Source organism: Dipodomys spectabilis, unplaced genomic scaffold, assembly GCF_019054845.1.
Source record: "Dipodomys spectabilis isolate Male_0828 unplaced genomic scaffold, ASM1905484v1 ptg000266l, whole genome shotgun sequence".
Classification (NCBI taxonomy): Eukaryota; Metazoa; Chordata; class Mammalia; order Rodentia; family Heteromyidae; genus Dipodomys; species Dipodomys spectabilis.
In genome coordinates this window covers 2,047,826-2,157,588 of record NW_024870943.1, presented here as the reverse complement: position 1 = coordinate 2,157,588, position 109,763 = coordinate 2,047,826, and the positions used below count along the sequence as shown (strand labels likewise).

Genomic DNA, 109,763 nt, shown 5'->3' with positions numbered 1-109,763 from the left:
TGATCACACCTCAAACACTCACAAGAGCCTGGAGCACAGAAGACATTCAACATTCAGGAAACGCAAGACTCAACCAAAACTGCAGTACTGAAGGCCACTTGGTTGGATAATTGTCATGGAACAAAAAACAACTCATAAGTGTTTGCATGGCTATCCAGGCACTGGACCCTGCTCCCTTCATGTAAAACAGTCCAACCCTGTGGAAGTCCCTTCCTGGTTCCTCCAAAAGAGGCAGTTAGCTGGGAGCCCGGTGGCTCACTCCTGTAATTTCAGCTACTCGGGAGGCTGAGATCTGAAGACCGTGGTTTGAAGCCAGCCTGGGCAGGACAGCCCATGAGGCTCTTCTCTCCTAGTAACCAGCAAAATTTGGATGCAGAGCTGTGGTTCAAGTAGTAGAGCACAACCTTGAGAGGAAAAAGCTGAGGGACAGCGTCTAGATCCTGAGTTCAAACCCCAGGGCCGGCACAAACATACAGAAAGTTTATCTGCATGAATACAAAGGAGTCAGACTCTTTCCACATAACTTACACAAAGATGAATAAACGAATGTTTATTGCATGACTTGCGGGCACAAAGGGAGATGTGTGAGAATTGTGAACCCTCAAACTAGGATGGCACCCTAGGACACCCCGACCCCTACCTCATGACACATACAAGTGCAATCTGAGGCGTGGATGTGACATTGCCAGCAGTTACCTACAGAGCCTTCTCCCCAAGCTGCAGGGTTATGGAGGACCCCACATTCCACCCAGCAAGCTCCCCTTTTGCATGGGGCCAAGCCTATAGCAGAAACCTGAGCTCCATGCGCCCTCTGGTGTCCACGTGGCTGAAGCAGCCAGCCATCCCCTGCAGTGGGGTTTGGCCAATAGGGGAATTCAAGTTATAGGGCACACCCTGCATCCAGGGGGCAGACTGGCTTTGAACTTGTGACTCTGCTGTCTGGTTCTCATGACTGATACCTGACACTAATTCTGTGTAACTCATTCCTGTGGTTTATTGTTTAGGGAATAATGACAAGGACAGAAAAAGGAATCTGTATACGCTCTGTAACATACCCAATTCGTGTGTGGGTGTGCGGGTCCCAGGGCCTTCCCCAGGATGCGGTAATTTCCTGCCAGTTCTGAGACTTTTCTGAGACAGTTCTGAGACCCTGGCCTTGCAGGGTCTGCCTCTGCGTTTCCTGGGAGGTGGGATGCCCAGGACTAACAGTCCTTCCAGAAAGGCTCAGGAGAGACAGGGACTGGGGTGGAGCCTTTATTCCAGCCTCTGCACACCCTGCCCACTGTCCTCATGATCTCTCTAAGCCATCTGTGTGGGCAGTGGGGCAGTGAATGTTACTATGATACCACAGCCTACCAAAGAGGAAGGAGCAATGAGGAAGAAGATGGGAAACATCTGGGGAACTAAGGCTTATGGGGGCAGGAATAGGGGGAGAGTGTAAAGACAGGGCCAGAGACAGGCCTAGGGTTGTTGATTTACAGGAGAAAAATAATAATAATAAAAGAGCTGGGCACCTGTGGCTCACACCTTCTAATCCCAACTATCTGGGGGCTGAGATCTGAGGATCGCAGTTCAAAACCAGCCCTGGCAGGAAAGTTCATAAGATGTTAATCTCCAATTAGCCAGAAGTGGGGCTGTGGTTCAAGTGAAGGAACATCCGCTTTCCGTGGAAAAGCTTAAGGGTGGTGTCCAGGCCTTGAGTCCAAACTGTAGGAGGAGCACAAAATGAAGAAGAATAAAAAAAGAAGAGGAAGAAGAAGAAGAAGGAAAAGAAGAAGCAGGAAAAGGAGGAAGTAAAGAAAAAAGAGGAAGATATGTCAAATTTGAATTTTAGATTACAAAAAAAACCCGTTTTTCAGCCTTAGTTCTCCAATCAATGTTGGAGGGTTTTTTTTTTTTTTTTGCCAGTCCTGGGGTTTGAACTCAGGGCCTAGACACTGTCCCTGAGCTTCTTTTGCTTAAGGCTAGGATTCTACCACTTGAGCCGCAGCATTACTCCTGGCTTTTTCAGTGTTTGTGGTGCTGAGGAATTGAACTCAGGGCTTCATGCTTGCTAGGCAAGCACTCTGCCACTGAGCCACCTTCCCAGCCAATCGTGTGGCAGTTATTCATATACCAAGAAAAAAATAGGAAGATTGAGCAGTTTTTTAAGTCTGAAAGTTCATTTAAGCACACACACAGAGGAGTTCTCTCTGCACCCCAGAGTCCCCTGCCCAGGGCCCAGGAGAGAGCCCCTTCCTTCCCCCAGCCCCAGCCAGGCCCAAAAGCTGGACACAGGCCTGGCGCCTCCCCTCCTTGCCCCGGAGGAGTCTGGGGAGGCCCAGATCCCCACATTCAAAGGCCCAGCAGACGTCCCAGCCCCCAGGAGATGGGCCCCTGGGCGAGGCCCCTGCCAGCCTTCGCCTCCCTAGCAGAAGTGTGCATCACGTGTGTCACCACAACTCAGTCTCCTGCACTTCCCTCCTGTCCCTGCTCTTATCGACTCAGAGCAGCTCAGGATGCAGCGTCTGAGCACACAGCTGTGCCTCTCCTTGCTGCTGCTGTCCTTGGGCGGTACGTGACCAAGAGCCGTGGGCAGCTGGGCTGGAATACGGCTGGGATGCTGACTGAACCCATCTATCTCCCCATAGGGTCCCAGGCTCAGGAATTGGGCTACAAGGTACAGGTGCAGAGCCAGGTGAAGGTGCAGGAAGGACTCTGGGTCCTCGTGCCCTGCTCCTTCTCCTACCCCAGCCAGGAGAAAGGTCCAGATTCCTCTCCAACTCATGGCTACTGGTTCACACAAGGAACTGACACAAACACCGGGGAACCCGTGGCTTCCACCAACCCAGCTCGACCCATACAAAGCTGGACTCAGGGTCGATTCCAGTTGCTGGGGGACCCCCACAGGAATGACTGCACCCTGTTCATCAGAGATGCCCAGAAAGAGGATGAGAAAAATTACTTCTTCTGGGTAGAGAAGGGAGAGAAGCTGAAATATAATTTCGTGATGGACATGTTCCGGCTGGAAGTGACAGGTGGGGTGTGTGGGGCCCGGGCTCCCAGGCTGGGGATGCAGGCAGGGTCTCCCGACCACAACCTGATCATGAGCATCTGGTCTCTTTCTCTCCCCCAGCCCTAACTCAGCCGCACATCTTCATTCCTGAGACACTGGAGCCTGGGCTGGCAGTGACCATCATCTGCATGGTTCCCTGTATCTCTCAGCAATGTGTGGCCCCTTCCATCTCCTCATCCTGGCCTGCCCTCTCCACCACTGAGAGCAGACCCCAGACCTCCTTCCTGTCAGCAATCAGCCTCACACCACGCCCGAGTGACCACGGAACCAAGCTCACCTGCCAAGCGGCCTTCAGAGCTGGCAACACTGTGGAGAACACTGTCTGGCTAAGCGTGGCCTGTGAGTCCCGGCTTTAGTTCTGGCCTGATAAAGCGTCCTGATGTGTATGTGGAAAAGCCTATCTGGGGGTCCCAGGAAAGGCATTAACCACAAGGCCCTGTGAGAAGGGGGCTGTGGTTGTGGAGACAGCACATCCTTCCTGAAGAGAGCCCACACCTTCTTGCAGGTGCCCCCAGAAACCTGGTGATCACCATTTTCCGTGACAATCCCCAAGGTGCGAGGTCCAGTGGCAGGGCTGGCTTGGCCCTGGAGAAGTGGAAAGCCCAGGGTAGGTGGAGGGGCTCAACTTGTTCTAAAGCCCTCAATCTCGGCCTCTTTTGGGGTCAGTGAGTATTTCTCTTCATCTCGCTCACTGCCAACTCTGTTTCTCTCTGTACATCTGTCTGTGTGTCTCTCTGCTGTTTCTGTCTCTGTTTTGCCCGCCCTGTCTCCCTCTAGAGTCCCAAGGAAACATGACCTGCATGGATGTCCGCAAAGGCCAGTTTCTGCAGCTGCTCTGCACTGTGGCTGGCCGGCCTCCCCCCAAGCTGACCTGGGTCTTGGGGAACCGAGTCCTCTTGAGGTCAAATGCCATGCACCCTGGAAACCTGGGGCTAGACCTGCCCGGGGTGAAGGTCAGGGATGCGTGGCGCTATGCGTGCCAAGCGGAGAATAGATTAGGCTCCCAGCACCACGCCCTGGATCTCTGTGTGCAATGTGAGTGGACCCAAAGTGGACAGGGGAGGGGCAGGGGAAGGGAAGAAGAGGGGAGAAGCCAGGGGAGGGCCAGGGCCCCACAGCTTCCAAGGCCCAGCAAGCCGAGGGCCTCGGTTTCTGTGTGAGGTGCAGGCAGAGGGAGCCCTGGCCATTGTGTCTCCATTGCAGACCCTCCGGAGGTGCTGACAGTGACCGCTTCTCAAGGAAACAGCACAGGTGACAGGGGACACAGGAAGCCAAGCCTCTCGTGTCCTTTACTGGTGATGATGACGCCCAACATCTTTCTCTCCCTCACCTAGAGCTGGAAATCTGCAGGAACGGCTCCTCCATCCATGTCCTGCAGGGACAAAGCCTGCGCCTGGTCTGGGTCACCCACAGCCACCCGCCGGCCACGTTGAGCTGGGCCCGGGGTTTGAAGATGCTGAGCCCCCCCCTTGCCTGCAGAGCCTGGGGTCCTGGAGTTGCCCGTGGTCGAGGCAGAACATGAAGGAGAATTCACCTGCCAGGCGCAGAACCCTCTGGTGACCTGCACATCTCCCTGAGCCTCTCTGTGCACTGTGAGTGGAGGGCAGTGCTGTCCGCTGCCCTCTGGAGGGAATAGTTGGCAGAGTCCCTGGTCAGCAGAGTCCCTGGTGTGTGGCAGACTGGGGAGGAAGAACAGGGGAGAAATTGAAGACTGGGATAAGAATGAAGCTCAGACACAGTGGAGGGATGGCAGCCTCATGCCTGCCGGATAACCTGACCTGGCTCTCCCACACAGATGAAGGCTCCATCTCTGCAGCTTTCTCCAAGGGGGCAGGCCTGGGCATCGGTGCCACGACTTTCCTTTTCCTCTGTCTCATTGTGCTCATGTGAGTTGGGGGAGGTCAAGGAGCCAGAGGTCAGGAGTCATGGGGTCAGGAACCTGGGAAGGGGAAGGGGCAGCAGTGCTTCCAGAATGGGTTTATTCCACAGTGTGAAGATGCTGAGGAAATCACAGCCTCATACAGAGACATGCAGAACCCAGGTCTCCCCGCACAGCACCGTCCTTGATAACAGCATCGTCAACCCTAAGGCCCGGGCTCCGGTAAGCGTGCGGCCCACCAGGCTGCTGATTCACTCTGGAGTCTAAATCAAGCCCCATGTCCTACTTTGTCTGGCACAGGGTTTTGCTATGTCATCTAGGATGGCTTCAAATTGGCCATCCTCCTGCCCCTCAGCCTTCTGAATGCACGGATTATAAGTGTGTGCCTCTCTGCTCCAGTCATCTTTAGAAACTTTGTGTGGGGTGTCCCTGACTCCCAAGGGACTAGTGGCATGCTTCCAGAGTGTGACTAGTGGCATGCTTCCAGAGCGTGTGCCTCTTGATTCCAGGAGGCTATAGTGACTGCTTGGGTTTTCTTCCATTCTCTATTATAGGTTGCAGGGAAGGAGGCTTTAAGTGGGGAGACAAGAAACAGGATGTGCTGCTCTCTGCCCACAATCAAAATCCTAAAACCAAGCTAGGCACAGTGGCTCACGTCTGTCATCCTGGCTCCTTGGCAGGCTAAGATTGAGAGAATGATGGTTCAAGGCTTGCCTGAGCATAAAGACCAGAGTTTGCTGGAACAGTAATGAAAGCAAAAGGGGCTGGGGGCGAGGCCAAACTGGTGGAGTACTTGCCTAGAAAATGAAAGGCCCACAATGGCCATTCCCACCCCAATCCACGCCCACCCTGGCCAGCTCTGTTGGCCACAAACCCAGTTCCCCGTACCTTTTGTTCCTTGGGGTGGGGATGGAAAGTAGACTCAGTGAGGGACTGGGTTTTTCTCCCAGCTGTGACCTCAGTGCCTAAGTTGTACCAGGCACCTGGTCAATGCCCAACTCTGGTAGGTGAATGAATGAATGAATGACTGAATGAATGAAGGGAGGTTATTGTTTCCATGGATGCAGAAAAAGAAGGCCAAGCCAAGCAGCCCTCCCAGGACCGCTTCTCCAGGTGCTGGTTCCCCAGAACCAAGGAAGAACGAGAAGGCCCACCTCAGCTGCTCCGAGCCCACATCACCCACACAAGGCCCAGACCCCGAGAGCTGCCCAGAAGAACTCCATTATGCTGCACTCAAATTCTCCCGGCCTCTGGAGACCCCGAAGCCCAGTGACCCTGAGGAGAATTACACAGAAATCCATTTCCACCGAAGGTCCCCTAGGGACCTAGACCTCAGCCAGGGAGCCAGGAGGAGGCAATAAAGAGGCTCAGAGCACCCACTGCAAAGTCTCTTTAGTCACATTTACAAATCCTTTCGGATGAGCTGGGCGCCTGTGGCTCATGCTTGTAATCCTAGCTACTCAGGAGGCTGAGATTGGAGGATCAGGGTTCCAAGCCTGGGCAGGAAAGTTCCTGAGACTCTTATGTCCCCTTAAATACCAAAAGGCTGGAAGTAGAGCTGTGGCTCAAGTGGTAGAGCACCAGCCTTGTTCAAAAGGGAGAGTGTCAGGCTCTGAGTTCAAATCCCAGTACAGGTACACACTCATAAATTCACACACACACATACACACACACACACACACACACACACACACACACACACATACACACACACTCTCACTCACAAACGAATTAGCTGCACAGACTATGGTTGGCCACCAGAATCCTGTATACATAGGAAAACAGAATTACAAGCCAGGTGCCAGTGACTCACACTTGTAATCCTAGCTACTCAGGAGGCTAAGATCTGAGCATTGCAGTTCAAATCCAGCCAGGGTAGGAAAGTTCATTAGAATCTAATCTTCAATTAGCTGGAATTGAGGCTGGGGGTCAATCCGCAGATTTCAATGAAAAAGCAGCAAAGCTGGTGTCCAAACTGTAGCACCAGAGCAAAATACAGAAGATTAAGCTGGCACCTGTGGTTCACACCTATCATCCTACCTACTCAGGACACTGATATCGGAGGATCCCTGTTCAAAGCCAGCCCAGGCAGGAAAGACATTTATCTGCAATTAGCCAACAGAAAAACAGAGGTGGAGCTGTGGCTTAGTGGTAGAGCACTCACATCGAGCTGAAGACCTCAGGAACAGCACCCAGGCCCAGAGTTCAAGTGACACAACTGACAAAATACAAGAAGAAGAAAAAAGAAAGAGGAGGAGAAATCGTAAGAAAAGAAGGAGGAGGAGGAGGAGGAAGGGGAAGAAGAAAAGAAAAAAGAAGAAAATATCAGGGACTGGGAAGGTGGCTCAGTGGTAGAGCGCTTGCCTTGCATACCTGAGGCCCTGGGTTCAATTCCCCAGCACCACATAAGCAAAAAGAAAAAAAGCCAGAATTGGGGCTGTGGCTCAAGTGGTAGAGGGCTAGCCTTGAGCTGAAGAGCTGAGGGACAAAGCCCAGGCCCAGAGATCATGCTCTCCCTACCTGACCGCCCCCACCCCCCAAAAAAAAAAGAAAAAAAGAAGAAGAAGAAGATATCTAGTTAAGGTTGAATATTAGAAAAAATTTCTCAATATAATTTCTCCAATATTAGAGCTATTCTTTTTGTTTGTTTGTTTGTTTGTTTGACAGCTAGCTCTCTAGCACTTGAGCCACAGCGCCAAGTCTGGCTTTGATTTGCTTATGTGGTGTTGAGGAGTTGAACCCAGGGCTTCATGCATGCAAGGCAGCCACACTACCATTGAGCCACCTTCCCAGCCCTGGTGCTATTCGTATACCAAGAAAAAAACAGAAAGATTACTCATATACATTTACTCTACAAGTCCATTTAAGCACCTCCACCCCTTACCACCAGGAGTGTTTCCTCTCCACCTAAGGGCCCCACCAAAAAAGCCCCCGACATTGACTTTAATTTCTTCTTCCTTAGTGATCCAGAGCCCAGGGGAGAGCCCCTTCCTCTCCTCTCCCACGCCAGCCAGGCCCCAAAGCCGGACACAGGCCTTCCACCATCCCTCCTTGCCCCAGAGTTGTCTGTGGAGGCCCAGCTCCCCACATTCAAAGGCCCAGCAGAGGCCCAGCCCCCAGCAGATGGTCTCTTGGGAGATGCCCTTGCCAGCCTCGGCCTCCCCAACAGCAGTGTGCATCACCCATGTGACCCTACAGAGAGAGATGTAGGGTGCCATGCAAGTCTACAGTGCCTATAAACACTGGGGTGAGCAGAGGGTTCTGTCCCATGATGTGCAGTCCTCTTCAGAGAAGGGGCCAGTGGCCTCCCAGGCTGTGCTGGGCCTTGGCTCATCCTCCCAGTACCTGGGAGGCCACAGCCAGACCTTGGGCTCGAGGACCATGGTACCCCCTGCCCAGGTGTCCACCTGGGTCTGTGGATGTCCCTGGCCAATGGAGCTTCATGGCTCTGGTTCCATTGTATCAGTAGAAATGGGCAGTGAGCAGTCTTGTGTCTAACTGTGTGTGTACATGTTTGGACGTGTGTGTGTGTGTGTGTGTGTGTGTGTGTGTATTGATGAGATTAACTCTTCAATATAACTAGATCCTGGCTCCGGTGGCTCATGCCTCTAATCCTAGCTACTCAAGAGGCTGAGATCTGAGGATCGTGGTTCAAAGCCAGCCTGGGCAGAAAAGTCTCTGAGGATCTTATCTCCAATGAACCACCAGAAAACTGGAAGTGGTGCTGTGGCTCAAGTGGTAGAGTGTTCTGCTTCAGCTGAGGAACTAAGGGACAGCACCCAGGCCCAGAGTTTTGTATATATGTATATGTACACACACAAACATATATGTATATATATAAAACCTACCTATATATACATATATATGTATTATATATATATATGTATCTATATTATATATATGTATATACGTCATATATATATACATCTATGTTATTCCTTCTTTATATTGTGGGGAATCTATCACGTGGTTCTTGGGGGCACAATATTTGTCGTTGGTTCTGTTTTGTTTCACTTTTGGTAATTCGTTTGGCCCTGGATCAACAGATCACAAGCACTGAATGACACCTTTGACCTTGGACAGTCTCAGGTCAAATTTGCAATCCCTGGGTCATTTTCAATGTACATCTGCATATTTTTTATATTGGAAATCAATTCATGTAACATTAATTCTTAACTACCTACTTTAACATATGCAGTGATTTGGTTTTTCCTACATTTGTAATAGTGTGCAACCATCACCACGATGAAATCCAGACCAAGGCCACCTCCCAAACCCACCCCCTGCCCTGATGCTGCCACAGATGCCCTGTCCCCCAAGGCAGTCACGGAGACTCTGCTCCCCTCATGTTTTCCTTTCTTCTCTGTGGGTTTGCCCATTCAGTACTTGGCACACACATGGAACCCTCCAGAATGTGGCTTTTTTGTTGTTGTTGTTGGTTGTGGGGCTTGAACTCTGGGCCTGGGCCCTGTCCCTCAGTTCTTCAGCTCAAGGGGAGCACTCTACCACTTGAACCATAGTACTACTTCTGGTTTTCTGAGTGGTTTTATTGGAGATTAGAGTCTCATGGGCTTTCCTGCCTGGGTTGGCTTTGAACCACGATCCTCAGATCTCAATCTCCTGAGTAGCTAGGATTATACTCGCACCAGGCAAATATGTAGCTTTATTTTTCCTTCAAATTCTTTATTGTGATTAAGTTATTACATAATTCCCCAAATTTCACAGTATTGCGGGATGCTTAGTGAAAGTCACAAACATATTCTAACTTTCATGGGGCAAATTGTCTACCGTGGTCTATAACATTTATGTGTTCTATGAGCTTATCAATACAGTTATTTCTTCCACAAGGGGTGTTATGTACATTTCTTTTGTTTTGCACAGCATCAGCTGTTCCCTCGTTCCCACTTGTTCCCTCCCTCCCATTACTGCCATTGAGATGCTTAGTTCATTTTGATCAATGTGCCGTGCAGCTGATGGGTCCCGCTGTTGTATGTTTTTCCCTGATTCCCTCTAGTTCTGTGTCTTCTTCCTGGTTTCCCTCTGGTGTGCACAAATATAGCATATATTTGATCAGCAGCATGGGGTTATTTGGTAATGATTTGACCAGATGAGTTGAAGTCCTTTGTATCTTAAGCCTTGCTAATTTTGTCATATCATCTTAGGTTTTGGATTTAAAATCCATTTATCAGGGAGGCCATGTGCCATTTGTCTCTTTGCTCTTGGCTTACCTTCCTCAACATGATTTCTTCTAGCTCCATCCATTTCCCTGCAAATGTCATTATTTTGTCCTTTCTAATGGCTGCATAATATACCATTGTGTATAGATACCACAATTTCTGGATCCATTCATCTGTGGTGGGCATCTGGGTTGTTTCCATATCCTGGCTATTGTGAACAGTGCTGCAATAAACATGGAGGCCCATGTGTCCGTTGTTCAGGATAGATGCTTAGAAGTGGTATGACTGGGTCATAAGGGAGGTCAATATTTAGCTTTCTGAGGACCCTCCAGATTGCTTTCCAAAGTTGTTGTATAAGTGTACAATCCCACCAGCAGAGAATAGGATTCTTCTCTCTCCACATACCCTCCAGCATTTGTCGTTGGCTGACTGGAGGATGTGGGCCAATCTGACTGGGGTAAGGTGGTATCTCAGGGTTGTCTTTATTTGCATTTCCTTCACAACCAGGGATGGTGAACATTTCCTCATGTGTTTCTTTGCCATTTTTATCTCTTCTTCTGAGGAGTCTCTCTTTAGTTCCTTTCCCATTTAGTAATTGGTTTGTTAGGTTTGGGAGGGATTAGTTTCTTGAGGTCCCTGTATATACTAGATATTAACCCCTTCTCTGATATATTGCTGGTAAATACTTTTTCCCAGTTAGTTGGTTGTCATTCTTGCTTGGTTGCTATGACTTTAGCTGTGCAGAAACTTTTTATTTTAAGGTAGCCCCATTTGTCAAGTCTCTCCCATTTTTTGTGACCCTGGGACTCTGTTCAGGAAGTTCTTGCCTGTGCCTATAAGTTCAAGTGTCTCTCCTAGTCTGTCCTGCAGTAATTTCAGAGATTCAGGTTTGATGTTAAGGTCTTTAATCCATTTTGAGTTGATGTTGGTGCATGGTGATAGGCTGGGGTCCACTTTTAGTTTTCTGTATGTGGCCTCCCAGTTTTCTTAGCACCAGTAGTTGAAAAGGCTGTGTTTTTTCCATTGTATGTCTTTGGCTTCTTTGTCAAATATCAGCTGACTGTAGGAGTGTGGTTTTATTTCTGAATCTTTATTGTATTCCATTGGTCTTTGGGTCTGTTTTTGTGCCTGTACTAAGCTGTCTTTGTTATTATGGCTCCATAGTAGAGTTTGAAGTCCATCATTGAGATCCCTCCCATGTTGTCTTTTTTGCCTAGTATTTTTTTTGGCTAATCTAGGTCTTTTGTAGTTCCATATGAATATTTGGACTGTTTTGTGTATTTCAGATTTGTATGTCATTGGGATTTTAATAGGAATTGCATTGAATTTGCATATTAATTTTGGCAGTATTGCCACTTTCACTATATTGTCTCCCTATCCAAGAGCATGGAAGGTCTTTCCATTTCCTCGTATCTTTTGTAATTTCTTTCTGTAAGTTTTTATAGTTTGCATTAAATAGTTCTTTTACCTCTTTGGTTAGGTTAATTCCTAAATATTTTATTTGGGGGATGGTATTGTAAATGTGGTTGCTTTCTTTATTTCCCTCTCTGCTTGTACATTGTCAGTGCACAGGAAGGCGACTGATTTTTGTTAGTTGATTTTGTACCCTGCTACTTTGCCGAAGTGATTTATAATTTCTTTTTTTTTTATTTTTCAGATAAAGGGTAGGTTTATTCAGTAGACCTGCTGGGACCAGGCAAGTTTGGCACTCCACATTGCTGGGAAAGGCCTTGGAAGAGCTGGAAAAGAGAGCTGGAAAAAACAGAGAGAGCTGGGAAAAAGAGAAGGAAAGAGATGAGAAAAGAGCTAGAAAAAATCAGAGAGAGGGCATCTGGGTCTGGGCTAGGCCTTATCTAGGGTATGGGTGGAGAAAGGTGTGGCCACATCAAATTCAGATGTGACATCAGGCAGATGTGACCTCCTCCAGGTGTCCTAGTTGCCTAGGTAATGCAGGTAGTGGGTGGAGACTTTGCTGCAAGGAGGGTGGATTCTGCTAGCCATCCAGGAGCCAACCTTACATTCCAGTGTTTTAATAATCATGAAATAGGGCAGGGATTCTCTCTGGCTACTTCCTGCTGATGACAAGGGGCGTCGAAAATAGGTGTAAATGGCTGGAATTTTTTCCCCTCCCAGAGAAGGCAGTGAGCAACTGCTGTCCCTTGGTCGTGAGAGTCCTTAGATGAAGTCTGGAGAATCTCATGGGCATTGAGGAGCTGGGAAAAAAAATACTAGAGAGCAAATAAATTGCAAGAGGAAGGACTTGGGGCTGAAAATATGGTAGAAATGTCCCTAGCTACTTCTGACATCTGGTGACTAGATAGAGAAGTCAGGTGACAAAGGCAAGAATATAAATTCCTGTTCAGTTAATAGGTAGACAGGTATAGACATTGGATGGGCAGGCTTCTTCCTTCTACTGACCTCCCGGCTCTGGTTAATTTTGAAAGGGCAGGCACAAAGTAGCTGATGTGACATCATCTCCTCTTACTCCTCTCCATTGTCCCTTGTTCCCCAGGCTGGCTGAGTCTAGGTGCTTGTTGCTGGGATGGCTTGTCCCAGTTGGTATTCAAGGAGGATTGAACTCAAGACCTGGGCATTTTCCCTGGGCACTTCTGCTCAAGGCTAGTGCTCTACCATGTTGAGTTACAATAGCACTTCCAGTGTTTGGCTGGCTAGAGAGAAGAGTCTTGAGCCATGCTTCCAGCCTGGCTCTCTACAGGTTAGTTGGGAGATGTAGTCTTAGGCATTTTTCAGCCTGGGCTTGCTTTGAACTGAAATCTTAGCCACAAAAGCCCTTTATTATTTCCAATTAAAGCAACAAGGAGATCAAATAGAAGAAGTAGAGCTTACCTGGTCATTATCAAGAATTGCCAACAAATATTCTGAAATGACAAAACTCATTAGATGTGATGAGAATTTTAGCACAGATATGCCCAGTATTTTAGAACCATGTAGTCAGCAGAATACACAACACAAAACACAAAAGGCAAAACTCAAAACCTAAAATTTTGACAACAATGTTTAGACATCTTTGCTAACAAAGCACATCCCATGGTTGGGCCTCAGTTACCAGGGCCTGTGAAAAGAGCAACTTGTTAGCAAGGCACCTTAGAATAGCTGGGTGGAGTAGTAAGCTTGGTGGAAGGTTAAGGGCCAGGTAGGGCCAAACCCGTAACCTACCATATGGCCAATATGGCAAATTCAAGATGGCAAATTTCTGAAAAAATGCAAAGAAAACCTGAACAAATAGATCAAGCCTACATTGGCTAGCCTTTGAGAGGGAACCTAGAGGGGGTGTCCCCGGGACCCAGCCTGTGTCGCACTCTTCAGGGCTTAAGCCAAAATGTAGAAAAGAGAAAGGGAGAGATATGGAAAGTTGGACATGACTCGCAGAGAGAGAGAGCAACGAGAACCTCAAAGTAAACAGACTTCCGGCCATTTACCATTGCAGTTGCAAAAACAGTCTACAAGGCTGGGAAGGTGGCTCAGTGGTAGAGTGCTTGCCTTGCATGCCTGAGGCCCTGGGTTCGATTCCTCAGCACCACATAAGCAAAAAGAAAAAAGCCGGAAGTGGTGCTGTGGCTCAAGTGGTAGAGCGCTAGCCTTGAGCTGAAGAGCTGAGGGACAGCGCCCAGGCCCAGAGTTCAGGCCCCACGACCGGAGCCAAAAAAAAAAAACTGTTTACATCTGAGAATGGCATAAAAATTAGGCGCTCTGGCTTTCCAGGGAGCGCAGGAGGCATTTCAAAGGGGTTTCATGGCTCGGGGGTGATTTGCAGCTCCCCATTAAATGAGTAGGAGAGTCAGTCCAGTGAATGAAGCAGAGCTGACCAGGCAGAAGCGGCATCCCAACTTCCCCCAGAGCCCTCTAGAGAGAAATGGCCAAGTCCCCAAAGCCAAGCGTCCTCGGCTTCAGAGGTGAACGGCCTTTCAGCTAATGGCGGTAGGAACCCTCTGGTGTGGCGCCACATCTGGACAGAGACTGAGCAACAGAGAACCGTAGAGAGTAGTTTCACTCACCACAGTAGAGAAGTGGTGTGGACATGGATGTGAAGGCCAGCGATGGTATCGATGAGCTGTGTCTGCAGCAGACAGATGAGTTCACAAATGGCCGTCAGAACTGTGGGTATTCCTCAGAGCAAAAAGGGAAAAACAAACAGAAAAAGAAAAAAGAGGAAAAAGCCAGAGAAGAACCCCAGCTATCCTGACTTTAAGCACTTTATCCGAGTCACGGCACCATTTATGTTAGGTTTTTCAAAAGAGGGGTAGAGTTAAGAACTGCACCACCCATGTGGTATTCAGGTAAGGGGTAGGTTTATTCAGTAGATCAGTAGAACTGCTGGGACCAGGCAAGGTTGGCACTCCACGTGGCTGGGAAAGGCCTGGGAAAGAGCTGGGAAAGTGAGCTGGGAAAGAGAGAGCTGGGAAAGAGAGCTGGGAAAGAGAGAGCTGGGAAAAAGAGAAGGAAAGAGCTGAGAGAAAAGCTAGAAAAGAGCTAGAAAAAAGATCAGAGATTTATAATTTCTAAGAGTTTGGGGATGGAGTTTTTGGCATCGTGACAGTATAGTATCATGTCATCTGCAAAAAGGCATCACTTAACTTCTTCTTTCCCTATGCAAATCTCTTTAATGACTTTTTCTTGCCTTGTTGCCTGGCTAAGGGTTCCAGGACTATATTGAAGAGGAGTGGAGACAGTGGATATCCTTGCCTACTTCCTGATTTTAGGAGAATTGCTTGTAGTTTTTCCCCATTAAGTATAATATTGGCTATTGGTCTGTCATATATGGCTTTTATTGTTTTAAGAAATGTTCCTTCTATTCTATTTTCTCCAGAGCTTTTAACATGAATGAATGTTATATCTTATCAAAAGCCTTTTCTTCCTCAGTGGAGATAATCATGTAATGAAAGCAAAAAGGGACTGGGGGCGAGGCCAAACTGGTAGAGTTCTTGCCTAGGAAATGAAAGGCCCACAGTGGCCATGCCCACCCCAAGCCAAGCCCACCCTAGCCAGCTCTGTTGGCCACAAACCCAGTTCCCCTGTACCCTGTGTTCCTTGGGGTGGGGATGGAAAGCGGACTCAGTGAGGGACTGGGTTTTTCTCCCAGTTGTGGCCTCAGTGCCTAAGTTGTACTAGGCATCTGCTCAATGCCCAACTCTGGTAGGTGAATGAGTGAATGACTGAATGAATGAAGGGAGGTTATTGTTTTCTTGGATGCAGAAAAAGAAGGCCAACCGCTTCTCCAGGCGCTGGTTCCCCAGAACCAAGGAAGAACCAGAAGGCCGCCCTCAGCTGCCCCGAGCCCACATCACCCACAAAAGGCCCAGACCCGGAGACCTGCCCGGAAGAACTCCATTATGCTGCACTCAAATTCTCCCAGCCTCTGGAGACTCCGAAGCTCAGGGACCCTGAGGAGAATTACGCAGAAATCCATTTCCACAGAGGCTGTAGATCTGGACCTCAGCAACGGAGCCAGGAGGCGGCAATAAAGAAGTTCAGAGCACCCACTGCAAAGTCTCTTTAGTAACATTTACAAATCCTTTAGGATGAGCTGGGCACTTGTGGCTCATGTTTATAATCCTTGCTACTCAGGAGGCTGAGATGGGATAATCAGGGTTCCAAGCCAGCCTGGGCAGGAAAGTTCCTGAGATTCTTATTTCCCCTTAAATACCAAAAGGCTGGAAGTAGAGCTGTGGCTCAAGTGGTAGAGCACCAGCCTTGAGCTAAAGGGAGTGTGTCAGGATCTGAGTTCAAATCCCAGTACAGGCACACACTCATAAATTCACACACGCACACACACACACACACACACACACACACACACACACACAAATGAATTAGCTGCACAGACTACGGTTGGCCACCAGAATCCTGTATACATAGGAAAGCATAAATACAAGCCAGGTATCAGTGAACCACACTTGTAATTCTAGCTACTTAGGAGGCTAAGATCTGAGCATTGCAGTTCAAAGCCAGCCAAGGCAGGAAAGTTCATTAGAATCTAATCTTCAATTAGCTGGAATTCAGGCTGGGGGTCAATCCGCAGATTTCAATGAAAAAGCAGCAAAGCTGGTGTCCAAACTGTAACACCAGAGCAAAATACAGAAGAATAAGCTGGCACCTGTGGCTCATACCTGTCATCCTACCTACTCAGGACACTGAGATCTGAGGATCCCCGTTCAAAGCCAGCCCAGGCAGGAAAACATTTATCTCCAATTAACCAACAGAAAAACAGAGGCGGAGCTGTGGCTTAGTGGTAGAACACTCACATCGAGCCTAAGACCTCAGGAACAGCACCCAGGCCCAGAGTTCAAGTGACACAACTGACAAAAAAAACAAGAAGAAAAGAGAAAGAGGAGGAGGAATAGTAAGAGAAGGAGCAGGAGGAGGAAGGGGAAGAAGAAAAGAAAAAAGAAGAAGATATCTGGGACTGGGAAGGTGGCTTAATGGTAGATTGCTTGCCTTGCATGCCTGAGGCCCTGGGTTCAATTCCCCAGCACCACATAAGCAAAAAGAATAAAAGCCAGAATTGGCACTGTGGCTCAAGTGATAGAACACTAGCCTTGAGCTGAACAGCTGAGGAACAGCACCCAGGCCCAAAGTTCAGGCCCCACGACCGGACCCCCCCCCCCCCAAAAAAAAAAAAAGAAGAAGAAGAAATCTAGTTAAGGTTGAATATTAGAAATATATATATATATATATATATATATATCAGTATAACTTCTCCAATATTAGAGCTATTCTTTTTGTTTGTTTGTTTGTTTGTTTGACAGCTAGCTCTCTAGCACTTGAGCCACAGCGCCAAGTCTGGCTTTTGTTTTGCTTATGTGGTGTTGAGGAGTTGAACCCAGGGCTTCATGCATGCAAGGCAGCCACACTACCATTGAGCCACCTTCCCAGCCCTGGTGCTATTCGTATACCAAGAAAAAAACAGAAAGATTACTCATATACATTTACTCTAAAAGTCCATTTAAGCACCTCCACCCCTTACCACCAGGAATGTTCCCTCTCCACTTAAAGGCCCCACCAAGAATGCCCCCTACATTGACATTAACTTCTGCTTCCTTAGTGACCAAGAGCCCAGGGGAGAGCACCTTCCTCTCCTCTCTCACACCAGCCAGGCCCCAAAGCCAGACACAGGCCTGCCACCATCCCTCCTTGCCCCAGAGTTGTCTGTGGAGGCCCAGCTCCCCACATTCAAAGTCCCAGCAGATGCCCCAGCCCCCAGGAGATGTTCTCCTGGGAGAGGCCCTTGCCAGCCTCGGCCTCCCCAACAGCAGTGTGCATCACCCATGTGACCCTACAGAGAGAGATGTGGGGCGCCATGCAAGTCTCCAGTGAAATACAAACACTGGGGTGAGCAGAGGGTTCTGTCCCATGATGTGCAGTCCCCTTCAGAGAAGGGGCCAGTGGCCTCCCAGGCTGTGCTGGGCCTTGGCTCATCCTCCCAGCATGTGGGAGGTCACAGCCTGACCTTGGGCTCCAGGACCATGGTACCCCCTGCCCAGGTGTCCACCTGGGTCTGTGGATGTCCCTGGCCAATGGACCTTCATGGCTCTGGTTCCATTGTATCAATGGAAATGGGCAGTGAGCAGTCTTGTGTCTAACTGTGTGTGTGTACATGTTTGCACGTGTGTGTGTGTGCGCGCGTGTGTGTATTGATGAGAGTAACTTCAATATAGCTAGAGCTGGGTGCCGGTGGATCATGCCTCTAATCCTAGGTACTGAGGAGGCTGAGATCTAAGGATCGTGGTTCAAAGCCAGCCTGGCCAGAAAAGTCTCTGAGGATCTTATCTCCAATGAACCACCAGAAAACTGGAAGTAGTGCTGTGGTTCAAGTGGTAGAGTGTTTTGCTTGAGCTGAGGAACTGAGGGACAGCACCCAAGCCCAGAGTTTTTTATATATATATATATATATATATATATATATATATATATATGTCCACACACAAACATATATGTATATATATATATCCTACCTATATATGCATATATACTTACATATGTATTATATATATGTATGTATAATACATATATACGTATATATATATATATATATATATACATCATATATATATATGTATGGCTAGGTTATTCCTTCTTTATATTGTGGGGAATCTATCATGTGCTTCTTGGGGGCAAAATATTTGTGGTTGGTTCTGTTTTGTTTCACTTTTGGCAATTCGTTTGGCCCTGGATCAACAGATCACAAGCACTGAATGACACCTTTGACCTTGGACAGTCTCGGGTCAAATTTGCAATCCCTGGGTCGTTTTCAATGTACGTCTGTATCTTTTTTATATTGGAAATCAATTCATGTACATTAATTCATAATTAGCTACTTTAACATATACAGTGATTTGGTTTTTCCTACATTTGCAATGGTGTCCAACCATCACCATGATGAAATCCAGACCAAGGCCACCTCCCAAACCCACCCCCTGCCCTGATGCTGCCACAGATGCCCTGTCCCCCAAGGCAGAACTGTGGGTATTCCTCAGAACAAAAAGGGAAAAACAAACAGAAAAAAAAAGAGGAAAAAAACAGAGAGGAATCCCAGGTATCCTGACTTTAAGCCCTTTATCCAAGTCACGGCACCTTTTATATTAGGTTTTTAAAAAGAGAGGTAGAGTTAAGAACTGCACCACGCACATGGTATCCAGTTAAAGGGTAGGTTTATTCAGTAGATCAGTAGACCTGCTGGGACCAGGCAAGGTTGGCACTCCACGTGGCTGGGAATGGCCTGGGAAAGTGCTGGGAAAGAGAGCTGGGAAGGAGAGAGTTGGGAAAAAGAGAAGGAGCTGAGAAAAGAGATAGACAAGAGCTAGAAAAAAGAGCAGAGAGAATGTGATTTATAATTTCTAAGAGTTTGGGATGGAGTTTTTGGCTTCGTGACAGTATAGTATAATGTCATCCGCAAAAAGGCATTGCTTAACTTCTTCTTTCCCTATGCAAATCTCTTTAATGTCTTTTTCTTGCCTTATTGCCTGGCTAAGGGTTCCAGGACTATATTGAAGAGGAGTGGAGACCGTGGGCATCCTCGCCTAGTTCCTGATTTTAGAAGAATTGCTTATAGTTTTCCCCCATTAAGTATAATATTGGCTATTGCTCTGTCGGATATGGCTTTTATTGTTTTAAGAAATGTTCCTTCTATTCTATTTTCTCCAGAGCTCTTAACATGAATGAATGTTGTATCTTATCAAAAGCCTTTTCTGCTCTGGCGTTCTGTGAGCAACACGTGTCAAGAATGTGGCTTTTTAAGCTGTTGCTTTCAGGATTTGCCAGTGCTCCACACCATTTGGAAGCCATCGTAAGATCCAATTGGGTGGATGACACACATTTTAATTGGGTTCCTGCCTTTAGAACGGCTGAGTGGCCTAGACTGCTCCTGTTTAATCCTACAGTTGCTCTTGGCGAGATTAGGTATGCTGGATATACTCTCCCAGTTGCTGGAGTCTGTTATGGGCTCCCGATGTTTGTTTGTTTGTTTTGTTTTGTTTTTTGTTTTTGTGTTTTGGGGGGGTTGTTTTCTTTTTTCTTTTTTTGGCCAGTTGTGGGGTCTGAACTCTGGTCCTGGGCACTGCCCCTCAGCTCTTCAGCTCAAGGGTAGCTCCCTACCATTTGAGCCACAGTACCACTTCTGGCCCTTTCTGCTTATGTGGTGCCTTGAAATCAGATCCAGGGCCTCATGCACACAGGGCAAGCACTCTACCGCTGAGCCTCCTTACCAGCCTGAGCTCCTGACTATTATCAGGTGCTGGTGGCCTGTGTTGTCTAATTCCTGGCCTGGGATATATGTGTCAGGTTCTGGTGGGGTTTGGGCTTCTGGTTCTCTTGCCCTGGACACCCATGTCTTTTTGCTGTCATGAGCATTATTCTCGGGGGTAAAGTTCCCTGTTTTCCCCACCTCTGCTGAGGCATATGCTCACCTTCTGACTTCAATTGGGAGGAGTTGGTTGTGTTGCTCAGGCACCTGATCCCCAAGACTGGTCCTATCTCCTGTTCCCCGGCCTGGGGCACAGCAGTTGGACCTGTGCTGCTGTGTATCCTGCTTTTGTTATGCAGCCTGTAGTACACAGTTCAAGTTTCTTTCACTGTTGGTTGCTGTGACCCATGGGCACTGTTCCTGGCTTGGGTGTTTAAGCTCCCTTCCAGGGGTGCTCTTGTTCTAGCCTGGCTGGCTGGATGTGCTCCACAGGCCAGTGGATCTCTCGAACAATTCCCAGTTCTAGTTGGTCCTGTAGTCCAGTTGTTGGGGTAGGGTCTGGGTCAAGTTCTAGGGGTTCCCACCAGCTCTGGTCTCCCTTGAGAGATACACTGTCCCCTGCGAGGTACTCACCCTGGAGCTACTTGTTGTTTCTGTGTGATGTAGGTCGCTGGTTGCCGCTGTAATCGGAGTTCAGTTGAGATGCTTGTGGGTTGGGCTGGGCAGTGTTGGCTCTGCCTGTTTCTCCTCTGTCTCTGCCTCTGTTGGTGCTGTATGTGTTTGTGTTGGGTAAGGGCCACTCCTCGGGCTTGGGCTGCTCACCGGCCTCCAGCCGAGGGGTGGCAGAGGGGTCTCCGTGCAGGTTCTGGGCACTGGGGTTTGTCTCTGCGCTCTCCGGATCACCACCAGTAGCTTGCAGGTCTTCTGCTCTGGTGTTCTGTGAGCGACACGTGGCCAGAATGTGGCTTTCTAAGCTTCTGCTTTCAGGATTTGCCAGTGCTCCACTCCATGTTGAAGATGTCGTAAGATCCCATTGGGTATAGGACCCATATTTTAATTGGGTTATTGGGGCTCTGTGTCAGGAACTGTAAGTGTCCTTCATAAAAGCCATGTAGCAGGTGCATCACATCAGAGAGTTGTATCTGTGCAAGTGAGGGCAGGTGTAAGGTGTAAGACATGATGCTATCCCACACCAGGGATGAAGAAGTTTCAGGAACTTTCCTGCCCCAGGTAACTTTGAACCATGATCCTCAGATCTCAGCATCTTGGGTAGCTAGGATTACAGCCCACCAGCACCTGGCTCTATTCATTCTGTCTTTTCCCCTTTCCCAATCCTACCTCCATCCTGCCCTTGGTATCTTCCCTTGTCACAGACCTTCCTCCATGCCTCCCTCCTCCACCCCGCCCCCTCACCCACACTGGCTTCCGTTTCTAAACTCAGCCAGCACCTGCCACCACCACAGCTGAACCACCTGAAGTTCTTCTGTAGACAGAGATGGGATGAATGCCACGTTGTACACAGGAAGCCTCTGCCTCTTGGACTTTCCTTCCATAGCCTCTTACCTCTGTTCCCCCACCTGTCCTCTTCCTGCCCATCCCCAGGCCCAGCCTGCACCCTGCTGGAAGCGTGTGTGAGTCTGCTCCCCAGGTGGCTCTCAATGGTCACCCGATTTAAGGCCAGCGTCATGGACCACGGATATGGCCCACAGCACCACAGTCACATCAGTGATCACCCCTCAAATACCCATAAGAACCTGGAGCACAGAAGACATTCAACATTGAGGAAATGCAAAACTCAACCAAAACTGCAGTACTGCAGGCCACTTGGTTGGATAATTGTCATGGAACAAAAAACAACTAATAAGTGTTTGCATGGCTATCCAGGCACTGGACCCTGCTCCCTTCATGTAAAACAGTCCAACCCTGTGGAAGTCCCTTCCTGTTTCCTCCAAAAGAGGCAGTTAGCTGGGAGCTCGTTGGCTCTCTCCTATAATTCCAGCTACTCGGGAGGCTGAGATCTGAAGACCATGGTTTGAAGCCAGCCTGGGCAGGAAAGTCCATGAGGCTCTTCTCTCCAATTAACCACCAAAATTTGGATGCAGAGCTGTGGTTCAAGTAGTAGAGCTACAACCTTGTGAATAAAAACTCAGGGACAGTGTCTATATCCTGAGTTCAAGCCCCAGGACCAGAACAAACATACAGAAAGTTTATCTGCATGAACACAAAAGGAGTCAGACTCTTTCCACATAGCTTACACAAAGATGAATAAACCCATGTTTATTGCATGACTTACTGGCACAAAGTTAGATGTATGAGAATGATGAACCCTCAAACTAGGATGGCACCCTAGGACACCCTCACCCCCACCCTGTGACACATACTAGTGCAAATCTCAAGCGTTGATGTGACATTGCTAGCATTTACCTACAGAGCCTTCTCCCCAAGCTGCAGGCTCAGGGAGGACCCCACATTCCACCCAGCAATCTCTCATTTTGCATGGGACCAAGCCTATTGCAGAAACCTGGACTCCAAGTGCCCCCTGGTGTCCACATGGCTGAAGCAGCCAGCCGTCCCCTGCAGTGGGGGAATTCAAGTTATAGCCCACACCCTGCATCCAGGGGGCAGACTGGCTTTGAACTTGTGACTCTGCTGTCTGGGTTCTCATGACTGATACCTGACACAAACTCTGTGTAACTCATCGCTGTGGTTTATTGTTTAGGGAATAATGACAAGGACAGAAAAAAGAATCTGTATACGCTCTGTAGCTACTCAATTGGTGTGTGGGTGTGCAGGTCCCAAGGCCTTTTCCAGTGTGCGGTAAGTTCCTGCCAGTTCTGAGACTCTTCATTAATCAAAGCAGCTGGCCTTGCAGGGTCTGCCTCTGGGTTTCCTGGGAGGTGGGGTGCCCAGGACTAACAGTCCTTCCAGAAAGGGTCAGGAGAGACAGGGACTGGGGTGGAGCCTTTATCCCAGCCTCTGCACACCCTGCCCATTGTCCTCATGATCTCTCTAAGCCATCTTTGTGGACGGTGGGGTAGTGAATGGTACTATGATACCATGTCCTGCCCAATTAGGAAGAAGCAATGAGGACAAAGATAAGAATCGTCTGGGGAACTAAAGCTTACGGGGACAGGAATAGGGGGAGAGTATAAAGACAGGGCCAGAGAAAGGCATACGGTTGTTGATGTACAGGAGAAAGAAATAATAATAAAAGAGCTGGGCATCTGGGTCTCACACCTTCTAATCGCAACTATCTGGAGGCTGAGATGTGAGGATCGCAATTCAAAGCCAACCTATGCAGGAAATTTCATTGGATGCTAATCTCCAATTTGCCAGAAGCGGGTGTGTGGTTCAAGTGGAGGAATATTCGCTTTCCATGGAAAAGCTTAAGGGTGGTGTCCAGGCCCTGAGTCCAAACTGTAGAAGGATCACCAAATGAAGAAGAATAAAACAGGAGAGGAAGAAGAAGAAGAAGGAGAAGAAGAAGCAGGAAAAGGAGGAAGAAAAGAAAAAAGAGGAAGATCTGTCAAGTTTGAATTTTAATAGCAAAAAAAAACTTTTCTCAGCCTAAGTTCTCCAATCAATGTTGGAGGGGTTTTTGTTTTTTGTTTTGTTTTGTTTTTGCCAGTCCTGGGGTTTGAACTCAGGGCCTGGACACTGTCCCTGAGCTTCTTTTGCTTAAGGCTAGAACTCTACCACTTGAGCCACAGTGCCCCTTCTGGCTTTTTTAGTGTTTGTGGTGCTGAGGCGTCGAACTCAGGGCTTCATGCATGCTAGGCAAGCACTCTGCCACTGAGCCACCTTCCCAGCCCTTCCTGTTCCAGTTTTTGTTATACCAAGAAAAAAAAAGGAAGATGGAGCAGTTTTTTAAGTCTGAAAGTCCATTTAAGCACACACACAGAGGAGTTCCCTCTGCACCCCAGAGTCCCTTGCCCAGGGCCCAGGGGAGAGTCCCCATCCTTCCCTCAGACCCAGCCAGGCCCCAAAGCTAGACACAGGCCTGGCGTCTCTCCTCCTTGCCCCAGAGGAGTCTGAGGAGGCCCAGATCCCCACATTCAAAGGCCCAGCAGACGTCCCAGCCCCCAGGAGATGGGCTCCTGGGCGAGGCCCCTGCCAGCCTTGGCCTCCCTGGCAGAAGTGCGCATCACGTGTGTCGCCACAACTCAGCCTCCTGCACTTCCCTCCTGTCCCTGCTCTTATCGACTCAGAGCAGCTCAGGATGCAGCGTCTGAGCACACAGCTGTGCCTCTCCTTGCTGCTGCTGTCCTTGGGCGGTATATGGCCAAGAGCCGTGGGCAGCTGGGCTGGAACAGGGCTGGGATGCGAACTGAGTCCGTCTATCTCCCCACAGGGTCCCAGGTTCAGGAACGGGGCTACAAGGTGCAGGTGCAGAGCCAGGTGAAAGTGCAGGAAGGGCTCTGGGTCCTCGTGCCCTGTTCCTTCTCCTACCCCAGCCAGGAGGCAGGTCCAGATTTCTCTCCAGCTCATGGCTACTGGTTCACACAAGGAACCAACACAGCCACTGGGGAACCCGTGGCTACCACCAACCCAGCTCGACCAATGCAAGGATGGACTCAGGGTCGATTCCAGCTGGGAGACCCCCACAAGAATGACTGTACCCTGTTCATCAGAGATGCCCGGAAAGAGGATGAGAAAAATTACTTCTTCCGGGTAGAGAAGGGAGAGAAGCTGAAATATAATTTCCAAATGGACCAGTTCTGGCTGGAAGTGACAGGTGGGGTGTGTGGGGCCTGGGCTCCCAGGCTGGGGATGGAGGCAGGGTCTCCGGACCACGGCCTGATCATGAGCATCTGGTCTTTCTCTCCCCCAGCCCTAACTCAGCCGCACATCTTCATTCCCGAGACCCTAGAGCCTGGGTTAGCAGTGACCATCATCTGCATGGTTCCCTGTATCTCTCAGCAATGTGTGGCCCCTTCCATCTCCTGGTCAGGGCCTGCCCTCTCCACCACTGAGAGCAGACCCCAGACCTCCTTCCTGTCAGCAATCAGCCTCACACCACGCCCGAGGGAACACGGCACCCAGCTAACCTGCCGAGTGGACTTCACAGCTGGCAACACTGTGGAGAACACTGTCCGGCTGAGTGTGGCCTGTGAGTCCCGGCTTTAGTTCTGGCCAGATAAAGCGTCCTGGTGTGAGTGTGGAGAAACATATCTGGGGGTCCCAGGAAAGGCAGGAACCACAAGGCCCTGTGAGAAGGGGCTCTAGTTGTGGAGACAGCACATCCTTCCTGAAGAGAGCCCACACCTTTCTTGCAGGCGCCCCCAGAGACCTGGTGATCACCATTTTCCGTGACAATGCTCAAGGTGCGAGGTCCAGTGGCAGGGCTGGCTTGGCCCTGGAGAAGTGGAAAGCCCAGGGTAGGTAGAGGGGACCAACTCCTTCTACAGCCCTCACTCTCTGCCTCTCTTTTGGGGTCTGTGGGTATTTCTCTTCCTCTAGCTCACTGCCTAACTCTGTTTCTCTCTGTGCATCTGTCTGTGTTTGTCTACCTCTCTGATGTCTCTGTCTCTCTCTCGCCCTCTCCTGTCTCTCCCTAGAGTCCCAAGGAAACACGATGTGCATGGACATCGGCAAAGGCCAGTTTCTGCGTCTCCTCTGCACTTCAGATGGCCGGCCTCCCCTCATGGTGACCTGGGTCCTGGGGAACCAAGTCCTCTTGAGGTCAAATGCCACGCACCCTGGAACCCTGGGGCTAGACCTGCCTGGGGTGAAGGTCAGGGATGCGGGGCTCTACACCTGCCACGCGGAGAACAGGCTAGACTCCCAGCACCCCGCCCTGGACCTCTCTGTGCAGTGTGAGTGGACCCCAGGGGGACAGGAGAGGGGCAGGGGAGGGGAAGAAGAGGGGAGAAGCCAGGAGAGGGGCAGGGCGCCACAGCTTCCAGGGCCCAGCAATCCCAGGGCCTCGGTTTGTGTATAAGGCGCAGGCAGAGGGAGCCTGGCCATTGTGTAACCATTGCAGAGCCTCCGGAGGTGCTGACAGTGACCGCTTCTCAAGGAAACAGCACAGGTGACAGGGGACACAGGAAGCTGGGCCTCTCGCGTCCTTTACTGGTGGGGACGGCACGCCACATCTCTCTCTTGCTCCCCTAGAGCTGGAAATCTGCAGGAACGGCTCATCCCTCCGTGTCCTGCAGGGACAAAGCCTGCGCCTGGTCTGTGTCACCCACTGCCACCCGCCGGCCATGCTGAGCTGGGCCTGGGGTTCCCAGACACTGAGCCCCCCTTGGCCCAGGGAGCCTGGGGTGCTGGAGCTGCCCGTGGTCAAGGCAGAACATGAAGGAGAATTCACCTGCCGGGCCCAGATCCCACTGGGCACCCTGCACATCTCCCTGAGTCTCTCTGTGCACTGTGAGTGGAGGAAGGGACGCCAGGGCCCAGGGACAAGGGACACCTGCTGACCACTCCCCTCTTGAGGGAACAGACAGCCAGAATCCTGATCAACAGAGTCCTGGTCTGTGGCTGACTGGGGAGGAAGAAGAAGGGAGAAATGGAAGGCCTGGATCAGAATGAGGCTCAGCAAGACTTTCCCTACCCCTCTACCCCCGGCTCCCCCAATGCCCACCAGCTAACCTCACCTGCTTGTCCCGTGCAGGTGAGAGCTGCTTCTCCACAGCGCTTTTCATGGCTGCCGGCCTGAGCATCAGTGCCAAGGCTGTCCTTTCCCTCTGCCTCATTGTTGTGGTCATGTGAGTTGGGAGGGGTTAGGGGGTAGGAGTCAGAGGTCATAGGGTCTGAAGCCTGGGAAATGGCAAGGGCAGCAGTGCATCCAGGTGGTGATATTTCCACAGCATGAAGAAGTTAAGGAAATCGACCTCTGACAGAGACATCCAGCAAGCAAGTTTCCCCGTGCAGCACTGTTCTTGATCACAGCATGGTCAACCCTAAGGCTGGGCCCCGGTGAGTGTGCGGCCCACCAGGCTGCTGATTCACTCTGGAGTCTAAATCAAGCCCCATCTCCTAGTTTTCTTGGGAGACATCAGGATGTTTGTTTGTCTGGCACAGGTTTTTGCTATGTCGTCTAGGATGGCTTCAAACTGGCCATCCTCCTGCCCCTCAGCCTTCTGAATGCAGGGATTATAACTGGGTGCTTCTCTGCTCAACTCTTCTCTAGAAACTTTGTGTGGGGTTATCTCTGACTCCCAAGGGACTAGTGCCATGCTTCCAGAGCATGTGCCTCTCGATTTTTTTTGCAAATACTTTATTGTGATTAATTGAATACATAATTTCACAGTATTGTGGGATAGTGATGCTTAGTTAAAGTCACAAACACACTCTAACTTTCATGGGACAAATTGACTATCGTTGTCTATAAAGTTTATGAATTCTATGAGCCTTGACAATAGAGTTATTTCTTCCACATCAGATGATGTGTACATTCCTTTCCTTTTGTATAGTGTCAGCTGTTCCCTCTTTCCCATTCATTCCCTCCCTCCCATCGCAGCCATTGAGTTGCTTAGTTCCTTTTGATCAATGTCCAGTGAAGCTGATGGGTCCCACTGTTGTATGCTTTTTCCCTGATTCTCTCTAGTTCTGTATCTTCCTCCTAGGTTCCCTCCCGTGTGCAAATATATACCATATATGTGATCAGCAGCATGGGGTTATTTAGTAGTGATTAGACCAGAAGAATGGAGTTCCTTTGTTTCTCAATTCTTGTTAATTTTGTTCTATTATCTTATGTTTTGGATTTAACCTCCACTTATCAGGGAGACCATGTGCCATTTGTCTCTTTGCTCTTGGCTTACCTCACTCATTATGATTTCTTCTAGTTCTAACCATTTCCTTGTAAATGTTAGCTTTTTAAAAAGAGGTAACCGAGTAAGAACAGCAGCATGCACATGGTATTCAGGTAATGAGTAGGTTTATTCATCGTTCCGGCTGGCACCAGGCCATCTTGGTCCTCCACCCTGTGGGGAAAGGCCTGGGAAAGAGAGCTGGGAGAGCTGGGAAAGAGAGAAAATAGATAGAAAAGAGCTAGAAAAGAGAGCATCTGGGAAAGAGGTGGGAAAGAGAGAGTTAGGAAAGAGAAGAGAAAGAGCTAGAAAAGAGAAGGGAGCTGGGAAAGAGAAGAGAAGGAAAAAGCTGAGAGCTAGAAAGAGCAGAGAGAGAGAGCATTTGGGCCTGCGCTAGACCTTATCTTGGGTATGGGCAGAGAAAGGTGTGGCCACATCAAATTCAGATGTGACCTCAGTGGATGCAGATGTTACCTCTTCCAGGTTGCCTAGGTAACCCAGGTACTGGGTGGAGACTTTGCTGCGAGGAGGGTGGAGTCTGCTAGCCATCCAGGAGAAGACCTTACAGTAAATGCCATTATTTTGTCCTTTCTAATGTGTGCCTCTTCATTAAGGAGTAGGAGTCTAGGAGGCTGCAATGACTGCTTTGATTTTCTACTGTTCTCAGTTATGAGGTCAGGGAAAGAGGCTGGAAGGGGTGAGACGGGAAGCAGGTTGTGCCGCTGACTGCCAAGGTGGACATATATCTCAGTATGAAAATCACAAAACCAAGCTAGACACAAGGGTTCACAACTATCATCCTGGCTCCTTGGCAGGATGAGATTGGGACAATGATGCTTCAGCCTTCCCTGAGCATAAAGACCAGACTTTACTGGAACATCAATGAAAGCAAAAAGGACTGGGTGTGGCCAAACTGGAAGAGCACCTGCCTAGAAATGCAAGGCCCATGGTGGCCATGCCCGCCATCAAGACTCTCTTATCCCAGCCAGCTCTGTTGGTCACACCCCTGGACTTCCTGTACCCCTTGTTCCTGGTGGTGGGGATGGAAGGCAGACTCAGTGAGGGACTGGTTTTCCAGCTATGGCCTCAGTCCTAAGTTGTACCAGGCAGCTGCTCAGGGCCCAACTCTGTTAGGTAAATGAATAAATGAACAAATGAATGAAGGGTGGATGTTGTTTCCTTGGATGCAGAACCTAAAGACAAGACAAGCAGCCCTCCCAGGACTGCTTCTCCAGGCACTGGCTCCCCAGAACCAAGGAAGAACCAGAAGGCCACCCTCAGCTGCCCCAAGCCAACATCACCCACACAAGGCCCAGACCCCGAAAGCTGCCCAGAAGAACTCCATTATACTGCTCTCAACTTCTCCCGGCATCTGGAGACCCCCGGCCCAGGAACCCACAGGAGAATTACTCAGAAATCCATTTCCACAGAGGGTCCCCTAGGCTATAGATCTGGACCAGAAGCCAGGAAGAGGCAGTAAAGAGGCTCAGAGCACCCACTGCAAAGTCTCTTTAGTAATGTTTACAAATACTTTAGGATGAACTGGGTGCCTGTTGTTCATGCTTTTAATCCTAGCTTATCAGGACACTGAGATCGGAGGATCAGGTATCCAAGCCAACCTGGCAGGAAAGTTCCTGAGACTCTTATGTCCCATTAACCACCAAGAGGGTGGAAGTAAACTGTGGCTCAAGTGTTAGAGCACCAGCCTTGAAGGAAAAACCTCTGAGATAGCACCAGGCCCTGAGATCAAGCCTCAATACTACAATGACAACCACAACATAACCCTCCAGCAAGCAGCCTTCAACCCCTTCCAGAACTGAGCCAGGATCTTAGTACTGAAACTCAGGAGTGCTGTGTATTTTGTCCTGTGCCCTTTGTTGTTTCTCTCTGTGGAGACGTGGTTCATGGTAGAGCGCTTGTCCAGCATGCACACGTGCTGCCTTCAATTCTACAACACACACAAAAACTAAAAGTGAAACATAAAAACAAAAACAAGAAAGGTCACAGAGGAGCATAAGAGAGACCCACAGCCTGGTGCTGGTGGCTCACACCTGTAATCCTAGCTACCCAGCAGATAAAATCTGAGGATCACATTTCCAAGCTGGCTCAGGCAGACAAGGCAATGAGACTCTGATCTCCAATTAACCACTCAGAAAAAGCTACAAGTGGAGCTGTAGCCCAAGTGGTAGTGTGCTAGCCTTGAGAACAAAGAGGCAGGCTAGGCCCTGAGTACCAGATGGGGGGAGGGGCTGAGGGTAGCGCATAGGGAAGATGGAAGAGGGAGGACCCCAGGAATATGGGAGGAATATGGAGGAAGTGGAGGGACAGCAAGCCACCCTGGGCATCCACTTCAAACACACAATACTTCACAATGTCTTCTGCAGGGGGATCTCCTAAATCACAAGCAGTGCAGAGAACAAAAATGAAGGAGGCCATATGGAGCACATCTGTAATTCTGCCTACTGGGAAGGCGGGGATGGGAGAATCACAGTTCCAGCCTAGCCCAGGGTAAAGCATGAGACCCTCTTTGGAAAACAGACTAAAAGCAGAAGGATTAGAGTGTGCTGAAAGCTCGAGGCAGAGAGAGAGAAAGTGTGGGGGGAGAAAGAGAAGGAGAAGAAGGGAGATGGAGGAGGGGGAGGAAGAGGAGGTGAAGAGAGAGAAGGAAAGAGAAAGAGAAAGAGAAGGAAGAACGAGCTGGTCACCTAGACCTGTAATCCTAAATCCTCAGGTGGCTGAGATCTGAGGTTGAAAGGCAGCCTGGTCAGGAAAGTCCATGAGAATCTTATCTCCAATTAATCACAGAAGAAGCAGAAAGTAGAGCTGTGGCTCCAGTGGCCGAGTGCTGGCCTCCAGCAAAAGGGGCTCAGAGATAGCACCCAGGCCAAGTCCTAGCACCAGCATCAGACCAAGTAAAAAGTAAAGAGGGGGGAAAAAGAAAGGATAGAAAGAAGGAAGGAAGGAAGGAAGGAACGAAAGAAGGAAGGAAGGAAAGATTGTATAGACAAAAGCACTTTATGAACTGTAGACTCTTTCCCACACATTAGCTATGAATGTCTGACATTGGCAAAGATGGATCTTTGGCTCAGAAAATCAGACCTAACCAAGATCCAAAACTCCCATGAGCTTCATGATGACTGACAGGAGGTTTTCTCAGTTTGTCACAGCTGTTCCCTGAATCACCCCCTGCGGCTGCCTCAGGCCATTGCGGGCTTCACCTTAGATTGGACAACTCCAGAGAGAGAGGTGGAAGCAGAGGAGAGTGTCAGCCCTGTCCTCTTGACTGCTTGGCCTGGCTCCTGTCACCTGTCACCCACAGGCCCTTATGGTGACACCTGCTGGACATTGATGTCATGGCCAGGGTCGCGCCTGGCTTGCTTCCCTTCCTAGCTCTGTGTGCCACAGCCTCTGGATATGGAACATTAACACAGGAATGAGCAAACCTGGTGCTGGTGGCTCACGCCTGTCATCCCAGCTACCCAGGAGGCTGAAGGACACAGTTCAAAAACAACCCCAGGCAGAAAAAGCCCATGAGGCTCTTTTCTGCAATCATCCAGCAAAAAGCTGGAAATGGATCTGTGGTTCAAGTGATACAGCACCAGTCTTGAGCAAAAGGGAGAGTGTGAGGTCTGAGTTAAATCCCAGTACAAGTGCACGTGCACACAGACCCACACACACACACACACACACACACACACACACACACACACAGGCACACACACACACACAAACGAATTAGCTGTACAGACTACAGTTGACCACCAGAATCCACTACCCATAGAAAAACAGAATTACAAGCCAAGCACCAAAGGCTCATGCCTGTAATCCCAGCTATTTTTGGAGGCTGAGATTTGAGCATTGCAGTTCAAAGCCAGCCAATGCAGGAAAGTTCATTAGATTCTAATCTCCAATTAGCCAGAAATGGGACTGGTGGTCAATCCTCAGATTTGAGAGAAAAAGTATCAAGGGTGGTATCCAGGCCCTGAGTCCAAACTGTAGGATCAGAACAAAATACAGAAAAATAAGCTGGGCTCCGGTGGCTCACGATTGTCATCCTAGCTACTCAAGAGGCTGAGATCTGAGGATAGTGGTTCAAGCCATTGCCAGTAGAAAAGACTCTTATCTCCAATTAACCAACAGAAAACCAGAGGTGGAGCTGTAGTTCTAGTGGTAGAGGGCTTACCTTCAGCTAAAGACCTCAGGAACAGCACCGAGGCCAAGTTCAAACCACACACAGTGATCAAAAAGAAAAAGAAAAGACAAAGAGGAAGGAGGAGGAAGAGAAGAAGGAGAAGGAAGAGGAAGAAGAAAAGAAAAAAGAGGAACATATCTAGTTAAGGCTGAATTTTAGATAACAATTTTTTTTCTCAGCCTAAGTTCTCCAGTGTTGGAGCTTTTCTTCCTTTTTTCTTTTATTTCATTTTATATTTATTTTTTTGTCAGTTGTGGGGCCTGAACTCTGGGCCTTGGAGCTGTCCCTCAGCTCTTTAGCTCAAGGCTAGCATTCCACCTCTTGAGCCACTGTACCACATCTGGCTTTTTCTGCTTATGTGGTGCTGAGGAATTGAACCCAGGTCCTCATGCATGCAAGGCAAGCACTCTACCTCTGAGCCACCTTCCCAGCCATGAAGCTATTCTTATACCAAGAAAAAACACAGATTACTCGTATACATTTAGTCTAAACGTCCATCTAAGCAGGGACACCGCTTCCCACCAGAAGTGTTTCCTCTGTACCCCAGACCCCACACAAGAAAGGCTCTGAAGCCGGGCGCTGGTGGCTCACGCCTGTAATCCTAGCTACTCAGGAGGCTGAGATCTGAGGATCACGGTTCAAAGCCAGCCCGGGCAGGAGAGACCGTGAGACTCCTATCTCCAATAAACCACCAGAAAACCGGAAGTGGCGCTGTAGCTCAAGTGGTAGAGCGCTCGCCTTGAGCTGAAGAGCTGAGGGACAGCACCCAGGCCCAGAGTTCAAGCCCCATGACGGACAAAAAAAAAGAAAAAAAAAAAAAAAAAAAAGAAAGGCTCTGACATTGGCTTGCATTTTGGCTTCCCCAGTGACCCAGGGCCCAGGGGAGAGTCCCTTCCTCCCCTCCCCCATCCCCAGCCAGGCTCCAAAGCCAAACACACACCTGCTGCCTCCCCTCCTTGCCCCAGAGTTGTCTGGGGAAGCCCAGCTCCCCAAGTACAAAGACCCAGAAGATGCCCCAGCCCCCAGGAGCTTGGCCGGTGGGAGAGGTCCTGCCCACCTCAGCCTCCCCAGCAGTAGTGCACATCACACGTGTGGCCACAACTCAGTCTCCTGCACTTCCCTCCTGCCCCTGTTCTTGTTGCCTCAGAGCAGCTCAGGATGCAGCGTCTGAACACACAGCTGTGCCTCTCCTTGCTGCTGCTGTCCTTGGGCGGCATGTGGCCAAGAGCTGTGGGCAGCTGGGTTGGAACAGGGCTGGGATGTGGACTGAGCCCATCTATCTCCCCACAGGGTCCCAGGCTCAGAAACAGGACTACAAGGTGCAGATGCAGAGCCGGGTAAAGGTGCAGGAAGGGCTGTGCATCCTCGTGCTCTGCTCCTTCTCCTACCCCAGCCAGGAGGCAGGTCCAGATTCCTCCCCAGCTCATGGCCACTGGTTCACAGAAGGAACTGACACAGCCACCAGGGAATCCGTGGTTTCTACCAACCCAGCTCAACCCATGCAAGCCTGGACTCAGGGTCGATTCCAGCTGCTGGTAGACCCCCACAGGAACAACTGCACCCTACTCATCAGAGATGCCCAGAGAGAGGACCAGAGGCAATACTTCTTCCAGCTGCAGAAGGGAGAAAAGCTGAAATATAACTTCCTGGTGGACAAGTTCTGGCTGGAAGTGACAGGTAGGGTGTGCGGGGGCCAGGCTCCCAGGCTGGGGATGGAGGCAGGGTCTCCCAAGCATGGTCTACTCTCTTCCCTCCTCCCCCACCCCAAGACATGACTCAGCCAAACATCTTCATTCCCGAGGCCTTGCAGCCCGAGAGGGTGGTGACTGTCTTCTGTGTGGTTCATGGAGTCTCTGAGCACTGTCTGGTCCCTGCCATCTCCTGGTCCTGGTCTGTCTTTTCCCCCACCAGAAGCAGACCCCAGCTCTCCTTCTTGCCAGCAATCAGCCTAACACCACACCTGAGTGACCACGGCACCCAGCTCATCTGCCAAGCAGACTTCAGAGCTGGTGTCACTGTGCAGAAAACCATCCCGCTGAGGGTGGCCTGTGAGTCCCAGCTTCAGGTCTGGCCAGATGAGGCATCCTAGTGTGTGTGGGGGGGAGGTGGAAGAAGCCTGTCTAGGGGTCCAGCTGAGGTGGAATGATGAGGCCCTATCTTCCCAGAACGGGGAGGGGGCTCTGGTTCTGGGGATAGTACTTCCTTCCTGAAGAGAGCGCACACCCTTCTTTGCAGGTGCCCCCAGAGACCTGATGATCCCCATTTTCCATGACAACACCCAAGGTGTGAGGCCAAAGGGTGGGGCTGGCCAGGACCAGTGGAAGTGGAAAGATCAGGGTGGGTGGAGGGGACCAACTCCTTCTACAACCCTCACTCTCTGTCTGCCCATCGTCTGTGTGTCTCTCTTCTCCCTGCTTGTCTCTGTTTTTCTCTGGGATTCTGTCTGTGTGTCTCTGCTGTCTCTGTCTCTGTCTCCCACTCAACTGTCTCTCCCTAGAGTCCCCAAGGAAACATGACATGGGTGGTGTCCACAAAGGACAGCTCCTGCGGCTGCTGTGGATTGCAGCTGGCTGGTCTCCCCCCATTGCTGACCTGGGTCCTGGGGAACCGAGTGCTCTCAAGGGGAAATGTCACACACCCTGGAACTCTGGGGCTGGACCTGCCTGGGATGAAGGACAGAGATGCGGGGTGCTACACCTGCCACGCAGAAAACAGGCTTGGCTCCCAGCACCATGGCCTGGACCTCTCTGCGCAGTGTGAGTGCACTCAAGGGGGGTAGGGGAAGGGCAGAACACTGTGTGGGGTGGGGATGGGGAAGGGGTACGGGACAGGACAGGAGAGGGGGCAGGGGAGGGGCAGGACCTCACAGCTTCCAGGGCCCAGCAAGCCCAGGGCCACGGTATGTGTGTGAGGCGCAGGCAGAGGGAGCCCTGGACATTGTGTCTCCATTGCAGACCCTCTGGAGGTGCTGACAGTGACTGCTTCTCAAGGAAATAGCAAAGGTGACAGGGGACAAGGACACAGGAAGCTAGGCCTTGCGTGTCCTTTATTGGTGGGGATGGCGCCCCACATCTCTCTCTCTCTCCCTCCCCTAGAGCTGGAAATCTGCAGGAACGGCTCATCCCTCCATGTCCTGCATGGACAAAGCCTGCGCCTGGTCTGTGTCACCCACAGCCACCCACCAGCCACGCTGAGCTGGGCCCGGGGTTCCCAGACGCCCTGGCCTACAGAGCCTGGGGTACTGGAGCTGCCCGTGGTCAAGGCAGAACATGAAGGAGAATTCACCTGCCGGACGCAGAACCTACTGGGTGCCTTGCACATCTCCCTGAGCCTCTCTGTGCACTGTGAGTGGAGGGGGGGGACACCAGAGTCCAGGGACAATGGATATCTGCTGACTATGGGCCTCTGAAGGGCACAGACAGCCAGAATCCCTGATCACCAGAGTCCTGGTCTATGGCTGACTGGGGAGGAAGAACGAAGAGGAAATGGAAGGACTGGGTCCTGGAGGTGGGGATGGAAGGCAGACTCAATGAGAAACTGGGTTTTCCTCCCAGCTGTGGCCTCAGTCCTAAGTTGTACCAAGGCCCCAGCTCAGTGCCTAACTCTGTTAGGTGAATGAATAAATGAATGAATGAAGGAAGGGTGGTTATTGTTTCCTTGGATGCAGAATCTGAAGGCCAAGCCAAGCAGCCCTCCCAGGACTGCTTCTCCAGGCACTGGCTCCCCAGAACCAAGGAAGAACCATAAGGCCATCCTCAGCTGCCCCAAGCCCACATCACCCCCACAAGGCCCAGACCCCGAGATTTGTGCGGAAGAACTCCATTATGCTGCTCTCAACTTCCCCCGGCCTCTGGAGACCCCGAGGCCTAGGGACCCTGAGGAGAATTACATAGAAATCCATTTCCACAGAAGGTCCCCTAAGCTGTAGATCTGGACCTCAGCCAGGGAACCAGGAGGAGGCAATAAAGAGGCTCAGAGCACCCACTGCAAAGTCTCTTTAGTAACATTTACAAATCCTTTAGGATGAGCCAGACGCCTATGGCTCATGCTTGTAATCCTAGCTACTCAGGAGGCTGAGATTGAAAGATCAGGGTTCCAAGCCAAACTGGGCAGGAAAGTTCCTGAGACTCTTATGTCCCATTAATCACCAAAAGGCTGGAAGTAGAACTGTGGCTCAAGTGATAGTGCACCAGCCTTGAAGGAAAAACCTCTGAGATAGCACCCAGGCCCTGAGTTCAATCCTCAATACCAAATGACAGCCACAAGAAAACCCTCCAGCAATCAGCCATCAGACCCTCCCAGAACTGAGCCAGGATCACAGTACTGATCCTGCAGGAGTGCTGTATATCACATCCTGTGTGCCCTTCTTTGGTTCTCTTGTGGAGACATGGTTCATGGTAGAGCGCTTGTCCAGCATGCACAGGTGCTGCTTTCAATTCTACAACAAAAAAAGTGAAACTTTTTTAAAAAGAAAAATATGTTATAGAGGACCATAAGAGAGACCCACAGCCTTGTGCTGGTGGCTCACACCTGTAATCCTAGCTACTCAGCAGGCTAAGATCTGAGGGTCATGGTTCAAAGCTGACCCAGGCAGTAAAGGCAATGAGACTCTGATCTCAATTAACCACTCAAAAAAAGCTATAAGTGTGGCTGTGGCTCAAGTGGCAGTGTGCTAGCCTTGAGTACAAAGAGGCTGTGCAGGCCCTGAGTTCAAGACCCAGGAGGGGGGTAAGGAGCAAGGGAGCTTGAGAATCCCAGGAGGAGTGGGGGGAGAAAATGGGGGACAGCAAGTCACCTTGGGCCTCCATTCCAAACCCACAGTACGTCAGCAGTTCACAATGTCTCCTGCAGGTGGCTCTCCTAAGGCACGAGTAGTGCAGAGAGCAAGAAAGGAGGAGGCCAGATGATGCACACTTGTGATCCTGCCTACTGGGAAAGTGGGGAAAGGAGGATCACCTTTCTAGGCTATGGGGGGGGGGGGGGCGGCGGTGCACAAGACCCTCTTTGGAAAACAGACTAAAAGCAGAAGGATTAGAGTGGGTTGCAAGCACGAGGCAGAGAGAGAGAAATTAGATGGGGGGCAGGAGAAAGGAAACGGAAGAGAGAGATGGAGGAGGGGAGGAGGAGGAGGAGAAGGAGGTGAAAGGAGAGAAGGAAAGAGAGAAATAGAAAGAGAAGAAAGAACAAGTTGGTCACTCGATGCTCAGACCTGTAATCCTAAATCCTCAGGTGGCTGAGATCTGAGTATTGTGGTTTGATGGAAGCCTGGGCAAGGAGACTCTTATCTCCAATTAGTCATGGAAGAAGCAGAAAGTAGAGTTGTGGCTCCAGTGGCAGAGTGCTAACCTCCAGCAAAAGGGGCTCAGAGATACAACCAGGCCTAGGGCTAGCACCAGCATCAGACCAAGTAAAGAAGGAAAGGGGGGAAAAAAATGAAAGAAGGAAGGGAAGGAAGGGAAGGAAGGAAGGAAGGAAGGAAGGCACACAGGCAGGCAGGGAAGGTGCTGATGACTCACGCCTGTAATCCTAGCTAATCAGGAAGCTGAGATCTGACTATCCTGGCAGGAAGCTCTGAAGCTTCTAATCTCCCATTAGCCAGAAGCAGGGTTGTGGATCAAGTGGTAGAGCACTCGCCTTGAGCTGAGGGACAGTGCCCAGGCCCCAATTTAAAGACCCACAACTGACAAAAATAAAAATAAAGAAGTAAAAAGAAGAAGAGGAAGGAGGAGGAGGAGGGAGGGGAAAAAAAGCACAAAAAAAGAGGAAGAAATCTAGTTTGAATTTTAAATAACCAAATTTTTTTTCTCAGCATTATTTCTCCAATGTTGCAACTATTTTTATACCAAGAAAAAAAAAAACAGAAAGATTACTCATACTTTTGAAGTCTGAAAAGTCCATTTATGCAGAACGCCCCCGCTCTCCGCAAAAGTATTCTCTTTGCACCCCAGGACCCCGCCCCCCACAGAAAGGTCCTGACAATGGCTTTCATTTCTGCTTCCCCAGTGACCCAGGGCCCAGGGAAGAGCCCCATACTCTTTTTCCTCACCCCTACGAAGACCCAAAGCCAGACACAGGTCTGCCACCTCCCCTCCTTGCCCCAGAGTTGTCTGGGGAGGCCCAGCTCCCTGCGTGCAAACGCCCTGCAGACACCCCAGCACCAGGAGACGGCCGGTGGGGGAGGCCCCTGTCCAGCTCAGCCTCCCCGGTAGCAGTGAGCGTCACGCATGTGACCACAACTTGGTCTCCTGCACTTCCCTCCTGCCCCTGCTCTTATCGACTCAGAGCAGCTCAGGATGCAGCCTCTGAACACACAGCTGTGCCTCTCCTTGCTGCTGCTGTCCTTGGGCGGTATGTGGCCAAGAGCCATGGGCTGCTGGGCTGGATCAGGGCTGGGATGCGGACTGAGCCCATCTATCTCCTTGCAGGGTCTCAGGCTCAGAAACCGGGATACAAGGTGCAGGTGCAGAGCCGGGTGAAGGTGCAGGAAGGGCTGTGTGTCCTCGTGCCCTGCTCCTTCTCCTACCCCAGCCAGGAGGCAGGTCAAGATCACTCCCCAGCTCATGGCTACTGGTTCACAGAAGGAACCAACACAGACACCGGGGAACCAGTGGCTTCTACCAACTCAACTCGATCCGTGCAAGCCTTGACCCAGGGTCGATTCCAGCTGGTGGGAGACCCTCAAAGGAACAACTGCACCCTGTTCATCAGAGATGCCCGGAGAGGCGACCAGAGGCATTACTTCTTCCGAGTGGAGAAGGGAGGGAAACTGAGATATAATTTCCTGGTGGACATGTTCTGGCTGGAAGTGACAGGTGCGGCAGGCGGGGCTGGGCTCCCAGGCTGGGGATGGAGGCAGGGTCTCCTGACCACGGCCTGAGTGTGAGCATCTGATCTCTTCTCCTCCCTCCCCCCCCCCCCCCCCACCGCCTCACACATAAGACACTGAGCCAGACATCTTCATTCCCGAGACCCTGGAGCCCGGACAGAAGGTGACCATCCTCTGCGTGATTCATGGGATCTCTGAGAACTGTCCGGCCCCTTCCATCTCCTGGTTAGGGCCTGCCCTCTCCACCACTGAGAGCAGACCCCAGACCTCCTTCCTGTCAGCCATCAGCCTCACACCACGCCCGAGTGACCACGGCACCCAGCTCACCTGCCGAGCGGCCTTCAGAGCTGGCGTCACTGTGCAGAACACCATCCAGCTGAGCGTGGCCTGTGAGTCCCGGCTTTAGTTCTGACCAGATGAGGCATCCTGGTATGTGTGGGGAAGGTGGAGAAGCCTGTCTTAGGGTCCCAGAAGAGGCGGGCACCATTGGGGGCCACTCTTTCCTGAGGAGGAAGGCTCTGGTTGTGGAGAGAGCAGGTCCTTCCTGAAGAGAGCGCACACCCTTCTTGCAGGCGCCCCCAGAGACCTGGAGATCACCATTTTCCGTGACAACGCCCAAGGTGTGAGGCCAAGAGGGCAGGGCTGTAGCAGCCAAGGGGAAGTGGAAAGCCCAGGGCGGGTGGAGTGGACCAACTTCAGCTAGAGCCCCTCCCCCAACACTCTGTCTGTACCGTAGTCTGTGTGTGTCTCACTTTCTGAACCTCCTTGCCTATCTCTGTTTTGCTCTGGGAGTCTGTCTGTGTGTCTCTGTGTCTTTCCCGTCTCTGTCTCTGCCTCAACCTCTCCTGTCTGCCTAGAGGCCCAAGGAAACACAACATGCATGGACGTCCGCAAAGGCCAGTTTCTGCGGCTGCTCTGCACTGCGGCTGGCCGGCCTCCCCCCATGCTGACCTGGGTCCTGGGGAACCGAGTCCTCTTGAGGTCAAATGCCGCGCACCCTGGAACCCTGGGGCTAGACCTGCCCAGGGTTAAGGTCAGGGATGCGGGTCGCTATACCTGCCACGCGGAGAACAGACTAGGCTCCCAGCACCGCGCCCTGGACCTCTCTGTGCAGTGTGAGTGGACCCGAAGCGGGCAGGGGAGGGGAAGAAGAGGGGAGAAACCAGGGGAGGAGCAGGGTGCCACAGCTTCCAGGGCCCAGCAAGCCCAGGGCCTCGGTTTGTGTGTGAGGCACAGGCAGAGGGAGCCTGGCCATTGTGTCTCCATTGCAGACCCTCCAGAGGCGCTGACAGTGACCGCTTCTCAAGGAAACAGCACAGGTGACAGGGGACACAGGAAGCTGGGCTTCCCTCTGGCATCCTTTACAGGTGGGGATGGCGCCCCACATCTCTCTCTCTCTCTCTTTCTCTCTCTCTCTCCCTCTCTCCCTCCGCTAGAGCTGGAAATCTGCAGGAACGGCTCATCCCTCCGCATCCTGCAGGGACAAAGCCTGCGCCTGGTCTGTGTCACCCACAGTCACCCGCCAGCCACACTGAGCTGGGCCCGGGGTTCCCAGACACTAAGCCCCCCCTGGCTCATGGAGCCTGGGGTGCTGGAGCTGCCCGTGGTTGAGGCAGAACATGAAGGAGAATTCACCTGCCGGGCACAGAACCTGCTGGGCACCCTGCACATCTCCCTGAGCCTCTCTGTGCACTGTGAGTGGAGTCCCTGGGCCAGGGACTTGGTACATCTGCTGACTGCTGCCCTCTGGAGGGAACAGTTGGCAGAGTCCCTGGTCTGTGGCTGGCTAGTGAGGAGGAACAGGGGAGAAATGGAAGGACTGGGTCAGAATGAGGCTCAGACACCTTGGGGTGTGGGAGCCCCCCATGCCCACCGGCTGACCTCACCTGGCTCTCTCACACAGATGAAGGCTCCATCTCTGCAGCATTCTCCAAGGGGGCGGGCCTGGGCATCGGTGCCACGACTCTCCTTTTCCTCTGCCTCATCGTGCTCATGTGAGTTAGGAGAGGTCAAGGAGCCAGGGGTCGGGGTCATGGGGTCAGGAGCCTGGGAAAGGGCAGGGGCTGCAGTGCTTCCAGGGTTTATTCCCACAGTGTGAAGATGTTACGGAAATCACAGCCTCAGGCAGAGACGTGCAGAACCCAGGTCTCCCGGCGCAGCACCATCCTTGATTACATCAATGTCAACCCTAAAGCCCAGGCCCCAGTGAGTGTATGGCCCACCAGGCTGCTGATTCACTCTGGAGTCTAAATCAAGCCCTGTCTCCTGCTTCTCTTGGGCGACCTAGGGATGTTTGTTTGTCTAGGACACAGTATTGCTATGCTGGAGAATGATGCTTCAGGGCTTGCCTGAGCATAAAGGCGAGACTTTACTGGAACAGCAATGAAAGCAAAGGGGACTAGGGTGTGGCCAAACTGGTAGAGCACCTGCCTAGGAGATTCAAGGCCCATGGGGTCATGCCCACCCGCCAGCCATGCCTACCCCAACCATCTCTGTTGGCCACACCCCCAGTCCTCCTGCACCCTTTGTTCCTGGGGGTGCGGATGGAAGGCAGACTCAGTGAGGGACTGGGTTTTCCTCACAGCTGTGGCCTCCATGCCTAAGTTGTACCAGGCAGCTGCTCAATGTCCAACTCTGTGGTAGGTGAATGAATGAATGAATGAAGGGTGGTTATTGTTTCCTTGGATGCAGAATCTGAAGGGCAAGCCAAGCAGCCCTCCCAGGACCACTTCTCCAGGCACTGGCTCCCCAGAACCAAGGAAGAACCAGAAGGCCGCCCTGAGCTGCCCTGAGCCCACATCACCCACACAAGGCCCAGACCCCGAGAGCTGCCCAGAAGAACTCCATTATGCTGCTCTCAACTTCTCCTGGCCTCTGGAGACCCCGAGGCCCAGGGACCCTGAGGAGAATTACGCAGAAATCCATTTCCACAGAAGGTCCCCTAAGCTGTAGATCTGGACCTCAGCCAGGGAGCCAGGAGGAGGCAATAAAGAGGCTCAACGCACCCACTGCAAAGTCTCTTTAGTAACCTTTACAAATCTTTTAGGATGAGCCGGGCGCCTGTGGTTCATGCTTGTAATCCTAGCTACTCAGGAGGCTGAGATTGGAGGATCAGGGTTCCAAGCCAGCCTGGGCAGGAAAGTTCCTGCTGGAAGTATAACTGTGGTTTAAGTGGGAGAGCACCTGCCTTGAAGGAAAAACCTCTGAGATAGCACCCAGGCCCTGAGTTCAAGTCTCAATACTAGAATGACAGCCACAAGAAAACCCTCCAGCAAGCAGCCTTTAGACCCTCCCAGAACTGAGCCAGGATCACAGTACTGAACCTGCAGGAGTACTGTGTATCACATCCTGTGCCCTTTATTGGTTCTCTCTGTGGAGACATGGTTCATGGTAGAGCGCTTTTCCAACATGCACAGGTGCTGCTTTCAATTCTACAACACAAAAATGTGAAAAGTGAAATTTTTTTAAAAAGAAGAAAATGTTACAGAGGAGCATAAGAGAGACCCACACACCTGTAATCCTAGCTACTCAGCAGGCTAAGATGTGAGGGTCACGGTTCAAAACTGACCCAGGCAGAAAAGGCAATGAGACTCTGATCTCCAATTAACCACTCAGAAAAAGCTACAAATGTGGCTGTGGCTCAAGGGGTAGTGTGCTAGCCTTGAGTACAAAGAGGCTATTCAGGACCTGAGTTCAAGACCCAGGAGAAGAGAGGAGGGGGAGGAAGGAAGTGGGGGGAGGGGAGCCAGTCACCATGGGCCTCCACTCTAAACCCACAGTACTTCCAACAGTTCACAATCTGTCCTGCAGGGGGCTCTCCTAAATCACAAGCAGTGCAGAGAGCAAGAAAGGAGGAGGCCAGATGGAGCACACCTGTGATCCTGCCTACTGGGAAAGTAGGGAAAGGAGGATCACAGTTCCAGGCTAGCCCAGGGACAAGCACAAGACCTTCTTTGGAAAACAGACTAAAAGGAGAAGGATTAGTATGTAATGCAACCATAAGACAGAGAGAGAGAAATTGGGGAGGAGGAGACAGATGGAAGAGGGACAGAGGAGGAGGAGGTGAAGAGAGAGAAGGAGAGAAATAGAAAGAGAAGGAAGAATGAACTGGTCACCAGAGACTCAGAACTGTAATCCTACATTCTCAGGTGGCTGAGATCTCAGAATTGTGGTGTGAAGGCACCTGGGCAGGAAAGCCCATGAGACTCTTATCTCCAATTAATCACAGAAGAAGCAGAAAGTAGAGCTGTGGCTCAAGTGGCAGAGTGCTAGCCTCTAGCCAAAGGAGTTCAAGGATAGCACCCAGGCCAAGTTCAAAACCCAGAATGAGACCAAATAAAGAAGGAAAGGGTTGGGGGCTGGTTGCTCACACCTGTCATCCTAGCTACTCAGGAAGCTGAGATCTGAGGATCAAGGTACAAAGCCAGCCTGGGCAGGAAAAGTCCAAAAGACTCTTACCTCCAATAAACCACTCAGAAAACTGGAAGTGGTGCTGTGGCTTAAGTGGTAGAGCACTAGCTTTGAGCTGAAAACCTGAGGGGCAGTGCCCAGGCCCAGAGTTCAAGCCCCACAACCGACAAAAAAAAAAAAAAAAAGAAGGAAAGGAAGGAAAAAAGGAAGGAAGGAAGGAGAAAGGAAGAAAGAAAGAAAGAATGAAAGAAAGAAAAAAGGAAGGAAGGAAGGAAAGATTGTATAGACAAAAGCACTTTATGAACTGTAGACTCTTTCCCACACATTAGCTATGAATGTCTGACATTGGCAACGATGGATCTTTGGCTCAGAAAATCAGACCTTACCAAGATCCAAATCTCCCATGAGCTTCATGATGACTGACAGGAGGTTTTCTGAGTTTGTCACAGCTGTTCCCTGACTCACCCCCTGAGGCTGCCTCAGGCCACTGCGGGCTTCACCCAAGATGGGGACAGCTCTAGAGAGAGAGGTGGAAGCAGAGGACAGAGTGTCAGGGCTGTCCTCTGGACTGCTTGGCCTTGCTCCAGTCACCTGTCACCCACAGGCCCTTATGGTGACACCTGCTGGTCACTGATGTCATGGCCAGGGTCATGGCTGGCTTGCTTCCCTTCCTAGCTCTGTGTGCCACAGCCTCTGGGTAGGGAACATTAACACGGGAATGAGCAAACGGGATGCTGGTGGCTCACGCCTGTCATCCCAGCTACCCAGGAGGCTGAGATCTGAGGGTCACAGTTTAAAAACAGCCCGGGCAGGAAAAACCCATGAGGCTCTTTTCTCCAATTATCCAGCAAAAAGCTGGAAGTGGATCTGTGGTTCAAGTGATACAGCACCAGTCTTGAGCAAAAGGGAGAGTGTGAGGCTCTGAGTTAAATCCCAGTACAAGTGTGCGTGCACACGGACAGACACACACACACACACACACACACAAATGAACTAGCTGCAAGGACTGAAGTTGGCCACCAGAATGCAGTACACATAGGAAAACCAAATTACAAATCAGGTGCCAATGGCTCCCACCTGTGATCCTAACTATTCAGGAGGCTGAGATCTGAGCATTGCATTTCAAAGCCAGCCCAGCCAGAGTAGTCCATAAGACTCTTATTTCCAGTTAGGCACCAGAAACCTGGAAGTGGAACTGTGGCTCAAAGTGGTAGAGCACTCGCTACCCAAGGGAAAAGAGATTCTGTTTCTCTCCTAGTCACCAGGCACACCAGGACTGCAACACCGGAACGTGTATTTGACCTTGGGACTCAGAAGATTGTGTTGCCAGAGTAACAAATTTGGCCCAAAAGTTGTAACTCTGACATAGGTTTGTTAAGGCCCTGACTTCTGCAATAAGAGCTTGAGATGTGGGGTGAGGGAGGTGAGGGGGCGGGGGGGGGGGGATGGGAAAGGATGGGAAGGGGAAACAAAGGAGGAGGCAACAATGCTTGATAAGAAATGCATTCATAACCTTGACCATGTAATTGTAACCCTCTGTTCAGTATTCTCACAATTAAAAGAAAAAAAGAGCTTGAGATGTGGAGACAGGGAAGGTATTTTTTTCTTTGTTTAATTTAAACTCTGGCACATTTATTTATTTTTATTATGGTGGTACTGGGATTGAACTCAGGGCCACACCCTTGCTAGGCAGGTGTTCTATCACTTGAGCAGCATCTCCAGCTATGGGAAGGCATTTTTTTTGGGGGGGGGGAGGTTCTGGTCATGGGCCTGAACTCTAGGCCTGGGCGCTGTCCCTCAGCTCTTTGGCTCAAGGCTAGCGCTCTACCACTTGAGCCACAGTGCCACTTCTGGCTTTTTTTTTTCTGTTTATGTGGTGCTGAGGAATCGAACCCAGGGCCTCAGGCATGCAAGGCAAGCGCTCTACCACTGAGCCACCTTCCCAGCCCCTGAGAAGGCATTTTTATCCAATCTTCTTGGTTAAAAGTAAGTGTGTAAGTTGGGGGTGGGGAGCCCCACAATGTTTGGTGTCAGAAAACCCAGCTTGGACTTTGGACATTGCCACATACTCCTTTGAGTCTGTTAGTCAGAAACTAGTATGTATAAATTATAAAACAGAAGCCAGGCATCAGTGGCTCACGCCTGTCATCCTAGCTACTCCAGAGGCTGAGGTCTGAAGATCATGGTTCAAAGCCAACTGGGGCAGGAAAGTCCATGAGTCTCTTATCTACAATAAACCACCAGAAAACCAGAAGTGGCGCTGTGGCTCAAGTGGTAGAGCATTCACCTTGAGCTGAAGAGCAATACACACACACACACACACACAAACAGATCTATTTTTTTATCATCATGGATCCAACTGTGCTCTGTGGTGTGGTGTGATACGGTGTGGGGTGGGGTGATTTGGTGTGGTTTCCCAGGGCCTTATGCACCCAAGCAACTGCTTGCTCTTGAGCTACACTCCTTGCCTGAATTACATACCCTGCTAAACCTTCTCTTGCAGAAGTAGAGCTGTGGCTTGAAGTAGTCAAGTACTACTATTGAGTGAAAAAATTCAGGGACAGTGCCCGGGCTGTCACTTCAAGCCCCACGACCAACCAAAACAAACAACAAAAAGCTTTTCTTACCAGGCATGGTAGTTTATGGCTGTAATCCCAACTCCTCAGAAAATCTTAGGTAGGAAAATTGTGGTCCAGTTTAAAAAAAATTCAAACCCGACCTTAAAAAATAACCAAAGAGAAAGAGAGTTGAGTTACATTTCAGGTGGTAGAGGGCCTGCATGAGGCCCTGAGTTCAAACCCCAGTTCCACTAAAACAAAACTCTCATCCTTTTAGCAATGTCTATTGCATTATGTAACTCTCCAGTCAGTACTGGTTACTAAAGCTGAGCCTGGTCTTAAATCTTAACCTCAAAGTCAGTTCAAATCTCATTGCCTCCCCTCCTCACCCACTAGAGGTAGACCAGTTGCCTATAAGACTCTTTTGTTTTTTTTATTTCTATTTTTATTTTGTAGTTTTATTTCTCAAAATACTTTAACCTAAAGGAAAGACAACTAAAGGACAAGTAACTCTTGGCCTAACTGGCTATAGCTGTGACCTTTGTTGGCTGAAGCTACTTCCCTGTCCAGCAGGAGCAGGTCCTCTGTGTGCCAGCTCTCTTAGAGCAAATATACAAAGACTTGAGTATCCACAGAAACTTTCTCAGTTTCTTTGTCTCTTGATCTGAGACTTGAGATCCCCACCTCCTCCAATTCCCCACCACACATGGTCTCTTGCTGCCTTTTGGGATGAGATGCCCTAAAGGTAGGCATCGACCTTTACCTCAGCCACGTGAGCCATGGCTGTTCTAGCTCCCAAATCCTGTACTGAAATCCAAGCCTTCCTGTGACTATGCCTGACTATGATTTCTTGGGAGATGGTTAAATCATGAGGATGAGACCTTCCCGAATGGGACTGGTGCCCTTATTAAGAGACCCTGGAGATTTAAGAAGTAGCATTCCCAGGGCAAAGTTCAAAGATGACCCTGCAACCTTAAAGGTCTGAGAAAGGACCCCCCCCCACACACACACACAACCCTAGGCATGGGGAGATGGCAGGGAATGTAGGAACACATGCCCTCCTGCACCTAGAAAAGGAGGGAGGAGACAGTGCCAAGGCCCTTCACGGACAAACCTTGTCCTCATCTTTGCATTTAGAAGGGTTTCATGAGGGCTTGAATGAGTGAACACTTCATGGGGAAGCAAGACCCCAGATCCCTTTAGTAGGAGAAAAAAAGAAGAAGGAAGAGAAGGGAGAGGAGGGAGAGGAGAAGGAGGAGAGAGAGAGAGAGAGAGAGAGAGAGAGAGAGAGAGAGAAAGGAAAAGTACTTAAGGGACTCTTTGAGCCCATGTGGAATGAGAAGAGCCCTAAAACGTCAGATCTTGGACCTCTAATGGTTGGTGACAGGTCAGAGGCAGAAAGGAGCTGATCCTAAGCTCTGGAAGAGGCGGTGAGCGTCCGTGATGCCCTTCACCCTTCCAGGTTTTCTTTTTTTAATTGTTATTATTAAAGTGATGTAGGGGGTGACAGTTACATAAATCAAGTACATTTCTTTAGCACAGTGTCACCCTTTCCTTCGCTCTCTCCCAGCGTTTCCCTCCAGTCCCCACGTTGTACAGTTCATTTTCCACACAGTGTCTAGTGAGTACCACTGCTGCATTTGTTCACCCTTTGTCTCACGATTTCTGTGCCCCCTTTACCTTCCCGAAGACGTATCAATGAGCAAACAGGACAAAAAGTAAGGAAAACAAAAGCAGCAAAAAAAAAAAAACCTATTGCTTTCATTTCCTGGAGCTCATTTCGATAAATTATTTTGTATGATCAGATGCACTCCAGAATTCGATCTAGTTTTCCAGCTGGCCCAGCCTCCACAGGACACCAACCCCCAGACCCACACGAGCAAGTGCAATACTTGGAGCCCGAGCAGAGCCGCCTCCCAGAAGCACCCAGCTGTGGAAGCCAATTAGAGAGCCGGGGAGCGGCTGTCACTCAGAAACATAGCCAATAGCAGAGAGACAAGCAGAACCACCCGCCTTCTAGGCGTCACCAGCCAATCATAGATGAGACTGCGGCTAACATTGAGTGGCAGGCGGCAAAGAGTTTCTGGCAAATCAGAAGCCTCGCTTACCCCACTGAAGACGTTGATTGGTTTTCCTTCTCAGAACTCGCCATTCAATTTTGGGTAAAAGGCATTTCCTTAGCAACGCAAGACCCCGCCTCCGGCCTCAGCGACTATGGGGCAGGGAGCTGGCCTTAAAGGGCCAGCTACTGCGGATTTCATCAAACCCTAACCCCAGTAATAGAAGAAATCAAAAGCTACTCCCAGCCGGACGCTGGTGGCTCGGGCCTATAATTCTAGCTATTCAGGAGGCTGAGATCTGAGAAACAGTTCGAAGCCAACCTGGGGCAGAAAAGTCCATCAAGACTCTTACCTCCAATTAACCACCAAAAAAATCCGAAGTGGAGCTGTAGTTCAAGTGGTAGAACACTAGTCGAGCAAAAAAAGCTCCCAGGCCCTGAGTTCAAGCCCCTGGATCAGCCCAAAAGAAAAAAAAAATCCAAAATGAATATTTAAAACATTTTTTAACACACACAAACATACAACTAAAAAACCCAGCCTATTCCAGAGGGGGAAAACACTGCTCACTAACTTTGCCTTGGCTCTTTTTTCCACTGGACTAGCAAACCTCCATGATAACATCCTTACATCCTTCTCCTCTTCCTTCTGAAGAAGGAGGCTGGGGTCTGGATCGGTGGGTCTGAGGGAGGAGGTTGGGCCTGGACCCCTGGGTCTGAGGGAGGAGGTTGGGCCTGAACCCCTGGGTCTGAGGGAGGAGGTTGGGCCTGAACCCCTGGGTCTGAAGAAGGCTGGGGCTTGGTCCGGGGCCTCAGGGAAGACTAGGCCTGGACCCTTGGGTCTGAGGGAGGAGGCTGGGGTCTGGACCCTGGGTCTGCGCAGGTGCCCCCCCCCCCCCCCCCCCCCCGCGGAAGGAGACCAGATTCTGCTGAATCTGAGCACGCATGGCGGAGGCAGACCCGGGGCGGAGGCAGACCCGGGCCTACTGCACACGTGGGCGAATTCCTGCCTTCTTCCTTTACGGGCCTTCCCCACATCCCAAGGGCGCTGGAAGAACTGAGGTGAAGTTTCTAGAAGAAATTCAGACTCTCTCGTGAAGATGGAGCAGCAAAAAGACAAAGCTGAATCTGAAGGGTGAGCGGGGACCCCAAGGAGCCAGCGCCCCCTCAGAGGAGGGGACAGTCACAGGGCGGGGGGGCGGGGGCAGAGCAGACCCCAGGGTGATCAGGATAACCAAGGCCCTGCTCCACACATAGAGGCGCAGGCCCTTGCCGACCTGGGAGGGAGGCAGGACGGAAGTAGAAACCAAATTTATCAAACAAGAGAAATATCAACAACAAACAACCAGGAGCTGGGGACAGCTGTGGGGCAGGAGAAAACAATAATTGCCCACATTTTTTGTTTGTTTGTTTTTGTTGGTCATGGAGCTTGAACTCTGGGCCTGGGTGCTGTCTCTCAGCTCTTCAGCTCAAGGCGAACCGAACGCTCTACCACTTGAGCCACAGCACCACTTCCCGTTTTCTAGTGGTTCATTGGAGATAAGAGTCTCACGAAGTTTCATGCCCAGGCTGGCTTTGAACTGTGATCCTCAGATCTCAGCCTCCTGAGTAGCTAGGATAACAGGCGTGAGCCAGTGGCACCCACTTGCCCACATGTATTCAATACTTATCCAACTCAGTCCTTCAAAGACTCACCTTTGATGGAACCCAGAGCCATCCTTGGATATGAAAAGATATGGTTCAGGTTGAAAAAAATGGTAGCTTGCCTGTCTGCTGGAGTGAGCAAGGCCTTAGTGAACCACCCCCAAACAAATGAAAACTTCAGTGGGTGCTGGTGGCTCATGCGTGTAGTCCCAGTTTACTCCAGAGACTGAAGTTTTGAGGATTACAGTTTGAAGCCAGCCAGCCAAGGCAGAAAAGCCCATGAGACTCTTATCTCTAATGAGCCACCAAAAGGCTGGAAGTGGAGCTGTGGCTCACGTGGTAGAGTGCCATCCTGGATCAGAAAAAGCTCAGGGACATCACCCAGGCCCCGAGTTCAAGCCAGAACACACACACACACACACACACACACACACACAAGCCATCCATGGCAGGGTTGGCTCTCTGTACCCGGAAAGATGGTGCAGGTAAGAGGCTGCCTAGCAAATGGTAAGGCCCACTGCTGACCTGTCTTCCTATCATTCTAGGAACGACCAGTCCCTGCCAACTCCTGGGACCCAGTTGCGGACCCCAGGGACCATCCCAGCCCTGCCACCATGGCTCCTGGGTACCTCCAACCCAGCGCAGATGGGGCTCCCTGAGCACCTGGCCTCAGTGACCGTCCCCATCCGCCTGGACACCCTCTCATACCTCCTACACAGCGCTCTGATGGGGACCTACAGCCTCTACCAGTCCCTGCCCTCCTGCCCCTGTGCCTCCCAGCCAGGCCACGGCCAGCCGGCCACGGCCAGCTGCCCCCCCACACCCCGGGGCCGAGGCCGGGGCCGGGGCTGGGCCCGTGGAGGGCGGGGGGTCCAACACAGGCCTGCTCCCAGTCAGGGCCAGCCGCGGTGGGGGGCTGAAGATGCTGAGCAGCCAAAGAGGAGCGGGGCTTGGGATGACGGGGCTGTCCCCAAGGTCCCCAGGATGGCAGCCCCGGCCCAGGATGACAAGGAATCCAGAGATCCGGAGCCAGGCACAAACCCCTGGCCCGCGGCTGAGGACTGGGAGTCTGAGTCATAGCACCCAGAGAGGCCTTGTTGGGGTACCTTAGCCCACCAGAGGTACCGCAACACACATCCTGTCCAGGGCCTCAGAAGTGGGTTCTGGGGCCACCTAGTGTGGTCTCCACTTGTCACAGGATGGGGGGGGTCCCAGACCTGTCCCCGCTACCTCCACTCCCAGACCTGGTCCAGCAACCTGTCCCCCAGAGCTCCTCTGTCCCCAGAGCCCTGCCTCTTGCTGACTTATTTCCACCCCTCCCCCACACAACTCTTCCCTCCCCTTCTTTACCCATCCAGACCCCTTTCTCCTTTCTTGATCCTCATTCCTTGGGGCCCGGCCGGGCCTCCTCACCCTTTCTGCCCTGAGCACTCCTTGCACTGTGGACCCCTGCACCACCCTGCAGTATCCCTGCTCTTCTCAGTGGGTCAATAAATGGATGGTTGTCTTCTAGCACTGCGTTGGTGGCAAGTTCTTTCCTGGTTCAGGCCGCCTGGTGCTGTGAGGAGCAGGGAGGGCTTGGGGAGGCCAGAGGGGCTGTGGGGGGGCGGGGCGGGGAACGGAGAGGCCGGAGGGGCCATGGGGGGGAGGGGCATCAGCATCCCTGCCTCAGCGATTCCCATTGGAGCCTCTGCCACCACTGCATTTCTGTCCACTAGAAGCTACTGGACCCCGGGGCCCATTGTGTGTGTGGCTCATGGGTCTATTGTAGGGGGGAGCTTAAGGGATTTGGGGACCTGCAGGACAGGGAGGACAGAGACCTGGCTCGGCTCAGTCTGCACAGAGGGGCTGTGGCGGAAGGAGGGCTCTGCACGGGCTCTGCCACACAGGTAGGCACCAGACGTGGGCCGATCGTCCTCAAGAGAGGGGTGTTGCAGCCCCCTCCCCTCCCAGGGGTCCCCCATCCCCACCCCTCAGCTAGGACTCAGGGCCTCAGATCCAAGCCTGTTTCTTACCACAGATCAGACAGCCAAAGACCCCAGCCTCCTCTTCCTGTAAGCCACTGGTCCAGGCCCCAGCCGACTCCCTCAGACCCAGGGGTCCAGGCCCCAGCCTCCTCCCTCAGACCCAGGGGTCCAGGCTCCAGCCTCCTCCCTCAGACCCAGGAGTCCAGACACAGCCTTCTCCCTCAGGCCTAGATCCTCCCTCAGACCCAGGAGTCCAGGCCCCAGCCTCCTCCCTCAGACCCAGAGGATCCAGGCCCCAGCCTCCTCTGTCAGACTTGAATCCAAGCCCCAGGCCCTCTCTCCTAGGTCCCTTGAGTCCAGTGCCCCCCTGTGTCTGCCATCTGTCCCTCCACAGGTCACCATGTACAGCTTCATGGGTGGCGGCCTCTTCTGTGCCTGGGTGGGGACCGTGCTGCTGGTGGTGTCCACGGCCACGGACCACTGGATGCAGTACCGGCTGTCGGGGTCCTTTGCTCACCAGGGCCTGTGGCGGTACTGCCTGGGCCCCAAGTGCTACCTGCAGACGGAGAGCATTGGTGAGCCGCGCCTGCCAGGGCCCCTGCAGTCCCTGAGGGGATGCCACCAGCAGGAGAGGGGCGGAAGCTGGCTCTAGGACTGGGTTTGAGTGGCCCTGTGGGGTGTGCAGGTTTGGGGGTTGGCTGAGGAGGGAGGTGATATTTCCTGACACAGAAAGGTGTGACTCATGGGGTCTACAGAACAACCGGAGCAGAAGCGTATGCACAATTGCTGGGAACCATGGCGGCGGGAGGGCCCATGCCCGCGTCTGGGGGTGTGGAGTAGAGGATGAAGAACTCTTCTTTCCAAATCTTCTTTGTACACTGAGGATTGATCCCAGAGCCTCCTGTCCCGTGTTGGGCAAGTGCTCTACCACGCAAGCCACGCCCTCCGCCAGTTGAGGATTTTTTGTTTGTTTGTTGCTAGGTTTTTTTTTGTTCTATTTTGTTTTATCAGTCATGGGGCTTGAACTCAGGACGTGGGTGCTGTCCCAGAGCTCTTTCACTCAAGGCTAGCGCTCTAGTGCTCTAGCACTTTGAGCCAAAGCTCCACTTTCAGTTTTCTAGGGGTTCCTTGGAGCTAAGAGTCTCACAGATTTTCCTGCCTCAACTGGCTTCAAACCATGACCCTCAGATCTCAGCCCCCTGAGTAGCTAGCAAGACAAGTGTGAGCCACCGGCGCTCAGACAGCCCTTTGGTTTTTATTTCATTTTTGATAACTTTGCCTGGTTAGCCCTAAACTCATGATCCTCTTATCCCTGCTTCCCAAATCAAATAGCTGAGATTACAGGGGTGAACCGTGCCTGGTTTGGGTGAAGGAATGGTTAGTACTTACTGCATGCTGGGAGGGGGAAGGAGAGAGAAAGAGAGAGAGAGAGAGAGAGAAAGGGAAGGAGGGAGATTCCTACATAGAGATAGTAGATATAGTATATTACATGGGTATATGCTATATATTAGTAATATCCATAGTATATTAATATATTAATAATATCCATATGATATAGAATATAGTAAACTGATCATAAAAAGTACACTATTAAATACAATGTATTATGCAATCTAGTATACCATAATTGATGGTGTATATGACATCACACAATATTTTATGTCATATATTAATAAATTAGCAATTAGTAATATATATGGAGCAGTACTATGCTCTAGGGAGAGAAGGAGAGCCCACGGTCACTGAGCCCTGTGGCAAAGGTAAACTGAGGCAGGGGACCTGCCTGACTTCACATGGGTGACATTTGTGACCTCTGTGACACTTGGCCGACTCAGGGAGGGCTCTGAACTGTGTCTCCATCTCTGCCAGGCAGCACGGGGGGGGGGGTGGGGGGTGGGGGTGGGGGCACACTTCCAGAATATCCTCAACCTCTCACCCAGAAGTTCTGGAGTCCTTTTTATTTTTTCTAGTTACGGAAGTTTGAACTCAGGGTTTCACACTTGCTGGGCGCTGCCTCCCCCCGCCCCCCCTCCCGGCCTTTTCAGTTAGTTTCTTTTTCAGATGGAGTGTAGGGGTAACCTTACCCAACCCCAAGCCGGTATCAGACAGCTCTCCTCCTCCTCCACCTCTAGAGTAGCAGGGATTACAGATGTGTACCGCTGCACCCGACTTCTCTTTGCTGTGGTGCTGGGGTCAAAACCTAGGGCCTTATATCTGCTAGGCTGGCACTTTACCACCGAGCACAAATCCTGCCCTGGTTTGGCTGGCCTCATTTGCTCGCCAACTCGAATCTGCTCCCAAATGAGAGCAGGAGGCTTGGGCTGGCCTCCCAGGGCAACCGAGTAGGAGGACGAGGCTGTGATTGCTTCCCAGGGCCTGTCCTGAAGAGCCAGCCCTGGGCCAGCACAGCAGAGGAGAGGCCTCGAAATGTGGAGAGCTGGGGGAGGGAGGCGGAGGCAGACACCACACATGTGAAAAGCGCTTCACACAAGCAAAGGGAAAGAGTGTGAGAACAGAGTGCCCGTAGCAGGAAGGAGGAGGAGTGCTTCCTTCTGTCCTTCCCTCTGTCTGTCCATGCATCTAACCACTCACTCATCCATTGGTCCGTGGACCTATCTGTCTGTCTGTCTGTCTGTCTATCTATATCTATTTTTCTATCTACCTATCCATTCATGTATCTATCCATCCATCTACCTTTCTATTTACCTGTCAGTTGGTCTGTTTTACCATCCATCCATCCATCCATCCGTCCATCCATCCATATGTTTACATATTTCAATCAATCAATACTCTATCTATCTATTCATTGATCTGTCAGTCTGTCTACCCATTGGTCTATCCATCTGTCCATCCATCCATTTGCCTGTTTGTCTATTTTTCCATCCGTTTGTCTATATCTATCTATCTATTTATCTATCATCCATCCATCTGTCTGTCTATCTTATTGGTCTATCCATCTATCCATCCTTCCACCCATCTATCAAATACATACATACATTCATACATACACACATGTGCACATATATTGGACACGCATTTCTGTGTAAACCAAGCTGTGTGGACAAGTGGGAGGGTACATCCCAAGAATTAAGCCAGCCCTCTCCTCAGGAAGGAAACTGTCTAGAGGGGACACACACAAAGTCAGTCATGGCCTGGAGCAGCCAGGGAGGATGCTTCTCAGAGCAGGTCTTCAGAGTTGGGCTTTGGAGGGTGAAGATGAGTTTGTTAGGAGAAAAGGAGAGCAGTTGCTAAGAAGCAGAGGAGGAACTGAGGCAGACATATGGAGCAGGACAGGACACCCTGGTCTGCAGGGGGGCTAGGGGTGACCTGCGGTGTTCTCACAGCCTACTGGAATGCCACCCGGGCCTTCATGATCCTGTCTGCCCTGTGCGCCACGGCGGGCATCGTCATGGGAATCCTGGCCTTCGCGCAGCAGTCCACCTTCACCCGCCTCTCCCGGCCCTTCTCCGCAGGCATCATGTTCCTGGCCTCCAGTGAGTGAACTGCCTTCCCTTCCTCCCTCCCCTCCCCCTCCCTCCCTCTCCTCCTCCTTTCCCTCCTCCCCCATCCTTCCCTCTCCTCCCTCTTCCTTCCTTCCCTTCCTCCTCCCTCCTTTCCCCTCCCTCCTTCCCCTCCTCTTTCCCTCCTCCCTTCCCTCCTTCCCACCCCTCCCCTCCTCCCCCTCCCCTCCCCTTCCCCCTTCCTTCCTCTTCCCCACTCCCACGCCCACCTTCCCATTCCCCACTCTCCAGCCCATCCTCTAAACCAACTCCATGATCATCCAATCTCCCTTCCTCCTTCCTTCTTGCTTCCTTCCTTCTTTCCTTTCACCTTCCTTCCCTTCCTCCCTCCTTCTTCCTTCCTTCCTTCCCTTCCTTCCTTCCTCCCTCCCTCTCTCTCTCCCCCTTTCCTCTCTCCTTCCCTCCTTCTTCCTTCCTTCCCTTCCTTCCTTCCTTCTTTCCTCCTTCCCTCCCTCCCTCTTCCTTCCTTCCTTCTTCCCTCACTCTCTCTTTCTCTCCCCCTCCCTCCCTCCCTTCCTTCCTTCCTTCCTTTCCTTCCTTCCTTCCTTCCTTTCCTTCCTTCCTTCCTTTCTTCCTTCCTGGCAGATATCACTAAGTCCCACCACGCTGGGGCTTTGTTGGTGTTTTATTTCACAAGTAATTGATGGGATTACAATCCAGGACTGTTCAACTTCCAGCTCTCCCTGCCTCTCCAAGGCTGGGCTAAGAACCCCAAACATATAGTCACCTGTTGGGGTTTCCTGGTGTGCAGCCAAGGAGATGAGCCAGCCATCTTTACATAAACTCCCCATGTGGTCAGGAGTATCCAGGACATTCCTCTTACTCGGGAAGTCCCAAGGCTTCAGCCCCCTTTCCTGGACCAGGGTCTTTCTTCATTGTGATTGATTGAATGTGGCATAGTAGGATTTGAACTCCTGGCCTTGTGCTTGCTAGGCAGGTGCTTTACTACTTGAGCCACACCTCCAACCCTGTCCTCCCCCCCCCCCACTCTTCTGCACCTCATTCTCAATCCAGCCCCACCCTTAGCCTCTGCAAGGCCTGGCCTGTCCCCCACCCCGCCCCTCTCCCCCCAGCCCTCTTCGTCCTGTTGGCCTTGGCCATTTACACTGGTGTCACCGTGAGCTTCCTGGGCCGGCGCTTTGGGGACTGGCGCTTTTCCTGGTCCTACATCCTGGGCTGGGTGTCTCTGCTGATGACCTTCTTTGCAGGTACAGGGCTGAGGGGAGGAGGGCAGCTGCTGGGAGTCAGGTGGGCACTGGGTGGGGTGGGGGGAATGCGAGGCCACAAGAGACCACAGAGACAGTCTGAAGTCACCAGGGCTGGGAAGTCGGGGGGCTGTGGGCACAGAGGGGGTCTTGCAGGGTGACTTTGGAGGGACCAAAGCAAGATCTCTGTCCCCCACTCCCCCTCCCCGTAGGGATTTTCTACATGTGCGCCTACCGCATGCATGAGTGTCGCCGCCTGTCCACCCCGCGCTGACCGCCCACCAAGCGCCATGGCTGGAAGCTACGCCGAGGTCACCGGAGAGGAGAGGGAGGGTCTGGAGGTCCTGGTTCCTGGGGGAATGAGGAGGCTCAGCCCTGGCCTCTGGGCGGAGCCCCCGACTCCTGCGTCCTGTCCCCAGGGGGAAGGGGAGGGCACGGACAAGGATGGAGCCCCCACCCGCCCCTTGGGTTGTTAGTGCAGTGGCAAATCCTTTAGAGGGTCTAATAAAACTGAGGTGAAACCAGGCCCAGGTGTGAATCCATGAGGGGCTGGGGCGGGAAGAAACGGAGGCTGGGTGTTTGGGAGGGAGGGAGGGAGGGAGGGAAGGAAGGAGGGGTGCTGTGTAATGGTCACCTCAAATTGTTAAGTTTCTGGAGACCTGGGAATGGAAGACTCATTCTCCACCAGAGCACTTCAGCTTCTAGAAAAGTTGACTTCCACCCTCCAGAAATGGAGGGGCAGGCAGCTCTCCCCAGAATTCCCCCAGCTCCCAACCCGGCCTCTTCACACTGACTGTAGCCTTGACGTTAACCTGCGCTCCATCCACTCAGTCATGAGCTTCTTCCTCAAGTGTTGACCCAGTGCCACGGGCTTTCCTGAGTGGATCCTAATCATGAGAATATTTACGATACCCCATGCTAATAAATGTGATATGAATAGAAGCTTGGTCCCAGAAGCGTGATTTATTAAGTTCTGTGCAAGTAATAGTAGCTCTATATTTATAGAGGCGCCTGTGATCATCATGGAAAATGAAACCTCATTGTGATGATAATTTATCGGGGCCTCTGTAAGTGGAAATATGGAGGCTTATTCTAGAGATAATAGTGATCTTAGAAGGAGAACTCCAGGTGGGGCACCAATGGCTCACTCCTGTAATCCTAGCTACTCAGGAGGCTGAGATCTGAGGATTGTATCTGTCTTTTGTCCCTCCTTTGGGAGATCCCTCTCCCCATTTCTTCCTGCCTTTGACTAGGTGAAGACGTGGTCTTGTCATTCTCTCCACAATCTTTTTTTTTTTTTTTTTTGGTCGGTTGTGGGGCTTGAGCTCAGGAGAGCGCTCTACCACTTGAGCTACAGCGCCACTTCCTCTCCACAATCTTTCAACATCCTTACTCCTCCTCTTGTTTGTCTGCTCTGGGCAAAAACTCTTGAGCCCAAGACTTGGAGTCTGAGCCTCCCTGCCTCTCTCCCTTTCTTCTCTGGCACTGGACTTCCGGTCCTTAGCCTGTCTTTTGGTGGAGACCCTAGAGCTGGGGCCCTCCTCTCCCACATTAGAAAATTGCAAAACCACTGGAAAGCATGACACAGGTCCCCAACTGTCCCCTCCTACCTAACTCACTCCCCCCCCACTCGGTGGCCTCTTCTCTTCTCTACCCTCCCCCCCCCAGGCCACCCCCTCTCCCCTTCCTGGAAGCCCTCTCTAGTGTAGAGGGCTCCAGAACCTGCAAGTTCTAAAACCACCACTGAAACCACCATGGGCCTGACACCTCAAGAGCCCTCCCCCACCACAGGGCTGGACTGAAGGGGGGGGTGGGGGGGCTGGGGAGGAAGCCATCCGTTATCTGCGCAACTCTGAAAGGGAGGAGGTATAAAGAGCCTTGACTGACATCATACCCGACCCCTAAGCTGCTCTGAGGCCTGGGGAATCCAGGTGTCTTCTTTCTCTGAAGTCCAGCCCCTTCTCCTCCCAGAGATCACCCCCATGGAGCCCTACCGGTCCCTGGCACTGCTGGCTGGGTCCCTGGGCTTGATTTCCTGCCTGATTGCTGTCAGCACCGATTTCTGGTTCGTAGCTCTAGGACCCACTCTCTCGGCTCACTCAGGCCTCTGGCCCAGGGGGTCCCAGGATCCCGTAGCAGGTAAGGAGGAACAGATCCGTGGGTGCGGGCAGGGACGGCCAAGCAGGGACCAGGTACTCAGAAGCCTCCTCTCCCATCAGCCTACATTCACGTGACTCAGAGTTTCTGCATTCTGGCGGCCCTGTTGGGCCTGGTGTCTGTGGCCTTTCTGGTCCTGTCCTACATCCCTGCCTTGTCCGCGCCAGGCCGAGGTCCTCTGCTGTCCACCATCACAGCCTTTGCTGCAGGTGAGGAGCCCAGGCCTAAGCAGGGTCCCGGGCGGTGGTGGCAGTGGAGGTCCTGCGGAGGGAATCAGCCCTGTCTCTCCGATCCTCATCCCCAGCCCTGTCCCTGATCGTGGCCATGGCCGTGTATACCAGCGAGCGCTGGGACCAGCATCCACATCCCCAGATTCAGACGTTCTTCTCCTGGTCGTTCTACCTGGGCTGGGTCTCGGCCATCTTGTGGCTGTGTACAGGTGATCACCCAGCCCGCTTCCCTGGGGAGCATGGGGGGGTTGGGCGTGCAGGATGGAGGCAAGGTGCTAAAATGCTCGTCTGGCCATCACAGGTTCCCTGAGTCTGGCCACTCACTGTAGCGCCCCTCGACCCGGCTATGAAGCCATGTGAAAGGAAGGCAAAAAAGAAAAGAAGAAAAAGCAAGTTTGGGGCATTGTGTTGAGATGTTAAGAGCTATGGGAAAGGAATGTTTGATTCTGCCTCCATCTCACCTTCCTGGCCATGGTCCTTCAACGATTCCTTTACTTTCAATAAAAAATTGTGCTCAACTCTTGATTGTCCCAAGAGCTTCAGTCAAGACAGAAGCCAACCAGAGAGTAGTGACCCTGGGAAGCCAGAGGAAGGTGAGCGCTGCTCAGATCTGTCCCCCGTCTGTAGGGGACTTCCACGCTGTGTAGACACAGGCTCCCTTTTATTAATTGAAGCACCAGGACTTGAACAACTCAGGGCCTCATTCTCGTGCTTAGCCTTTCCATTCATGGCTGGTACTCTACCATTTGAGCCACATCTCCAGTTCTGGGTTTTTGCTAGGTAATTGGAGAAAAGAGTCTCTTTGGGTTTGTCTGCCTGGGCTGGCTTTAAACCTCGATCTTCAGATCTCAGCCTCCTGATTAGCTAGGATTACAAGCCTGAGCCACCTGCTCCAGCTCCTTTTTTGCCTCCAGAGACAGGGCCTCACTAACTTTGTCTGAACTGGCCTTGAACTTGAAATCCTCCTGTCTTTGTCTTCCAAATAACTGTATATTTCCTTTCCTTTCTCTGAAGCTTTCCTATCTCCCTATTTCTTTTTCTATTTCTGACTGTACTAATGGGTTATTTTTGTTGTCTTTTTTTGGGGGGGCGGGGAAATCCTGGGGTTTGAACTCAAGGCATTTGCCAGGTAGTGGCTCTACCACTTGAGCCAGGCCTCAAACCTGTTTTCCCCAGCTTTCCTTTACTCTTAGGCCTGGGAGGACACCAGGAGAGTTTATGCGTGCCTGGAAAGTCAAGGGAATAGAAGTTTCTAGAAGGGCTTGATCTACCAAGACATAGGTCCCAAGCTCCCCACCCCCCCAACCAGCTATTTTACCCTCATTCTGTGAGAACTGCTGGCTGGTGTGTACCCAGACATTGCCCCTTTAAGTGGTCACTGAGGAAGGGAGTTCTGGAACTCCAGGGGCCTCACAGAGACCCATCCTTCCCCACCCCTTTGGGATCTTGTGTTCAAGACACCCTGGGCAGCTGTAAGTCACTTAGGTAGATGTGGGTAGGGATGGGGTGTGGGGGAGGGCACTGGCCCCGGAAGTGACATTTCACTGCAGAGTGGGTGGGGGACAGGCTCCAAACCCTGAGGACTTCAATGGAGGGGGGTCTGGTCTCCAGAAGGGTGAGGGGGGGTGGGAGGAGTTGAGGGTTTTGAGGCAGGGCCTGCAGTATGGGGATTCTGAGGATGGGGCCTCCAGCAGGGGTGGGGGGTCTCGGGGGCCTGGGCAAGCATGTGGGGTTCTTGGCAGCAGCTCCTGCAGCATGGGGGTGAAGCGGAGCCTTCAAAGTGGGGGTGTCCTGCTCAGTCTCTTGACCAATGTCCTCACCGTGCTGTCTACCGCCACCAACTACTGGACCCGTCAGCACGGCGGCCACAGCGGCCTGTGGCAGGAGTGTGTCCAGGGCAACTGCTCCAACATTCCCTGCCAGAGTGAGGCCCCCTGGGGTCAGACCCTCTCCTAGCCCTCCCCCCAGACCCTCCCCCAGACCCACTCAGCCCCTCCCCCAGCCCCTCTCCCAGCCCCTCCCCCATCCCTCCCCCCAGACCCTCCCCCAGCCCACCCCCACCCTCCCCCCAAGATCCTCCCCCAGGGCCACTCCCAGACTGCACACCCCACAGCTGCATGTACCCCCTCTCTACCCAACATCTGCACAGACCCCTCCCCACCCCACATTTGCACGGACCCCTCCGCACCCCACATCTGCATGGACCTCTCCCCACCCCAACATCTGCACAGACCCCTCCCCACCCCACATCTGCACGGACCCCTCTCCCACACTACATCTGCACAGACCCCTACCCACCCCAACATCTGCACGGACCCCTCCGCACCCTGCATCTGCATGGACCTGCCCCCACCCCAACATCTGCACGGACCCCTCCCCACCTCACATCTGCACGGACCTCTCCCCACCCCAACATCTGCACAGACCCCTCCCCCACCCTACATCCGCACGGACCCCTCCCCACCCCAACATCTGCACAGACCCCTTCCCACCCCAACATCTGCACGGACCCCTCCCCACCCCAACATCTGCACAGACCCCTCTGCACCCCACATCTGCACGGACCTCTCCCCACCCCAGGCTCAGACGTGGCCGCCTGCCCCACCGGGTCCCCACAGACACCCGCCTCCCGCCCGCGCCATGAGCCACCGGCACAGACGTGACCCCCGGTCCCGTCGGAACCCCTCATGCCGGGCCGAGGGGGCTCAGCAGGGAGGGTGGTGGTCGGGAAAGCTGCGGGTCGCCCGCGCGGGCTGACGCGGCGCGCCCCCCGCAGCCATGCTGGCCATGACCGGAGCGTGCATGGTGCTGGCGGCGGGCTTCGGCTTGGTGGCCATGGCGATGGGGCTGCGGATCCGGTGCCAAGAGGGCGACTCGCTGCGGGGCCAGACTACCAGCGCCATGCTCTTCCTCAGCGGTGAGATGGAGGGAGGCCACAGAGGGTGGGCGAGAGGCGACCCGGGGGCTGAGAGGGGCGGGGCCGAGCGGAGGGGCGGGGCCGAGCGGAGGGACGTCAGGCGGGGCCAAGGGAGGGGGTGTGGGCAGGGCCTATCGGAGGGGGCATGGGCGGGGCCCATGGAGGAGCGGAGCCCAGCGGAGGGGGCGGGGTCCAGAGGAGGGGCAGAACCACAGGCTTAACCAAGGGGCGTGGCTCTGGCTGGTTCGGAGGGGGCGGAGCTAAAGGAAAAAGCAGAGGTGAACGAGGTCTGATAGACCAGGCAGGCCCTAAGGGGCGGAGGATGTGCTCTGGGCGGAGCCCAGATACAGCCCCTTCCCAGCTTACCTGGTGGGTGGGCGTGACCCAGGGCTGCTGCTGCTGATTGCCTTAACCGGCTACACAGTGAAGAATGCGTGGAAGCAGGACGTCTTCTTCTCCTGGTCCTATTTTTCCGGGTGGCTGGCTTTCCCCTTCTCTATTCTCGCGGGTAATCTGCACAGTGGGAAGAGGGGGGAAAACTGCCCGGAGGACCTCCTTCCCCTGCCCCAGCAAACCCCACAGGGACTTTCGGGGTCTCCATTCCCTATTCCCGTAGACCCGGGCCTTGGAACCCCTCTCCCGCCCATCCCCAGTCCCCGGGCCCACCTTGGCGTCCGCCCCCTTGCCCCACTTCCCTACAGCCGCCCCGTGCTCCCCTCCGCCAGGCTTTTGTTTTCTGCTGGCGGACATGATCGTGCAGAGCACCGAGGCCATCAGTGGGTTCCCCGTGTGCCTGTGACTGCGCCTGTCTGGGGCAGAATAAAGAGAGGTTTTTAGCGCCGCGGCTCCACGTGCTTTTGTGGGGGACATGGGAACAGGGCCTAAAAAAGGTCGGGGACACGGATATGGGGTCACATGGGGTCAGAGAGAGGCTTGGGAAAGACGTGAGGGGAATGTGGAGCAGGGACACGGACCTAGAGACCGGAGGGGATCTCCAAGGCGTGGGGAGGGCGCGGGGCCACTAGGAGACTGGAGACAGGCAAGAAGAGCTTAGGGAGACAAACGCGGGGGGGGGGGGGCACGGAGCGCTGGGGACGCGGGCAGGAGTGACCTAGAAGGGAAGATCAGCTCCGGAAACTCCAGAGTTTACGAGGATCGGGAGGATCTGGGATCCAGTTCCCGGACTCGACCTTTCCCCGACTTCCCGGCCGCGCCCCCTTCGCCCAGGCTGTTTCCCTGCCGTCCCGGATCCCGCCTCTCTCCCCGGATTATGCTTTCTATTGGTCTTCTGCCTGCCACTCCTTTCCCGCCTCGGCCTTCTGATTGGCTGTCTGCCGGGGCGCTTGAGCGACTGAGGACGCGCAGGCGCAGAAAGAGAAACCAGGGCGGTGTGTCCGGAGTGGTGAAGCAGGGTGAGGGCTGACTCCGCGCGTGTGGCTGCGGCTGGAAGATGGCGGAGCTGCGCGCACTTGTGGCTGTCAAGAGGGTTATCGACTTCGCGGTGAAGGTGACCGGGTCCCCTCCCACCTCCCTGAGACCGGCGGCCATGTGCTCCCGGGATCACCAGAGTGCACTGACCGGGATCTTAACCTCTGGTCTCTGCCGCCCTCCCCCTCCCCTTCTCCTACCCCCCCCCCCCCCCGCCGGATGTAAAAGTCACACTTAGGGGCAAAAGTCAGGGCTATGAAGTTCTGACACTCGAGCCCTCTGGGGTCAAGACCCCCCCCCCCACTATCTTTCCCTGGCTCGGGACTCAGCTCTGGAGGACGACTTAGCTTTTCTATTTCTTACGAGCTGGAGGAGTCAGAGACCCTGTTTAACACACGGAGAAACTGAGGCACAAAGGGTCCCTCAGATGAAGGGAGGATGGGGAGCAGAACACAGAGTCCGCGCCAGCTCCTGAGATTCCTGCACTAGGGCTCAGACTTTGCACACGAGCTAAGTTGTATTCTTAGTGCTCAACTTGAATCGCACAGCACCCCAGATCTGCCATCATGGGAGTCAGACAGGGCCCCTGGAACCCAGAAACTGTCTGCCACCCTCATAATTACAGGGTGAGTGAGGAAGCTCAAGCTTTTGTTTGCTTGAAAGGAGAGTTCAAAGGCTAACTTGATGGATCTGGAGGCACAGGCCTGGCTGGGGACCCTGCTGGTCTGGCTGGGACATAGGTAGGGGACAGCTGTTCCCAGACTATCGTCAGTCAGTGCTTGGCCTACACCGAGCTGAGAGCAATGGTTTTGTTTTTTGTTTTTTGGTTTTTTTTGGCTTATAAAATTTTACTTTTTTTCTTTTTTTTATTGTGAAAATACTGTACAGAGGGCTTACAATTACAGGGGCAAGATAATGAGTACATTTCTTTTTTAAAATTTTTATTTATTTTTATTGTGAAAATACTGTACAGAGGGGTTATGATTACATGAACAAGATAATGAGTAGATTTCTTATCAAGCATTGTAGCCTCCTCCTTCCCAGTCTCCCCCCCCCCCCATTCTTATCAAGCATTGTAGACTCCTCCTTTGTTTCCCCTTCCCATCCCTTCCCATCCTCCCCCGAGAGCAGTGGTTTTGTTCAGTGCTGTTCCTCCATCAGACAGGGAGCTTACCTCTACATTCCTACCACTACTCAGCACAGGGAGACTGACATCCCTCAGGGTGGGTGAAACCTGGCTACAAAGTTGATGCTAATCTTGTCCCTGCCTACTCTGGAAGTAAAGTGGGGATGGGGAAGGGTATAGCAGGTAGATTCAAGTTTGAAAACGTTAATGACATTGAAGTGGGTATTTACCATGTGCCAGGAACCCCTAAGTCCTTCTCACAAGACTGAACCATGTCTGTAGCCTGTCTACACTTTAGCTCATTGGATCAATGAGGACACGGCCCAAGAAGGTCCTATTACAGATCACCCAGCTAATAAGCAGCAGAGAGATTTGAAACCTGAGCAAAAAAAAAAAAAAACAGTTCCAGACTCCCCAGTGTCCTTTGCTGTGCCAGCATCCACTCACAGCCATACCACCGGAGGATGTGACCACCTATGCGGTGCAAGGCCTGGCTGCAATGGCAGGGATGTTGCTTCTGCCTGCCTGCCTTTCTCCCCTCCCTCCTTCCCTCCCTCCCTCCATTCTTCCTTCCTTCCCTCCTTCCTTGCTTCTTTCTTTCCTTGATTCCTTTCCTTCTTTCTTCCTTTTTTTAATAATAATAACTATTTTTATCTTATTTTTTGTGCCAGAACTGGGGCTTGAACTCAGCTTGAACTCACACTCTCCCTTAAATTTTTCTGTTCAAGGCTGGTGCTCTACCACTTGAGCCATACCTTTACTTTGGGCATTGTGCTAGTTAATTGGGATGAGGGTATCTTGGTTTGTTTGTCCTGGGCTGGCTTATCTAGCCTGTATGGTTCTTGGCAGCAGTTCCTGTTGTGTTTTCTGTGCTGGGCCAAAGGTCTAGCCGCCAGAAGGCACCTTGTAAAACCCTCCTGGCAGCTGGGAATGAGTGGCGCGTGCCTGTTATCCTAGATACTGGAGAGGCTGAGATCTGAGGGTTGCAGTTCAAAGCCAGCCAGCGCATAAAGTCTGTGAAACTTTTATCTTCCAATCATCCAGCAAAGGGCCAGAAGTGGAGCTGTGACTTAAGTGGTAGAACACCAGTCTTGAGTAAAAAAGTTGAGGGACAGCGCCTAAGTCTTTAGTTCAAACCCCTGCACCAATACATACACACCCAAAACAATAGGAAATGACAGGGTGTGTCACACGCAGTCAGGGTGTGTTTGGGTGTTTCTTTTTATATGCTCGAATGTGGATGAATGAAAGGTTGAGAGGTCATTTTCTAGCTTGAGGCATGGACAAGCAGTAGGAATGAACTTGTTCAATCTCTCTGGTACCCAGGCAGTAAAAAAGACAGAGTACCCTGGCCTGGATTGGGAACTGGAACCCAGCTATAGCCCCAAAGCTGCCTGGCCCTGGCCAAGGCCCTTTTGTGGCTCACCATGGTCCATGGCCTGGGAGGGGAGGGGTTGGCACGGAGGCCCCGCCTTCTGGTTGCTTTGCTGTGACCCTGTCTTCTCTCCTGCCGGACAGATCCGAGTCAAGCCAGACAAGTCCGGGGTGGTCACGGACGGTGTGAAGCACTCCATGAACCCGTTCTGTGAGATCGCGGTGGAGGAAGCTGTGCGGCTCAAGGAGAAGAAGCTGGTAAAGGAGGTCATCGCGGTCAGCTGCGGCCCTTCCCAGTGCCAGGTGTGCAGGGACCTAGGGACCTGGACCCCCAGGTCTGAGGGAGGAGGCTGGGTCTGGACCCCCGGGTCTGAGGGAGGAGGCTGGGGTCTGGACCTCTGGGTCTGAGGGAGGAGGACTGGGAGCTAGCTAGGCTTAGTCTTTTGGTGACAGAAACTATGCCAACCCTCTGTCCTGGCAGGAGACCATCCGTACGGCCCTGGCCATGGGTGCAGACCGGGGTATCCACGTGGAGATACCGGCTGCAGAGGCCAATCACTTGGGGCCCCTGCAAGTGGCAAAGGTCCTGGCCAAGTTGGCAGAGAAGGAGAAGGTGAACCTGGTACTGATGGGCAAGCAGGTAGGTGTGGCCAGATCTGATCCACAGCTCCGATCAGCCTGCCCCTGTGGCCAGCCCTGCTCCTACAGGCCTGATCAGCCTGACCCTGTGGATGGCTCAGGGCAGCAACCTTCAGCCTTCAGGGCTGAGCAGGGCTGAGCTTAGGGCTTGCTGCCTCCCCTGGCAGAGAATTTGAGCAAGGAGGCCTCGTCACTCTGGGTGTCAGGTCTTCTTGGAAGAGACACCAGGGGCTGTGGTTTAGGTCTCCAGGGAGTAAAGGAGAGACCCAGATCAAGGCCAAGAGGACAGAGGGGGAGGAGGAAGGGGTTTCCATTCCACAGAGAGAGTAGAACAGATATTGGAGCCGGGGCAGGTCAGCTAGCAGGAGAGGGACGGGGTTCAGCTCCCGACACAGAACAATGCCCTCTGGGACCTGGAAGAGTGGACTGAGGAGGAAGGAGAAACTTGATTATTACATATTTATTTATTTGCTGAGTTTTGTCATCCAAAAGTCCCATGGCTGGAAGTGTTGGGACAATGTAGATATTACTACTGCCTTTGAAACATGAAAATTGGTGATCCTCAGATCTCATCCTCCTCAGTGGCTGGGATGAGTGCTGTGAGCCCCAGCACCATGCTTGCTATTTTGTTCTGGGTCCAGGGACCAAATGAACTGGTCAGGATGCCCTTTGGGCCAGGAAGCAGACTCACTAACCACATTGGCCTCCACAAAAGAGCAAGTTGAGTAGCTCATTTAAATGGACTTCAGACGCAGTGTGTCCCAGGTCCATACGTGGCACCACCATCTCCAGTTACAGACAGTAATGTCTGTAACTGTAGCTCACAGCACACTGACTTAGTGTTCCCCTTGGGAAGAAGACAGCCTTTTCCCCAAGGACTCCACCCAAGCTCCCTGGTCCCATCTGCAGTCATGTGACTATTCCTGACCCAATTGGCAAAGTCCCATTGAATAATTTCGGTGTTCCAGATGTTGGTGACTTCTGGGAGTGTTTGTATAGGTGTTGTCACTGGCTGGGGACCAGGGGTTGCATATCTCTGGGTCCAGAGGGAATCATTCTGCACTTTCTCTCAGCAAACTGTGACTTGTGGTATAGCTTGTTTTGTCAATAAAGTTTTATTGGTCCACCCACACATATACTCATTGACACAGTGCTTCTGGCTGCTTATATGCTGCTCTGTACTTGTGACACGGATTAGATGACTCACAAAGCCTGAAATATTTTCTTTGAGGCCAATAACGGAAAAAGGTTGCCAACCCCGGTGTGTGAGTGTGTGTGTGTGTGTATGTATGTGTGTTGTGTGCATGCGTGCACACATGCTGGTGCCAGTCCTGGAGCTTGAACTCAGAGCCTGGGCACTGTCTTTTTGCTTTTTCACTCATGGCTAGTGCTCTACCTCTTGCACCACATTTCCACTTCTAGATTTTTGCTGGTTAATTAGAAATGAGAGTCTCACAGATTTTCCTGTCTGGGCTGGTTTTGAACTAGGCTTCTCAGCTCTCAGCCTCCTGAGTAGCTAGGATGACAGGCGTGAGTCCCCATCGCTGTGACTTCTGGAGGCCTACAAGGGCCGTGAGATGCCCTGACAGCCATCAGACAGCCTTCCCTCTCCCCCGTCAGGCCATCGATGATGACTGTAACCAGACAGGTCAGATGACAGCGGGGCTTCTGGACTGGCCGCAGGTAAGGCCTGGATTGTGATATCATCCCTGGTGCTCTCATTGGCTCACCTCTGTCGTATCTTCATTGGCTCCCTTCCATCTGCTGCTTTCTCATTGGCTCACTCCACTTGCCACATTCTCACTGGCGAGCCAGTGCCCTGTGCCTGACTCTAAGTAACCTCACCCACTCTCTTCCTCTTTCTCTCTGTGCTTCCCCAGGGCACATTTGCCTCCCAGGTGACTGTAGAAGGTGACAAGCTGAAAGTGGAGCGGGAGATTGATGGCGGCCTGGAGACCCTACGCCTGAAGCTGCCAGCTGTGGTGACTGCTGACCTGAGGCTCAATGAGCCCCGCTACGCCACATTGCCCAACATCATGGTGAGCAGGGAAGGGGTTAGAGCCCTGTGGGACCTGGAGGGGCAGTGTATGTCCTGCCGTGGTTGGATGGGAGGAGGGAGCCGCCTAGAAGATGGGATCACTTGGTCACCTTGCCTAGCAGAGCGTCTGCTGGGCTATATCTCTGCCTATACCGAGAATTCGGGGACAGAGGGAGAATTGGATGGTTGCCATAGCCAATGGGAAGGCCTCCTGAGTAACAGAAAGGGCTCTCCTTGTCATTCCAGACAGTGGAAGAAGTTTCCCGGGCAACCTTGGCAAAATTGAGTGGTCTGGGTTCATTGGGGAAGGTTCCTTTGGTAATCTTTGCCATCAGGAAGTTGTCATGTAGGCCATCTTGGTACACTAGAAAGGATTCGCATAGCTTTCTCTTAGCCAAGAAGAAATGTTCACTAATCATCATGGCCAGCAGGATGTTTATTGGCTCCGCTTGGCCAATATGGAGAGTTCAGTAGGTCATCTCCACCAATAGAGAAGACTTAGTGTATCATCTCAGCCAATGGGGAAAGTTCAGTGCATTATCTCAGCTAATAGGGTGGTTCAGTGCTTCATCTCAGCCAATAGGGAAGGGTCAGCTGGACGTTGGTGGCTCACACCTGTAATCCTAGCTACTCAGGAGGCTGAGCTATGAGGATTGCCAGTCAGGGCAGGAAAGTCCGTGAGACTCTTATCTCCAAGTAACCACCAGAAAATGGGAAGTGGTGCTGTGACTCAAAGTGGTAGAGCACTAGCCTTGAGCTGGACAGCGTCCAGGCCCAGAGTTCAAACGTCACGATTGACACACACACACACACACACACACACACACACACACACACACACACACACACAAAAGCAAAGGATTTAGTGAGAAGTTTGTTGAGTTCGGTGGAACAGTCTAGATAATAGAGAGGGGTCAGTCAATGGGAGATTCTAAGGCTTTACACTAGAGCACAATGAGATGATACACCAAACCCATCCCATTGGCTATCTCAGCCAGTAGGAGAGTTCAGTGGATCAACTCAACCAGTAAGGAGGGCTCAGTAGGTCAGATCAGCCAGTAAGGACTCAGTGGGTCAGCTCAGCCAATGGGGAAGGTTCAATGTTCATCTTATCCAATGGAGAGGGCTCAGTGGGTCAGTTCAGCCAATGAGGATTCAGTGAGTGAGCCTAGCCGGTGGGTAAGGTTTAGTGGTCATCTTAGTCAATGGGGAAGGCTCAGTCCGTGAGGATTCAGTGCATCATCTCAGCCAAAAGCTATGGTCCCCTAAGGAGGAATGTTAGCCTCTCAGGACATTCTAGTCAACAGGAATTGCCCACACCAGGGGTAGTCCTGGCCCCCAGAGAGATCCTAAGGGCCCAGCCATGGGTATGGTCTATAGACGTGACACCACAGAGAAGAGCTTTTGGCAATGCAGGCAGGGCTTCCATGTTCCTCTGAGCTGAGGCTTCCTGTGTACAGAAAGCAAAGAAGAAGAAGATCGAAGTGATTAAGGCCGGAGACCTGGGCGTGGACCTGACCTCCAAGCTTTCTGTGGTCAGCGTGGAAGACCCACCTCAGCGCACAGCCGGCGTCAAGGTAGAGACCACCGAGGACTTGGTAGCCAAGTTAAGGGAGGTGGGGCGCATTTGAGCCCCTTCCCAGAAGCAGAATAATAAAACCATAACTTTTTTTTTCCTGACACCTCATCCCCTGTCCATCCACTCTTTGATTCATTCATCAGACATTGACTTAAATCTCCTGGGTACCAGGCCTTGTGCTGGGTGAGGCCTGGGAGCCCAGTGAGTCACATCTACACTCTCAGGGCCACACTGCTGGGGACAGGTTCTGAAGTTCAGGGTGCTGGGTGTGGGGAACCTGGATGGGGTTCCTGGCTTGGCTGCTGAGGTCACAGGTACCTCCCAGGAAGAATATCAGGGAGGTGGTGGAAAGAGCTGCTTCCTGCAGAAGGTTTGTCAAGTCCTGTCATGTGCTGCCTCCTTGCAGAGACTCGGGCCTGGGTACTAGCCTTAGGCTTTTTTCACTCAAGGCAGGTGCACTACCACTTAAGCCACAGCTCCACTTCTGGCTTTTTGGTGGTGAGCTGAAAACGATTATTCTCAGGGACTTTCCTGTCCTGGCTGGCTTTGAGCCACAATCCATAGATCTCTGCCTCCTGAATAGCTAGATACTGATTTGAGCCACTGGCACCTAGCTAAAGGACTTCTTTTCCTAATTTGTGTATTTAGTTTTGTTTTTTTTTTTTAAATTTTTGGGTCCGGTCATGGGGCCTGAACTCTGGGCCTGGGCGCTGTCCCTCAGCTCTTCAGCTCAAGGCTAGCACTCTACCACTTGAGCCACAGCGCCACTTTGGCTTTTTTCTTTTTGCTTATGTGGTGCTGAGGAATCGAACCCAGGGCCTCATGCATGCAAGGCAAGCACTCTACCACTGAGCCACCTTCCCAGCCCTGTATTTAGTTTTTTTCAAGATGGCCTCACCTTCTTGTCCAAGCTGGCCTGGAAGTCACCACATAGCCCTAGTTGGCTTCTAACTCTAGATCCTCCTGACTTGGCCTCCCAAGTGCTGAGATTACAGGTGTGTGCCACCATGCCTGTCTCACCGTAGGATTTTGAAAGGTTAATTTATGTAGCATCTCCAGATACACAGATGATACTCAGTCTAGCTTATCACCATGTTTATTACCTTCATGAGGAAGGCTGTACCGGGACTCAGAGGACTGGGAGCTGCACACGGGCCCTAGCCCAGCATGGTACTAGTCTTTGGCCCTCTCAGGTCCAGCTTCTCCCTCCAGCTGTGCATCCTACAGGTCCCTTGCCATCTGTCAGCCCTCATCTCTTGGTTTGTAAAAAGGAATGCCCAGCATAGAGGGCCACAGAAGGGTTTGGCCCAGTAATACATGGAAGGAATTTAGCGTGGTTCCTGGTGCAACATAAATAGTAATTATTGTTATGGTACTTAATAACGTGAGACATGAATGGCAAGGTGTGGCATAGCCAGATTGGAAGGAGTGAAATCATTCCAGGTAGAGGAAACAGCACAGGCAGCAGCTGGCACCGGAAATGGGGAGGAGTGGGTGGATTCACCAAAGACTGGAGGAAACTGGACATCAGAAAGGAGACAGCAAGAAAAGGAACAGGGAAAAAAGATGGAGTCTGGGTAGTGGAGAGCAAGAGGAGGGGCTAGGACTTGAGGCTCAGGGGGAGGGGGGTTCAAAGGGGGAGGGTTAGGAGGGAGGGTGGTGGACACCTGCTCAGGTGAGAGCCATCCCAGAAGGGAAGAACTGGGAGGAGTGAGGGGTCAGAGGGAGGATGGTGAGTTCAGAGGGGAAAAAAGCACCTGTGTCGGATGGGGTGGGGGGTCTGAGGGTGCTGGAAGGTATGGGGCTGGAGGAGGAGGAGGGGAGAAGCAGGGCCAGATGTGGATCTCCAAGGCTGCATGGAAGACAGACTGCACTGGAAGCCAGAAGGGGGCCAAGAAAGACGGCTGAGTGGGGGGCCAGGGCTCCCCCAAATGTCACCTCACACTCCTCTAGGAAGTCTTCCTGGCTTTGTTCCCTCAGACTTGCCAGCATATTTTTTTATTTTTATTTTTTTTGGCTGGGACTCACTTCCCCCCAGGGTGGGGAATGTGGGGTTCAGGCTGGACCTTTTCATCCACAAACAGGCCTGACCAATGATGTAGGCAAGTAGGGTGGGGTGGCCCACCAGAGCTCACTGGAGGCCCCTGGTACCTCCCACTGGGTCTGGCTCCCTTCCCTGCCCAAGAAGCTAAGCCATCATTCCTGTCCAACTCGTCTGACCCAGAAGGCTCCCATGCAGGTGCTGGGTCCTGCTCCAGTCCACCTCTCTCAGGTGTGGTGGGCAGCATGGGCACCTCGTGGGCTTTGCCCCTCTTCCTACTCCTGGGTAAGTTACCTGCTCAACTCCCCCCTCAGCAGCCCCTTTCCCCTTTAACCCCTCCCCTTTCCTTTACAGGCTCTGTAGTCCAGATCCTTCCTCTGGAACTTCAGCAAGGCTCTGTCTCCTTAGATGCAGTCAACTCCTCTCAGGGTCTGGGTTCGAAAATCCCCTCCACTGGACTCCCAAGCCTGAACTCAGATGGGTCTGTGGGTTCCCCAGCGTCTGGTAGGATCCCTGATCCCACCCTGTTTCCCGAGTCTCTCAGTGGAAATGGCAGGGCCAGCTCCCGGTGGCCACATGCTTCAACCGAGACAGGAGCGCCCAGCTCTGACCCGACCTCTGAGCTCTCTGGCGCCAAAGCACTTCCTGACATCTCAGGGGCTCAAATTCCTGCCCCAAATGCCACGCCTCCCTTCTCCCCGAAGACCCTGGCTTCCAACGCTTCTGCTCAAGATACCAAAGCATCTGGCGAGGCTCCCGGTTCCAAACTCCCCTCTAAGAGTCAGGACCTTGAACTTTCCCCCTACGGCCTTGGATTCCAAGTTCCTTTCGAGACCCATCCCGCGGAAAGCTTCCCCCAGCAGGTGGGGGGCCCTCTGGCTGTGCTAGTGGGGACCACCATCCGCCTCCCCCTGGCTCCAGCCCCCAGTCCTGGCCCCCCTGCTCCACTCGTGGTCTGGCGACAGGGCTCAAAGGTGCTGGCAGCCGGGGCCCTGGGCCCTGGGGCTCCCCTACTCAGCCTGGACCCTGCTCATCGCGAGCGCCTGCGCTTCGACAGGGCAGGAGGGGGGCTGGAACTGGCCTCTGCCCAGATGTCGGACGCGGGCGTCTACACGGTGGAGGTGATCCGGGGAGGGGTCTCTCGGCAGGTTCGGGAGTTCACAGTGGACGTGTATGGTAAGTGGGATGGAGGCCCCGGAGATCTTGGAGAAGTCACCTGGGTCGGGGACAGGTGTCAAGGAGAAGGAGGAGAAGGGAGAGGGGACAGGATAGATAGGGTGCTTGAGCCCGGACCCCCGGTTCTGAGGGAGGAGGCTGGAGTCTGGACCCCCAGGTCTGAGGGTGGAGAGCTGAGTCTGGACCTCTGGGTCTGAGGGGGGAGGCTGGGGTCTGGACCCCTGGGTCTGAGGATGGAGAGCAGAGTCTGGATCCCTAGGTCTGAGGCAGGAGGCTGGGGTTTGGACCCCCGGGTCTGAGGGAGGAGGCTGGGGTTTGGACCCCAGGTCTGCGGTCTGTTGGGGAGCCCTGTGAGCTTCGACTCTTGGGCAATGGGGGTGGGTGGGGTCCTGGACTCCCGGTGCTAAGAGAAGATGCCCACCCCCAATCCCAAACAAGAGTGAGCTCCTGGCGCAGTCCCCCGACGGGCCCTGAGCCACCTCAGCTCTCCTCTCCTCTCCAGAGCCCCTTCCCCCGCTGTCGGTGCAGCCCAAGGCCCCGGAGATCGAGGAGGGGGCGGCCGAACTCCAGCTGCGCTGCGTGGGGTGGAAGCCGGGTCGCGGGAAGCTGAGCTGGAGCCGCGACGGCCACGCCCTGGAGGCCGCGGACCCAGAGGGCGGCGCCACGCCCCGCATCCGCACTGAGGGCGACCAGCTGCGCATAGCGCGCCCGGGGCGCAGGGACCAGGCCCGGTACACCTGCAGCGTCCGCAGCCCCTTCGGCCACCGCCAGGCTGCGGCCCTCGTCAGCGTCTTCTGTGAGGGGGTGCAGGGATCCGGTCGGGAGTCTCCATTTCCTGGGTCTCAGAGGTCTGGGGGCGGCGTGGGGGGGGTCTCCCCAATCCTCACCGCCTGCCCCATCCTGGGGCGCAGGAGTCAGTGATTCCCCCCCATCCTACCGCCCGCCCCGTCCTGGGACGCAGGGGTCGAGGGTCAGGGATCCCCCCCATCCTCACCGCCAGCCCCGTCCTGGGGCGCAGGAGTCAGTGATCCCCCCCATCCTCACCGCCCGCCCCGTCCTGGGGCGCAGGGGTCGAGGGTCAGGGATCCCCCCATCCTCACCGCCCGCCCCATCCTGGGGCGCAGGGGTCAGGGGTTCCCCCGATCCTCACCGCCAGCCCCGTCCTGGGGCGCAGGGGTCGAGGGTCAGTGATCCCCCCCATCCTCACCGCCAGCCCCGTCCTGCGGCGCAGGGGTCGAGGGTCAGGGATCCCCCAATCCTCACCTCCAGCCCCGTCCTGGGGCGCAGGGGTCAGTGGTTCCCCCGATCCTCACCGCCCGCCCCGCCCGCAGACGGCCCGGACCCGCCCGTTATCACCATCTCATCGGACCGCGACGCCGCCCCCGCGCAGTTCGTCTCCGCGGGCACCGACGTGACCTTGCGCTGTGCCGCCGCCTCGCGGCCGCCCGCCGACATCGCCTGGAGCCTGGCCGACCCCGCGGAGGCGGCGGTGCCCGCCGGGCCGCGCCTCCTGCTGCCCGCCGTGGGGCCGGGCCACGCCGGCGCCTACGCCTGCATTGCCGCGAACCCGCGCACCGGCCGCCGCCGCCGGTCTGTGTTCAACCTCACCGTGGCGGGTGAGGGCGGCGGCGAGGAGGGGGGGGCGGTCTCTGCAAAGGGAAGAAGAGATGCTGCGGGTGGGGCAGAGGCGGGGCCATGCGGGGCTGGGCGGGACCAGCAAAGTAGCATTATGGGGGCGGGGCCATCCGGGCCGGGGCGGGGCCAGCGATGGGAACAAAAAGCTTGTGGGGGTGGCAGGGGCGTGGCCATCTGTGGAGCTATCTCAATGAAGGGGAGGGGCCAGCAAGAGGGCAGCGACGGGTGTGGGTGGAGCCAACAGGTGGGCGTGGTCACCTAGGTGAAGAAGAGCTGCTGGTGGTGGGGCAAGGAAGAGGCCAACTGGGGAAGTCGGAGCCAGGGAGGGGTCTGAGAACTATGGGGGAGCTCTATGGAGAGGGGTGGAACCCAGCGTGGGAAAGGGGGGATTGGTGGGCGGGGCCAGCCAGTCTGTGGGTGTGGCCACTTTGGTGGGCGGGCCCATCTTGGGCGGGGCGGGCGCAGGAGGCGGGGACTCTCGTGGAGCGGACCAGCCTACTTAGCAGAGAGGGCGGCGCCAGCAAGAGCTCGGGCAGAAGCTCATGGGCAGGGGAGCACTTATGTTCCACAAAGTAAGCAGCGGAGTGAGATGGCAAAGTGTGAGAGTGGAAAGGAAAGGCACTGAGCCGCCCATGGGGGCTGAACAAAGGGACGGGGTGCGCGCGAGAGAGCAGAGCTGCCTGCAGGAAGGGGAAGCTTCTGGAAAAATGAGGATGGTAGAATAAGCTGGACAAGGCTAGGAAAGGGAAGAACTCGGCAAGGTTTGGAGGGGATCGGTGTGACGATTCAGAGGAAAGAGGGGCAGTGGTTGGGGTCGCAAGTGAAGGAGTTGCGGGACGGGGCAGGGGCGGAGGATAGGGCGTGGCTAGTGAGGTGGGAGGGGCACGGCGGCGGGGTGGGGCTATGTGGAAGGGGGCGGGGCCAGGATGCCACAGATGGAAGCTCAGACAGACTGGACCCTGAGTCTCCCTTTCGTCGACAGATCTGCCCCCCGGGTCCCCACAGTGCTCAGTGGAAGGGGGTCCTGGGGATCTCAGCCTCCGTTTCCGCTGCTCGTGGCCTGGCGGAGTCCCAGCCGCCTCCCTGCAGTTCCAGGGCCTCCCGGAAGGCGTCCGTGCTGGGCCGGTGTCCTCCGCCCTTCTGGTGGCCGTGCCCGCCCATCCCGGGCTCAGTGGCGTGACTGTCACCTGCCTGGCTCGACACCTGGCGGCCACGCGCACCTGCACCGTCACCCCAGGTGAGAAGGCCCGGGCCTCTTTGGTCCTTTGGGGTACTGAGGCAGGATGACAAGGGCTGAGTCCCTCCTTCCTTACTTTACAAGAAGCGGAATGAGGTGTGGCTCCGGCATGGAGACTGGGAGGGCTGTCACCTTCTCGTGCATGGACTTAACTCGAGCTTAGTGGCTCACGCCTGTAACCCTAGCTACTCAGGTAGTTTCGATCTGAGTATCAGGGTTCAAAGCCAGCCCGGGAAGCAAAGTCCACGTGAGACTCCTATCTCCAGCAAACACCCCACCCCCACAAAAAAAAGCCAGCAGCAGGGCTGTGACTTAAGTGGTAGAGCACCAGCCTTGAGTGAAAAAGCATGACACCACCCAGATCCTGAGTTCCATTACCAACACAAAATTAAAAAGGAGAAATCACCACCACCACCACCAAAAGTAATGAATATCTTAGGGGGCTGGGAAGGTGGCTCAGGGGTAGAGTGCTTGCCTTGCATGCATGAGGCCCTGGGTTCAGTTCCTCAGCACCACATAAACAGAAAAAGCTGGAAGTGGTGCTGTGGCACAAGTGGTAGAGCACTAGCCTTGAGCTGAGGGACGGTGCCCAGGCCCAGAGTTCAGGCCCCACGACCAGCAAAAAAAAAAAAAGAGTATCTGAGAAAAGCGAGTTTCTCAGCACAGGGTCTAGTCACTGGGACACAAGACAGCACATGATGCTGAGTTTTACCAATGCTTAGCACTTGAACAAAGCACATAGGGCTTGTGATTCACTGAGTTACTCCATTGACTCTCACTAACTGGACTTTTCCCACTCCAGAGGCCCCTCAGGAGGTGCTACTACACCCCCTGGTGGCAGAGACCAGGTCAGGGGAGGCAGAAGTGGTCCTGGAGGCCTCCGGCTGTCCCCCACCCTCAAGAGCAGTCTGGGCTCGGGAAGGCCGGCCACTGGCTCCGGGAGGAGGGGGACGCCTGAGGCTCAGCCAGGATGGGCGCAAGCTCCTCATCAGCAACTTCAGCCTTGACTGGGACCTGGGGAACTACTCTGTGCTGTGCAGTGGCGCACTAGGCGCCGGGGGCAACCAGATCACACTTGCAGGTGAGCCTCACCTGTCCAGCCCCTCTCCCTCAAACCCAAGGGTCCAGGCCCAGCCCCTTCCAGGAGGATGCCTCTCTGTGTCCTCTGCCCCTGGGATCAAGGCTCCCAACCCCTTTCCCTCTCCTTTCAAGAACCTGAGAGCCCAGCCACACCCCTCCCTCTGTCCCTAGGCCCCTCCATCTCCTCATGGAGACTACAGAGAGCCCGCGATGCCGCGGTGCTGACTTGGGACGTGGAACGCGGGTCCCTGATCAGTGGCTTCGAGATCCAGACACGGACACAGAGATCTGACCAGAGCAGAGTCACCAACTACAGGGACTGGGTTACCCTGCTCTTTCTGGGTCCTGGAGAACGGTCTGCCGTGGTGCCACTCTCTCCTGGGAACCCCACAACCTGGGTCTTTCGGATCCTGCCCGTGCTGGGAGCCCATCCTGGGACTCCTTCCCAAAGTCGGGTCTACCAGATGGGTGAGCTGGGGCGTGGCAGTTTCTCTCCAGCTTCCTCTTCACATTCTGCCCTGCCCCTTCTCACTCTGTCACACTGACTTGTCCTTCTGTCCCTGTGGAGGTGGCTGGGAGTCTGTAACATGAGCTGGGAGGTGTGGAACCACACACATTTCTTTCCTGACTCCCCAGGATCTGCCCCTGGTTGCCCCTCCGTGGCCATCCTCTACCTCTCCTGAGACTGGCCTTGGACTTGCAAACCTCCTGTCTCAGCCTCCCGAATGCTGGGATTCCAGTCAGGAACCACCATGCCAGGCTAGATTTCTCTGTTTCCCTCTGCTTGGCACATTTTCCACCCGGTTACTCCTCAGAGCTGCCTCTGCAGTGTTTCTCCTCCCTTCCTTCTTCACACTTTGTAGTTACGTTATATTTGCTCATTTATTTCTGACTCCTTTCCTAGAAGAAAAGACTACAAAGGTATGTACCTTCTCTGGTTTTTCTCCCCAGTGGAGCCTCAGCCTCCTCAGCAAATGAATGGAGACTGCCACGAGGGCTGGGAATGTGACTTTGTGGTACACACTGCCATGATCTCTAATTCTTGGGTTCTGAATGGGAGGGAGATTGGGGTGTGGACTCTTGGGTCCTGCCTTGAATTTTCTGTTTGCGTTTCCAGGACCCACTCTGAGCCCCGGGGCCATCACTGGCATCGTCCTGGGATCCTTACTAGGCTTGGCGCTGTTGGTAGGGCTTATTATCCTGTGTATCTGCTGCCTGCAACGCTCCCAAGGTGAGTGGCAGCCTTGGGAAGATGGAACTAGGGCCACGTGGGAGGGCCACTAGCAAGATGCCCATCAGGGGCCTACTTGAACCAATCAGCATGGCCCTACATCATCTGTCCCACCTTCTTCCTTCTATACCAGCCAATCGGAGTAAGGCTCCGCCTGTCTGGTCAGCTTCTCTTGCTATTTGCTGGGCTTGCATGTGGAAGCAATCAATCACGCATGTTTGGTCCTCCTCTTCATCCTTGCTCAGGAAAGGCTCCTACAAAAAAGCAGCAGCCCCTGACCTTGCCACCTGTGATCACCCCACCAAGAAAGACCATGCAGAAGAGTGTGACCCCAGTACAGACTCCACAGCCACTGCCTATCAAATGCCCACCGAAGGACCTCAGCCCAGTCAGGGCTCACCAAGTGAGTGCGGAAGACCCAGAGATGCAGAGGGAGTTGTGCTTCGTAATCAGGAAGATGAGGTGTTCTCAGTTCCTTCTCTCCAGTTTTTAGTTGCTAGTTTGCAAAGTTGATAAAACTACTGTTTTTCACTTTCTTGAGACAACTATGTAGCCCAAGCTACATTTTGAACTCCTGGCCCTCCTGCCTCAGCTTCCCAAGTGCTGGGATTATAGGCGTGCACCATCAAATTTTTTTTTTGGGTCCAGTCGTGGGGCCTGAACTCTGGGCCTGGGCGCTGTCCCTCAGCTCTTCAGCTCAAGGCTAGCGCTCTACCACTTGAGCCACAGTGCCACTTCTGGCTTTTTTTCTTTTTGCTTATATGCTGCTGAGGACTCGAACCTAGGGCCTCAGGCATGCAAGGCAAGGGCTCTGAGCCACCTTCCCAGCCCCACAGCTCCCATATTTTTTTAAGAAGCATATGATAGTTGCTCAGGATTTCCCACTCAGCTCTTACATATATTAAAGGAACAGTGAATTCTACTTTCTCTTCCAGAGGGGTGTGGATGGTCCTTCTTTTTCCTCCCCTATAAAAAGTAGTCAAGACTTGCATCATTTTTCTCCTGAGGTGAATGGAATTTGTTTCTACATAAAAGTTGGGTTGTTGCCTGGTGCCCCTTAGTTTTTCCAGTGATGACCAGACATTTTTATTTTCTTCTTGCAAATGGAGAGAACTCGGCTAGCTTCCAGAAAATGAGGGAAAGGGAAATGGGCACGCCAGGTCATATCCAGGGCCCTCCCAAGGTCACCCCACTACCCTGTGCTTTTCTTCCAGCTCACTGGCCCGCGTCCAGTCATCTGTCCAGGTGGGGGCTCTCGGACTGTTCGGACAGCCACACAGGTGTGATCACAGCTGGCGGCCAGCTCTGCATGGTATCTTTTGCCTCAGCAGCAAAGAGGGCCTGAATTGACTGAGGGGTGGGACTCTGTCTAGTCTGTCTGTCTGTCTCTCATCGTCGAAGAAGACTCCCTGTAAGTGAATACTTGAACCAGGAGAGACTGCTGCAGATCTGAGGGCTCTGCTCAAGTTCAGAGGCAGGGCTCATTGTGTTCCTAGGAGCCAGAATGGGAGCCTGGTGATTGGTTCTAAGTTCACATGGCATCCTCCAGACCACGCCCCTTTCAGCTCCCACTTCAGCCACACCTCTCTTCTCTTTAAACTCATGTACAAGTCTGCACACAGCCTTTTCTACCTTACCCAGACTTCTCATCCTGACCTTGAGACATCTTGTAGTTTGACCTAGGCCACCTCCCTTCCCCAGGACTCCCCTATGCACCCTAAAGGTACCCACTCTTCCTCACCTCTTCTCTCTCTCCCTCCCCACCCCCTCTCTCTCTCCAGGCAGTTGTCCCTAGAGTTTGATTTGTCTGGTCCCTTTTTTCTCCCTTATGCCATTAATTTAGCAAGTCTCAAAGGAACCTTTCCCATTCTGAAGGTCTCCCCTCACCCCACCGTAGATGGAGACCCACAGCCTCTGAGCTTCCCTCCCCTGTGTAAACACACAGAACCGTGTGTGGCCCAAAGTCCCTCTTCAGATCGAGATCTTCCGGAGGGCTCAAATGCTGCCCTGATCTCTGCCTTTAACCCAGGACTTTGCACACAGCAATCAATAAAGACACCGGTTGGCTGTGCCCATGTTTTGTGAACTAGCTGGTATAGGGCTGGTCTCGCAGCTTCTCTCAATGTGATTGTGGCTTTCTCCTGCAATCATGTTCCCCACTCTCATGGGGAAATGTTGGGGGCACCTTAGTGAGGATCCTCCCAAGTGAGGAGCCCCCAAGAGGGGGCTCGGCCACTCCTTCAAGGGGCTGGGCCTCTTGAATCTTTCTGCTCTGCCACTTGCAGTAGGTAGGCATATGTTCCCCATGTGTGAGGCCTCCTGTAGCAATGTGGCTGCTGCAGCTCTGGTCCTCACATCTTCACACAACTGTACCCAAAGAGAAAAGGAAGAGGGCAGGGTTCCCTTCGCCAAAACATTATCCGAATGGAGGAGGGGAGAGGGAGAGGGAGGAACTTCCTTGGAAGTCCATCAGCAACCCCCCTTTATGTCTGTCTCCAGTCACTCAGTCCTCAATGACTCGGACCTCTGCAGGCAGAGACTTTGGAAAAAGGCGTTTTATTGGTGTGGTGGTCTCAACACTCCCCATGAATTGGAACACACGGCCCCCAGGGTCCCCCCGCCCCCCCCCTCCCTGGCTCCCCTCCCACTTCCCACCCCATCCTGGGCCCTGGGAATGGAAGACAATGTGGGATGGGGCCCACGCCCCCGTCTGAGGTACGGTCACTACCCCTTGCCCCCTGCCCTCTGCCGTCTTCTCCACCAAGCTGTGGGTGGTGTAGTTTGGGTGTGTGGTTACAGGTCTAGGGGGTTGTCAGAGCAGGTGACATGGTGTCTTTGTCTGGGCTCAGGACGTCTGGGTGATGCCCCCCACTCTGGGCGGTGTGGCAGCCAGGGTGGGCGATTCCGGCCATCCCGGAGCGCAGGCTTGGCTTTTCGGCGCCCCATCCCTGACCGCAGGGTCCACCTTGAGTGCAGTCCTGGTTACTGCCTACGGGACGGCGGGAGCCAGGAGATATTGCTGGTCACAGGCGCTGGTGCGTGTGTGTCTGAGTGTGTGTGAGCGCGGTCAGGTCAGCCTTTGGGAGGTACAGTTGGTGGAGACACCGGGGATCCCACACCTGGGGACCAGCTGCAGGGGACCCAAGGAGCAGCTGGTGGCCAAGGTGGGGAGCGGTGATGGGGGTAGGGCAAAGCACTGAGACAGACAGGCAACAGCAGAGCCGCCGGCCTGACAGTTGTATGGAAGCACCGATTGGCCCAGGAAGGGGGCCAGAAAGTTCGGGGTGGGGGAGGGAAACAGGGGAAGGGGGAAGGTTTCAGGCCCCTAAGCCAGTGGTGGGGCTTCCGGCGACAGGCAGCTGGTGGCAGAGCAGAGGGAAAGCAGCCAGAATGGAGATCCCCGTGACCCAGTCACCAGGCTGAGCCACAGCGGCTGCGCAGGAGGTGCCTTTCCCGAGCGAGGGGAAGGGTCGGTGTGCGTGCATATAAGGGAAAGGCGGGCGTCTCCTGTCACCCCATCCCAACCGCCAGCCGGGGCACAGAGGCAGCAGGGCTGGGGGGGGGGGGAGGACACAGGGTGGGAGGGATGGAGGACTGCTGGTCCATCCCACCCCTCAAGCCCACCATACACACACACTCACACACACACACACACATACACATGTGGGCTCACACTCACACACCCCATCCACACACACAGACACACGAGCCAGTTGACAGCCTGAGCTAAGAGAAGGGCGCGGGGTGGCCGGGGGTGGGTCACAATCGGAACGGTGAACGGGTGGCGAGAATGGCTGTAGAAAGATGGACAATTTTACAGTATCCCTCACAGTGACGGGTTTTCTAAAGATCTTTCTCCTCCTCCTTCTTCTTCCTCTTCCTCCTCTTCTTCCTCTCCTCTTCCTCCATGGCTGAGAGCTCTTTCGCCCCCTCCTGACTCAATGGCGCTTTCTCTCTCCCCCTAGTCTCCTCTCTTGGCCCGAGGCCCCCTGCAGGGGGAGACGCCGCGGTACCTACATCCTCCACCACAGCCAGCCCAGGGCAGACAGGACAGTCAGGGGCCCCGGGGGTCTGGGGGCCGAGTTCTCCAGGGATCCTGGGCCTGGGAAGAGAGAGGGTCATGAAAATGGGGCTGGGATGGGAGAGAACTCTGTAGCCCTGTACAATGTCTCCATGTTAACCTCTAAGTCACTCTATCTCTCTTAATTTGTACCAATGCTGGGGCTTGAACTCAGAGCCCTGCACTCTCACTTGGCTTTTTGTTTGCTCAAGGCTGGAACTCTACTAGTTGAGCCATGCCTCCACTCCTCGCTTTTTCCTTGTTCGTTGGAGGTAAGACTTTGAACCACGAGCCTCTGATCTCAGTCTCCTGAGTGGTTAGGATTACAGGCGTGCGCCCAGCTTCCCTTGACTTTTTTGAGACATGGTCTGGCTCTATGTCAGGGTAGACTTCAATGCTGCATCCTCCTTGTTTTCACGCTTCCAAAGCAGCTGGGGGATGTGGGGTGGGGAGGTTTCGGGTACCGACCATCGCCGGTGGCTGGCTATTATCACAGTGGCCTCCTTCCTGGTGTCTACCTCCACCCTGCCCAGTCCATGCCACTAACAGCAGCTCACAAGCTAACCAAGCACCAGCACCTCCCGGTTTGATAGCCCTGTCTTGCAGTTCAGCAAAATCCGGGTGTCTGATGCCCCTTCCTGTCTAAGGGCAGGGGCCAGGGCTCGCTCTCCATGGGTTAGGCTATTCTCCCCATGCTTTTGCCACCAAGGTTCCCTTTCCCGCGCCTTTGCTCAGGGTTGACTCCTGTCCGTTCAGGCCTCCGTGTAAATGTTGGACCATCCCGGAAGCTGTCTGATGATACCCTGCCGGCTTTCCTCTCTCGGTCGTCTCCGTGTCCCAAATCCCTTTTGTGCATGTATGTGTTCCTTCATCTTCCCATCCCCGGGCTTCTGGATTTTCTACTCCTGAGTCATGAACTCTTCCAGCCCCCAAATCCTGTTTCTGTTGTACAACTGCTGTAGTCCTCGTGACTAGCCCTTAGTGGGCGCTCAGGGAATCCTGACGGAATGGATGCTTCCTTGGCTCATGGAAAAGCTCTCATCTCAGCATCTGGACTAGGGAGGAGGCAGGCCTCTCCCCCAGGACTGGCCCACCCTTCCCTGCCTCACCCCACCTCCTGGACACGCCCCTCTCAGCCCCGCCTTCTGGGCCCCGCCTCACTGCCTGGCACGCCCCCCCGCCCCACCCCACCGCCTAGGCCCCCTCCCCAGCCCCTGCCCCAGGGCCTGGGCCCCGCCCCGCCGCTTGGACAAGCCTCCTCCCAGCCCCGCCTCCTGGGCCCCGACCCATTGCCTGGGCACGCCCCCCAGCCCCGCCCCACCGCCTGGGCCACGCCCCCTCCCCAGCGCCTGCCCCGCCGCCTGGGCCCCGTCCCCCGTCCCTACTCACGCAGGAGCCGCATGGAGGCGCTGGACGCTCCCAGCCGGTTGGCGGCGCGACACGTGTAGTTACCGTAGTGCCGGGCGCTCACGTTGGCGAAGAGCAGCATGGAGCGGGTGCGCTCCGTCTGCACCTTCAGGCCCTCGGCCGCGCCGCTGCTCAGCCTGCGGGACACCGGTCCGGGTTGGGCAAGGTCCCCGTCGAGGCGCCCAGTCCAGCTCCAGGGCTTCTCTGCCCAGGAGACGCTGCGTTCCCCCCGTACCCCAGGGCTCCCCAGATTCCTCTCTCCAGCCCCGCGGCCCCGTGGCCGCTGGATCCCGGCCCCAGGCTTGCATTCATCACCCTGGGAGCCTCCCGGGGCCTGGCGGGCCCCTGCCAGGGACGCCGGACCCCTCGGCCCTGCGGTGCCTGGGGCCATGGGCCTCACCTGCCCTCCCCTCCCCTGCCCGGCCCTCCTCTGCCCTCTCCCCCCCGCCCCCGGTGCCGTCCTCACAGCCTGTCATCCTTGTACCACTGGAAGTCCGCGGGCGGCACAGCCATGGCTTCACAGCGCAGGAGCGCGGCCCGGCCCGGGGCGGTGCGCGCGCTGGTCACGTCGGTGATGGTCGGGGGATCTGGCGAGGAGCGGAAGCCAGCAAGGGCTCTTAGCTGTCGGGGAGTATGGCGCCCCCGCTCCCTCCTCCCGCAGACCCCGGGTTCTACCCAGCTTCCTCTTCATGGGACAGCCCCCTCCTTCCGCGGGCACCCGGGGCCCGCCCTCCTTCCCTTCCCCTTCCAGGGCCCGCCCCCATTCTCCCCTCCCCGAGCCAGGGCCCGCCTCCTTACTACCCCCCCCCGGGGCCCGCCGCCTCCCTACCCCCCCCACCCCGTCCAGAGCCAGGGGCGCTCACAGTTGACTGTAACCAGCACCCGGCGGCTGTCGGGCGCCGAGTTCACGCCGTTGTGGGTCACGCACTCGTACTCCCCGGCCTGGCCCCGCTGGATGTCGGAAATCTCCAGGATCTCGCCCTCCGAGGTGAAGCCGTCTGTGAGGGGAGGGTGGAGGGGGGGCAGGGCCGGACACAAACACTTAACACGGGACAACACGGGCACAACACGGACACACATCAGCGGGGCGCGCACAGCAGGGCCTGGTGTGCCCGGGTCCGTAGGCGCTGGGTGGGGCCGTGGGCGGGGCGGGCGGGGCCAGGGGGCGGGGCCGGGAGGCCTGCGGGGTGGGCGTGCTAGGTGGGCGGGGCCGGCGTGGTGGGGCGGGTCAGAGCCTGTGGAGTGGGCGGGGCCGGGTGTGGGTAGTGTTGTAGGGGTGGAGTCTGGGCGGGGCCAGATGAAAGGGCGGGGCCCGCAGGGAAGGCCAGAAGGACTCCAGGGGTCAGAATGAAATCCTAGGAAGGAAGCAGCCAAAGTCTTGGGTCTCAAAAGAATCTGCGGCTACAGATTCCGTGGGTGCAGCCCCGAGTCCAGTAAATGGAGCTCCTCGGGTCTAGAGAATGAGAATCTGTTGCCGGGATCAGCGACCAGACGTGGGAGGCCCTCTGCTCAAGTCCCAGCAGGTCCTCTGGGCCTCAGGACATCCAGCGACCCCGGATGTCCTGGAGCTCAGAAGTATAGTGGGGGTGGGGGCCCTCCAGGGATCTGAGATTTGGCCATTGGGTTCTGGGGTCTCAGGGGATCCACAGGTCAGGATCTAGAGATTGTCACCACAGATCTCCAGATCATGGGGTGAGGAGCCGGGGGTTGGGGGTGGTCTGTGGGGAGGCCCAACTGGTCTGTGAGGCTCAGGTCCTTGGTGCTCTGTTTAGGGGCAGCTGTGAGTGGTGACCCAGCACTCACTGAGGCAAGGGAGAAGGCTGCGCATCTGGGCAGGGACCTGAGAACCTGCATTTCTGCCCATCTCCCAGGGTGTGCAGATGCTGAGTGAGGTCTGAGGACCATGTTTGGAAAACTAGTAGTTGGGCTGGCAGCATAGCTCCAGTGGTTGAGCCCTTGCTTAGCAAGTGCAAGGCCCTGAGTTCAAGTCCCAGTGCTGCCAAAAAGAAGGAAGGAAGTAAGGAGGAAGAAGAGGGAGAAAGGGAGGAAGGCAGGAAGGAAGGGAGAGAGGGAGGGAGGGAGGGAGGGAAGAAAGGAAGGAAGGAAGAGGAGAGAAGAAAAGAGAAAATCTTCCTTCCACGTTAGAGTGCCCAGTAGGACAGAGGTAGGAATGGCTGGGAGATGGGAATGTGGGCAGGACCCAGGCTCCGGCCTGGCCCCAGTTCTGGTAGAGGATCCTGCATGCAGGAGAACCTGTGAGTGGGGCAGAGAGGCTGGGGCTGTTTGGGCAGATAACCTGAAGCACTGGCCTTGTGGAGGGCAGCAGGAGGAAAGTCAGTGGTAATTACGGTGCTAAGGACCTGGGGTCCAGGGATGAAAACACCAGGATAGCAGGGGAAATTAAATCACTGGAAGAGGTGAGGGCAGGGGTCTATGGGATGCAATGGCCCAGACTGGCCAGGGGTGGGGTTCTCACCTCGGAGCTGCCTCCAGGTGACCGTGGGCTCCGGCCGCCCCACAGCCAGGCAGAGCAGGTTCACGTCACCCCCTTCATTGACTGTCACAGGTGAGGAGATGTTCACGATGCGGGCAGGCACTGCAGGCCGAGCAAGCAGTCAGTGACAGGCTGAATGGGCAGTCCTAGGGCTCCTCCTTCAGACCCCAAGGTTCAGACCCCAGCCTCCTCCCTCAGACCCAGGGGTCCAGACCCCAGCCTCCTCCCTCAGACCCTGAGGGCCAGGCCCCAGCCTCCTCCCTCAGACATGGGGGTCCAGACCCCATCCTCCTCCCTCAGACCCGGGAGTCCAGGCCCCAGCCTCCTCCCTCAGACTTGGGGGTCCAGGCCCCAGCCTCCCCCCTCAGACCCGGGGGTCCAGGCCCCAGCCTCCTCCCTCAGACATGGAGGTCCAGGCCCAGCCTCCTCCCTCAGACATGGGGGTCCAGGCTACAGCCTCCTCCCTTAGACATGGTGGCCAAGGCCCCAGCCTCCTCCCTCAGACTTGGGAGTCCAGGCCCCAGTCTCCTCCCTCAGACATGGGGGTCCAGGCCGCAGCCTCCTCCCTCAGACCCAGAGGTCCAGGCTGCAGCCCTCTTGTTTCCTCCCAGCCCCTCTGTGGATCTGTGGGGCCCCATTTCCCCTGCTTGGAATCCCAGAGCAGGGCCTGTGTGCAGCTGGTTCATTCCCTCCCAGGCCCTGCAGATGCCGCAGCTTTGATCGCACTAGCTGTGTGCAGCCCCAGAGTATGCCTTGGAAGCCCCTCTTGGAGCCTTTCCTTGGAAAATCCACCTCCGATGGGCAGGAAGAGCCCACCTGGTGTATCCTCAGCCCTTAGAAGATGCCAGAAACTACCCCCCCCACACCCCACAGCTCTCCTAAACAGAACTGTCTCCCCAAACCATGCTTATCCAGGGACATTTCCTGTGCCTGGGTGACCTCTGCTTCTATGTGTCTCTGAGATTGGGAAGTAGCACTATGCGGGGAGAGGGGGGAAGGGGGCGCCCTTCCATGGCCTGTGGGGGGGTGCATGCCGTGCCCCCCCTCAGGGGTGCCACCTGGGCCCTGGGAGGCTCACCGTGGACGATGAGGTAGAGCTGCGTGGTGTAGGGCTGACGTTGGGTCTGGAAGGAGCAGGTGTACAGGCCCTCATCACCCAGCGCCACCTGGGTGATGAGGATGGAGAACTCCTCGGGAGTGTTGATGAGCAGCCGCACACGTGGGTCGCTGGTCCAGCGGTCATTGCCCGCGTACAGGATGTTGGAGCGGTTCAGCCAGGCCACCCGCGTCACATGCTCATCAATGAAGCAGCTGTGGGGGGGTGGGGGCAGTGAGGGGAAGCTGGACTTCCACACCTACCACCGGCCCTGCCAGGCTGACCCCGCTGTGCACGCCTTGCGGGTGAGTAAACTGAGACTCTCACACAGGGCAGGTGGGGAGCCCAGGGGCGCCGAGGCTCATGTAACTGAGGGGTGCTGTCCACCAGAGACGGGCAGGGAGCAGAAGGAGGGGCTAGAAGCCCAGAGAAGGAGTCACCAAGACCCAGAAAGACCCTCAGAGACTCTGATGGGGTGGGAGGCAGAGACCCAGTGACGGGGGGCAGAGCGCTCGGGACCAGCAGCCCCCACGCTCACCTGATAAGCAGGCCTAACACGTCCACCAGCTAAGCAAGGCAGATGAGAACTCTTGAATCCTCGACACTCACGTGGTGGTCACCACCCCCAGGTGGGAGCAGTCTTCCCACACCCCCTCCCCAAGAGGGGAGCTCCACAGGGGAAGCGCCAGCCACCCCTCCACCCGGGGCCCCTACCTGAGGGTGGCGTTGTCGCCTTCGCACACCGTATAGTTGTCTGCTGGGGAGTTGAACTCCAGGCTCTGGGACAGCAGCCCTGCAGGGGGAGCAGGCAGCTCAGCCAGGCAGCTGGGGCAGGGCAGGGTGGGGCAGAGGCCTCACACCACACAGGATCTGCACCAACAGCCACACTATGCTCTGCTCACGGATGTCACCAGAGACACACACAGCAGACACACTCAGAGCAGACACGCACATGTGAGCCCTCCCAGAGCACCAATACACAGGCAGGGATGGGGCTCAGGTTAACAGTTGCACCTCAGTGACACAGAGACAGCACATGAACACATAAACACACGTGCTCACACAGGAACACACTCACAACTACATGTTGTGCACACAGAAACCCATGTGCGCACACACATGCCAATCACATATGCCCACAGGTACAATGCTCACTGATACACAGACAAATATGTGCAGAGAAACATATAATATACATACATACCAATCACATATACCCACAGATACATACATATACACAGGGTGCGTATACACACCAACACATGTATGCACAAGGAAGGCTGCATGTGAACATACCAGTCATGTGTGTCTACACATGACACATACATGTTGACACAGACTGACGTGTGTATATACACCAACACACATGTGCATGCGCCCATGTGCCCATGGACACACATGCACACGTACAAATGATACACAGGTGCACAGAGGTATGTGCAGATACACACCAATGCACATCTACACACATGTAGACATCCACACAGACACACCCATCCATGTGTGCACAGGTATACATCTACACACCCATACAGACACAGGTGCATGTGCACACAGAGCAGACATGTGGACACAGGCTTGTGCCCAGCCATGAGTACTCAGTACCCATGCACACAGATATAATGTACAGAGACCCACGCTTATGCACAGACACGACACAGGTACAGATGCACATGCACACAGATACCACACATAAAAAACACACGTGGTTTAGTGGTACAGTGCTTGCCTAGCATGCATGAAACCCTGGGTTCGATTCCTCAGTACCACATACACAGAAGAGGCCAGAAGTGGTGCTATGGCTCAAGGTTAGAGCGCTAGCCATGAGCAGAAGCTCGGGAACAGTGCCCAGGCCCTGAGTTCAAGTCCCAGGACTGGAATTAAAAAAAGAAAGAAAAAAGAAAAAGAAAATCCCCTACGTGCAGAAACCCACGTATGCACACATTCACCCAGACATTCGGAGCCAGCCGACATCAGACACTCAATGGGCACACACTGCATGGACCTGTAGACACACACCCACGGCACGTGGCCATGCTCAGATTTTGTATGCAAACCTTCCAGCCCTTGCTGCGCCCATGTGCACAGGCCCAGCTTGCCCATGGCCCAGAGGCTCCGTCTGTCTTCTCTGTGGCCCACGGCCAGTGGGCTGGACCAGGGCCAGCGAGTGCAGGCTGGGTGTGCGGAGGCGGGAGACGGCACAGGCGGGGAGGGAGGAGGCCAGCTGGGTGACCTTGGACACCGGGAGCAGGCAGGCCCTGTGAGGGGCTGCCCTGCCCCCAGCCCAGGAAGAAGAGCTAATTAATCTAATGAATTAATTGCCCGTGCTGGCCCCAATGGCTCCCGGGGGCCCTCTCCATCACAGCCCCTCAGTATGGGGCCTGGACGGAGCCAACTGCCATAGCTAGCCAGAATGTGGGGCTCCAGGGCCCCCAGGCCAGGCCAGAGTCACTGGTGTGTTTGGAAGAGGCAGGAGGAGGGGAGGGCTGTCCCTGCCCCGCCCGTGTGCAGTGCCCTGGACTCTGACATACACACACACACACACACACACACACACACACGGTGTCAACAGCACCAAGAAACATTCATGCCTATGACTGTGTGCTGATGAGAGGGACACACACACACACACACACACACACACACACACACAGAGGCACGGTGACACCCATGGCCCAGATGCACGCACAGCAGCAGGTCAGGTGGAAAAGACAGCTGTCTTCTGGGAGCAGCCAGACTATCACGCTCAGCCCCGGGTGGGGGTGGGGATGCGGGGAGGGGGGTTAGCCCAGGCTAGGCAGTCCACACACTGAGTCACCCCAGAAAATACCACTGCTACTCTTTCCTGCAATGCTGTCGACGTCGCTTCACACATGGCTCCATACTCTGGGGTACAGCACCACCCAGGGAGCCGCCCTCCCTCCCTCCCCCAACCCATCACATGGCATCCCCAGCCAAAGCAGATATCCCCCCCTACCCCCACCTCCAGGCCCCCAGCTTTGGAAGGAGGCCCTGAGTCCACCCACACCAAGCTACAACCTACAAGAGGAGAAGTCACAAATATAACGCCTGGGCCATAGCAATGGATGCCTGCAATCCCAGCACTCCACAAGCTGAAGCAGGAGGAGTCAAAGTCTGAGGCTAGCCTGAGCTGCATTCCAAGCCCTGACTCACACAAAACACAACGAAAAATTAGATATGTAGCTCAGGGCTAGAGCATCTGCTGAGCATGCACCAAGGCCCTGGGTTCAATCCCTAGCAGTACAAAAAAAAGGGGGTCTGAAACCCAAACTATACCAATCCTATGTGGGTGCTCACACCATCTCCTAGACAGGCCAAGGCAGACATGGACCAAGGTCCTGATGACACCACTGACATTGGAGGTCAGTCTGTCCTGGGCAGTGTGTCTGGGTCTACATCCACTTGGTTCGGGAAGCATCCCCATCCTGAAGTTGGTCATAACCAAAAATACCTCCTGACCTTGCCAGTGTGTTCGTGACAGCCACAGCCCTCAGCGAATGCAAACTCGGGGCTGGGCGTGGCCCACATTATATCCACTGCTGCCTGGGAGGAAAAGGCCAAGAGGCAAAGTGTGAAATCCTCTTGGAAAAAAGAAACCAAAGGCCCAAAGGCCGGGGGGGCGTGGCTGGCGGTGGGCGGTGCGATGGGCGTGGTTGGTGGTGGGCACGGCTCCGGAGCTGGAGCATTCGCCCGGAGGCGAGGAGCTGTCCAGGGTCCTGTCCAGGTCTGGGGACTGAAGCGTCCCCGCCTCAGAGGCCCATGCTGGGAGCCGGACTCCCACCGCAGGCAGGCAGGGCAGACGGGCTAGAGCCCAACTTGCCACAAAGATCCTGCTGACCCTCCAAGAAGGCCTTTCCCAGGAAAGGGACCTGGGCCTCTGCTCCGGGGACCGCAGCAGAGAGCGGCTCACGGCCCGGCATGCAGTCAGCCCAAGAAAGGCGGGCGGCTCCTACACGGCGCCCTCTTTTTCAAGAAGCATCCATGGCCCTCCCTGGTGTGGCACCACCATCTGAGAGAGGTCCCTGGCCGGGCTAGTGCTGTGTAACTCCTACAAAATGCCCTGCACGCGTCTGCTCCCACAAGCCCACCTCAGCTGCAGGGAGGGCAAGTGGGGTGCCAAGTTGCTGGGCTTCATGCCCCTGCACTGCCCTCCAGTTGCACAGGTAACTCTACCTCTTTGGACTCAGTTTCCCCGTGGGGAAGATGGTCAGCCTCCCTGGCTGTGGGGGAGAGGGAAATCCTGGGGGCACAGAGGCATCACAGGGCTCCGGAAAGCAGGCCTCATCTCTGTCTGATAAATCAAGGGAGCAAGCGATTCCTCACAAGGGGACGTGGAGTTGGAGGTGAGAATGTAGCCCGACCCCTCAAAGGATCCCAGAGAACTCTGCTGAGGGAAAGAAAGTCAGGAGGATCTCAAGTTCAAGGTCAGCCTGAGACCTGGTCTCAACACAAACAAGCACCAATACGTTTGCTAAAATGAACCAATAAAGCAGAGGCTGGGAAGGTGGCTCAGCGGTAGAGTGCTTGCCTAGCATGCATGAAGCCCTGGGTTCGATTCCTCAGCACCACATACACAGAAAATGTTGGAAGTGGTGCTGTGGGTCAAGTGGTAGAGCATTACTAGCTCTCAACATAAAGAAGCCTAGGGACAGTGCTCAGGCCCTGAGTTCAAGCCCTAGGTCTGGCAAAAAGTTAAAAAAAAAAAAAAAAAAGCAGGGGCAGCCCCCACCCCTTCCCGGGGCAAGATGGCCTGGGGCAGTATCAGCCTTCAAACCACGACTGTGGGCCTGTCCTGCCCCCTTCAGGTGTCCAAGAGCAAAGACACCCCAAACTTACTTGGAGTTGTCGCTTGGTTTAATGGGTTTGTTCTACGATACAATATAGCTGCTTTTGTGAATGAATGTTAATGGCATGAAGGGGGGTGTTGGCAAAGAGTTTAGAAAAGAATTAAAAGTAGATTAATATTTAGGAATGCCAGGGAGGAAGTTAAGTGGAAATAAGCCAGAAGCAGCGAAATGGGCTTATTTTGTTTCTGTGTTTGGAAAAGCACCAATGAACCAACCCATTCTCTCTTTACCCTGACCTCTGTGTTCAATGAGTTTGTTTAAGTTGTAGAAAACTAATTGGGGGAGGAGGCTTCCTGTATCTGGGGCAGCCCTAGACACCCCATTTTTTTTGAGACAGAGTCCCACCATGTAGCCCAGACTTGGCTTAAACTCAAGATCCTCCTGCTTCTGCCTCCCAAGTTGCTGGGATTATAGGCAGGGACCAACATACCTATGGCTTAATCTGGGAGTTAGGGGGCGGAGCTGGGACACACCTGGCTTTGCTCTTATACCTGGTGCATGATTTGAGTTATTTGGAAAATATCTGGAGTACAGAAGAAAGATTAGGGGGTTGGAGGCCTGGCTCAGGTGTTCGAGCATCAGCCAATGAGCAAAAGCATCATATCCTGGTCTAGGACAAAAAAGGAAGGAAGGGGGCTTGGAAGGTGGCTCAGCGGTACAGTGCTTGCCTCACATGCATGAGGCCCTGGGTTCAATTCCTCAGCACCACATAAGCAGAAAAAGCTGGAAGTGGCACTGTGGCTCAAGTGGTAGAGTGCTAGCCTTGAGCTGAAGAGCTGAGGGACAGCGCCCAGGCCCAGAGTTCAAGCCCCATGACAGACCAAAAAAAAAAAAAAGGAAGGAAGGAAGGAAGGAAGGAAGGAAGGAAGGAAGGAAGGAAGGAAGGAAGGAAGGCAGGCAGGCTGATTTAATAATAGCCCATGGCATAGCTGGCTCAGACTGCCCCTGGTTGATGGACGCCTCTCCAGCACTCCATTTTGTCTGGGTTCACCCCACCCCATCACCTCTTGTCCTCAGCTTGGGAACCTGAGTCTAGAGGCAGGAAAAGCCCAAACCAAGGTCACATCCACCCCATGCTGCGCTCGCGCCAGGATTTGGACGTAGGGGTGATCTTTGGGGGGGGGGGGTCTGGTCAGGGGAAGTTACCTGGAGAGTACAGAAGGTGTTGGTGGTAGTTCAGGGGGAGTCTGGGGGCACAGGGAGTGGGGGAGGAAAGAGGCAGACAGGACAGAGGGAGGGGAGGAGGTGACCACAGGGGCTCTGGCAGGGTGACAGATGAAGACGAACAGTTTGAGAGACAGATGGGACGTCACCCGGAGACTGGACAGGTGCTTCCGGAAATGGGGGGACACGGGCACATCCAAAGATGAGTGACACCCACACCCACACACACAGAGCGGCTCAGCTTCCTGGCTGGTTGGGTCCCCAGCCTCGACTGTCCCCTTACCCCGGCCTTGTCTGTCCCCCCTACCCTGGCGGGCCAGGCCATGGGAGGCTGTGCGCTCAGGGCCGCATTTGGCCGTGGGCCTCTGTCCGCGGTGCTTGGGGTGGAGGCCCAGAGGGGGCTGTCCCCAGCACCCCCCCACACACAAGTGTGACCCGGCTCCGTTGGCATCCCCCCCCCAGCTCAGGATTCCCCCGCCCCCTGCACCCCTTCTTGCCCCCACCCGGGACGGGGGGGGGGGGGAGGACGTCCTGGCCAGTCGTGGACCCTAGCCCAGCCCCGGCTGCGTCCCGCTGGCCTCTCCGCATTAACCCTTCGCGCCCCGCTCCCAGCGGGCCTGTCCGTCCCTTGGTCTAGCGCTCGTCCGTCCGTCCAGCTGCCCTCCCTGTCCGGCCCCGCATGTCCACCTGAACCGCTCAAGCTGATTTCCAGCGCCGCACCCCAACTTCCCAGATCCCCGAACTACTCCCCCACACAACCGCAGTACCCCCCCAAACGTCCACCCTCCCCGGACCCGGGAGCGCGGGGGGAACCCCCTTCCCGGGGCGCGCCCGGGGCGGCGCGGGGCTCGATCTGCGGGCGCACCCGGGGTGCCCCGCTTCCGACCCCGGGAAGGCGTCCGGCCCCCGCCCTGGCCCCGCGGCGCAGGCCCAGCTCCCCCCGCCCCGCCAGGGCTCCCCGGCCCCCGGCCCCCGGCCCGGCCCCCGCCCGGCGCTGCGGTACCTCGGCTGATGACGGCCAGGCCGGCCAGGGCGGCGGCGGCGAGGAGCCGGAGCCGGGCCCCGGGCGCAGGGGGGGGCATGGCGGCGGCGGCGGCGGCGGCGGCGCGGGGGCGGGGGAGGGGCCGGGCGCGCGCGGCCCGGGGGAGGGGCGGGGGAGGGGACCCCGCCTGCGGCGGCACCGGCCCGGGGGGCGGCGGGGGCGGGGGCGGGGGCCGGGGGGGCGCGACGAGGCGGCCTGCGCTGCTGCAGACTCGGGGAGGGGGCGGCGCTGACGGGCAGGGAGGCTGGCCAATCAGAGGAGGCAGGGGGCCGCGGGGGCGGGGCCGCGGGGGGGGCCGGGCAGAGGAGCGGCCTTTGTTACCGGGCCGCCCCGCGCCCGCCGCCCTCTCTGCGCGCCCGCCTGGGTCCAGCGCCGGGCCCACGGAGCCCTCCTCCCTCAGACCCGGGGGTCCAGGCCCCAGCCTCCTCCCTCAGATCCGGAGGTCCAGTCCCCAGCCTCCTCCCTCAGATCCGGAGGTCCAGTCCCCAGCCTCCTCCCTCAGACCCGGGGGTCCAGGTCCCAGCCTCCTCCCTCAGATCCGGAGGTCCAGTCCCCAGCCTCCTCCCTCAGACCCGGGGGGTCCAGGTCCCAGCTTCCTCCCTCAGACCCGGGGGTCCAGGCCCCAGCCTCCTTCCTCAGTTTCAGGGGTCCATGTCCCAGCCTCCTCCCTCAGACCCTGGGGTCCAGGCCCCAGCCTCCTCCCTCAGACTCGGGGGTCCAGGTCCCAGTCTTCCTCCAGCCTCCTCCCTCAGACACAGTTCAGATCACACACAGATAAACAAATACTGCATGATTTACTTCACTTTCATATGGAGTCAAATACTCAGAACCAGAGCCTGCAGTGTGGTTAGCTGGGGTGGGAAGATGTGGGCAGAAGGTCATAAAATGGCAGATGTGGACGAGGAAGACTGGAGAGCTACCTACAACATGAGGATTACAATTAACGATATTTTACTATATTCAGGATTTTTTTTTTCCTCTAAAAGGGTCATAGTGGCTTTGCCACAGGAAAGCCGACCACTCCTGGCTCATTTCTCACTGCTGTCTGCTCTCCCTTCCTCCCCCAGCCCTGGACCCCCAGCACCCAGGCTATGGCACCCTGGACTTCCTCCTGAGCCCCGTCCCCTCTGTCTCCTTGTGTCTCCCAGCCCAGGGCTAGAGAGGGGTGTTTGTCCTGTGCGGGAGTGACAGCCAGAGCTCTGCAGCCTCAGCAAGTATGCTGGGCTGCACGTGTCTGGAGTCCACAGTTCTACCCTCTTCTTCCTCCCTCCAGAGCCCCTCCCTATGGACGAAACATGCCACAGACCCTCCACCCTGGGGAACTCTTCTTAGGGGGGGGCCTGGCCCGAGGCTGGTGAACACCTGGGCTCAGGTGGGCTCAGGCCTCAGACCCCTCCAGAATTCTGGCTGCTCCAGAAGCGAGCAGTGTGAGGTTCTAGTCTTCCATGGCCTTGGGAATGTCAAGTTTCTGCCACTGCATAAGAATTTTTTTTTTTTTTTTGTCAGTTGTGGGGCTTGAACTCTGGGCCTGGGCGCTGTCCCTCAGCTCTTCAGCTCAAGGCAAGTGCTCTATCACTTGAGCTACAGCACCACTTCCCGTTTTCTGGTGGTTTATTGGAGATAGGAGTCTCATGGTCTTTCCTGCCCGGGATGGCTTTGAACTGAGATCCTCAGATCTCAGCCTCCTGAGTAGCTAGGATTACAGGTGTGAGTCACCATGCCCTGCAAGAATCTTCTAAGGGGATGAGACCCATGGTGAGTGACGTGCTAACCCTGGTACCCCAACTCTACCCATGTCCCCACCACCTCCACCCTCTACAGGATTCCTGGAGGAAGTCCTGGGCTGGGACTAAAAAACCAAGCTCCCCTCACCTGCCCAACCCCCACCCTACCCTTCTCTATGCCCACCTTCTCCTCCTCCTCCCTTTTCTTCCTCCTTCTGTTCTTCATCTCCTCCTTACTCTCCTCCTCATCTCCTTCTTTTCCTTCTCCTTCAGTCTTCTTCCTAGGGGATTGAACCCAGGGCTTCCTACTCACCAGAAAAGTGCCCTACCACTTGAACATTGCCCTGTGCTCTTAACGTTTTTTTTTTTTTTTCTGAGATAGTGTCTCATTAACTTTTCCATGGCTGGCCTTGAACTTGCAAACCTCTTGCCTTAGGCTTCCAAGTGCTGGGATTACAGGCATGAGCCACCATACCCAGCATATCTTTCTTTTTTTAAAAAAATGAAGCAGGCAAATAATAGGAAAGATTCAGACAGGATTAATACATTTGATTTAAAGTTACAAATATATAGGGGCTGGGAAGTTGGCTCAGTGGTAGAGTGCTTGCCTTGCATGCATGAGGCCCTGGGTGCTGTGGCTCAAGTAGTAGAGTGCTATCCTTGAGCTGAAGAGCTGAAGGACAGCGACCAGGCCCAGAGTTCAAGCCCCATAACCGGCACACATACATACATATGTAGTAGATATGAATTTCATTAAAATAGTATAGAATACACATTTTTTAAGCCTAAGTGGAATGTTTATAACAACTAAACAAAAAACTGCCACAAAGCAAATAAGAAAATGGAAGGTTAGGAGCATAGCTTAAGTGGTTGAGCACTTGCCTAGCAAGTGTAAGACTTTTGGTTCAAAAAAACCCAATACCCCACACACAAAGAGAAGAAATTTATTTCGTGCAGAGTTACATTTTCTAGTCTTATTAGACTTAAGCTAGAAAGAGTATTATTAGAAATTATTAATATATCTTTAAAACAAAGGTCAAAAATTAATTAGAAATGTTTACACCAAATTATAGAGATAATTTAAATGAACATCTGTGGAATGCAGTTAAGGCTGAATGTAGAGGGAAATGTATAGCCTAAAGTGCCAATATAGAGTGACTGACCCTAGAGTCCGTTTCAAGGGGGCAGATTTGAACCACAGTACTCCCACAAGGAGGACCAGGAGGAAGAGGAGCAAGGTGAATGCAATGCTTCATACATGACGCTGTGGAGCAGCCCTCTCCTGAACACCTTGAAAAGTGAAGTCTTAGCTGCAACCAGAGAGTGGTTTTTCTCCTAAGACTTCACATCTGAGCTGTAGCATGACTATTTCCTTCTTCCCCAGCCTCACTTCCCCCTGGCCCTCCTTGTTGTTGAGCCAGGCTGGTCACTAGGCCTCTGTGACTCGCTGGCTATCAGGAGGATTCTGGATGTGTGGATCCCATTCTGGTTCTTCCCCCTTCCTCCCCCCCCCCCCCCAGCGGAGTCTCGTGATAATCTCTGGGTTCCTCCTGAGGTGTGTGGTCTAGGGGATAAGAGTGCTGGAGGTGATGTGCAGGGTGTCACCCCGTCTGTCCCTGCCCTTGGTGGTGCCTCCAACCCACCACCGCACCGTGGGAGAGGGGACCCCGTGAAGGAGCAGCTGCCCTGCAGGGTCTTCTCCAAGGAGCAAGAGTAGCCGAGCAGCCTGGCGGGGACTGTGGACAGGGGGTTGGGCCTCAGCAGGCTCCCCACTCTTTCCCTCCTCTCCCTTCAGTCCTTCTCTGTGTTTATGAGTCACAGAGAGACTGCACAAGTCCCAGAACTGCGAAACTCTCCTCTCCTCCTCTCTCCTCATATGCCCTGGCCTTGGGCTCAGCTCTTAACTCAGCCCTTCCAAAGCCTAGGGGGGCCCCCCAGGACCCAGTATTTCTTTTTGTCCTTTTTTTCTGGGGGGGGGTGTCAGTCATGGGGCTTGAACTCTGGGCCTGGGCGCCGTCCCTCAGCTCTTTTGCTCAAGGCGAGTGCTCTACCACTTGAGCCACAGCACCACTTCCAGTTTTCTGGTGGTTCATTGGAGATAAGATTCTCATGGAGGGCTGAGAAGGTGGCTCAGTGGTAGAGCGCTTGCCTTGCATGCCTGAGGCCCTGGGTTTGATTCTCCAGCACCACATAAGCAAAAAGAAAAAAAAGCCGGAAGTGACGCTGTGGCTCAAGTGGTAGAGTGCTGGCCTTAAGCTGAAGAGCTGAGGGACAGCGCCCAGGCCCAGAGTTCAGGCCCTCACAACTGACCAAAAAAAAAAGAAAAAAAAAGATTCTCATGGACTTTCCTGCCCGGACTGGCTTTGAACTGTGATCCTCAGATCTCAGGCTCCTGAGTAGCTAGGATGACAGGAATGAGCCACCAGTGCCCAGCTACCTCTTACTTTTTTATTAGCATGTACTAATCACACAGCAGGGTTTCATTGTGGTATTTATATTTTATATATTTATATATTATATATTTTATATATTTTGATCAAGCACATCCCCCCAATTACTCCTTCCTGCTCTTCTCTCCGTTTAAAAACTATTTTTAAATCAGGTTTCCATACGTGCACATGAAGTAATTTGCTAATATCTGCACTACCCCCCTTACCCTCTCCCCCCCCCCCCCTTGCCCCACTGAGCCCCATCCCTTTCTGTTGGATCCACCATTTTCCTCAGACTCAGGACCCTGTCCCCGCCTCCCAGTCCATCCCCAACACCCCCCATCCCCCCCTCCTGCACTCATACTCCTGGTCAGGTCATCCAGGGAGAAGCTGGAGGGGCATGGAAGGGTGGGGCCCTACTCTTGGGGCTGCAGGTGAAGTGTAGCTTTGAAGAGAAGTCACAGGAGACAGGGCTGTGTGAAGGTGTGGTGGCGTCCACTCAGGTGGGTAGAGAAGCCCTGATGTCTGGGCAGGCTGCTTGGATGGCACAGGTCAGAGCTGTGGCTCTCCAGCCGCCAGCCTCCCTGAGATATCCAGCTCTGGTTCTGGGATCAGATCTGGGGGAGAGAGGGAATGAATCTACACCTTGGGGGTGAGAGGTTTCCATCCAGACTCCACCCCAACAGCCCAGAGATTGTAACTGGGGCTGTTTCTCCCCACAGCTTTCTGTTCTCTGGGGGGAGGGCACAGTCCACTTCACAATGAGCCAACTGAAGAGACCCAGCAGAGCTGAGGATGACCCCATGTGAACTCTGCATCCGCTTCCCAGCCTCCTCTGTGATTCTCCCTCTACCCGCCTCCTGCTCCACGCCCCAGAGCACTGCTCTCCCTTTGCCATCACTATTTGGATTTTTTAAAAAAATCAGCCAGCCAGCCCCAGTGTCATGTGCCTGTCATCCTAGCTAACCCAGGAGGCTGAGATCCGAGGCCAGCTCAGGCGGGAAAAGTCTGTGAGACTCCTATCTCCGATGAACCACCAAAAAGCCAGAAATGGAGCTGTGGCTCAAGTGGTAGAGCACCAATCTTGAAGAGAAATGCTGAAGGGTAGCAGTGCCCAGGCCCTGGGTTCAAGCCCCATAATTGGCACCAAAAATAAATAAACCAATAAATAGACCAACTGTCTCTCATTATATATTTTTTTTGGTGGGGGGGTCCAGTCGTGGGGCCTGAACTCTGGGCCTGGGTGCTGTCCCTCAGCTCATCAGCTTAAGGCTAGCACTCTACCACTTGAGCCACAGCACCACTTCCAGCTTTTTTCTTTTTGCTTATGTGGTGCTGAGGAATTGAACCCAGGGCCTCAGGCATGCAAGGCAAGCGCTCTACCACTGAGCTACCTTCCCAGCCCTCTCGTTATATTATTGTAGAAACTAAATACTACAGTTTTTATAAAGCCCAGTGCCTGGTAAGGTAAGAACCTTCGTGATTACCAGAGCCCGGTCCGGATTACCCCTTTCCAAGTCAGGTATTGTACTAGACACCTAACACAGGAGACCAGCGTTCTCCCTAGGAGAAGCCTCTTCTGTTGCCCCAGGGCTGCAAGTGTGTACATTATGCTGCTCTTCCTAGGTACACCTTGGATCATAAGGGACAGCGTTCTTCTTGAAGAGTCACTGGAGTCTGACCTCAGCCATGCGGTCTGTGGCTGCCTTGGATTCTCTTGCAGCTGCAGAGACACTGATACTCGCATCAAGGCAAGAGCTGGCCTTTGTGGGCTGCCGGAGGATTTTTCAGGAAATCCAGATGCTCAAGGAATTCCACAGTGCCTTTTCCATTGGCATCTTCTGGACTTCCATCAAAACCAGACACAGGAAAGCTCTGAGGAGGGATTTAAGTTGGAAATGGACATGGCATATGCCAGCTTCCAGGAGCTAACCTCAGAGCCCTTGGGATTTTTTTTTTTTTTGGTCGGCCGTGGGTCTTGAACTCTGGGCCTGGGTGCTGTCCCTGAGCTCTTCAGCTCAAGGCGAGCAGTCTACCACTTGAACCACAGCGCCACTTCTGGTTTTCTGAGTGGTTTATTGGAGGTAAGAGTCTCACGAAGTTTCCTGCCTGGGCTGGCTTTGAACCTCAATCCTCAGATCTCAGCCTCCTGAGTAGCTAGGATGACAGGCATGAGCCACCAGTGCCTGGCTTACAATGTTCTTTTTAAGAAGAGTCCTTGAGCCACATCAGGCCCATTATGCAAACAACATGATGTGTGGCCAAATCCCTGAGAGGCAGCTGTGCTTAATACTGTAATACTCGCATCCTGGTGGGGTCGGTGACTTCCCCAAAGTGCGGAGACTAAAGCAGGTCCTGCCTAGATGTCCAGACCACCTTGCCAGGTGTGGCGGCACACATCTGTAACCCTAGCATTTAGGAGGTAGAACTCCAGGTGGCTGCACAGCAAAACCTTGTCTCAAAAAAAGAAAAAAAAAAGAACACTAACAAAAGAAAACCAACACCAAACCATCAGCCCTTGGACTCTGGATGTGGTGAGCTTCTTTGTTTGACCATACTGGCATTGCATCACCCCCGGCTGCTGTTAGAACTGGGCATTGGCTGCATGGCCCTTCCCTGGCCCTAGGAAAAGACAAGTGGAAGCTGTGTTTGCTCTCTCCTCCCCATGCCCCCTTCCTCTGCTGAGTTTAATCTGTATGTGTTTGATATCACGATCGCCAAGAGTGTGACAGTTTCATTGCACTTCCAAATGGTCCTATTCAACTGAGCCTGTTGAATGCGTTGTTCTTCTTGTGTTGGTACTAATTATATCTTGTGGCCTTCAACTGTGGTGTGACATTGTTCCTGAGTCTCTGAGAATTGGCTGCAATAATCCCATGTTACAGTGTCACGAGAATGAAAGAGGACTTCGGAGACCCATGGGCCCCTGTAACCATGATCAAAACCTCTGTAACTTAGCTCTTGGCTCCCGCTGCACAGCTGCCCCTCTGCTCCAGGTTCTGCGTGAACATGGACACGATGGGCTGGTGACGGTGAGCCCCACAGCTCCTGAGGTCATATCTACCTAAATTGATGTGAGCCCTTCCACCCAGTGTGCCCTTTCAGAGGTTCCCCAGTGTCCTCGTAGATGCCTGCTTAAGCCATTCCAGAATGGTTTATGGCTATTCCCTAGACATGTGGGCAAACTGAGGCTCTGTGAAATTAAGCTCTGGGTCCTCAGGTCAGGGAAGTTGGAGTGATTTCCCCAGGTCCTCACAGCCAGGAACCTGTACACAACTCTGTTCTCAGCCACCATGCTCTCTTCTCTAAGACCTGATATAGCCACATCCACCAGCAGGTGGCGATGGTGGGAAGAGCTGTGGAGGAAGTCCTGTTCCTGGGCCCTCAAGTAGATCTAGGCGCCAGAACCTGGGCACCTTGGCTTTGGGTAAGTCACATACCCTCTCAGAGCCTGTTTGCTCATCTGTGGAAGGGGGTTAGTAACTGCTGGAGTGGCTTTGAGACAAAACGGACACTTGGCAGGTCCTATGCCCAAAGTATGCATCCAGAAAATGTCTATTGCTTCTATCAATAATGCAATTCTTTCTTTTTTTCCCCTTCCTTCCTTCTTTCCTTCCTTCCTTTTTTGGAGACAGGGTCTCACTATGTAGCCCAGATTAGCCTTGAACTCCCTATCCTTCTGCCGCAGACTCCTGACTACTGGGTTTACAGGCAGATACTACTATGGCCATCAAGAATATAATTCTTTGCCTTCCATTTTCATCTTCAACTCCACCCTTCCACTTATGCCCACCTGGGCCCTTCCTTTACTCTTAAGATATTGCCACCTGCCTCTCATTCTACTTACCCAAACACAATAGCGGTCATGCCATGCCTCTTGGCAGGTTCTCAGGGACCAGAGAGGCCCAGGATGTGTCCTGCTACTGATTCTGGCATCAGATCCGCGTGTCCTGAAGGGCAGAATGTGAAAAATATAAGGAAAGCAGCATAAAGGGCAGGGAGTGGTGCAGAAACAACCTCACTGCTTTCCATGGACCTTTGCCTCCTCAAGCACCATCATGCCTCCTCACCTTGAGAATTAGGAGCCATGAGGACCAGAAGCCGGAGGGATTCGGGAACGGAGTCATCCCTGACTGTGAAGCTCTAACATTGGGTCTGCTTTCTTCTCCCTCAGTGCATCTTCATGCTCAGCCCCCTTCCTCCTTCAGAGGCTGAGGAGCCCGGGCTCTCTCAAGTCAATGAGATCATGGAAGCCATGGAAAGTCAGGCTTCATGAGTACAAATGTCCTTCTGGAGGAGGAGGCTGTCATCCAGAGGACTGAGGATGGAGTCTGTGATTTGTTGACTTCATTATGAAAACTGATAGGCATGCAGGGGGTGAATTTAGGCCACTTGTCTGAGAACTATGTAACACATTGATGGCTGATCAGATAATTCGAGACTCCCTTGCTTTGTACTCCAAGCTCTCATAACATTCTCACTCCACACGTGAATCTTTATATAACGCAGTAATTCCATTTCTTCTCCCATCCTCTGAGCTTTTCGACGTTTTCTTCCTCCTCTTCCCACCCCCCCCCCCCCCCCCAGTCCTGGGGCTTGAACTGAGGGCCTGGGCAGTGTCCCTGAGCTTCTTTTGCTTAAGGCTAGCACTCTACCAACTTGAACTACTGCACCACTTCTGGCCTTTTCTGTTGATGTGGAATCGAACCCAGGGTTTCATGCATACTAGGCAAGCACTACAACTAAGCCACATTCCCAATCCCCTGTTGTTTTCTTTTTAGAGCTTCTTGGTATTTGGTACAACTCCTGGCTCCAGCATGTATTCCAGAATCTGGCATATCCCTGGGCTGCTTTCAACGTCAACCTCTTTTCCCTCCTAAATGATCATTTCCTTCCCCCGAGTTTACCTCCTGGCCTTGGGTTCTGAAAGCACCAGGCGGGTGCTACCTCAGTAGGACACCATCTGGGAGTCTTGTGCAAGGCATCAGGCGACTTATTGGCTGACTTAGAATGATAGAAATGCTGACTGGAAAAATTCGTCTCTAGCGTGAAGAACTGATGGGACTCAGGTAAGGGCATGACGGCCCTGTGAACCGATGAGTGGGCAGAATGGCCGTGTGGTCCATGACTGAGACCTGGGAAGAGATGTCCACCACCAACACGCATGGAGCTGGGCTGCAGGCTGTATCGGACCACCTCCTCTGACCCACACAAACTCACTCATTAGTGTAGCTGCTGATTTGCAGAATCTTCAGAGATTTGTCTTTGTAGACAAACCTGACCAGTTGGCTGCAGGTCCCACCTCCGAGTGCCACCAACCTCCAAACAGGGGCAGTGGATCAGGGAGGCCTGGCCACTCTGAGGCCTTCTCTGATGCTTCTGTTCAAACTGAGCTCCTCTCCAGTTACTCCCCCCCACCCCCAGTATTCTTCTGCTCCCTACTAATCAACTACACGCCAGGGTGGTATATTTCTTCATGGTCTCCAGGGATAGAGACAGGGCCAATGTTATTGTTTCCCTCACTCTGGCACATGCTGGATACTCCTATGTCTGTGGACACGTGCGTGTGTATGTGGAGAGGGTAGGGTACTCTGAATTACAAGATGGAGGTCCGAAGTCATTGCAGGATGTGCAACCACTCACAAGTACTGGCTCACGGAGGAGGCGGTCCTCCCCCTGCAGTAGGAAACTACCAAAAGGGAGGCTGTCATCCAGTGAGGGGAATGGTACACAGCCACAGACCATTAAATGCCACAATCCTGTTCTTTGAATGCCTGCCATCCAGCTGGGCCCAAAACATGGCAATAATCTTCTAAGTGGGCTCTCTGCCTTCCCTCTTATCTATCTTTACTAAGTACATCTCATCTCTCTCCCTCTCAAAGAGGATGATCTGCATGCATTTGGTCACTCTACTTCCTTGATTCAAACTTTATGATAGCTTATAACCCATCCTTCTATTCATTGATCCATCAACTGTTCTACCCATCCATCCAACCATCCGGTCATCTACCTGGCCAACTATCCTTCCAACCATGCATGTATGCATGCATCAATACAACCACTGATTGGCAAACATTTTTGTGAGCTTCTTAAAGGGCCAGTGTTACAAATGGAAAACAAAGCAGACAGGATCCTTGTTCCCTTGGAGTTTATAATCTAAGAGTCAGGGTAAGGTCCTACGAGCCAAAGCTCTGATGCTTTATCTTGGCATTAAATGTCTATCATGGTGTCTTTTCCCCCACCTGCATCTCTGGGTACCACTATTCACAGCTCATGCTCCTCCCCACCCCCCAGATGGATGCTGTTTGGAGATGCTAAAGTTCAAAAGGTTGATGGTGAATTGTCTTGTTCAAGACATGCAGTCACTAAGCACTGAAAGTGAGGTTTGATTAAAGTGTGATGTCTCCAAATCCTGGTGTTTGTGTATCTCAGGAAGCAGGCACACAGTAGGCCTCAAATACAACTGTTTTGTGAATCTATTTTGTGGTTTCCCATGTAACTTTCTTGCTGGTGACACTATGCCAGTATGTCATGCTTCTTTTGGCCAGTTCAAACAACACACCATAGAACTGACCTTCAAAGGCTCTCCAAGGGCAAGGGCATCCCAGGGAAACCCATATGCAATGGAGAAGCGGTATGAGGAAGAGGAGATGGTAGAGAGGGCTTTGAGATCCCAGACTCCAAGGGCTCTGGGGTTTCTGGGATCTCTATGGGTTTTGTAGACTCATAACTCTGAGGATGATGGGAAGTTCAGGTGTGGTTTTGTTTCACAGGATCCAGTTTATCTTGACTTGCCGGGAGTGAAGGTAGAAAGGAAAGTAAGAAGGATTATGGAACAGCTGTAGAGGCAAAGTGTGAATATACTGAGAGAGAAAAAACACTCCATTGGGTACAGAGTTCAAGGAGCATAGATCAGACTTTGACCCAACCTTTCCTCACAGGCTGGAGCTTTGCCTCCCCTATTCCCCCCCTTCCCCCCCCCCCGGTCTTCCCCTGCATCACGGCGTGCAATCAGTGGCCACCAGCAGCCTGGATCCATCTGGGGTGTCTTGGTCTCTCTCCTCTGGGCCACCACAGCATAACCCCCCTGGGCATAGACCTCATCCTGTGTTCTCCAAGTCAAGCGCGTCTAGACATCCTACATGATAGTGGAGAATTACTGCACTGCACAGACCTCTCCCTGCAGGGGTCATTAGTATTATTCTGATCCACTGGACTTCAGATACAATAGCCACCCAGCAAGACCTATGTCTCAGATGATGTGAGAGTCAATTTTCCTGGTGCATCTGGCTTCAAAGGCTTCTTAGAATCTTGGCCTCTTTTTACTTCCAGACTCTTGTGACTCAACCACTGCAGTGTTCTTCATTGGCTTCATTCTGATGTTTTACTCTTAAGAAAGTGGCTGTAGTCAGTTCTGATTTTCTCCTCCCTGCATCCCTGCCTGGGCTCAGATCTTGACCACGCAATGTGGGTTAGAGTCTGAGCACCCCAGGCAGCATGCTGTGTTAGCTAGGGCCAGTCACCAAACATGCCCAGGAACCAGTCTCTCATGTGTGTAATGTCGACATGGCATATTTGTCAAGCAGGAGCTTGGTACTGATAAGCTGTGTCCCAACCCAAGCCTATGCCTCCCTCGTAGCACTGCCTCATGGCTGTCAAATGAGGCTGGTGTGGCTGAATGGCTGGAGGCTCCCTGCCTGGTCTGGGTTCACTTTGCATGCTGTCCCTCCTCCATCCATCTCCAAGTGGCCACTAGTGGTTTCTACAGCTCAGTGGTCTCTCTCTGACACACGTCTACCCTGGATCAAGACTCCATCACAGCCAGGGCCTTCATATCTGAGCACAGAAAGCCCTTGGTGGATAAATGAGTATAGATGGGTATGTCCCAGAATAAACTTTTTTTTCTTTTTGGTTAGTCCTGTGGCTTAAACTCAGGGTCTGGATGTTGTCTCTGAGCTCTTTTGCTTAAGGCTAGCACTCTACCACTTTGAGCCACAACTCAACTTCTGGTTTTCTGGTGATTGATTGGAAATAAGAGTCTCATGGACTTTCCTGCTCCAGCTGGCTTTGAACTGTGATCCTCAGATCTCAGCCTCCTGAGTAGCTACAATGACAGGTGTGAGCCACCAGCACCTGGCCAAGGATGAACTCTTGATCCTGTGCACTAAACAATCAGATTTCACTTGTACATCCTCTGTGTTCTTAGTAGCTTTTTTTTTTTCCTTTTCCTCCCAGCTCTCAGCCAGAGGGCCTTACAAGGGAGCACTGCTTCATAAAATACTAGTAGGCCACTAGATTCAGCCACGTGTTTAAGCAAAACAAGAAGAATCAGACCCTGAAATTCACTCCATCTGTACAAAGACCTTCATTCAGTAATCAAGAATATCTCAGGAACTTCAGCTTGATTTAGGCCTGATTTGTGATTTGGGGACCAAGGCTGGTCTTTGAAATATACTGGTAAGAGCTGGCTACATAGCAACTTAGGGACATTTGCTGAGCTGAAAACAGCAGGGCTCCTAAGTTCTCTTTCACAACAGTAAATGCTGTGTGTAGACAATGCCTGAACTGTGTCACACAAGCAGCAGGTGCAAAGGATGGCTATATGATTTCATGTTCCTGTCCTAGGCACACAGGCACTGGTGAGCTTGAAGGAATGACTTGTCTCTGATGGCATGTGATCTCATGGCCCCAGAGCATGACTCCTTTGCCGGGGTTAGATGTGATTGGTGGTTTCTGTGTTGCCACCAATGAGCAAGTGTCACACATTGTTAGGGTGAGGCTATCAGAATGCATGTCTTGAGATTTCTTCATCCTATGGCTGGTACAGGCAGGGTTGTTGTAGGCAAAATGGGGTCCCTCTGCTAAAGAGACAAGTAGAGATAAGAGTCTGGCTTCAGGGGGGAACATGTAATGCCTACGAGTTTGCTGATTCCAGAAAACCACCATTCACTTATTGCTCTTCATGATTCTCATTACCATTATAGAGATTATGACTCAAGTCCCACTGCTACTGTTTAGGGCGATGGAAACTTAATTTTGAGCAATGGCCAAAACACAATTCATAATCAGGTGACTTCCATTCCACTGTTGTCATGGCAAGGGAAAACCAGTATGTCACATTTCAAGAAAAACTTTTGGTGGTTTACATTATCAGCAATTCTTAGGTATACCACATTCAAATGTTACATGTACTAGTGTTAGAATAGAAACTGAAGGGACATCAGAACTTTATTCAGGGCTTCTTTACCTTGGCAATACTAACATTTGGGGCTAGATAACTGGAGGTTAGGCACCATTCCCTGTCCCTGGCTACAAGATGCCTGGCATGGTCTTCCCTTTTTCTACTTTACAACGTTTAAAGTGCTTCCAAAATTGGTAAATGTTCCCTAAGAGTGAAATCACCCTTAGCCTCCACCTTGAGAACTATAGACTCAAGAAGATTAGGTTGTCTGAAGTGTTTGGATTTAACTATCACCTTACTGCTTACATTAAAAGAACAACTTAGCTCAGGAAAGACATTTCTAACCAAGCAGTCTTAAGTGAGATGACAACACTTATCCTTTGGTAGAGAACTGACTGTTCTAAACACTTTTCGCATGTGTGTGTAAACTAGTTTATTTGCGTGAACATTAAAGGCTGCAGGTACTCTACAGGACAGAAAGCCTGGAGAGAGGGCTTACCTTATCAGGCTCCATTCATCCAGTGTCCCACCGACCGGGCTTGGCGTGAGGCCCTCCTTCCTGTGCCCTCAAACAGAGCTTAACCCGTGGGACAGGGTCAGTCCGTACCCCTCACCCTCAATCCTCCTTACCTGCGTATCTATAAACACAGGGAATGCCTCACTTTGGGGCTAGGCCTGAGATTTGGCCTTGGGTGACCTCCAGGGGGGAATGGGCTCCCCACACTCACCCACCTTCATTCCTGACCTCAGCCTTCAGTGGGGTCGCATGTGGGACTGACTGGTGCTTAACTGCTCACCACGATCCCATCCAGAGCCCCAGCACGCGTGGAGACCCGCAGACCGGGCCCCGCATGTGGAGCCTCCGACCCACTGGGCTTCATCCTGTCACGCACTCCCCCAACCCCTTCCCCGCCTCTTTCCCGCCAGAGTTGCAAATGCCTATGCCCTCTACAAGGGAAGAAAATCTTCAAAAGAAAAAAGAAAGAAAAGTCCATCCCATCTCAGGACACGGGGAGCAACGCAGGACGAGGCGCCCGCCGCCAAGGTTCCCGCGCATAGAGAAACGGAAGGGGCCCGGTGCATTCTGGGAGTGCCTGGAAGCGCTGGCCACCTGATCGCAGAGGCCGGCGGGAGTTGTAGGCACAGTCTGTCTCTTCAGAGAACATTGGGCGGTGTGAGCACCATCACCGCAAGGGCCTCTGGGAGTTGTAGGCCTGCGAGTCGTAGGCGAGAGGACAGGCCCACAGCCTTCTGGGAATCGTAGTTCGCTCACTCGCTTCCACATTTCCTCGGAGTCCGCCGACCTTCCAGGGCGGGCTCTGCCGAGGTGAGCGCTCGCTGCTGCGGCACCAGCTGGTCCCGGCCCCTGATCGGGCTGGTGTCTTCAGACTGAGGGCTTTTGAATTTCTCCCCCACCTTTCTGGAGACGCCCAGACTCCTCTCTCCAGGCGGGCATGACTTCAGGTGCCACACTAGCTTGAGACACGTGCTAGGCTGTGCAGCCTGGTTCCATTTTTTTCCGAGTCAGAATCCCCACCCTCGCCCTCCACCCTGCGTGGGGACCAGCGCGTCCCCCTCGGGGCGGGTAACCAGCCCCAGAGGTGGAGGCTGGGCCCCCACCTCCTGTGACACAGCTCAGGAAATGCTTCCCAGAGCAAAGAACCTTCACCGACCCCGCTCAAATGGAAAGCTGGATGCGGGGCGTGCAGCGGGGTCTAAACGCACACCTCGTGCTCCTTCTCCCCACTGCCCTCCTCTCCTCTTCCAAGTACTCAGTCCAATACCTCGAGGCGCGAAGATCCACGGCGTCTCTCCCTCCACCCCCGGCAGAGCCTGGTGCGGAGTCACATCACCGGAGGAGATTCAGAATCCCCCTTTTCTCCCCGCTCCCCAGAAGCCGTCCAGGAGGCCGTCGCCCTCTTCACACTGACGCTGGGGACCCCAGCCCCAGAAGGCATCCCCTCCAGCACACACCCCGGCGCCTGGTCCACCCGCAGCTAGGCCTGCGCGTATAGCCCGCTTCTCTCACCCCGCGCAGGCGCAGCCAACCCCTCGCGCCCTGGCCATCCCTGCCCCTGCTGCACCTTCTGCGGGGTGCTGCGGCGCCGCGCTCGAGGAGGGGCGCGCCGCGTGGGGGCCACGCGCATAGTGACGGATGAGTGCATGCGCGGCGGCGGGCGGGGGCGCGCTTGGGCGGGGAGGGCTCTGAGAGGGCGCGCCCCGAATTGGGTCCAGAGACACCCCCCCCTCAAGACGGGTGATGCCGGGCTGAGGCCAGGCAGAGGGTCCCGAAAGACTTCAGTCTTGGCCGGGAGGTCTCCCTGACCCCCTCCAGCCCCTCCCGGGCCCTGGCTGGGTTCCTGGGTCTCCCTGACCCCCTCCAGCCCCTCCCGGGGTCCCCCACCCATCCCCACCCCCTGCAGCGATCCGGCGGAGCGAGGACCTCGCGCCCTGACCCGCGCCGCT

General features: G+C 53.7%; 11 protein-coding genes and 1 long non-coding RNA gene across 13 annotated transcripts; 10 read left to right on the top strand and 2 right to left on the bottom strand.

The window, feature by feature from the left end:
* Nucleotides 1-2,498: 2,498 nt before the first annotated feature.
* Nucleotides 2,499-28,907, top strand: LOC122125563 (sialic acid-binding Ig-like lectin 10). Its single transcript, XM_042700085.1, has 12 exons — nucleotides 2,499-2,553; nucleotides 2,631-3,017; nucleotides 3,116-3,394; nucleotides 3,561-3,662; nucleotides 3,833-4,090; nucleotides 4,259-4,306; nucleotides 4,390-4,500; nucleotides 4,535-4,647; nucleotides 4,851-4,941; nucleotides 5,045-5,156; nucleotides 6,002-6,047; nucleotides 28,801-28,907. The coding sequence occupies exons 1-8, from the start codon at nucleotides 2,499-2,501 to the stop codon at nucleotides 4,630-4,632; spliced, it is 1,338 nt and encodes a 445-aa protein (XP_042556019.1). The 3' UTR covers nucleotides 4,633-4,647; nucleotides 4,851-4,941; nucleotides 5,045-5,156; nucleotides 6,002-6,047; nucleotides 28,801-28,907.
* Nucleotides 23,999-35,612, top strand: LOC122125562 (sialic acid-binding Ig-like lectin 16). The gene is made up of 10 exons (XM_042700084.1): nucleotides 23,999-24,085; nucleotides 24,163-24,546; nucleotides 24,814-24,921; nucleotides 25,088-25,189; nucleotides 25,370-25,657; nucleotides 25,795-25,842; nucleotides 25,926-26,183; nucleotides 26,428-26,521; nucleotides 26,624-26,732; nucleotides 35,425-35,612. The coding sequence occupies exons 1-9, from the start codon at nucleotides 24,031-24,033 to the stop codon at nucleotides 26,697-26,699; spliced, it is 1,413 nt and encodes a 470-aa protein (XP_042556018.1). The 5' UTR covers nucleotides 23,999-24,030; the 3' UTR covers nucleotides 26,700-26,732; nucleotides 35,425-35,612.
* LOC122125561 lies at nucleotides 32,811-35,685 on the top strand. Its single transcript, XM_042700083.1, has 4 exons — nucleotides 32,811-33,434; nucleotides 34,255-34,513; nucleotides 34,853-34,995; nucleotides 35,486-35,685. Exons 1-4 carry the CDS (start codon nucleotides 33,017-33,019, stop codon nucleotides 35,683-35,685), a joined length of 1,020 nt encoding a protein of 339 aa, XP_042556017.1. The 5' UTR covers nucleotides 32,811-33,016.
* Nucleotides 35,686-36,120: 435 nt separating this feature from the next.
* LOC122125615 (sialic acid-binding Ig-like lectin 10) lies at nucleotides 36,121-41,587 on the top strand. Its single transcript, XM_042700144.1, has 11 exons — nucleotides 36,121-36,195; nucleotides 38,013-38,105; nucleotides 38,183-38,569; nucleotides 38,697-38,972; nucleotides 39,156-39,203; nucleotides 39,441-39,698; nucleotides 39,855-39,902; nucleotides 40,020-40,277; nucleotides 40,487-40,577; nucleotides 40,677-40,788; nucleotides 41,275-41,587. Exons 2-11 carry the CDS (start codon nucleotides 38,051-38,053, stop codon nucleotides 41,533-41,535), a joined length of 1,794 nt encoding a protein of 597 aa, XP_042556078.1. The 5' UTR covers nucleotides 36,121-36,195; nucleotides 38,013-38,050; the 3' UTR covers nucleotides 41,536-41,587.
* A 335-nt stretch (nucleotides 41,588-41,922) lies between these two features.
* LOC122125654 lies at nucleotides 41,923-48,002 on the bottom strand. 2 transcript variants are annotated; one of them, XR_006150771.1, is made up of 4 exons: nucleotides 47,964-48,002; nucleotides 45,621-45,712; nucleotides 43,380-43,510; nucleotides 41,923-42,014 (listed from the first exon to the last, which is right to left on the bottom strand). It is a non-coding gene; the product is annotated as an uncharacterized LOC122125654 (long non-coding RNA). The 2 variants fall into 2 exon arrangements; XR_006150772.1 differs by lacking the exon at nucleotides 47,964-48,002 and adding an exon at nucleotides 47,232-47,331.
* Nucleotides 48,003-48,707: 705 nt separating this feature from the next.
* CUNH19orf84 (chromosome unknown C19orf84 homolog) lies at nucleotides 48,708-50,331 on the top strand. Its single transcript, XM_042700082.1, has 2 exons — nucleotides 48,708-48,742; nucleotides 49,797-50,331. Exons 1-2 carry the CDS (start codon nucleotides 48,708-48,710, stop codon nucleotides 50,329-50,331), a joined length of 570 nt encoding a protein of 189 aa, XP_042556016.1.
* A 1,287-nt stretch (nucleotides 50,332-51,618) lies between these two features.
* Nucleotides 51,619-56,333, top strand: Lim2 (lens intrinsic membrane protein 2). The gene is made up of 4 exons (XM_042700193.1): nucleotides 51,619-51,793; nucleotides 54,563-54,712; nucleotides 55,813-55,947; nucleotides 56,157-56,333. The coding sequence occupies exons 1-4, from the start codon at nucleotides 51,619-51,621 to the stop codon at nucleotides 56,216-56,218; spliced, it is 522 nt and encodes a 173-aa protein (XP_042556127.1). The 3' UTR covers nucleotides 56,219-56,333.
* Nucleotides 56,334-57,795: 1,462 nt separating this feature from the next.
* Nkg7 (natural killer cell granule protein 7) lies at nucleotides 57,796-58,854 on the top strand. The gene is made up of 4 exons (XM_042700194.1): nucleotides 57,796-58,083; nucleotides 58,164-58,310; nucleotides 58,406-58,540; nucleotides 58,633-58,854. Exons 1-4 carry the CDS (start codon nucleotides 57,927-57,929, stop codon nucleotides 58,689-58,691), a joined length of 498 nt encoding a protein of 165 aa, XP_042556128.1. The 5' UTR covers nucleotides 57,796-57,926; the 3' UTR covers nucleotides 58,692-58,854.
* A 1,232-nt stretch (nucleotides 58,855-60,086) lies between these two features.
* Cldnd2 (claudin domain containing 2) lies at nucleotides 60,087-62,086 on the top strand. Its single transcript, XM_042700195.1, has 4 exons — nucleotides 60,087-60,255; nucleotides 61,108-61,248; nucleotides 61,637-61,756; nucleotides 61,974-62,086. The coding sequence occupies exons 1-4, from the start codon at nucleotides 60,087-60,089 to the stop codon at nucleotides 62,045-62,047; spliced, it is 504 nt and encodes a 167-aa protein (XP_042556129.1). The 3' UTR covers nucleotides 62,048-62,086.
* A 527-nt stretch (nucleotides 62,087-62,613) lies between these two features.
* Etfb (electron transfer flavoprotein subunit beta) lies at nucleotides 62,614-69,540 on the top strand. The gene is made up of 6 exons (XM_042700181.1): nucleotides 62,614-62,755; nucleotides 65,321-65,479; nucleotides 65,658-65,816; nucleotides 67,436-67,498; nucleotides 67,696-67,854; nucleotides 69,314-69,540. The coding sequence occupies exons 1-6, from the start codon at nucleotides 62,699-62,701 to the stop codon at nucleotides 69,482-69,484; spliced, it is 768 nt and encodes a 255-aa protein (XP_042556115.1). The 5' UTR covers nucleotides 62,614-62,698; the 3' UTR covers nucleotides 69,485-69,540.
* A 2,178-nt stretch (nucleotides 69,541-71,718) lies between these two features.
* Nucleotides 71,719-79,190, top strand: Vsig10l (V-set and immunoglobulin domain containing 10 like). The gene is made up of 10 exons (XM_042700080.1): nucleotides 71,719-71,758; nucleotides 71,828-72,649; nucleotides 73,152-73,445; nucleotides 73,981-74,265; nucleotides 75,267-75,521; nucleotides 76,324-76,602; nucleotides 76,773-77,069; nucleotides 77,719-77,832; nucleotides 78,078-78,235; nucleotides 79,047-79,190. Exons 1-10 carry the CDS (start codon nucleotides 71,719-71,721, stop codon nucleotides 79,116-79,118), a joined length of 2,616 nt encoding a protein of 871 aa, XP_042556014.1. The 3' UTR covers nucleotides 79,119-79,190.
* Nucleotides 79,191-80,514: 1,324 nt separating this feature from the next.
* Iglon5 (IgLON family member 5) lies at nucleotides 80,515-94,003 on the bottom strand. The gene is made up of 8 exons (XM_042700469.1): nucleotides 93,925-94,003; nucleotides 87,604-87,682; nucleotides 86,872-87,104; nucleotides 85,776-85,895; nucleotides 84,163-84,297; nucleotides 83,766-83,886; nucleotides 83,282-83,436; nucleotides 80,515-81,934 (listed from the first exon to the last, which is right to left on the bottom strand). The coding sequence occupies exons 1-8, from the start codon at nucleotides 94,001-94,003 to the stop codon at nucleotides 81,846-81,848; spliced, it is 1,011 nt and encodes a 336-aa protein (XP_042556403.1). The 3' UTR covers nucleotides 80,515-81,845.
* Between the last annotated feature and the right edge of the window lie 15,760 nt (nucleotides 94,004-109,763).

What these genes read in the sequence shown, in the direction of transcription:
- Lim2 (XM_042700193.1), top strand. Translation starts at nt 51,619, where the DNA reads ATGTACAGCTTCATGGGTGGCGGCCTCTTCTGTGCCTGGGTGGGGACC. An exon ending in CATCATGTTCCTGGCCTCCA is followed by an intron (nt 54,713 to 55,812) that starts GTGAGTGAACTG and finishes CTCTCCCCCCAG; the next exon opens with CCCTCTTCGTCCTGTTGGCC. An exon ending in GCTGATGACCTTCTTTGCAG is followed by an intron (nt 55,948 to 56,156) that starts GTACAGGGCTGA and finishes CCCTCCCCGTAG; the next exon opens with GGATTTTCTACATGTGCGCC.
- LOC122125561 (XM_042700083.1), top strand. Translation starts at nt 33,017, where the DNA reads ATGTGGACTGAGCCCATCTATCTCCCCACAGGGTCCCAGGCTCAGAAA. An exon ending in GTTCTGGCTGGAAGTGACAG is followed by an intron (nt 33,435 to 34,254) that starts GTAGGGTGTGCG and finishes GTCTCTCCCTAG; the next exon opens with AGTCCCCAAGGAAACATGAC. An exon ending in CCTGGCCTACAGAGCCTGGG is followed by an intron (nt 34,996 to 35,485) that starts GTACTGGAGCTG and finishes CTGGCTCCCCAG; the next exon opens with AACCAAGGAAGAACCATAAG.
- LOC122125563 (XM_042700085.1), top strand. Translation starts at nt 2,499, where the DNA reads ATGCAGCGTCTGAGCACACAGCTGTGCCTCTCCTTGCTGCTGCTGTCC. An exon ending in GCTGCTGCTGTCCTTGGGCG is followed by an intron (nt 2,554 to 2,630) that starts GTACGTGACCAA and finishes ATCTCCCCATAG; the next exon opens with GGTCCCAGGCTCAGGAATTG. An exon ending in CACGTTGAGCTGGGCCCGGG is followed by an intron (nt 4,501 to 4,534) that starts GTTTGAAGATGC and finishes CCTTGCCTGCAG; the next exon opens with AGCCTGGGGTCCTGGAGTTG.
- Vsig10l (XM_042700080.1), top strand. Translation starts at nt 71,719, where the DNA reads ATGGGCACCTCGTGGGCTTTGCCCCTCTTCCTACTCCTGG. An exon ending in CAACCAGATCACACTTGCAG is followed by an intron (nt 76,603 to 76,772) that starts GTGAGCCTCACC and finishes CTCTGTCCCTAG; the next exon opens with GCCCCTCCATCTCCTCATGG. An exon ending in CTGCCTGCAACGCTCCCAAG is followed by an intron (nt 77,833 to 78,077) that starts GTGAGTGGCAGC and finishes ATCCTTGCTCAG; the next exon opens with GAAAGGCTCCTACAAAAAAG.
- Iglon5 (XM_042700469.1), bottom strand. Translation starts at nt 94,003, where the DNA reads ATGCCCCCCCCTGCGCCCGGGGCCCGGCTCCGGCTCCTCGCCGCCGCC. An exon ending in CACCTGGAGGCAGCTCCGAG is followed by an intron (nt 84,298 to 85,775) that starts GTGAGAACCCCA and finishes CTCCCCTCACAG; the next exon opens with ACGGCTTCACCTCGGAGGGC. An exon ending in TGGTACAAGGATGACAGGCT is followed by an intron (nt 83,437 to 83,765) that starts GTGAGGACGGCA and finishes GGTGTCCCGCAG; the next exon opens with GCTGAGCAGCGGCGCGGCCG.
- Nkg7 (XM_042700194.1), top strand. Translation starts at nt 57,927, where the DNA reads ATGGAGCCCTACCGGTCCCTGGCACTGCTGGCTGGGTCCCTGGGCTTG. An exon ending in CATCACAGCCTTTGCTGCAG is followed by an intron (nt 58,311 to 58,405) that starts GTGAGGAGCCCA and finishes CCTCATCCCCAG; the next exon opens with CCCTGTCCCTGATCGTGGCC. An exon ending in CATCTTGTGGCTGTGTACAG is followed by an intron (nt 58,541 to 58,632) that starts GTGATCACCCAG and finishes TGGCCATCACAG; the next exon opens with GTTCCCTGAGTCTGGCCACT.
- LOC122125615 (XM_042700144.1), top strand. Translation starts at nt 38,051, where the DNA reads ATGCAGCCTCTGAACACACAGCTGTGCCTCTCCTTGCTGCTGCTGTCC. An exon ending in GTTCTGGCTGGAAGTGACAG is followed by an intron (nt 38,570 to 38,696) that starts GTGCGGCAGGCG and finishes CTCACACATAAG; the next exon opens with ACACTGAGCCAGACATCTTC. An exon ending in CCTGGACCTCTCTGTGCAGT is followed by an intron (nt 39,699 to 39,854) that starts GTGAGTGGACCC and finishes TCTCCATTGCAG; the next exon opens with ACCCTCCAGAGGCGCTGACA.
- Etfb (XM_042700181.1), top strand. Translation starts at nt 62,699, where the DNA reads ATGGCGGAGCTGCGCGCACTTGTGGCTGTCAAGAGGGTTATCGACTTC. An exon ending in GCGGCCCTTCCCAGTGCCAG is followed by an intron (nt 65,480 to 65,657) that starts GTGTGCAGGGAC and finishes CTGTCCTGGCAG; the next exon opens with GAGACCATCCGTACGGCCCT. An exon ending in TGGTACTGATGGGCAAGCAG is followed by an intron (nt 65,817 to 67,435) that starts GTAGGTGTGGCC and finishes CTCCCCCGTCAG; the next exon opens with GCCATCGATGATGACTGTAA.
- CUNH19orf84 (XM_042700082.1), top strand. Translation starts at nt 48,708, where the DNA reads ATGGAGCAGCAAAAAGACAAAGCTGAATCTGAAGG. An exon ending in GACAAAGCTGAATCTGAAGG is followed by an intron (nt 48,743 to 49,796) that starts GTGAGCGGGGAC and finishes CTATCATTCTAG; the next exon opens with GAACGACCAGTCCCTGCCAA.
- LOC122125562 (XM_042700084.1), top strand. Translation starts at nt 24,031, where the DNA reads ATGCAGCGTCTGAGCACACAGCTGTGCCTCTCCTTGCTGCTGCTGTCC. An exon ending in TTCTCAAGGAAACAGCACAG is followed by an intron (nt 25,843 to 25,925) that starts GTGACAGGGGAC and finishes TTGCTCCCCTAG; the next exon opens with AGCTGGAAATCTGCAGGAAC. An exon ending in CCTGAGTCTCTCTGTGCACT is followed by an intron (nt 26,184 to 26,427) that starts GTGAGTGGAGGA and finishes TGTCCCGTGCAG; the next exon opens with GTGAGAGCTGCTTCTCCACA.
- Cldnd2 (XM_042700195.1), top strand. Translation starts at nt 60,087, where the DNA reads ATGGGGGTGAAGCGGAGCCTTCAAAGTGGGGGTGTCCTGCTCAGTCTC. An exon ending in CGCCATGCTCTTCCTCAGCG is followed by an intron (nt 61,249 to 61,636) that starts GTGAGATGGAGG and finishes GGCGTGACCCAG; the next exon opens with GGCTGCTGCTGCTGATTGCC. An exon ending in CCCCTTCTCTATTCTCGCGG is followed by an intron (nt 61,757 to 61,973) that starts GTAATCTGCACA and finishes CCCCTCCGCCAG; the next exon opens with GCTTTTGTTTTCTGCTGGCG.